The sequence below is a fragment of the Amyelois transitella genome, chromosome 9, assembly GCF_032362555.1.
Source record: "Amyelois transitella isolate CPQ chromosome 9, ilAmyTran1.1, whole genome shotgun sequence".
In the NCBI taxonomy this organism is placed as follows: Eukaryota; Metazoa; Arthropoda; class Insecta; order Lepidoptera; family Pyralidae; genus Amyelois; species Amyelois transitella.
The window spans coordinates 5,142,790-5,286,968 of NC_083512.1; the positions used below are offsets into that span (position 1 = coordinate 5,142,790).

Sequence of the window (144,179 nt, forward strand, 5' to 3'; positions counted from 1 at the left end):
AGGCGCTAATGTATATTTTGACTGTGGTAATAGCTCACACGATGTCAGAAAGCTCGTTACCTTACAAAGGGTACCACGGATGATAACATTCATTCGGTATGCTATTGTGTTGTTCCAGCTAGCTACCTTCAACGGGTAGATGGTTGTAACCACGGAAATCAGAATTATATAACATAAACGCAATATTGTGTTTGAAACTATAGGAATGATGCGTCATAGTCTGGCAAGCCTCTAATTTTTCTGCGCAATTGTAAAGTTGTCAAATAAGATGAAAACGAGGTGAATGTTTGTAATAATTAGGACCATCAATTGTAACTTCGACAACATATTCGCCAGTACTTACTAATACTTTAAGCTTATATTATTCCGAATTCCATGGCTTCTGACTTTTATTTTTTGTTTTTATTACTTTTTATATTCTTCTGACATCCACCGAGCACCGCTCAGTCTACCAGGTAAAGGTAATAAAATAGCAGAAATCAAAAACTATTAGCCCACTTGTATCGTCAGTGACGTAGCTTTAGCTTTGCCTAGGTGCCGAGGGCGGGCAATCTTCAATTCCCTAAGAAAAGTTAAACCAGACGAACTCGCCAGTTCATGAAATGGGTTTAAATAATAATTGAAAATGATCCCGGATGATTTTAGAGCAAGCGGAAATATCTTAATGGCTACTTTTAAGAAATTGTATTATTGATTTAAAATAGTTCCTGTTCCTGTGCATAGACTGCAGAGGTCATTTATTTATCAAATCTAGGATCGTGGTAGAGACACACCTCTCCAGACCAGACCAGGTTATAACGCCAGGACCATGAGGATGACTTATTGATATTTTATACATTCAACAATTAGTTATGTTCATACATTGCATACATAAAATTACGCCTCTTTCCCGGAGGGGTAGGCAGAGACTACCTCTTTCCACTTGCCACGATCTTTGCATACTTCCTTCATCCACATTCATAACTCTCTTCATGCAAGCTCGGCGGTTTCGGGTACTTTTGACCTGACCCTTTATATATACTAAAGGTAAATAGTTATGTTTATCACAATTTTTTTTTTACTTCTGGACTACTTAAACACGAGCCACGTCAATGCATGTGGGTAGCAAAATAGTAATTTGATAAGTTATTGTTGGTATCCTTTGAAAGCGAGCGCACATACTTCGAAAGTTTTTGTACTTATTCCTTCTACTATGACATGAAAGCGAATGGAATTCATACCTGACGTGATTTTGTCAGATGTAAATATTTTATATTCATCTCTCGTTTCATCTCGCCGGTGAGAAGATTGCAGAATAACCCTGCATACGCGTACGGGAAATGTTCGCGTAATTCCTCAGAGGCATTCTTTGACATTTCCATATTTTACCGTGAACGCGATTTATAAGGAACAACAAAGGATTTGACAACTACAATGCATTGATATCTTAACTCGTTCTAAAATAGGGTCTGGCCGAATTCGAACTATAAGCATTATTATTATGGTATTGCACGGGTGTGTGTACATATATAAGATGTATGTACATACATACATTTAGAGGCAGAGAATACCTTATGGCATAAAGTCCATCTGTTGTACATACGTGCATATATAATTTTAACTGTAAAGTCATTGCTTGGTTTTATTGCGGATATTTTTAAACTCCAACGGGAAATATTATCGAAAATAATCTTTTCAAAAAATATTTAGTTACACCTAAAAATCATTTCATTCGTACGTATATGTCTATATCTTAAAGTCGCCCATAAAACCATACTTTTTTAGGAATTAAAACAGCAGAACTTATGTATTTTTATTCTTATCTTCGCTCTATGTCAGAGTCTGGGAAACTAATGGACGACATTGTTTGAATTATATTCGCCGTCTTTGAGGCTTTCCAAGTATAATACTTTCTTATGATATTATATCATATTATGAATGTTATTGTAAGCTATAGTTTCTCCTTATTCCATCTACCTACTCGAGATTATATTTGTTGTAAAGAGGGGCATGGAATATAAAGTATATGAAGCAGTTCAAGAATATAAAAATATGGTAGTACACACATACATATAGTCACGTCTATATCCCTTGCGAGGTAGACAGAGCCAATGATAGTAACTATTTTGTTTGTCAGTAGTACCTTTCCAAAGTATATACCTAACCAATAATTTTTTTTCAAATATATAATTAGAAACACTAAAGAAGTTGAGGATACGAGGATATTTATTACCTATTTTATCAAACAAGATTTTCGAGGTCACTTTGGAATATCTTTTTCAAAAATTTATTGGCAATATTATGTACGAGTATTTGTCAACCCTAATTGGAAGTATGCGTACGTACTCTTATTGTTGACAAAATCCACCACCATGAGTATTTTTATTTGAAAATTTTTTGAGTTAAGCATTTCAGTGACTTAAATAAATAGTTAAATAGTTTTATTTTCTGATATTTTTTTTTATTTGAACTAAATTTATAGTTCAATACCATGGTTCCCAGTACTTAAGAATTAGACCTCTCCATATCTTTCTCATGGATGTCGTAAAAGGCGATTAAAGAAAAGGCTAATACACAAATTTGTAGGCGATGGGCTAGCAACTTGCCATGCTGAATATGACCTTTCAGTCTGTTCAAGACTTGCTTCTAGCTACCTCTTAACAGATATAGACGTAATTATATGTATTTAGCTTTCCATATATATCATACTTTTTGAGATATAAAAATGAATTATATTGTAATTTCTACAGAAAGATTCGCTTCGCAAATAATGTTTCCCACTTTAACATAATAATGTTTATCGATATTCAGTGTGTACGAGTAACATACCCGTCATGGATTTTGACGATTTATTGGTCTTCATAACAGCCCCATACGTCAAATATTTTCCTACACTTTCGTATACTAAAAGTAAAAGCTTAATTCATATCACGCGCAATTCATCATTATAGTTGTTACCCTAAAAATAAAAGTCACTGACCAATTTTTGTCTATTTATTCAACAGTTATTTTTAGGTATCACATAGCACAACAACATTTTCATCCAAGTTCAGAAAGAAATTTCAATATAGAGCCACTTGAAATGAACAACAAACGAACTTAAAAATTAAATAATTTTAATAAGCTTTAAATAATTTAATAATTTTAGATCATATTTAATCTTAAAAACACTGGCCTACGATTTTTTCGGACATATTGTGCTAAGGCAACTAGGGAAATATTCCCAAAAAAATTGGAAAACAAGTTTCCCTCAATTAAATGATTTGTTCAATTTAATTAGTCTACAAATAAGCAACACAAATGATTTCCCAATACAAATTAACCAATCCCCAAGTTAGTACTTGAAACTATAGCGAAGTTCAATCAACAAATTCAATCAGAGTAGTCAAACATCGGTAAGTGAGGGGCACGAGCACCGAACTTCGGCCGGATGCATCATGAAATTCGCTTCAGGACGGCTAATAAACTTAGATCTGCGGAACTACCAATGATGAAATATTTACGAGAACAGTACAACTTTATCTCGATAAGCTTGACTTAATGGTCATAATTAAGGAACAAGGATAATATCTTAATACATGACGATATGGTCGAAGATCAATTTTATTGTGATTTATCTAATATGTTGAATGTTTTTAGGATCAGGTCACTAACATCAAATATGATGCTTAATAAAGCAATTACCAAAAAATATAAACACTCCTCTCCTTTAAGTTCTTTTTGAAACACATAGATCAGAATATTCCCATGATTTACGATCATTCTTCGTCCGAAAACAATTAATCTAACATTGATGTCATCATTTGGAATTTATCAGGTCAGCACTGCGGATGGTCGCCGTGTCACCGTTTGTCTTTGTTGTGCGTTGAAAAAAAGAGATCAAACATAAAGGGAGGCACAATCAATCAAACAGATGGCGTGTCGGGTGAACTGCCGAGCTTGTCGCATCTGGTCGGGCTCGAATGTTGCCAAACTTACGAAACTGAAATCAGAACTTCCTTATATAACATTGGCAAAATTGGAAACAAAACAGTTTAGTTGTCTTAAATAAATCAAAGCCTCTCTCAGCTTTACGAATTCCTGGTTGCACCTACACACAAACTCTACTTACAAAGGTCCAAGGTTTATCGGTAAATCGAAGACGAGTTAGATCAAAAAAATGAAAAATTATTTGATCAATCTGATTTTAAAATAAGACCAAACTTTAACTCATCACTAAACATTATAAATTCAATTAATGAAACTAATATCCGGGTAATTCTTCGGGACCAGTCAGGCATGTATAATGTTTAGATCTGAAAATTACGTTGCATAAATCATTATGACAATCGCGGTGCTGACACCATTCAAATTAAGGTAATGCCTCCTGCACAATGAGGGGAGTAGTATTCAGGATTCAGACGCAGGTTGCTGTTTCATTTGAAAAAAAATAATTTTATCCACAAAGTCCTTATTAATTCAATTTAAAATGCGTAGTTAGCAACACTTTTTAATAAAAAAAATATCAATTTGGTGATGATGTTCTTTAACGTCTATATAAAACACGAATAATTTGTACAAAAACGTTGCCCTTTCTTTCAACCCAATAGACTATGTTAGTCATCTGGATCTAAGCCCGTCAGTGAACTTTTTCTATAAAGTTAACGAGAGGCCTTTACAAGTAAGTATAAACCGTATGTATAAGCGTGGCAAAATTTCGTGACCGCTTGATTAAATATTCATTCGTTAATGTGTTTAACTTCCGCCAATTGGTAGAAATCAAATTTTAATAAGCCTGCACAAGTTTTGTTGTCTTTCGATGAAAGTTTTAATAGGATTAATAACGTCGTGCCAGGCCGGAGCAACGCCATGGAACTTCTACCTTAATGTATTAGCGGCTGAGTGAATAATAAAATCAAGTAAGGTTTAATCAATAAATATGTATTGAATTTTGTAGTTATTTTTTTTTGAAAATGTCATAAGGCATGATACACGAGTAGTCAGATAACGTTTTCACTTATAGAAATGATAGTAATTGACACGTATTTTGCAGTTTAAATATGTAGTATATGTATAAATATTTTATTTAACAAATAAATAAATTTTCTTTGACAATATCCTCGCAAGTTTAAACACTATTCACGCAAGACAAACACGTTTAGCACACGGCTTTAAAACCCCGAAGTTCTTATTGACCCCAAAAGTGAGAATTGTCCCGGGGACGCGGTACAACATCCGGACTATTTGAAGGTTGGGCATCCGCACTGGCCCAAAACGTGCCAACTGTACTACGGGCTGTTTAAGTTTCTAACAAACAGCCATGAAGCATAATGGCTTCATTCTACTTCTTGAGCTTGTTTTGTGAGAAAACTATTCTAGGGCGTATAATTAAATTATTTTATATGACTTACTACTTTTAAGTAATTATAAAAACAGTAAAGGTGAGAACTGGAGAGAAATGTCGGAGAGTATACTAATACAAGTAATGATAACTTATCTCAGTACAATTTAAAGTCCCTAAGGGATGGTTCGTGTCAGGCATTTAGTAAAGTAATAAATTATTATCTGAGGCTTGAGATTCTTTTTGTAGGCATTGGACAAGCAACCAGACACTAGTTGAACATGACATTTCAGTATTTTCAAGACTGTAGGCTGCGTCTACCTCGCAAGCGACAAAACGTGATTATAGGAATGTATGTATGGTTTATAAACGAGTTCTAAAGAACACCAAATTTCTGTTCGCGCGGTAACTTTGGGCAATCCTCAATAGCCTAGATCTACATACTAAATTTCAAGTCAACCAGCATTTTGGACTTTGCGTTGATATACTTACCAGTCAGTCAATTCTAATTTGTATCTTAAAGAAACAAAAACATTCCATTTTCAGTTAATTCATCTGTAGGTGAAGCTTTTAATTTTTGGTAAACACGCGCGCGACATTTGCGGTATCTGCGTGAAATATTCCCGCCATAAATATTTTTAATACGTCCCTCCCGCGTTCGTAAACAATTGATTGCTCTCTGGTTATTTTTAATAGGAATTGCCTTTTAACCGACTTCGTATAAGGAGTTTCTCATTTTTGTGGAGATTTCTCAGCCAATATTGTGTAAAGATTATAATGATATTTTTTTGTTTTTAGGGAACATGAGCCTGAGGTCGACATAGGAACTGAAGCTAGGAATTTGGCGAAGTTTAGGAAATTCTGTGATTCAATTAAGGACAATTTTAAAAACAAAGTGATTGATTTTAATTAAACTTTAGGAATAACAAATAATGAACATTTCATTAAAATGATTTCACCTAATGGCTGATTCCGTATATTAAATAATACGGAGAGTTTAAATATTTAGATTTGAAGTCATCTTTATAGTGGATCTTTGTCTTCATTGTAGAAAAACTGTATTTATTTTGCTGAATAAATAGTAATTAAGGAAATTTTAAATAAAAAATAAAATATTACATAAGTTAAGTATGTGCCAATTTCATAAATCATAGTGATTTAAACAACAATTCCATGAACGTGAAACATTGCACCAAGTCCGACCATAACCGAAAATCTGGAAAATAACGGGTCATATTATTTTACACGGTTTTTAAACAACGAACATTGTTATTCGAATACGTTATATTTTACTTTCTGAATTTAAATAAAATAAATATAACGGTAAAATAAAAAAGTAAGTGAACAAGATTATGGTATATACATACATAGCTTGTGATCGATAAAGTATAGTAGTGATTTTATGAATATGTGTATAGATAATCGAACAAGGTGATAACTATCTATTTTATGCTTCACATGAGTATCATATTAGTTTAACCAATTTAATGCAAAGATTTTTTTCAACCCAAAACTACGACTTTATCCTTGGTTGACATTAGTTCTTAAAGATACCTACATATATGTATATGACTAAATATATATTTGCCTAACTATTCATATATAAATATAATTCTTAAGGCACCATTTTTAGATATCACCTTTCCAAAATGATTCGGCATAGACGTGTCTCAGAATCCTGACTACGGGTTTCGTTGGCTGTAATATGCTTTAAGATTTCCTTTGTCAAGCTCCGCAGTCAACAGAAATGGTGATTTCACGCTCAGTTACCGCTTGCCGCTACAAATGTAACTTCCGCATATCGGCCTCTCGCTACGATGGTTTGATATTTCGAATTAGAACTAAGAAGGTAAGAGTTTTATAAATGCACAAATTCATACATAACATACATACACAAAGAGGTAGACAAAGCTAACAGTCACTGTTAAAATACAGGTCTTTCAGTGAAAATACTGAAAGGCCACGTTCAGTTAACTGAGATTTAAATACTGACAGGTTGCTTGCCCATCGCCCAAAAGACATGAATAGATCAGCGAACATAGTTTTTTAAGTCTTTTCGAGATTGCTGGCTCTGTCTACCTTGTAAGGGAGTATTATGACATTATGTATGTGAGAAGTTTTCAACGAAACTCGTGGGTAAAAACTAACAAAGGCCAGCAAGCGTTGCATAAATATGTATGAGATGAAGTTGTTAAACGCTACAAGAGTTAAAATAGTGTTAAACTAAATACACTCCATGAAGAGATAATAAATAAATAACCATATAAAATAATATAATACCACAATCAGTCTTAAGGTAATTTGAGGTATAAAGTGCTACAATAATAAAAACATGGATGACGATTAAAAAGTGTTATCTGACAATCAAGGGTGAATTACTCATTTTAGGTGTGAGATGAAATTTGATGAAATCAGTCAGTCTTTTCAATAGCCAACTTAACAATAGTCCATCAAAATATTTCTTGTAGATGTGTAAATATCTTTGATAATTCATAGAACTTGTAAAATATTGGGACACCATTAAAAAGTAGTTTAATTGGTTCTGATCTAAACTATAGTTAGTTATATTAGAACCAATTAAACTACAGTTTCAATTTACACTCTTATGATGAACTAAGAATAGAGTATTATACTACGTCGTAGCAGTCTACGGTTCTTCATTGTAGCGGTCTACAAAAGCTTGTTACGATAATCATTCGTAGCAAACAATTTAAAGGAAATTTATTAATTTAAGTTTCATAACTAAGGTTTATTTCTTTGTTTTTCTCTTTCACTTGGATAAGTGAAACTTTTGTCTAAATTGCCATATTCTTTTATGGCAAATTTTAATTATAAATCTCCTATTGACCACATTATTACCTATACTTATAAATTAAGTGAAATTGATTCGGTTTTTAATTAATGTTCTAGTAAAATATTTATCTACTCAATTAGTGTTCGGTATGATCCTAAATGGAATATTAATCTGGCCATTCAAAATGTTACCCCTATCTCTGCAACCCTTATCAAATTGCGTTTTGTGTTATCCATTCAATTTTCATATTATACTAGTTGTCTATCAGTGACTATGTTTACAACAAATTTTTAGGGCACCTTGCGTCAGTTTATTAAAAAAAGAAGGGAAAAAGTTTTATGGTTTAGTCATGATTTGAGGTTGATATTAAGGTGGATTTGATATGTATGTATGCATATATGTATTACGTACGTACAATAGTTAAATGTAATCAATTTATATCTCAATTTGGCCTTTTTGACACCGTTGGCTCTGCTAACCCCATAAGGGAGAAGGACGTGATATATTATGTGTTTGTAAATATCACAACCTGAAAAAATGACATATACTTACTACCTATACACACTCTAATTCAAGAAAACTTCACCAATACATATTCATATTCTAAATTTAGATCATTATTATATTGTGTTAAACAAAATTTGCACTTGCCTAGAACTAATTCCAATGCCTTTATATATAACTTTAGAAGTGGTACGAGAAACTATTAAGTAGAACCAAAACTCTGAGAACGACAATATCATAGCATATAATGTTGAACGTCGCTTTTGATGGAATGTTCAGTACCTGCTCGTACAATATTCTGTTAGGAATATTCTTTGGCGTAGTGCTACTATCACTTTATATCATTTGTTTTATCTTTATCGAATTTCACTGGATTTTTAAATTGTCATACTTTAAAATGTTACAGTGGTACCTATTTTCTTATATATGAGTGAAAAAGTCCCGATTCAAATTTCTGTGGACAAAACCTCCCTGTTGGCTTCTCCCCGTGTTCTTTTTATTGGGCTCACTTATCGACTTCTCTGTTTTACTATATTGCTACAATCTCTATGTAGAACAAAGTGTTACACGAGTTCAAGAATGCTTATAAGTGCTTCATAGTTCTTACAATAATCGATAAAAAAACCTCGCAAAACAAAGCTATATGCCCAATGCTCATTACTACATTTAGTATCTAATCATAGCGGACTTTTAAAGTTTAAAGAATTTCAGAGCTCGTGATTCTGTTAAACTACTCGTCATTTGGAGAACGCGGAACGAAATAATAAAAAAATATGTTCCTTTCTTGAAAACTGTATGGAATTTTATTACCCAGGTAATTTAAAGAAACAAATAATTATAGATTCATGCTTTAAATTTTGATCTTCCTGGTTATTCATCTATCTATATCATACTATCAGGTGATTACAGATCCAAAATGTGAAATTAAATCTTATTGATTTGTGCCGTGTAGTTTTCGGCATCAATAGAAAAAAGAATAGGACCACTCTATCGCTTTTCCATGGATGATGTAAAAGGCGACTAAAGTATAGGCTTATAAACTTGGGATTCCTCTTTTAGGCGACAGGCTAGTAACCTGTCACTATGTGAATCTCAAGACTGTTGGTTCTGTCCTCCCCACAAGGGATATAGACGTAATTATAAGTATGTATGATTTTGACTACCCAGGTGATTTGCCATTGGGTGATTTTAGGACACAAAAATGTGGAATTATCCAGGTGACCAAAGTGGAATAAACGGGAATTGGAATTATAATCCGAGAAGTAGATAAAAATTGATAGCCTTTTATTTTCTACAACAGCGCTTTCATTATCGGATCAAAATGAAACAAAAACTCAATGAAATTTAAAACGTTCGATGGAAATCTTTATCTTCAACTCCTTACTCCTAACACTTGAGTTGACTGTGGGGTCAAGAGCAATCGAACTAACGAGTAAATCGTCGATATTCTATAAATTCCAATAATAATGGTGATGTTTCTAAACAACACTCGATAACTTTATAGTAATCATACAAATTGAAATTATATAGACAATAGAAATATCGAAAGTGGGTCCCAGCCCCTGACTCATTGTGGCCGACGGTGTGACTGGAAACACGCAAAAATGAGAGAGAATAAAAATAAAAAAAAATATTTTAAACTATACTAATTACGTTTTTTCGGTTTTCAACGCACGCAGTTGAAAATAACTCAGAATTTAGTGATTTTCAACTTTTCAAAAGCCCATCGCCTACAAGAAGAATCCCAAGTTTATTAGTATTGCCCCTAGTCGCCTTTTACGACATCTATGGGAAAGATTTGAAATGGTTCTATTCTAAAGTGCTGAGAACCAAAAGGTTTCTTAACTAATTAGTTAGTAGGAATTACATTCACAGTTACTCGTTGACAGGACCTTAAAATAGATATTACCTACATAAAGTCTATTTCCTCAACAAATGCCAGATGTGAAATAAGAAATTCTCAGCGTCTAATCCCGTCGAAATTTCAAACAAGGCGGACTAGGTCGGGCGTGCGAACGCTGCCGACTGCTCCAATGTCGATTTTTGCACCACCGCACTTCGGAAATTTACTTTTAGACGATAAGTGCAATTCTATGATCATTTCATTCGCGATATCAATTGACTTATTCTTTTTATTTCTTTAACATACCTAGTTCTTATTTTTGTACATAGTTGTACATAAATAATAATTATACATTTTATACATTGATGTTTGTTAACTGGTAAAAACGAGAACACACCGTTTTTTCTGATGTTTCAACCCGATTGCACCGATCATGATCACATATGTAATTATGCAACTCGAAAGTTTAAAGTATTTGTACATAGTTCGTAATAATTAAGACAAATTGAGAATTTGTTAAGTACTTCATAATTCCTAGTGTACCTTTTACTGACTAATTGACTGAAATTACACCTTTTTACCATTCCTGCCATTTTGCCAAGCCTGCATGAAGAGAGTTATGAATGTAGATGAAGCGAAATAAATAAGCTCTCTGTAATCTATCTCCCAATTTTATCTTTGTTATTTTGTATTACCTTGATGCAATAAGTGTAGGTGCATCTAACTATGCCATTCTACTTAAACCTAATACGATTACACATACTTGAAGACATATAACCAACAAAATTACCTTACCATAACCAAATGCCCATTAGATACTTAAAATAAAAAATCATTATTTTGCTGTTGCCAGTTAAAAACAAAAGCACTAATCACTTAAAAGACCCTAAGTACACTTTTATATTAAACGTTCACAATGAAAATTCGGGAGGCTTATTAAAGAATTTTTATGAAAATCCTTTCGTGGAAAGGTCGGAGTGAAAATTCGTGGAATTCTCAAAAACTGTCATTAAACTCATTTGGAAGTAATTATAAAGCCGCAGCTAGGAACGATTAGACGGCCATTTGATCGCTATTAAGACTATTCCTACTACCGGCTTCCTTCGAACTTGTGATAATTATATGTAGGTAGCAATCTATATCTAGCTATGAATGAACCAAGGGGGAAATTACTTTGCAAACATTTATAGTTATAAATTGTGTACCATTATTCAGTTATATCGATTTTAGGCTCGCTTTAATTCTCACTGAGTAATTTAAGTTTTATTGTTTTTATGTATTTGACATCGATTTGAAATCATTTGAGAAAAAATAAATTGATCTTCTAAATTACTATATAAAAATATAATCTCTAATAATAAAATAAAAACTTGTTCATAAAATATATTTTCAAGTTTCGCAACGGACTAAAGTTAAGTAAACTAAAGGTACCTAATTCGTAGAATGTTGATATTACTGACAAGGTTCATTACAGAGTTTAATTGGATACTTTCAGTCAATGTTTAATTAACTTTTGCTAAACAATTATCAAATTCTTAGAAAACAAGTTTTTCATCCTTGAAATTTGATTTGAGGATAAACTTAAAAAAAATAATGGAAATTCACTAGTTAATTATGTATGTAGATAGCTACACCTTAATTCCATATTTTTTTCTATGGTAACAAAAATTATAAAAGACTTAGCCTTTTTAAGCCAAAAAGTACTTACTATTATAAATTTCGCCGTTCTTATAAATTATTTTTGTAAGTCTTCGCAACTCTTAAGCGCTGATTCAGTTAATCTTAGGCAGTCTAATCTTTTATTAAGATTTTTGTAAAGTGGACAGATATTTAGATAAGTATCTAATTATGGAACAGTGCAAAGGAACCGCCAAGCCATTGTGGACGCGTCGGGATCGCGATTACGACAACAGAAGGCTGCTCGGGATAACAGGAGCGATAAATTTAATATAGGAAGCGACGCAAGGCTGACTCACGTAACGAGCGCCGCGAGTCAAAAGTCGACGAGTACCATCGCCGTCAACGGGTAAAGGGTTGCTGAATTATTTGTCACACCTCTTTAGTAATTATCAAATAAGTATACTTAGTCAAATATAGGAACATAGATGGTGAGATTAAGTAAATATAATCAAAGAGAAACGACGCAAGGCTGTCTATTCAATTTTTATATTTACAAAACCGTTCGTTTCTTACGAAAATAAGTTGAGTTTGCGCCATTAATCACCGTCAAGTCAACAGAAATTCAGCTCAGGAGCTCAACTATGTCTAGCTCTGAAACTATTAAATTAAGAAATATCAAGACAGATGTTTTATATTTACTTATTTCACGATTTATGCGTATAAATATATTAATAATGCCACATGGAATAAAGTAGGTCTACTACCTACTTTATTGCAGCAAGTTTTTACCGATTCTTGAAAATATAAAAAATAAATTCAAAAAGAAGAGGTAGGTAAGTTTGATTTTGCTATTCCTAAAAAAATATGAAATTTGAAAGAAATAGGCATAACAGCGAGCATTAATGACGATTGATTTTGCTATTCCTAAAAATATATGAAATTTGAAAGAAATAGGCATAACAGCGAGCATTAATGACGATTGATACTACAAAACTGTTCTCGCATTTATCACCGATTCGAATTTTAAATCGGCATTTCAATGAAATGCGATAAAAATCATTACCGCTTTTGAACGCGATTTTACCTCGTGGCCGTACAAAGAACCTCTTTTATTCCCTCATTCCGGTCGAATCGATTATCAATTTAAAGACAGGATGAGTGCCCATGCTCAGTGCTGGAGGCCGGGATAAAGCGATACCTAATCGTTGCTGTACTGAATTGTGGGTTCTAAGTAGGTAGGTACTTTATTCATGAACTAGCTGTGCCTGCGACTTCGTCCACGTGAAATAGTTATTTTGGGCAGCATTGAAGCCCTCAAGGATGCTCCTTCCCCGATTTTTTTCACATTTCCCATTATTTCTTCGCTCCTAATAGTTGCAGCTAGACGTTATATAGCCTAAAGCCTTCCTCGATAAATGGTCTATTCAACACAAAAATAATCTTTCAAATCGAACCCGTAGTTCTTGAGATTAGCACATTCAAACAAACAAACAAACTCTTCAGTTTTATAATATTATAGTATAGATAAATCTAAGTGCCTATTTAAACTAAAAAAAATATTCTAATAGAATTATACCCAGAAATATGTACCTACAACTTACAAAATAAAAAGAAATGAAAATAAAGTTGAAACACCTGTGCAATACCATCTTGCCGTCTTCGGGTCTTCCCATACTCCCTTAGGGGAGTCGGAGTAGATTGGTGAGGGCTTTTGGCCCTCTTCAATGGCATCATCGCTGCCTACGACTGTAGGCAGGTCGATGGGGCGGCCGTGACGGCCTGGGTCTTCACGTCTTCATACACTGGGAGTTCCCATCGGCGGCGGCGTTGTCACTGGTCGACGACGTCTGCCGCAAGGCAGCGAGGGGAGGGTTTCACCCGACGGCCCGGAGGGCGGGCGTGGAGCGACGCGATGCCGCGCAGGTGGCTGTGTGATGACGCGTCCGCCCTCTCGAATATCTAGTTCTCCCACTTCAGGTCCCTGAGGATCGTCGAGTTCCTCACGTAGCGCGGGGCTCCAACGACTGCTCTGAGACTTTGGTTCTCTTGGGCGCTGAGTCTTCTCCTGTTGGTCTTAGAGCAGAATGCGTACCACGCCGGAGCCGCGTACGTGAGGCGGGATCTGACGTACGTTTGGTAGATCCCGATTTTCGTCCTCAGGGGGAGGCTGGAGGAGAGAACTGCGTGAGGTCTCCCCCTGGCTGCCTTGGGCATGAAGCTTGCGCTCGCCTCCTGCCCTTTTATACCCTGCCGCCGCTAGCCGCGTCGAGCGCGGCAACCGTTACGCAAAAATAATCCTTATAGCATGATTCAGTATTTACGCACGATGGCTTGTTAGGGTATTTTATTTCATGTATAAGTTTGGTGTTTCTATACCGATTTCGATGATTCTTTTTTTTATTGAATAGGTACTTATATTAATTTTTAAGAATTACGAATGAGTGTGAGTGTTATTGGTATTATAAACATTAGAGTAAAGAAATATAATCAGAAATCTCCAAACTGCTAAGCTATTAGGAATTACACGTGTTATTGTGAGTCAACCATAAAAGATAGACTTATGCTGTCTTGGGATATTTTTTTAATAATTTTATGTAGAATATTTCCGTTATACATGGTTTCGCTGTTTCTTTAACCATTAAGGCTGCACACGCGACGGAAGCTTAAAAAATCAAGTAACTTCTCCCGTTTTCCCAACATTTCCTTTCACTGCTCTGCTCCTAGTGATTGTAGCGTAATGAAAAGTATGCTATAACCTGCTCAGGAGTATGAAGAATAACTGTACCAAGTTTCGTTAAAATCTGTCAAGTAGTTTTTGTTTCTATAAAGAACATACAGACAGACAGACAGACAGACAGACAGGCAGACAAAAATTTTACTGATTGCATTTTTAGCATCAGTATCGATCACTAATCACTCCCTGATAGTTATTTTGAAAATATATTCCATGTACAGAATTGACCTCTCTACAGATTTATTATAAGTATAGATAGATAAGTGAGTCGAAATGTGGTTTTTAAGCGCTTAAAGTTTTATATGTACAATATTACATTGTCATAAAATACACTGGCTATATTTTTAAAGTGTAAACTTTCTTACGATTAAGACGGTAAATAGCTTAAATTAGTTCAGCTTTAATATAAATAACAATAACGAAAAGGATTTTATTTCTACATTATTTAGGACTTGTTAATTATATGTATATAAAAATTAAACAAGCAATAAAAGTGTATAAAATGACGCCTCTTTTCCGGTGGGATAGGCAGAGGCTACATCTCTACTTGCCACGAACCATGCATACTTCTTTCGCTTCATCAACATTAATAACTCTTTATGCATAGGTACTCGTCGCTTCCGGGTACTCTCGACCTGACCTTTCGCTAGGATGTTCCCGATTCTTACAAAGCCAGTGCCCAGTATAGATACCTATTTGACGATAAAAAATAAACTCGAAGAAAACCAATATCGCAAGACCAAATGTACCAAACCCAGCTATTTTAAAAAATAAAAACATAATAGCGACCCATATTTCACTGTAAAGATTGGTCGGATTTTGTGAATATCCGATTGCGTTGTTACCGCAATTGCACAGATATTTTGATAAAAGCTCTGAATTGCGGTAGGATTTGGATCCAACTGAACGGCGCCATCCATACTGACTACAAATTTAGTTTGGTTTGGTATACGCCTTGAATGTGAACGTGTACGTGTACGTTGCAATCCGAAGATAAATGAAGTCAATCATAGGATATATTCCGAAAGAATTTGTCTTATTGCCTTTACGTTGGTCTCAGGTTAATTGTGTGCTGAACTTCTTTAGGTAATAAGTTTATTTGTATGAAGAGGGTGAAATGTTATTACCTAAGTACCTAATTATTATATCGTCATTTTATATTGCTCTAAATCTTTGATAAAAAATACTATGAAATTCAGACTTTGAACTCAAATCTTACGTATATACTACACCTTAAGCAATAATTAGGCATCAACACAACTTATCAAAATCTGTTTTTGTATATGACTGTGTATAAAGCTATACACAGTATGAATATATATCCAACTTTTTAAGCAAACGTATGTTGATGCATCAGTATTCAGTATGCGCAGCGAAATGGTGCAGGAATTGCCGCAATGAAACAAACCGAACAAGACGTTGAAACGAGTTATTTCCTAGAACAAGTCCCAACGCTGTAGTTGGATTAATTTATAACTGGCAACTTAGTGAATTAACCCACAGCAGAGACAAGGGAACTTGAAGAAATAAGTTTGCCATGTATGAAAATATTTTGCAGTTTCCAAGACTTGAGAACAAACTTGCGCGTGAACGTCGTTGATAAGTAACTTTCTCCAACTTCAACACACGCTGCGAACAAATGGGATATAAGAAATATTAGATTTTACAATAACTTGCACAAAAATAGACATTATATATCAGTTTATTCGGTTTGAATTTCTTACGTTGTGAAAAACAGTATCGCTCAAGAAATCCAAAAAGTTCAACGCTCTTTAGATGGGTTTTAGTAGGCTAGTGCCTTACTCGAAATCCTAACCCAGTCGTAGGTTAGGTGAAGAATGAGAAAAAAAATCTTTTTTGTTACGAAACTGGCCCGCAAATCTTTCAGGCATCGCTCCTATCGAAACCCGAATGCGAAATAGCTTTTCACTCTCCTCCTTCTTAAAATAAAATAAAGTTTCATACGTCAAAGCAGATTTCAATTCTAGATAATGTAACTGTCAAACATAATTTTAAGACGATAGACACAATTGTTTAAAAATACTAAGCATTTCATATCTACACTAGGGCTGGTTGCGATAGTAGTATGGGACTAGGTGTACCCCATACTCTTGACATAGGTAGGTATACATAACGTTTAAACGTGCATTGTCTTGAAAAAAACAGTTAAGTTAAAGATTCGCTCTTATGATATAGGTTGGTATTGGTACCGTACATTATACCTACTGTACCCTAGTACTTTCATCAAAATATTTTTTAAAGTTAAAAAACATACCGCGGTAGAACAAGGCCAAGGCCTAGTGATTGCTTCATGGGTTTCGTTGCGGTCTAGGACTACTCTTTGGGTACTTGAGTTTTTGGATCGAAGTTTACCTACTAACAATAGTAGGTTATTACCAATTAAGAAAGGCTGTTACTAAGTATGTGTACGCAATGAAAAGTATTTTACAGAAATCGAATTGTTTCTAAAAGAGCAAGCTATTGTTCTCCACCCCTCTCTCTAGTATAATAAAAAAAGTTTTCGGCGTAAAGTTTTGACGCCCCATTTTTGTTACACAATAAATAACGTGCAGAAATACCTATTTATAAGTATTTATCATGATACCGTACTTTAATCAATCGAAAACTGGATGAGTAACATAACGTTTTATATTGTTAATGCCTATTACTTTATAATTTAACTAGTGAGTGGCCGCGGCTCTGCCCGAAAAATTTCTTTAACTTCCCTTCCCGTGGGAATTATTTATATAGGTAGTCGGTGTTAGATAGTAGGTATTTTGAGCATTCAAAGCGTCATGACAATACGCAGACAGATACTCATTTAATATCTTCTCTATAATGTATTTTGTTATAGAACTTAGATAAGTTAATTTAGGTAGCTAAGTCTTTAAATCGGCTTTCGGTCTTTTTTTACATACTTGTGTCTTCCGAAAAAAATTAAAAATAAAACAGCACAGATAAACCACGTCAGAACCAATTGTGATTGGCCTGCTACAAAAAGCATCAACCAATTAAAATAAATAAATAATCAGTAATTTATTAAAGAAGTTTTTCCGTTCAGTATTTTATTTGTTGTATCTGCTTCAGCAATACGATATTCATGACGCCTCGACTTTTACACAATACTACCTGCCTACTTCGCAACTGACATAACGAGCTCGTTTGCTCAACGTTTTTATTTAGTTTTTGACTTTGGCGCCTTCTGTTCAATTTCGAATGAGTTGTTAGTTGTTTGGCCTAAGTTGTCTGAAGTTACAACGCGCTGTTTGTTTTCAACGAAAGCTTAGGTTTCAAGATAATTTCTTGTTCGTGTTTATTCTACTGAACTTATAATAACAAGTCTAATAACAATCAAAATACAAATGAAATCGTTCTTTCTCTTGTCACTATATTTTTTATGTTTAATGTGCACACTCAATAAGATTGTTTACAATACAAAAGGTAAAATGAACATGTTGAATGAAAAAATCAGTGCTGAACGTGTTCAACGAAACATAGAGCCAAGATCTCTTATGGCATTCACATATAAGGTTAAGCAATTTTTGTGTATTACTATGGTGATTGTTATAATAAACTATTTTCTTTCTTTTTTTCTTCTGCTGCATTATCTACCAGTTAAATTAAATATATATATTTTTTAAATATAACGGGCAGATTACACAGATCCAGTAAGCCTCGAAGTAAGTTCGAGACGTGTGTTACGAGATACTAACTCAAAGATACTATATTTTATAATAAATACTTATATAGATAGGTATACATCCAAGATTATATATTGTCCTGGGGACAATCAGAGAAAGTTCGTTTCTCATCTGTCCTTGCAAATATTCGAACCCGGGATCTCACGTGCCACAGACAAGCACTACCACTGCACCACAGAGGTAGTCTGGTTCCCATTTGGGAAACGCGAAAGAAGTCGTCAAAGGTGTGTAGACCTCGGCGACCAGCGTTTTTCTCCTCGGATTTCTTCTTCTAAGGGGGAATCCCCTTGAAATCTAGCGTGATATATAGCTTAATGTATTTACTTTCGTCCTATCGTGTAATTTTACACTTTTTTATTCGGTCAGAAAAAAAAACACAATTTATTTTCATGTTTGTATTTATTGTACTAAGTACCTACTACAGATAGATACATGAATACATCGTAGTCATACTTGAATAAAGGAAACATTAATTCTTAATCATTATAACACATGAATAAAGATTGCGGAAAAAACAAGATCATCACAATTTACAACATTTCATATTTTCAAGACCCTAAACAAAAATAACTGTTTTTTTTTTTTCATTTTACCATTCTGCATCCAAATAATATTCGTTGATTTTTATCGATTTATTTTTGACAAACTGAAAATCCAGTATCAGAGCTGACAGTCTATTTATATGCCAAAAGTACTTTATAAAAAAAATCGACAATGATTGTTCTTTACTGACATAAAACAACATAACGAAAAGTGAAAACAAAATAAGAATTCATAGGTTATTTTTGTATACAAAACACTTGAGTGTCAATAATGTCAAGTTGGTTTGGTTGGTTGTTTTACTTTATACAGACTGAAATCGTTGACAAAGGTGTAAAACTCGATAAGTTCATACAGATGACGTCATTGCGTTGTTACATCCTTTTAGAATGAAACAAGTAAAAAATAAAAATATATTTTAGAAATTTGAAATGTTGTCAATTACTTTTATTTAATAAAATAGATTTTATTTAGACAACTTAAAAATACCTAATGTACTTATACTTAACACTAATTATTTTCTTCCACATCCTGAAAAAGAAAAAAGGATTGTTGATTGATGTATGCAGATCAAAAAATTCATGCCACGGTAATAATACCTAATTCTCATATCATAATTTATTATGTGATATGAGAACTGCAATATTCGGTGGAGAGTTTAAAAGCATTATTTGCCATTAAGAACCTGGCCTTTCAGTTATTTGAAGATTGTTGACATTGTTTAACCCGTACGGGATAAAAAAGTGATTCTGTATTTGGCATGTATAAAACTAGCTTAAATGCGGGGCTTCCCGAACATTACGAATTTCTAGAAAAAAGCCTTATATTACTTATTCTTGAAGATTTTGTCCGAAATATGATAAAAATGATTAGTGCTTAAGATTATTCGAAACATCAAAAATATATCTTTGTAATAAAACTATGGATATGAATCAGTACGGATAAGAAAATCATAAAATCGTACATAACAAAATCCTGAAATGACAATACGAATCTTACCGTGGGATCGCAGTCCGCGCAGTGCCAGGAATAGCCACGCTTTTTCGGATTTTTGTTAAGAGGCGGTTCCAAACAGGTGAAGTGATAGCGTTTGTAGCATTCGTCACATCTAAAAATTAAATAAATGTGATGACAATCAGACGCGTTTTAATATTTATTGTTTTATTTAACATTAGTTGAATGGATAATTGAGAAAGAAAAAAAGTCGTTTATTTAAATAAGGTTCTCTATATCCTCTGCTCAGTGGAAAATGTCACAGTGCAAATCTTTAAAAACGTGGAACGACGGACGTGATAATTTCGTCGGGTTTTTGTAGATTGCGGTAAATTCACGCGGGTGAATCTACGGGTGAAAGCTAGAGATAGATAAAATACAATGTCCTGTAGATAAGGCATGTGAAGATAGTGACCTGACGAGGTTGGAGGGGTCGCCGGCGGCCGCGCACACGTCGCAGTGCGTCAAGGGCGTGAGCGCGGCGGCGGGGGACGCGCCCGCCGCCTCCGCGCCGCCGCGAGGGCGCGCATTTCGCGAACGCTGTAAGTACACATTTAAGGAATCTGAAACTATGAACAGTTTTGCCTCAGATAGATACCTATAATTCTTAATTTATAGTCCGTCGAAAAATTATTTCGTCGAACCGTTTGCGTAAACAAGTGGACAGTTGGAAAAAGCATTTCAACTTATTAGTATATAAATTGTCAAAAAATTAGTAGTTCTAGAAGATACACACTTACCTTCGGTTTAGTTACAATAGGCTCAGCCGTTTGTTCCTCCTGAGTAGGAAGCTTGCACAAAAAGGTGTGAACATGAAATGACATAGTGTATTTTTTTCATACTTCACTAGAATGATACGAAGTCATCAATGATAAAAAAAAACGATTAAATATTAAAAAATTACTTACAGGTGTATTCACTTCTGTTGCGGCTGCGAGTGCTTCCGGTTGCGCAGGCGGCGACGCCTCCGCTCCAGTCTAATGGATATGCAATTATTTTCAATTGACAAATAAAACAGATTTCAAAGTAAAAATTTTGAATCATACATTATTGTAGACTTACCATAGACAATTTCTTCATTACAGATGGCGGTGGTCCATCATTACTGTCAGTTGGAACGTAAAACATTTGTGTGTCCAAAGAGCCGTCCGGTTTGGGAATTGGTTTTATCTGAAAAAGAAAAAAACTTATTATCTACGCAGGTAAAATCCATATTATTTGTACAACAAAAAAGTAAAGTATATTTCACCTTAATGGTAATCCTTGGATGCGGGGTTTCCGGGTTCTCCATATCTTGTGTTTTCTTCTTTCGTTTATGCTTGTGTGACTTCGACGGCGACCGCATGAAATCAGGCGAGTACCTCGAGCGATGTTTCTCTTTCCTCCTCTTCCTATTAGCTTTGTACGTTGCAATATCCGAAGAGAGATTCGCCAGAGTACTCTCAATGGAACTCTCTATCGTCTTGCTGTCTCTCTCTTTAGAATCGTTTAGAAGAGATGAGAACGATAGATTCTGTGTGGAAAAACTTTCATCGCGTTTTGTTGGAGCTACATTGGATGCGTTCGAATTTTCGTTGTGTGAATCGTTAGGACTATCGGCGACAATTGGGGTTATAGACATTAGAGGGGTATTCGTCAAAGTCGGTGAAGTGAAACTCCTCTTGAGTTTCTTAGAAGGACTGTCGCTTTCCCCAGCCGATCCTGCGGCATGCTCTTTGGGTTGTTTAGACCTTTTCATTTTCTTATCCTTTTTCTTCACCTCGTTTTCATTTTCGCTGCTGAATTCGAACGGCTTTATTGTGACTTTAATCGGTGACATGTTTTCTGCGGATGCAATTTTTATGGACTTGTCTTTGTGTGATTTTCCAGGTTTGGGTTTTGGCGGTGGAGAGTTGGGAGTGGACCCGGGGCTAGCGGGCTCAGTTATGATGGCACCGTCTTTGCTGTACCGTATACGAGATCGTCGAGGTACTTTCTTCTCCAAAACTTCAGGTTCCGAGTCAGAAGTCTTATCACATTCAGAACATTGCCTGAAAGCAAGGCACGTGTTAGATATATATTTAAGTAATTAAATAAAAATAGAAAAATTGTAATAATGAGACTCCTTTTCTGACAAGACTTCAAAAAAGGTGCCGTGTGGTTCTTGGCACTAAGAATAGAGAAGAAAAGAGATCGATTAGTTCCATCTCTTTCACGTCACCTTTCCGTCTTTTTAAGACTGTTGGCTCTATCTACCCGACAAAAGATATACGTGATAATATGTATGTGTATGTATGTTCAAAAAAGGAGGAGAGGTTTCCAATCCGACCGTATTTTAGTGTAACTTTGTATAAAACCACTTACCATCCGTAAAGCTTGCTCTTCTTCGGCGGCCTCTGCAGCGGCGGCCTCAAGCAGTGCAGGTGGTAGTGCTGGCCGCACGTGTCGCAGGCCGCCATGAGGTGCTGCTCGCTGCTGCGCCCGCACACTGCGCATTCGCGCGCTGCCAACCCACCGGCTACAATCAGTTTCACATGTTGCTACCATTTTTTGTATCATTTTTTTATTAATGTCCCACTACATACGTACATACTTATGGTCACGTCTATATCCCTTGCGGGGTAGACAGAGCCTACAGTCTTGAAAAGACTGAATGGCCACATTCAGCTATTTGGCTTAATGATAGAATTAATATTCAAATAGTGACAGGTTGCTAGCCCATCGCCTAAAAGAGAATCCTAAGTTTGTAAGCCTATCCCTTAGTCGTCTTTTACGACATCCACGGGAAAAAGATGGAGTGGTACTATTCTTTTTTGTATTGGTGCCGGGAACCGCACGGCAATGTCCCACTGCTGAGCAAAAACCTCCGTATGTGTCTACCGTAGTCCCATACAAACAGGTTGGACGATATTTATTTCTAATCAAACGCATTGAAATCATCTGAAGCGCATTTAGTAAGGAATTGGTTTCGTTTTGTCATTTCTAATCGGATCTATTCTTAATATACGACTACTAAGTCGTACGCAGAATACGCAGGAATTAAGGATGATAATCGTAATAAGGTTTTCGATAAATTTTCAGATAGATATTCGCTATCTGTTTTAAGAGAAGCCTGCTTCCATCTGCTGAATCGAGTCTTAATTTCTTTATTTATTGGTTGGACATTAAAAATAATTAAATAAAAAATAACTCTTTTTTATATTTTCATCTCCCATCATCAATACTTACCAAATACATAAGTAATCAAGTTATATCTTACCTTCCAGAGAAGTAGACAATACTTTTCCTTGGCGAGCGTCCGGGTTGTCGCTAAGAGGAAAACCAACGCCCATCTTAAGTGCGGCAGCGGTGGGCACAGGCATTGACCTGCTGGCCGACCACTACATATTATACGACCATTTATAATGGACAACTTGTAGAATAATAGATAGCTGCACTAGAACAGCGTCAAAATTGAGTCGAATTAATTTCAACAATAATGTAAAAAGCACGTTAATCATCACTTAGCGTTTCACCACGTTTTTTCTTAATTATAAAATGGTTTTGCGTAGGTAATTATTCCTTCAAAATGTATGGTAGCCTAAATGAACCCATTAGATGGCGAATCACGGAATCCACATGAATATAGTTACGAAAAGTGCAGCTATCTTTTAAAAAAACACTCGATTATCGAAACGCATTCTAAGACAACGTATCAGTTCTCACAATATCTCTCTATATTTCTTAAATAGATAGAGATAGCAAGAGCTGTAAAAGTATAAAAGCACATGTCAGCATGAATTGGCTTTTACTGGTTAGAGATGAATCAAAACGATATTTGCATTATGTCTCCAAATATTACAATGCTAAATTATAATCAAATCAGCCTGTTTTGGCTTTCCTTTTAACATAACTATTATAAGAATTTTAAAAAGGCCTTTTCTTTATGTATATCTACATTATAATTTCACCGACTCTTGGTATAGAAATATAAAATTACAATAACTCCGGTATCCAATTAATAAGGATAACAAGTAATTTCTTGAAGAAGCTAAGGCCTGGGCGAAAGATTGTTTTCATAAAAACATTTCTTGGGATAAAATTCGTGAGCAAAAGCAGAACTTAAAAACAACAATAAACCCCATACCGTTTCTGCAACTGCTGCGGTGTGACTTTTGGCGTTGATCGTGGAATGACAGGCGGTAGTAAAGGTTTGTCCTCAATGACGGGCGGCGGCGTTTTTTTAGGGCACACCATCACGATCGCGTTGTATATCTTCTGTAGGGCTTCCCGCGTTGATGCTAACTCTGCTAACGCTTCTGTATTTTCTTTTGATGCCTGTATAGAGTTGTAATAAGGGACATTTGAATTTTGAAATTCTAAATAATTAACTTAAGGCGTCTATCGTCCGGTGGTGTAAGACAAGGATTGTATGAGAAAACATAAACAGATTTGATTAATTTGATTCAGCAGTGACGTCACACACCCGTTGCAATCCAATTTATATCTTACAAACATATAAACATACCATATCATAATCATTCCTTAATTTGTCGTCTTCCGCCAATAACTTCTCATTTTCATCCGTGAGTCGCTTCAAAGAATTTCTCAGTGATGTCACGCGAGCATTTCTATCCAAGTAATACCCCACGAACTCCACGGAGAAAGCTGGAGGGACGTGCCAACGGCGAGACACGTCGCGCAGTGCTGCCATCTGTTGGTGTAAAAAGTAAATGTTATGAGATTACTAGTGGGCAGACTTTGGATAAAGAATTTATATCACTGAGGTTGTAATTTGACCTGCTTTCTTGTTGACTGGTAGTAAAATGCTTACAAAATTATGTTCATCTGTTGTAGATTTGTGTATTAGATTTACGGAGCTAACAGTAGATACGGTCCCACTTTTCAATTCCAACATGTAATAGTTTATTAATCCTTCATTCTATATTTTATACTTTTAAATTGTATTTCAAACCGTTATTAATTACCTGCGCATCTTGGAATTCTAAGGCGTGTATGTCAATGCCCATGCATTCAGCCTTGTGCTTGAACTTCCTCATCGCAGATGCACTGCTATAGAGCATCCGCGCCATTTTTTGTGTGGGAACTGAAAACACATAATTTAGATGAAATGGAGCATTTATGACTTAAAAGTAGTATGAAAAAAAGCTGTAGGCTTTCTAACATAGTAATATCACAAAAAGATTTGTATTATTGTTTGTAATTAATAAACTCAAAAACTTCTAGAACAATTTCTATGTAATTTGGCACAGAGATAGAATAGACCTTTAGGAGTAATATAGGTAATTTTTTTGGAAATTCCCATGGGAACGATTCTCGCGCAGAAGCTAGCTAAGCATATAAAAATAATAAAAATCACCCCATGGCGGGTTCCTATTTTCCTTCTGCTGCAAATACTTCCGCCTGCATTTTTCAAGCTTCCTCTGGAAACGAAGCTTTTCATCTGTGGTTACATTACTTTGTAGCTCTTGCCTCCTGCAAATCATAATGATTAATTATTTATTTTAATGCCAATCACTCTAAACAGCTATTTGATTTTCTTTTACCATGTTTGCCTTGATAAAAATTATAGCTACCTTTTTTCAGTTCTAAGCTGCATAGCCAGCCAGTTTCTCTTACGTTTCTTGACTAGCGCCTTATCTGAATGTAGCCGGCAATGAGCGTAAAACGGGTCTGCTTGCTCGGCCTCCTCAGAATGTGCTTCAGCTAGCAAACCTTCGCGTTGTCCGCTGTAAATATGTTTTGTTTTACATTTTGATAGTAAATATTAGATCTTGAGTTTTATGTTCTATGAAGGATCTCGGCAACCACCTCGGACTAAGCGAAAAATTTTATGTTACTTAGATTATATTATTTTCACAATGTCAGATTAAGAAAATTTGATTTTTGAATACCAATTAAATGTGATTTCATCTGATCTAAAGCAGAATTATGTAAGATTGAGAAACATCAAAAAAGTAGAGGGTCACTGAAATCCCTAGGTATATGAAGATTAAGAAAAATTATTTATAAAGACTCACCAAGTGACATGAAAGTAAGTTTTGCACATGCCAGCGTCGCAGCCAACACAGACGCCGCTGCGCGCGAGCGTGACGTCCTCGCACAGCGCGCAGGCGCGCGCGCCCCACCGCGAGTACGCCATCTCGAACAACGTCACGCCCGATAGGTGCTCCACCTAAAATATAACACATTTCAAAGAAGGCATGGTAAAGAAATAGTAATAATACCCTTGAACATCCAAGAAATAGCCAGTTGAGAAAAAATAAATTTTATGTTAAAATTGTTAGAGTATATTCAATTGATTTTTTTTTTAATATTACTTCTAATTGATACATACATACATATAATCACGTCTATATCCCTTGCGGGGTAGGCAGAGCCAACTGGTTTGAAAATACTGATTGGCCATGTTCAGCTATTTGGCTTACTGATAGAATTGAGATTCATAAAAAGTAACAGGTTGCTAGCCCGTCGCCTAAAAGAAGAATCCCAAGTTTATAAGCCTATACTTTAGTCGCCTTTTACGTCATCCCTGGGAAAGAGATAGAGTGGTCCTATTCTTTTTTCTATTCATGTCGGGAAACAAATAGCATGGATTATTAACAATAATTAATTTATCTATAACTCCATTTAGATTTAATCCCTCTTATTGTGTAGGTATGTCAGAAGAATTTACAGTGTAATACAATTACATACCTCAGAAAATGCAACTCCTGGTACATATAATGCACAAACTAAATGCACCCATGCTCCAACTTCTGTTTCTTTGAAAATGCCACCTGAAATAGAGTAAACTTATGTGTACTTATGTAAGTATACTTACCTAAAGAAACAAAAGTAAACTTTTGTAACAAAACTAACATAGGTAATATATGGGCTATAAGCATAAACGAAATGTTGGTTTTAAAGTGTGTTAAAGTTAAAGTAACTAACACTAATAAAATGCATGCATAAAAACTGCATATTTTATTCTTACAGTAGCTGTTCTGGCAAACATTGTTTTGCGTTTTGCGGGTATGAAAAATAGATGTTGGCTGATTGTCAGACCTACTCAATAAGCTCACAAAATTTTATGAGAATCAGAAAGAGTACAGGAACGAACATTGTGACACATGAATTTTATATATAAGATTACTTAAACATAATATCACAATCATTGTTACCTTTATTTGGACAAAGTTCACAAGTAGGGTCGGTGACCCCAGCTTTGCACGCCTCACAGAACCAGGGCTCTGTGGAGGCTGAACTGACTGTACTTGACTCACTGGCCACATCCGACACACCATAGCAACCTGACAAATTATAAACTTTATAACAAAACTGGAAAACTGATCAAATAATCTGGGAAATTATAGAGAGATAAGGCATAAAATATACTGTGCCATTTTCCAACACAATTAAATATAGTTGACACAACTTTTGAAAGTCATAAATAACACTGCAATGAAATTATTACATTATACTGGTACAAATAGAATATTTTTTTGTAAATAAGGAGTAATTAAAACAATAACAAAGCTATATACTGAATTATGTACCTTCATGCACTGTGACGCCGCAGCCATCGCATACAACTATCTCATTGAAATCATCACTGCGGGAACCAAGACAGCCAGCACATATCAGCATATTGCCAAAATCTGTTGGAAACTGTAGGAAAGACCAAGTTAGGTACCAATATGAATTTATTTACATTGAAAATATAAATTACAATGATTAAGTAACATTCACTTATTAGAATCCTATCCATATTATAAATGTGAATTTATAAATATAAAAAATATTACAGCTTCCAAAGCATTTTTTTCAATAATGTCAACTTAACAATAATCCAAACTTAGAATAGAAATGTGTACGAGAGAATATGTTCATTGATTCATACAAAATAAAAAATAAATTGGTCTTAATTATAATAAGGAATATATTACAATAAGGAATATTATGAGAAATGTAATCTTGAGGCTATTTGGCTCTGTGAGCCCAAATATAAATAAGGGCTCAACTCTTAAAACGGGCCACCGCCAGAGAGGTTGGGGAGGGGGTGGGGAGGGTGGGGGAGGGTTTGTATGACCCCCCCCCAAGTATTTTTTTTTGCCGGAAGCCCCCCCTTTTTTTATACGAATTTTTGAAAATCTTAAAAATTGCACTAAACAACGCAATATTGTCATTGTAAACTGTGTTAATTTAGTATTAAATAATTAGTTTGTCCATTAAACATGTACAACACATTATTTAATATATTTTAGCACTAAAAATATAGTCAAAAACTTTGCTTAAAAGTAAAAACAAAAAAGACACTAACTATGAACAGAACGCAATCCGCCGTTTTGGTTATGTGCTACTGTCATCATATCTACTGACTTCGAAAGTAGCTGTCGGTAAACGGACAGCAGGGGGCGCAGCCCCCCCGCACGGGGGGGTCGGGGGGCGGTAGCCCCCCGCAATGAAAAGAAACAAATTAGTCACAAATCAAACTCGGTTTGGTTAGGTTAGGTTAGGTTGGTGTAAACCACCAAAGCGGAGCGAGCGAAGCGAGCGGAGCGTTCAAACTGAGTAAAAAAGTATAATAGACAGTATGTATAGGTTAGGTTAGGTTTAACTCACCTTCACCCCTTTCATCTCTTCTGACTTTCCCCTCCCTTGCCCATCTGGCGGTTAATGACCTTTAGCACATTTTTTATATGAAAACTTTAAAAATTCGTAAAAAAAAAACTATAGGCTTCCGGCAAGGGGGGGTCACGGGAGGGGGGGTGTAAACCCCTCCCCCATCCCCCTGCCCCCTCCCCACCCCTCTCCGGCGGTGGCCCGTTTCAAGAGTTTAACCTAAATAAGTAATATACCCATGAATGTAATAATACCTTGAACTCTTTCTTCTTTGCTGACTCCAGTAAGTCAGTGACTGATACCTCTTCTCCAAGTTTATTGCTGTTTGTTTTGAAATGTTCAAGATCAGAATCAGACTCATCTTCAGATGATCCACTGTTGGCACCATCTTCTAGAAGTAATAGTATTTTTTTTAATACATTACTATAAATAAATGCTGCTCTAATCTCCTGCCATATTGACATTATAACTTAAACATAATAAAATAATAAATATTCTTACTTTTTTCATCGTCAGTGTTAATGGAGTAATCATCACTTTCCTCCGGGTGATCCTCGATTCGAAAATCTGAATCATCTGAGCTCTCCCCTTCTCCAATATCGAAATCCAGCAGCGACTGTGGTTCAACTGGTTTCACCTTTCGTTTTGCTGGCCCACGGTCTTCTGGAACATTGTCCACTTAAAAACAAAGTGATAATCGCAGATTTGTCCAACAAGATGCAGCAAAAAATATACTTACGGTTACTCATGTTGAACAAGGAAAATCAATAAGAAAGAAACATTCACAACAACAAAGCCGGCGTTGACTTAAACACCCGCAGTTGAAACAATGGATATTATAATGGCAGCTTCTTATAAATAAGCTACACATACAAAATATCAGAATAATACAGTGCGAAAATTATAGTAATAAAGATCGAAAAAGGAAAATATAGAAAATAAAAATACGCAAAACAGACGCATCCATAGCGCCCACAGTTTAACTGTCACTGTCAATCAGATTTGACCGAAGATCTGACAAACTGTTAATGTCAATCAACATTTTTTTTCTAATCACTGTCGTGAACAAAGAGTTTCTCATGACTAAGTATGTATTCTGTTTTACCAAGGCAGATGGCACTGTTGGCAGGCAGCTTATATTATTTCTGTGTTCGTTGTATTAGAGTTCCATACGACAATAAGAAAAAAGGAACCAATATGATTTATTAAATAAAAAAATTATTTCTCTTATGACTTTCATCGACTGGCATATTTGATATTTGCATTTACATTTTTGATTTCACTTTAAGAAAAAAGTTAAAATATTAAATTGTCAATGTCAAAAAGTCCTCCAAAGTCTGTGAACTGTCAAACTTACAAAACAATTTTGCTTTGTTTTGTTTGATTGTGTTATTTTGATCCGAGTCCGAGGTGTCATCAATAATATAAATCATACATTAATTTACAGAAAAAGGGACCGAAATCAAATAAAGCTTGTCGTTTCACTAAAATTCGTAATCGGTTTATGCATTCCAGTATTTCCGGCGGCTGAAAAGCAAATCACAAAAAACATGGTTGGGCTTGATGCAGACCTGCATCGTGACGACGAATGCGACAATGTTGGCCTAGGATGTGCGCTAGAACATTTCTCTGAAGTTGAGGATGTCATGAACATGATAGACAACGTTAAAAATATCTATAATACTCCAGCTTTCGAAGTAGAATATGATAAATTGTATGCAATCCTCAAACAGTATTATGAGCAACCTCACTTATTAGATCCTCATTTAGATAAAATTTTGTCCAAGTTTCTGAGTCTTATTAAGGACAAGGAGTCACCATTTGAGTTAAAGCATGCTACATTTAACTACATGTACCAGATTTTCCGAGTCAGAGGTTACAAAATAGTGGTTAGACATCTTCCACATGAGGTTAGTTAATGTATTAGTAGTAGTTAATAGTAATGAAATTATAATGTCAGTAGCACCCGGAGAAAATATTTATGTTTGTATTCCTGTTTCAGGTCTCTGATCTGCTGACTGTACTATCTTATTTAGAAGCTCAAGACCCAAAAGACAAGGAAACATGGAGAAGCCGATTTGTTCTTCTGCTTTGGCTGTCTATTGTTGTTATAATTCCATTCCACATGAGCCGCCTTGATGGTTTTGCACCAGGACAACCAGGTAGGTAGTCATTTCATCTTACCACATCTTCTAGGATGCAATATGGAATCTGAAGTTAATAAATCATTTGTTAGTTTTTAATTTTGTAATCAAGACAAATAAATAAGCATTTGATTCATTATTTTTTGTAAGAAAAATATCAATGATGAACTAATTGATTGCATTTCAGATGTTGGAACCTCAAAAAAGATGACTGTTATGGAGAAAATCTTCAACATCTGCAAAACTTACTCCCTCAGTAAAGATGCCTGTGCAGAGGCCAGTGCTTACTTAACTTCCAAATTTCTTATTAGGTGAGCCTCATTTTTATAAGTACTTATAGCCTTTTTTTTCATTGCTGACTGAACTACTAAATCAATATTTCCACACATTATAGGAAATGTTTTAAAAGGCACCATATTATACATATAACACATTAATAGATAAGCATCCAAGACCTAAGGGTTATCACTAAGGATTAAACTTAGGACCTTGTGGAATGCATAATTATTATTTAAATTACTAAATAATTTACTACTTAGTTATGTTTATTACTAGATTTTTCTGTTGTAATTTTAGATCTGATGTAAAAGAGCTATACATGGGTGCATACTTTGACTGGGCATGTGAGCTACATTCTAACATCCAAGAGGAGGACACCATACACTATGGTGTGTTGGCTGCAGTTGCGGCAGTCCTCAAACACGGGAAACGTGATGATTTGCTGCCATATGCACCCAAATTGCTGGATTGGGTGACCAAGCAAAATTATAAACAGCATAAAGCTATGCTCGTTAGGAAATATGGAGTGAAGATTGTGCAAAGGATTGGTGAGATTTTATATTGATATCATTCTTGATTAATTAGCTACTACAATTGGTGATTTTGAAATGTTACCATATCATCATCCTCAAGGCGTTTACTTTGCTCCCCAATAAAGAGAGTATGCTTTATGGCAATGACCCCACCTAGTGTACAGTGTTTTCAGTGCAATAAAGAATAAATTATTAAATAGTATAAAAATGCCTTGTTTACTCAGGTCTAACATTCCTCCGTCCGCGCGTGGCATCGTGGCGCTACACTCGCGGCTCGCGGTCTTTGGCCGTCACACTGGGAGGCGCTCAAGCCGCCGCCGGGGACCGAGAGCCAATCATATCGCCTCCAGTAGATGACGACGAAGATATTCCACAAGAGGTGAAGATGATTATTTCTTCATGTTTTTCATGTCAAGAAATTAGTACACTGTGCGGTTTAATAGCGCTATACTCGTATTTCTCGATCTTTGGCAGTCACAATTGGATACGCACACGCCGCCATCGGTGATCGCGAGCCTAATTGAATTAATTCACCTCCAGTAGACAATGATGACCTTCCTTAAGACATTCATGTGATATATGTGTCAAGATATGAGATTTATATAGTTCAATATTTCACTGTGTGACTTCATAGTACTACACTTGGGTTTCTCGATCTTCGACCGTCATAATGGTGGCCGCCAGTCTGTCTTAAAACAACCTTTCTTGCAAATTTTGATGCAGTATGCCTTAACAAGTTGTCTTCTTAGTTGTACAGGAAATGCCTACAACCTAAGATAAAAAATTTCATTCCAAACATATTAAAATTACATGAATACATAGTAAAATCTTATTTTCCCCAGGTGGAAGACGTCGTAGAACTATTGCTATGTTCCCTCCGCGACGACGACACCGTAGTGCGATGGTCCGCAGCCAAAGGTGTGGGGCGTATCGGGGCGAGATTACCTGCCTTAGCAGCCGCGGACGTGTGCGAAACAGTGCTGGGTTTGTTTGTCGATACCGAGCGGGAAACCGCTTGGCATGGCGGGTGTATGGCGTTGGCTGAACTAGGTTCGTGTCTGTTTTTGTTATATTTGATTTCTGTGTACATGCCTAAGCATCCGACAGATGTGTGAGAGTGCTGCGGTTCACAAGATGCGAAGGTCACATTCAGTTGGATCGCTTAATGATAGAATGGAATTGAGATTCAGAGATACTGATAGGTCACCCACCAACTAAATAATAATCATAATTTTTTTTAATCTGTTCCCTTTATGTAACCAAAATATCTTTAGAACGTGTCGTGTTTGACACTTATAACCCTGTGTACCATTGTATTAGCTCGCCGAGGTCTACTCTCGCCTCGCCAAGTCGGCGCCGGCATCAGCAGCGTGGTGCTGGCGCTGGCGCGGGACGAGCCGCGGGCGGCGTGCGGCGGGGGCGGCGGGGGGCGCGCGGCCCGCGACTCCGCGTGCCACGCCGCGTGGGCCTTCGCCAGGGCTTACGACGCGGCGGCTCTGGAGCCTCACGCCACGGTGCTGGCCAATGCGCTGATTGCGACTACGTGTTTTGATAGAGAGGTATGTTTCTTGGTTATTTTTTGTAGGTATATATTCGAAAAACAGTCATATTTTTATTGGTCATAAATGTGGATAAAGCTGGATTGCTGTGATCTGTCTACCTGTACAGCGACAAGCAACAATTGTGAATAAGTAAACCTTTAACACACACACACTATACCTTTAAGGTGACCCCAAAGCTTAGTTGATATTTTGACAGCTTGTTGCGAATAATTAGTTGTACACACTTTTAAGCAACCAAGTAAGTTTTCAGCATTAACTACGATTTAATTCAACAGATTAACGTCCGTCGGGCGGCGTCGGCTGCTTACCAAGAGAATGTCGGTCGTCACGGCATGTTTCCACATGGTATTGATGTGCTCACCACTGCTGACTTTCAATCCGTTGGACCGAGGAACAACGCGTACTTGGTTGTGGCTCCACAGGTAATTTACTATTTACTTTACTAGCTGTCAAGAGAAAATGCTCATAGGGCTGAACTACTTTTACTAAGAAAATATTTTCGCAGATCTTATAGTTCAGTTGTTCTTTCAGTAATTCTTAATTAGTGTTCTAACTTGCAAATCTTATTAATAAGTGGTAGGTACAATAATGAAATAAACAAATATAAATTAACATGGGAATTGGATTGAGTCCAGATTGGGATAACTTTATATGTTTAAAATTGCCCTAATTTGAAATAACTTTCAGGTTGCAAGTTATCCTGAATATACTCAACCCCTTGTGGACCATTTGGTGGATCTGAAAGTGGAACATTGGGATTGTGCCATACGCGAGCTGGCTGCCAAGGCTCTTCATAAGCTTACATTCAAGGTTTGTTTTAAATATTATACTTTGTGTTACTTAAATTTCTCACTCTTTAATTTAACACTTTTTCATCTTGTAGTTCAAAATAATATGTAGGTATAGTTTGCTATAACTGTAAGCCAACCCTCCGCCAAAAAGCCCTCAGCCAATAATCTCGACTCTGCTTACCTGATTTTTCCCGATGTTACCCAGTCTTTGACATCTACAGTATGAGACACTTTACCCCTCATTTACCTCCAGGTGCACTAAGCCAAAACATAATATATTGTATAAATGCAATTGTACACATACAAAAAATGTTTAAAAAACCTGTCAGGAAATCAAACTCTTTTGATACTGGCTATTTGGCATAAAGGGTATAGCCGGATAAGTATGACGATCTGGCCTCCAAATGAGAACCTTTATCGAAACTTATGTTCTAATATCGCCTTGATGTACAAACACAATTTATGTACTTTTCGCCGCCAGCTTTCGCTTTGACCTTGAGATATGGGAATAAATAATCGCACGCATGACTTTTATTCAAAGTCATATATCTCAAAAATTAATTACGCTAGAGAGATGAGACCAACGCGAGTTTTTAGATTACATTGCAGAGTATATCATATATTATTTTCAAATTTTTAGAGTATATTTATATATAAAAAAAATTAAAAAATAAGTAAATCATAATTTTTTTTTCATGTTCTCTGAGACTTACAATCACGAAAATAATATATGTTATGCTCCTTTACGTGCTCTATTACTCATAAAAATTTGGTAAAAAAAAAGTTGGTGCAACACTTTGAAAAAAAAAATAATGTGATTAGCGCCTTCTACTATACCCTTGTTCTATAAGGCCTACATTACATTTTATTCATTTTTTCGAAGTGTTGCACCAACTTGATTTTATTCACAGGCTCGTATCAATTTTCACAGGCTTTATCTTACTTGGCCGAAATAATGGACGATCAAAATAATCTTTTAGTACAATATGTGAAATCAGCATCTAATATCATTAAAGCAGAAGTAAAATCAAGGCATATAAATAGTAAAGTCTATCGTATTTACATTCACTATATTTCCGATGGTAATGATTACAATAGTATTCTCCGTTATTGCTGTGATTGTCCCAATGGCAACGGTACAGTGGGGTGCTGTTCACATACAGCAGCTATTATTTATTATCTGTCATATGGACGATATTTGTCCAAAATTTTGCGTCCTTCTGAAGTCCTCACTAAAATATTTGCTACTCAAAATGTTCCAGTAATAATTAATTACAATAGTGACGATGATTAATTTTTTTCTCTTTTTGCTATTTTGATTAACACGAAAAGTAATAAAAGTTGTGATAAATATTGGACATTGGTTATTTTTTCTTTTCTTTTTGAACAATTATTCCAACGCTTATCAAGTTGGTGCAACACTTCGAAAAAATGAATAAAATGTAATGTAGGCCTTATAGAACAAGGGTATAGTAGAAGGCGCTAATCACATTATTTTTTTTTTTCAAAGTGTTGCACCAACTTTTTTTTTACCAAATTTTTATGAGTAATAGAGCACGTAAAGGAGCATAACATATATTATTTTCGTGATTGTAAGTCTCAGAGAACATGAAAAAAAAATTATGATTTACTTATTTTTTAATTTTTTTTATATATAAATATACTCTAAAAATTTGAAAATAATATATGATATACTCTGCAATGTAATCTAAAAACTCGCGTTGGTCTCATCTCTCTAGCGTAATTAATTTTTGAGATATATGACTTTGAATAAAAGTCATGCGTGCGATTATTTTTTCCCATATCTCAAGGTCAAAGCGAAAGCTGGCGGCGAAAAGTACATAAATTGTGTTTGTACATCAAGGCGATATTAGAACATAAGTTTCGATAAAGGTTCTCATTTGGAGGCCAGATCGTCATACTTATCCGGCTATACCCTTTGGCTATTTTGCTCTGTTCGTTGGACGCGATGTCAACTAGACATTATTATTTAAGCTTTAGATAAGTTAGGTGTATTTTTTACGTTTTATTTATTTTTAACAATAACCCCTAAGCACTTTATTTTAAAGTGTTTATTATTTGGATTAACATGACTGAAGTAAGTGTTAAGGCAGAAAAAAAAAACTTTGTTACTTTGTTGTAAATTAGAATTTGACCTGCACAAATAAACGCATGTTTCCTTTAGAGCCTAGTACTATACTTACTTTGACAAATCATTTAAGATTTCTTTTTATTACAGATTATAACAAAATGTTAAAATAAAGAAAAGTCTGAACTGGCCAAAAATTCTCTGTTGAATTATGATGCACTTTAACCATTATTGTTATATAATTTAGATTCCGGAGTACGTAGCAGGCGTGATATTGCAGAAGTTGGTGAATAAGACTGAATCCATAGATCTGAACGTGCGACACGGAGCTATACTGGCGATCGGAGAAGCTATATATGCATTATCTCAAACGAAACTAACTGATGGTTAGTCATGTTTTAAATTTTTTTTCTTTTTTTTTGGCAAAATTTCACAGATTAAGTTAGCCTCGATGTAAGTTCGAGACTTGTGTTACGAGATACTAACTCAACGATACTATATTTTATAATAAATGCTTATATAGATAAACATCCAAGACCCAGGCTAATCAGAGAAAGTTCGTTTCTCATCATACTCTGGCCGAGATTCGAACCCGGGACCTCCGGTGACACAGACAAGCGCACTACCGCTGCGCCACAGAGGCCGTCAATTTCTGCTGTGTTAGCGAATCTTGGGTCCTTCATGAGGAAAACGCTACCGGGACAAACGTTGCTTGAATTGCTTTTTCTTGTCTGAGTTGTATAAAATTTATGTTTGAGTCATCCTGACATGAAGAATAAATTGAAGCAATACGATTGATTTCAAAAGCTACTTGCCGATTGCAAAATATAAATGTACTTACCTTACTCCACCTGTGGAACGGTGTTGATAGAAAATGTCTATCATCCAGGTAAAACAGCCGATACGTTGATCTCAGCGGACATTCTGATCGCTGTCCGTGACTTAGTCCCGCGACTTCGCTCCCGCCAACAATTTCGCGGTCTCGGCGGCGAACTGATGCGGCAGGCGTGCTGCCAGTGCATAGCGTCGCTGTCACTGGGCGCCGCGCCTTACCACTCGCACGAAACTATCGGTACGTTTTTAATTTAGGTGTGTGTCCACCCCCGTAAAAAGAAGAATCTCAGAATATCTCTTAGACTTCCCATGCCAAATTTCAACTTCAACTTCAAACTCCAATAACTCAATTACCCAGTATGGTAAAATTTTCTTACTATCTTATTCATTTCTACGGTATAACCATAAAATTAGTTGATCAGTTATTGTCTAAGTCCAATTAATCCATTTTCCAGCAGTTTACATAGATTTTCAACAAAGGAAAAGCTAAGACTATTTTTAACAAATACCAGGAATAAATTACATATAATTTTATCAAGTGCTTTCAGTAATGTACATGACGATTAATTGTTCTAGATGAATGGTTGAATTTGATCGAAGAATGCCTCTCCCACGAGGTGCAAACTATACGTGATAAAGCAATACGCGCTTTGCCATTAGTTTACGACCAGTATTTGCGAGACGACAACATGAAGTATGGGGAATTGACGGCTAAGCAAAAGCGGATTCAATTGTTGGAGAAATACTGCCAACAACTAGGAAATACCGGGGTCAATGGGCTTTTGTTGAGGATGGGATTTGCTAGAGCTGTCGGTAAGACGTTACAGCATCTATATATTTTTTCACCAACTTTCTGTTACACCTGTATGTTGTTTGCTACTATTAATTTCCTTGTATTTTACTAGTTTGTACTGTTTCACAACAAAGTTGGTTTTATATTTTTGTGATCCTATCGTGCATTAAAAATTATTTAGTTTCGTAAGTTGATGACTACATCCGGTATTATTTATCTAAATTATATATTGTATAATCGTTACAAAACTGTTGTTTTACATTATCATCCATTACTTAGTTTAGAAAGGATGTAAAATTTCAAATATCAAGATTTTAAAAATAATAATTGTATACAGGGTCTTTACCGAAATTCGTCTTGTCCGAGAATCTTCAGCTAGTGATACAATCTCTGATAGAGTGCACCAAAGTGTCTGAGAGCACGCACAAGTGGGCGGAAGCGAGACGAGACGCCGTCGTCGGGTTGACTGAAGTTTGTCAGACGCAAGGTAAAAAAAAGATTATAAACATAACATAAAATCACGCCTCTTTCCCGGAGGGGTAGGCAGAGACTACCTCTTTCCACTTGCCACGATCTCTGCATACTTCCTTCGCTTCAGCCACATTCATAACTCTCTTCATGCAAGCTCGGCGGTTTCGGGTAATAAATAAATAAAAAAGATAATAAATATTTTAAATCTTTTAATATAAGTTAGGTGGCAATGCAAAGCAGGCGATCCAGGATCCTGTATGAGTAATGTTCTCTAGCAAAGGCGGGGGTCAGATGGAAGTCGCTTCGTGTAAAAACATGACTCATCCAATACATAATCATGGTCAAAGGCACTTCTCGGGCTCCTTTCCATTAGGTGAGGTCGTAGCCGGGAAAAACCTGTGACCCAATTTTATAAGTAATAGCAAAAGTGTATTATGAATAAATAATTTAAGTCTTTGCATGCGCCACGGAACTTCATCCATTTGTTTCCGCAGGTATAGTGAACGGAGTAGAGAAATATGTAGGAGAAATAGTAGAAGCTCTGTTGGAATGTTTGAACGAGTACACCATTGACATGAGAGGCGACATCGGCGCATGGGTGCGAGAAGCCAGTATGACTGGTAAGTATAAATGTAGCGGCCGTTCAGCCTCCATGGACAAACAAACTCTTTGACTTGACATTTTAGATGACCAAAACCGACTGACAGACTGATGAAAAAAAGGACAATCGAAACTAAGACAAGACGACGATAAAACGACACCTTGAACAGCCAAAATTTTGTTTTATTCAGACACGACCTAACAGACCCTCGGCCCGTTCAATAAATTTAGTTTGTTATTTATGCACTAACTTTTAAAGGAGAACGTTCTCAATTAGACTGATTTAGTGCCGTCTCTGAATCAGTCTAGCTCTTAATAGAGCTAAAATAAGAACATTTGGATTCCTCTTGTCAACCTGTCACTATTTGAAAGTCAATTCCATTATGAAGCCATACAGTTGAACGTGGCTTTGCAGTATTTTAGAGACGGTTGGCTCTGTCTACCCCAAAAGGGATAGACGTAACTATATATATGCATGTATGTAGAAGAACTTAGCTTTAAGCAGATCAGTCCTAGATTTATCGCTCGAGAAGTATTTCAAAGTTACGCATTGTTAGGTCAGGGAATAGGGAATAAAAAAACTGATTTTTTTATGCTCGAAATTCATTATCCATTTACAATGCCCAATATTTTTCGAATGATACACAAATCTCCATAAATTCCAGGTCTCCTGTCCATATGTAGGCAATGTGCTTCGGAAGCGCCACATCTGAACTCGCCACAAGTGATAAGAGATATAATGCGCGGTCTTTCACAACAGGCTGTAGAGAAAATTGACCGTACGCGAGCCCACGCCGGAAGAATCTTTACCGCTTTCATCTACAAGTACGTATTGTTCTATTTATAAAAACAATATTTTATGCCGGAATAATAGTTATACCGGGAATATGCTTCGGAAAACTTCATCTTAATTCACCAGATCTACAAGTAAGTACTGCTATCGTTAAGTGTAGTTCTAGATATGACCGCAATATGGTTTGGAGGCACTTCTTCTAAATACGCGGTCTAAACAAATAGCCGTGGAGAAGATTGATCTCACGCGAACACACGCAAGAAGAATTATTATTGTTTTTATCTACAAACACGTATTGTTAATTTTTTTAAAATTTATATATTGCTATAGCGGCATTGTGCTTCGGAAATGCTACTTCTGAATTTGTAACCAAGCCACAAAAGATTTTTCAAGAAATGCTTTCGTCCACGCATGTAATTTTTTAGTATATTTTTTATATACCTATGACGGCATGTGCTTCGCAAACACAAGTTCCGAATTCGTCACAAGTGATATGAGATATAATACAAGTCGTGGGGAAGATTATTCGCACGTGAGGTCACGCGGGGTGTTCTCACGCGTTTTTATCAACGTACCTGTTATCGTAGGGCAGCAAAAAAACGCTTGCCCTACTTATTGAACAGTTTGCCCGCAGACATTAGATCTGTATGTGGGAACAACGCATCAATTAAAAAAACTCTTCTCAAATTCTATAGAAGTATGTAGCTTAAATGAGACTGACCGCAGTCAAACTGTGAAAACAGTTTTGCGGAATATTGTTTTTAAGTTTCATTATGATTATTGTGTAATAAATAAATAAATAAATAAAAAAAAAAAAAAAAAAAAAAAAAAAATAACAAAAATGGCGAGTCACTGCTGAATTGACTGCAATTTTCTCTAATCAACAATAGGTCATAGTTGAATGACAATAATAAAAAACAAAGTAAAGAAAAAGGAGTGAGAACGTTTAGTATGTATAGTGGTTTCTTCATATGCCGGCATTATATAGTCGTGTCTGAAATACTGGCCCCTCTGAAATACAGGTCGGGTTTATATTCTTTATTGTACCTACATCCAAAGCAGCTTACTAAAACACCCTACAAATCATCAAATCGTCATTATTAAGCTGTTGATTTTGGTTCTTGAAAGAATGCAAGTAAGTATGTAATAAAATAGATTTTGTTCTGACTTTGAATATGTTATGAAATAATTTGGAAAAATGTACCATGGAAAGGTTACTGAAAGTCTAAAATATGTAGTTTTTTTCCCCCCATGTATTACGAAAGTGATAATATCTATAGGTATATAAAAACTTGTTAAGGTCGCTCGTGTGTGCAAAACAATATTGTTTTACAAATATAATGCGATACGGTGACAAACCGAGAAATCGCTGGGAAGAAAATAAATACATTCGGTGTATGATGAAATATCGTAAGATAATTAATTTATTGCATCATTTTGCTAACGCTACCGGGATGAATGACATTATTTTCGTTAAATTTAATTTTCTAACGATTTATAATAATCATCCATTCATGTTTTTCATTTCAAGTTAATTTAAATAGGAATAAAGATTTAGTTGTGAAATGCGAAAATCATCTGGGATCAACACAGAAAGCAATTAATAAAATAAAAATCATTATCTCAACTTAAAATACGATTACTTTTCTAGACATTCGCTCACCCCTTATTCATCCATTTTCATCTAATCATTATGTGATAAAATTCACTGGATAGCCAAAAATATAACGATATTTTTTTTTAACAGCGACCCGCCAATCAAAAACATACCTAATTACGACGCACTCAAGCGCATTTTCCCATCGGACGAGGTTGAGCTTAAACAGAGCAAAGAAGCCGATGAAGATGACCAGGCAACTAGTGAGAACTCCAACGTTGTTCTGTGGTTGTTCCCTGGACATACAATGCCGAGATTTGTTCAACTTTTGAGCTATCCCGACTATAGGTATAACGTTATTAAAGGACTGATTGTAAGCGGAGGCGAGATGACTGAGAGTTTGGTAAGTAATTGGTTTTGACCCATTATTGAGTTAAGTGTTTCTTTTTCTCTTGTCTTTGTGTGGCAAAAACAATAACTACAAAAGCGCAACAAGCACAAAAAAATGACTTAACGCATTGATGTGAATTGAAATATAGAGTGAATGTGGGAACATTCTTCTCAGATAAGAAAAGAAAAGAAATATGCCCTCATCAACTCATACCATTCTTTGACACTAGGTAAAAAACATAGGAAGCATTATCTGAGAAATTTCCATTATCGTATGATATGCAGCCAAAAACTCGTGAGAAAAAGAAAAATATGAATGACCCTCTACTGACTATTTAAAAACTAGCTTTTTATCACTTATTTAGCCCTAAAAGTCATTTGAGGTATATAAAATGTATTGACAAACTGCATCTTGTAGGTGAAACACACAACACAATCCCTATACGCCTACTTGAACTCGCTTCACGAAGACAAGGAGCTACTGGTGGCAATTTGTGATGACATCATAAAGGTGTTTGCAGACAATCTGAACGTAAAGAGGATTACAGGACCGATATTCAATTTTCTTGACAGGCTTCTCAGTTCTGGTTAGAACTTTTTTATTACTTTGAAACATAACATAACTCGTATTCAATGGTCTACAGAATTTGAAATAATATATAGACCCCAGAAATGGTATAGTATATAGGCTACTAGTAGGTACTGGTGGATGTGACGTCACAACTGATGGTTGTGATCTTATGCCATATAACTACACAGTTATTAGGACATCAGACATTTAGGACACCCCGTATGTTTCATGTCCATAACATAATCGTAAGATTTATGTTACAACTTCTCACAAAGTAAGTGCGATACAAAAAGACAGCACATTCCTATATCTTCAAGTAAAATATAGCATCTTTATTATGTGTATGTTTTCTGTGCAATAGCTCGTAGATGTTGTGTTTAAACCAAATTATCCTTGGTATAAGAGAGAAGAACGATTTAGTAACCAAACAGTTAAAAGATTTCCTGTGCCATAAGCCTTCTGCATCAACTATCAGATCAACAAAAATTAAGTTTGACCTGACATAACGAAATTTACGCATTGAGTACGAAGCAAGTAGGCCAATACTTATTTATTTTTTAGGTTCCATATCACCAATCCTGGAAGACCCAAATTCCACATTTGCACTGAATGTATTAAAATATCTTCAGCTAGAACTTAGAGGAGCGAAGAATATTTACAAACTACTTGACTCAATCAATGTGCTTTGTCAATTAATCCAGGTTAGTGAACTATTTTTTTTTAATATTTAGAAATAATGATTGAAATTTTAAGTTTTGGTTAATTTTCGTGTGTTCAGTGTCAGTCTTGGCACTGACTCTCGGATTTGATTTGAGTGGGTTTGACCTCAATCGTAAGCAAGATACTCGTATGGCCAAAATTTTGTAAGAAATATAGAATTGTTGAGTTCTAGCTTGTAGTTGCGGCTAAAAATTCTTGTTTCTTCCCAGGTGGGCGGCACAGTATGTTCCCGTTCCCTCGGGCAACTAGTCATATATTTGTGCTACGCCGACCGCTACGTGCGGCGCTGCGCGGCCGCAAGGCTCTACGAGGCGCTCACGCTCTACGGCGACGAGTGTGCCGTATCCAGCTCTAACCTCAGCCAGGTATGTTACATCTCGAGAGAGACTATAACATGTAGGTATTGCTATCTCAACTATTTGTGCTACGTGGACTGCTGAAGCTCTACGAGTGACTTACACTCTACAGCGACGAGTGTGCCGTGCCAGAGGTTATATCTGGCTAACCAGGTGACTATCTATCTCTTTCACTCTTCAAGCATATACTAGCAGTGTCTCATCTATTTGCGTTAAGCGGAATGCTAAAGCTCTACGAGGCGCTCACACTCTAGGACGACGATTGTGCCCTGCGTAGCTTTAGCGCCCAAGTGGCAATACTTCATTTTGACTGACAGATATTTCCCCTGAAATTGCGAGCATCAACATAAATTCTAATTTTTCTCTTGTCTTTCAAGAATTATTATTATTTTTTAAATACAACAAATTTACAATCAAGTATACTTTGTCTCCAGGCCATGTCGATCCTAGCCGACACAGATTGGGAGAAGGACGTGACAGAGTTGAGGCCAATCAGGAACGAATTCTGCGACCTAATGGGAATAAAGCGGCCAGTTATGAAACAAAAACCCTAATACTCTTGACTTGACTATGACGTTGTGCTTATAACAATGTCTTTTAAACGGAAAGCGTAGTGCTTGAAGCACGAAAGTTTGTATTTCTTCAGAATAAAGTTATTTTATTAGCTGACTGGCTACAAGTAAATTGTTACTTTGTCCGATACGAATTTTGCAGCCTAAAGGGAAAAAGCGGCCCTTACCTTAATACTCTTAATTATGACCCTGTGCTTATTATAACGCTTTAAATATTGCTCGAAGCATACAAGTTATAATTTGGTCTAAATAATTTCTTTTATTTATTGCTTGGCTGAAAAGAAATTGTTATTTTAAATCAAGAAAGAATAAATATTTGTTGCACCTAGCCGGAATGTAGTGGCTAGATATGAAAAAAATAATAATAATAGTACATATCTTCAATGTTCTATGCATTTGTGCTCGAAGCACAAAAACATTTTTTTATCAATATATATATTTTTTTACTGACCGGAAATACATATTACTTTTTCACTGCTTGTGATTTAGAAGAATCGTATATTTTTGTAGCCGTGGTCAGTAATTGCTTATAATAAAAAATTCACATTTAACTTGAAACAAATACTAACAAAGAAAGTCAAAGAATACATTATGGATAACCATTTTAGTGATTGCGCTATTCTGTTTCTTTAAACGCTGAGCGTAACCGTAAGCGTAGCTTAAAAATTTTAAATTAGACTAGTTTATAATATATTTTTTATACTTTTTTTTCATTTTTCAAATGTTTTGTTACAATAATATTTAGTCACGACCTAGTGAAGTTATATGTCTATGTATTGCAAAATTATCACAAGAAATGTACTGATTTATATACTTACAGAATTAATTTATGTTATTTAAAATAAAACATATTTATTTTACTATTTGTATTATTTCGGATTATTATAATGAAGCTCTGTGTGTCATTAACATATTTTAATTCAAAGTTATATTAAGGATTTTATAACTAGGTAACAACATAAATCTTATCCTAAACGTTACTTACAATGTCCATGATACATTAATACTCAACCATGAATGGCAATTACTCAGTACTATTTTTTTTATTGCATTTTATCATTTAGATCCGTCATAAAGCCAATAGTGTTATAAACTAGGTGGTCTCGTCTGTTTAATATTGCTTTAAGCTTGGCTTTCTTAACAGAAGCCATTGATGACAGTCCTGGCTATTAATATCTCTTAAATCTATCAAAGCGACGGCGAAACAACTCTTTGATGAAACGCTTTCTATAAAAAAAGTAAGTTTGAATCAAAAACGATTGTCCAGACCCTAAATATCAATTCGGCGTGTGGTTTCAACCTAGCGTTTGCAAGTCCGCGGGATCCTGAGGCGCCTCTGCTATAATGTCCGCCCAAAATGTGCCGTAGTTCTTTAGGACGGTGCCCCTGTAAAGTAAATTGTTATCCTATTAAAAATTGGCCTTAATTTCTTTATCAAAAGTATTTGAAGATTAAAGATAAACACCCGCTTATATGAAAAGAACCGTAAATAAGGCATTAATTGTGACTGCAGTTATAATCCTAACTCGCTACATCGGGGAAACTACATTTCATCCTGGTAAAATTTATAGCACCCGTGGGATTTGCAAAATATCTGTGTTATTTTGTAGGTGGCGTTAAATTCGCGCCGGCGAAACTGCGGTTGAAAGCTAGTCTAATAATAATAATAATTGGGATTTTTTTTATGTGTTTCAGTGCATAGTATACAAAACGATTTTGCGATGTCAGGTTCGCATTTTGGTGAATGATTGAGAAATATTTATGCAAAATGTTTTATTTGTAATGCACTAAGAAACAGTGATCTAAATCAGGCTAAATTCATTAGATGAAGTTCGTTGCCCTGCTCCTTAAAGCAAGTTCCTTTCACTCGGACATGTTGCGCAACTCGTGAGAAGTCGACCTTGAAGATAAACTTCCATTACAGGTAATTACATGCAGAGTATGACATATAGAGTACCGACTCCTATTGCATAAGAGAATCATCTACATACTGAAACTGATGTAGATGATTCCCTTATCTCTACTTCGCGACAGACTACTTAGTTGGAATAAAGGGAACTTTCGTAGTTCATAAACAATAACGCCAGGCTTTTGTCTTCTAGGAAAATAAGCGCCCTATGATTAGTAAGAACAATTTATCATATCTACTTCAATGACTGAAGCGATAACATTTTATAGATAGTTAATTTTTCTTTTTTCCTTATGTGGGCATCATTACTCTTTTTGAATATCACTCACGGCGGAGTTATCCATAAATATTTACAAAATCGGCCATTAAAAAATTAGGTACGGTAGATATCACATTTATAGAATAGGGTGATGATCATAAACTAATCCCTTTTTATCAGGAATTGCTTTAATAAAATATTATTGCTAAAATAAAAGAAAATCACTGACAAAATTCCTTCAAACAATTTCCCCGAGATATTTCAACTGTCTTTGATCTTTATATGCGTAGATTCGTCCCTATACTTACGTGAAATACACCCTGCCCTGTGTATTAGGCGGCGCTCGCCAAACCAGGGTGGCTCTATTCTTGTCTCTGGGGTCAGCGTGGGTGATTGCAGAACATTCTGGATGTATCGTAGTGTTCGGAGCCTCCTCCCATGACCCGAGCCATTCGTCGGTCTCAATCGACCGCGCTTGTATGAAGAACCCTTTAAACGGTTCCGATCCTTCGATGGTCACTGAAAATATTATTTTTCATTTTCACAGGTGCCTTTTTCTAATTATTAGTAAGTACTCACCTTAACAGATTTCGACTTATGTGTAAGACACAAACTCTTTTGCAAAAATCTTAAAAGAAGAATATAATATCTGGCGCTGTTATTGATAATTGTCGTCCCTATAACTTAGTTCGGTGTTCTCCTAATGGAAAAATGAGTATAGTAATTAAAGCCGCTCATCTTCTAGCGTATAATATTTTTCATTATTCGCTGATAATAATTTTAGAAAAACTAGTTAAAATTGTAATTATATTACTTTTCGCACGCCAAACTATTATTAAAATAAATTAAGGTAATTAAACTTATTATCTAAAAAATATTTAATTGAATCATTATTAAAACGACTATAAATTGTGATTTATGATACAGATTTAGTCAAGTAGCGTACGATTTAAAACCGGTCTCGCCATATGTGTGACCTATAATATCCCAAGCAGACCGGCATGGCGCAATCGAACTTGGTTTAACTATTACAATTACGGTTAAGTAGACGTTATCAATGATCAGAATCGAATAATCTACTCATAACTGCCATGTCAAGGTTGAGAATATAATTGTTTGTTTTTAAATTCTTTATTGCACATAGAACAGAAATATAACAAATTACAATACGGTCATTGTATTTAGAAAAATACAATGGCGAACTTATCCGACGAACTTATCCGAATTGTGATTTCTTCCAGTCAACCAAAAATATACAGGAAAATTCAAAATCAAAGACATATTTGAGGATGCGTTATAATAATAAATTTAATGGTACTTATTTTTCTTTAATTCTCTGATAAGAATTCAAAATTAGGTTTGTTATATTAGTAGATTCCATTCAAATATCTTGTTTAAAAGTTTAAGACAAAGTTATCTATTATTTACAAACACACCGGCAATTGGTCTCCTGTACTAGCCCACTTAGCTTTGCATCTTCTCTGAGATAACTATGTCTAGGACACATGTTGATCCCAGATATCCAATGCGTTATTAGTTTTATAAACCTATCCATGAGTCTCAAAATGTGATTTGCAGATTTTAGGTACCAATAAATAAAAAACCTATGAAATTATATCAATATTTGTAGTACAGTTGTATGTTGCTATAGTTCCATCCACTGCATATTTAAAAGAGATTGAGATATATTGCAAAGCACTTTCATAACTAACTTCACATTTAAGTTTGATAAAATCTAACCTGTAACTGCAGAATGTGGTCCATAAACAGCTGAAGATGCAAACACCCTGTAAGGGAGTGTGGATAGCGGTTGCGATCTGTGCTGTCCATGGTTTGGCTGATTGGCGCGGTTCTTCACACACGTGTCCACCGGAGCGCCATCGGGGAAGGTATTAACTCCCACGCACAAAACCGACACAAAAAATAATTTATAAAACATATCTAATTATAGGATGTGGCTTTGAAAAGCTTCAATGCTCAACTGCGCCGGTGCACGCAAGTCCGCTCACTTTTGTAAGCTTCGAAAGGATCTAGATTTTGAACGTTGACAGATCGATAAATGTCTGGTTAAGTGTGCCGGAGCAAATCATTGGCTGCATGGGTAACATTGCGCAAAACGTTAATGAGTGTATTTGGGAATTTCGATTAAGGTAAATAGTTGACAATGTGCATTGTTAATAATGTTTATTTACAAGTGTACCTACTATAGGTAATTAATATTAAGAATAAAAAAAACCTAAAAGATAAAATATACCTTTATTAACTTAATTGCTTTTCATAAAAATATCGGTACGTTTTAAATTTTTGAAGGCAAATGAAGCTCATTCACTTATCAACAAAAACTATTTTATCATCTAATTTACGATTGGGGCTCAGAAGATCTGGATTCAGTTCAATGTCTATGTTATCATTATTAACAATATATTGCATTATTTCTTCGACCAAGTCTTCTTCCTCATTATTCAGCTGAATATCACTCGGAATGTCTTCGTTGTTAGATTTACTGGCAACTGGATGACCTGTTTTCGGAATTTGTTCATCAATTGATTTTGCTGTATTTTCGTCTATATCAGATATAGGGCTAACTTCTGAAAGAGTTTCCATAGTGCTTTCCCGACCAGATTTCCTCTCTCGTCCGTATTCTTGTACTTTAGCATAAGTAGGAATTTTCTTGTCTAAGTGGACAACATCATAATCATTAATGGAATTATTATAAACACTACTATTTGGGGATGAGACACAATGAATCCAGTTTGGGCCATCCATCGGAAAAGGCATGCGAGACTCTCTTTTAGGGGCGCTGTCTTCAAATGACTCATAAGCATCATTAGTCACGCCACTTTCAATAGTTTCATAAACTGGTTCTAGTATATCTGCTAATCTTTCACTCGCTTGTATCGATATTATTTCTGCGACGTGTAAACTGGGTCTGATTATGGCATAATCTGGTTTGGAATTTTCATTTGATGGAAGTCCGGTACTGTAGGTCAATCTTCGGTCTGGATTCGTGCTCACTCGTGGGGCAATAGAATCACCTCTAACTCGGGATACATACGATTCCGTCTTCTTGTATGTCACTTTCAAAAGCATGTGGACCTGCGGATTTAATAAATTTTATTGCCATTTTGTTAAGTAAGAAAAATAGTTGCACACATATGATCACGCCCGTTTCCGGGGGGCACTACATTTTACCACTGGCCGCGCTCCTTTTGCACCATCTTAATTCATCAATGTCCTTATTGAAACTTCGCTTTCGAGAACTTTGACTTGAACTTTCACATTAGATTTGATCTGCTTAGTTCACTACTTAGTCTCTAACAGTCTCAAGGTACGTTCATTAAGTCATTACCTTACCAACGTTCCCGTTAGCTTAGTGGCTTAAAGGGTAAACAAGAGAACATTTGAATTTAGTATATTTGATTAATAGCGACAATCACCTCTTTATTGACATAACAGTACAGCATAGCTACAATGAACCCCTGCAGTCCCTCGACTGTGTAAGCCACGTAGTAGTACGCCTGTTCACCGGTACAGTTGGTGGTGTTCGGCCTGAATGCGGTCAACAGGAACTGGACTCCGAAGATCGGCATCAAGAACAATGTTGCTTTTGTTGTGTTCCTGAAAGACACAATGAAGTAAAAGGCAGTGGTACGAAAATATTTACTACATTATATATAAAATTAGTTCAGTAGATAGGAAAATATTTCTCAGGGTGGTTTATGTAGTCTCAGGCTGGGGCAAGGAGTTGAGAAGTATAAAATACTTAGGTTCATGCTGAATTTACTCGTAGCCGCAACGTACCTACACGAAGACAAGATGGTTTCGGTTATTAAATTCAAATGAAATTGAGAACTTTTAAATTATAGTAGAAAAAAACGATGCTAAAATTCATTAAGAGTAGGTACGGCTGTCAAAAAGTCATATTTAACACCACGGTTAGAATAAAATCTAGGTCAGTATAGGTAATGTCGATTTATATCGGTATTATTTAACTCTAAGTCCTTCTTCTTAAAAAAGTATACAATATTATTCGGAGCTTAAGCTGCAAAATTGATAATGGCCTACTTAGTTACACGACCTTCATTTCAATTTTTATAGTGCTCTCAAATCTCTTACATAACCTTTTTACCTTCATACATGCAATATCCTGTACCTATTTAAACATTTATACACAACGTTACAAACAAGCTGTTTAAAACTCGTTAAACTTATTCCCGTTTATCTCGTTCCCGTGGGAATTTCCAAAAAAAAGTAAAGATGATTTTGTTTGTCTCTGTCTAAATATCATTAGTGGTTTTTGAGTTTATTTGAAAATTTGAATATGGATAGAAATCGGAATAATATACTTAGACCCAATTACCCGATTCTGTTTTATTTTTTTCTATTCTATTCTATGGTATGTAAGTATAGTATGGATAATACTTCAATTAAAGACTTCTATATCCATACGAGGATGTGGCTTACAAAGTGTTTACTTACAACTGGTTAGCATTCTCACTGTTCCTGACTTTGGTCAACAACACCCTCATCACATGAAGGAAGAGGACGGTATTGACCAATAATATGGCGATTCTTGGCGTGTCGAGGATCCATTGGGCGTAACCAGTGGTGTAGATGAGCCAACAGGAGTGGTTGTCGTATAAACCCATAACAATGGCCCAGGCCGCTACGGGGGCTATTGCGAGAACTGTAAGAATTATTTATTTGTATGGTTTTTTTTTTATTTAGGCACCAATTTTTACAGCTGTTGAGTAAAAAGGCACAACTAGAGCGGATCTATTTGCCTTTATCAAACCGTATAAGTAAGACGTGAGAACGAGACGACGAGAGACTAACGTCTGAGAATGACAAATTGTCAGGATTAATAATATCAAAAAAGCAATATTTTTCATTTTTCTTTTTTATAAAACTTAGAACTGAATTTCTGCTAGAATTGCGTTATAAAACTACAATACCTATTTTTACAATCAATTAATTTAACAAAAAAATTAATTAATTCAGTCCAAATAGAATACCAATTTCTATGGGTCCAGCGGAATTGCCATGAAAGTGTAACAAGCAAAGGCTTTCGCTCTATGCTCAACTCACCAGCTCCAAACCCGTACAGCCACCTTACATTTAACTTTTTCTTAAACACAGCCACGATCAGCCTATGCAAGTATATGCCTTCCACCAGCATGCAGATGAAGACGGCGTTAGCAGCCACTCGTTCCCCAATACTGATGCTGCGACACCATATGCTGTTCACAGACATAACTGTGTCTCCGGAGTTTGTAAGTTCATCCATGTAGATCTGGAACGTAAAGACGTAAAGGGCCACTTATGTGAAAAGTGGCAGTTCGAGATGAAAACAAAATGGATGAGACAGATTGTTTCGGGTTATCGGTTGCGCGAAGATGCAAGAAATAAAAAAAAAAGCAGATCTCCGTTATCTTTGAAATTTACGTATTTAGATGAACCTTCTTTATAAGTTAATGAATATCCTAAAAACAAATTTTGTGATATTGTTACACTCTCAGAGTAACACGCAAATATGTGTGCTTCTTACTATAGCTTTTATAAAAATATCTGAAGGAATTTATAGAATAGTCAGCTTGTACTCCAGTATGTCCAATGTATTCAAATTAAGGCTGGCAATGCAATCGGGAGTACACAAGGCTTAAAAGTAATTATAGATAGATATTCTTACAATAACACTTACTTCACTCCTGCTGACAATGACTAAAATATTCCTCAGTATAATAGCAATCAGTAGATTCCGGTGCAGTGCTACCCTGGTGATGCGCAGACGTTTGTAGAAGAAGAAGATGAAGACAGCGGGCAAACAGCTGATGCAAGAGAAGGACAGCATGGCGATGTGGTATTTGTACCGACGGAGAAGTCGCGGGGCAATGCTGCAAGTGCTGTAGTCCGTTTGTAACTCCCAAATACCGTTGTCGTTGCATTGCTTGCTGCTGAAATCTGACATTCGAGAATTAGTTTTAAGTTTCTGCGTAGATAAGGAAGGAAGGTCATTTTCAGATTCACGGGATAAATTTGTTAAACTTATTCTTGATGTCAGCATTTATCAAGCAGCAGTCGACAATTCGTCGATGATAGCATAAACATCTAAATCTATTCTAGACAAATAACATAGATTGAGTTGGCCCCGAAGCAAGTTCGAGTTGTGACGGGATAGGACTAACTCAACGAAAAAAATTATTGATCACACAGGTCATCAAAGTGGAATAAACCATATTTGCACTCAGAATTTTTTTAATGAAAGTCTTTAAATACCTATAATAAACTCTGATGTCTTGTAGCTGTGCAACTAGTTGGATTGAGTAACAAACATCACGATATAAAACTTTCTCATAATAACAAAATATTTATATCATTAGTATAATGTGTTACTTTAATAACAGTAAACAATTTCAAGGTGAATTGATGCTTTAGCTTTTAAATTACTTGTTTAAAAGGTAATAGAGATATCTTCTGTTTATAGTTGTCATGTGTACAGTGCGCACACGCAATGACCCTGGTCACTAATTTAATAACATCGGCTTTACGTATCAACATCATTTTTATCCATTATATAGATAGCTTGGCTTAGATGTCTTCCCTCTGGCTTTAGTTCCGGTTACATTCAGAACTTTCTGGAAGGAACCCGGGGTGCACGTTTACGACCATGATCGTCGATTGGCGACTCCCATATGACCATCCGTAACCTTTGCGAGGGAACCTAACTCATCATGGTAACCATTCCATTGCAATGTGCAGGTTTTCTCATTACGTTTTCCCTCACCGTATCATTAACTCACCAAGCATCGGTTGGCACTCAAACTAATGTAAATGACAGAAAAGTGTCATTGGTGTGTGACCTGTGGCCCCCCTTGCATTACTTAAACCTCCTGAAGCCATATCATGATATAGGTAATGTCGTTATTCACGGCTTTGAATCTTTGTTTAAATTAGGTATTTAATAGTTAATAGCAAACCATAACATACACAAACAGGTTAACGTTCCTATAAACTTACTTACTAGAGTTTGATAAATAGTGGCGTATTTGTCAAACTCTAGTACCTAAGTAAGTTTACTACGGAACCATGCTTCCGTAATATAAACCGAGCATTCCGTTTCAAGGCTTATCCAACTACTACGATAGCAAAGCCTTAAAATTATAACATAACATTTCGGGTCACCATATCTAATGAACACGCACGAGCCAGTAAAACATACACATAAACTTTAATCTTGCGCAATAGTGTGTAACTAAAGCATTACGCAAGACGAGACTAATTAACGTAAGATTTTAAAATTGGGAATATTAAAAGACTATAGAAATGGTAAGTACTGGTAAATATGACGTCGCAAGTGATGGTTGTGAAACAAACATACACACCTCAATTTTGATAGTTATTTAACAGCTTAATAACTGCGCTACAAGACAACAATACACTCAGACCATTAGTTTTTAATTTGAATGCGTTTAAACTATATTTAAATTAAGGCGTGATAGTCTCTTACTCTGTTACTTACACTTAATACTCATACATACATATAGACACGCCTATATCCCTTGCGGGGTAGGCAGAGTCAATGGTCTTGAAAAGACTGAAAGGCCACGTTCAGCTTTATGATGGAATTGAGATTCAAAGAGACTGTTTGCTATCCCGTCGCCTATAAGAGTAATCCCAAGTTTATAAGCCTATCCCTTAGACATCTTTAGGAAATATATGGACTGGTTCTATTCTAAAGTGCCGGAAACCACACGGCTTAACACTCATCGTATGTACATATAAAAATATTAGCAAGATGGATAAGGTTGAGCACGAAAGCTCAAATAATGCCCAATGGCCAATTTAGTATAGCCATAACATCATTCCTATAATTATCAGATTTATTTGCATAAAACTTACGGTGACATGATGGTCCTACGTTGGAGTATGCAAACTCTGCACATACTTCCGAGGCTGTGGAGCCAGCACTGGCTTTGTACCAGCAGGTCCATGCGTCGAAGGTCGTGCCACATCCTGTTTGATCTGAAAAGAAAACAAAACTATATCTGGGAACGATTCTCATGAAATCTGTAATAATCATGTTTGAAATTAAGGATTTAGGAATTGTTTTTTGAATGTAGTATAATAGGTAACATTTTGTTTTATAAACAGCAATGTTTAGGTATTGCAACTTTTTCGATTGTGAATTTCTGAATGATCGTAAGAGATTTTTTGAGCATCGGGTCTGTATTGTTTTTATTTGATTTTTTATAAATATCTATCTTTATGTCACTGCAAAGTCTAATTTCTCTGCTTCTAGACTTTTAAAAAAGTAAGGTTCCATGTTGCATATGCAAATATCTTGTAGCAGTCGTATAAATGAGTAGATCAAAATTAGGTTAAAAATATTGCTCATAAACAAGATTAAAATCATAGATAAAACATGCAGTGTACCATCTCCATTTGGGACCTTCGGGTCACCGTATCAAAACAATAAGCATATCCCGAGTTAAGTTGATAACATTTATTACTTGTAATTTACTACTCGTATCTCTAAAGCCGCATATTATAGCTTCATATTAGTAAACTTCAGGAAGGGGGTAAGATTGTATCCACTAGTACAGCCTTCTCTAAATCAAAAAGGTAAAAGAAAGTACAAAGAAAGAATTCGTGAATAAAAATAAAGAATCATTAATATTATGCCTCGACTAGCTATTACAAGGTAATCCTACGTCCTTCTCCATATCCCACATTAAATGTAGATTTGCAACGTTTCATTTAGATGTTCAGTGGTTTTGACGTCAACCAAACACACCTTCAAATATATAATAATAGTATGGATGCAACACAGTCCTTAAATTAATATGAACTTAGAGCTTTACAGAGGATTCTATCTCCATACTATCAGGAGCCTTACAATCAGAATCTTACTCGTAGAGCTGTCTTCGAGTTGAGTTTCCAGCATGTGTTGCAAGCAGCAGTCTTTGGCGGCGTTGAAGCATCTTTCCCATCGTCCCTGGACTGACGGGACCAACGCATTCTGGACAGCGGTCGCCACTTCGACAAGGTTCGGGTCGAATGGAAAGCAACCACATGTGCCGTCTTCTTTTGCCTAGAATTAATCAGGAACTAGTCAGAACTAGTGTTGGATAGGACTTAATTTGAAACTAAGTAGTCTTAGAGAGATCCAGATTTGAAAGTGAAATTAAATTTACGAAATGAGCAGTATGTTCGACAAAAAATTTTGATCAACTAGAACATTTCTCAATATGTAACTACCTTGTTGTGTCTATTTATCTTCTCATTAGATAAGAATTATCTAAATTTTTTATGTAACGGTGGAACTTATGTGATTCGATCCCCGGTCAAGTACCTGACCACTTTCGCCATCAACCAATAGCAGCGAAGAGTGTTAATCGCGCAAGCAAAGATTCCAAGAAAGGATTACAGCTGCGGTTCCCCAGGTATAACACCTACTCTAGTAGAAGATCTACCCTTTGGTTGTTGGCGAGTCCGAATCATCTTTCGCTATAGTGGATATGGCTTCAGTATCTTTGCCGTGCTAAATAATCTTAGTCTTACAATTTCCAAGCATGGAGCGTATGAAGTGCCATAGATACAGCTGGAGCTCATATTGAGAGGGTTGGAGCCGCCGACGTAGAGGAAGTCTGGCGTGTATATGAGGCAGCCCCAGCCAGCCACCCACTGGTAGACCTGCTGCTGGTAGTTCACATTACGGTAGTTGCAGGTCGCTAGGTTATCTGGAGGTATGGCATCAGGGGGTTCCTGAGTAAAAATAAGAATGAAGTCGTAGAAATTTAAAAAATGTTGTTTGCAGGATGCATCTGACAAACATTGATGTGTAGATGGTACATAGATAGTATTCTTTATTTATTCTTCTTCAAGCCATTTTGCAACAAAAATTAAACCATCATAGTCTTAAAGGTGATTCGAAATCACATGGATAGGAATTAATAAGCTTGGTATGCGGGTTAGCTATGCTGATATAGCGGCGCCCGTAGTAAATAACATATACAAAGCCTTTAAAAAGCCGGCGATAATGATCCTTATCCGTTTTAGTATAATTCCGAAAATTAGCCCTTACAAACAAACAAAGTTACGAACTCTATATCGTCATATTTCCCCACTTTTTAAATTTGTATAAAATAAATTACTCCTTTATTGTTATACGCGTTACCTCACAAATATAAACTTCTGGTCTGTCACAGTCCAATTCGCTAGCAGTCTGAATTGCTACCCTGGGGGATCTCGGCCGCCATACTTCTAGAGCTTCTTTGATGGGGCTGAAACCGTCTGTGTTGTAGAATTCTGCCTGAAAACAGTTGCATAATTCCTTAGAATTTTCATATCATTTCTAAATACAGTACCTGGGTGGCCGAGCTGTGCTCGGTGGACATTAGAAATACAGGAAACATATACAAAGGAACTCTTATTTCTGTATTCCCTACGGGGTAGAAAGAAATATTAACATCTTGTTAGCCCATCTCCTAAAATCCCAATTTTATTAGCCTTTCCTTTATTATATATAATAAAGGCGCGCGAAAGCGAATGTTTTTGTTTGCTCTCATCTGTAAATCTGGTATACAGTTTATCGAAGATCATAACAGAAGATTTTCCCGGATAGGAGGACCTAAATAATAATTTAACAGCTATAAGCATTAAAATTGGCTGACTACCACGCAAGGGATATAGACGTGGCTATATGTATGTATAAGCATTAGTGTAGCATACGTATGTATAGGTACCTACTACAAATGTAAAATAAACGTGCTTTCATACATAATTTTCCTATAACGATTTTAAGGACTGGCTACGAACGAGCTACGACTGCTACGAGAGACATTTCTTGGTAAGGACGAAGTGCTACGATTTCTACGAACCAGCTACGATCGTAGCATACTTTACACATATCATCAAATTTGTAATTTATTCAGGAATCTTTTAAAATGTAAACGTAATACTGCGAAAAGCACACACACGCACTTGTAACACTAAGATAAAATCATAATATTTTTTAAATAATAACTTTATGATTACCCTTTTTAACATTCTTCGTTTTTATTCAGTTCCCTGTCAATTTGGAAATCATTATTAGGCACACACGTTACACATGACTTTATACATAGCATTGATTCGCAAGACATTAGTTATCATTTGCAATGTCTGGCGATGCTGATTAAGATCTTGAAAAATTGAAGAATAAAAAATATTTGAATAAGCGAAAAAAATAAAAATTCTCCAGCTTTATGACGTTTTCATTTAATTTAATTTAATTTTGAATTAAACTAGCTAATGAAATGATCCCGCTGTATTTTTCCGAACATTATTTCTTAGCAAATACATATGTACCTACGTCACATCAATTATCTGTTTGCCAATTCTTAGCCAATTCAGTAGGTACAATGGTTTAGGGGTTAAGGCCACGTTCTTTGATATGTCTGTCACCTCGGCCTTTTATAACACAGTTTATCTATTAATTACCTGTACACAATCATACAACAGTATCCAGCACAACAAAAAACTATGTAGTCCATACATTTTCGGCTCTCACACAATTTTCACAAACTTGAAATTCGAACATTATGGACACCAAACATTTGGCGTATATACAAAACTGATTTAGGAGTCTAACTGGAAGTCTTATACAGTTTGAAGACAACCTTATACATTCCTTCTATGAAGTAAACAGCGATTGTCTTCTGTGTATGTTGTGTATTGCTGGCTCGAGCGAACTATTGCTCATAACAAATAATTGTTTGTAAATTATCTACGACGGCGATCTGCTGCTATCGCCGGATTAATTTGATTCTTATGCTGTGATTGGATGTTTTATTGATAGCTGTGATTATTGTTTCATAGTCGATTTGATCATGTAGCAAGGTACTTAGCAAGTTCACTGCTGGAAACGCGTTTTCATAATAACTTTGCTTGCTGAAATCCGCTGGCGCATTCCAGAGGCGAATTAAGTACACAAGCATGCTTGTCGATAACCTAAAATTAAATTGTACTCATTCCTTTATTTCACTTCGAGAGACGAAATCTGCAAAGATTTTGTAGGTACACCTATATCGTGTCCAAACTAAAAATCATACCTTCTTGCATTTAAAACAACCCCTAAGACTATACGAATATGGGTACATAGACGTTTTGATTATTTATTATTGGGCAGCTGAGATTTATATGTAATGTGATTTATAAGTACTTACTCTCAGTCCTGTCAACTTAACTACATTGTATTTTCTGTTATGAAACTAAGTAGTTCATATCCATTCATAAATAGAAAAGATTCAATCTCGGGTCAAAGATATATAGATACTTATCCTGTTATTCTTCTACTCTTGTAGGTAATTTCAATACACATATATTTCTATTTTTAGATACTTACTTTTTAAAGTAGATACCTACGTTACAATGTAACAGAAAATTTAAGATCAATATCTGTCTACACAGAATACAAATACCTATCTGATAAAGCGATCAGAAACGCAACAAAAACTTTTTTTCCGTTTATAATAAAGGAATACTCATTGTGGAAATAAAAGCAAATGAGGTCTAAATATAAAAATAGCGTCACAAATACTCAGTTTCTTTTGCTGCAACTTTACAGTTTGTTTACAGTTGAAGAGTTAATTGAAGAAGCCAAAAACCCGATATCATCTTAGATCTAATAATGAGAATTATTTACTTTTAATTATCTGTAATAATTAGGTAATCTGCTAGCTAGGTAGCTTTAAAGTCTTAGCTGAGAATGCATAAAACCTAAACAGCAAACACGAAAAAAAAAACTGAAATATTCATAATGATGTGATGCTTGAAAAGAGCGTAACTTTTGATCAGATAAACTAGATGAACACGTGTCCGCATTGGCACATATCTCTTATTATTATTATTTCTGACCTTTTCCTGACTACACGAGTAAGTAAAAGATGACACTAATTACGAACTAATCATGCATTGCGAGTCTTAGAAGGAAAACATACTAAGATTGAGAAAACACACAATAATATAAGAGTCACTAATATGTATAGGTACATAGAGTTAAATTTGTAACTTTGTTTTTTTGTTAGGGCTGAATCGATCTTGGGTGTTAAAGGCTATCCTAGTTACCATAGGCGAAGACGTGGCGAACCACATATCATGTTAACTTTAGAAACAAGAGAACCGGCTCCAATAATCCATATCTTAATTTTTTTTAAGTTTTTCTTACTTTCCTGAAAACCGTATCAAAATCCGTTTAAAGGATGGCTCAGCAGAGCATCGCGAACAAACATCAAAAGATCAAACTGAGAAACATTTTTTAAGGCGGTTAATGATGATAATCTGATAAAAACAGAAATAATTATGATAAATTATGATTATTACATAATCATTATACTCTATTGAGGACCCAGAGTTTAACTTAGTCTACGGTCCAGGAGTTTAAAAGTCAGATAATTACAAAGGGGCTTCCAAAGTAATCTGTTCACCTGTTAAGAGATGGTATAATCATGGTTATATATTTAGTAGCCTTATTGTGAGGTTTTACTTACGGAAAAATGATGACTAATATTACACCACAAAACGCAATAAGATAGGTCAGCACTCGTGGTCATCTATAAGACGTCATTTGGAATCACGGTTCTTGGAACTTATATAAACGCATCACGCGCATTACTTAAAAAGGTCCTACAGGGTTTTATTTGTTGCCTGCCTTATTATGGCCCAATTAATAATAATAAATATATTATATAGTGAATAAATTGAGAAAGATTTGACAGGAGATATTTGTTGTTGTTGTTGTTGAGAGTTGTTGTCCACCCTTAACATTTTTAACTAGAAATTACTTAAAAATTATTTATATGGCAAAACAACGTTTGCCGGGACAGCTAGTACATATATATACAATTAAGTTAGTAATTGTAAACATTGTTGTAGTTCATATCAGTGCGCATTATTTGTAAGTATAATGTGAAAAATAAATAGGAACTTGAATACATTATATATCTATATATGACTGAAAGGTTAGGGTCAGCTGCATGGCTCAATGAAGAAATTGAGAATCAAATAGTTACAGGTTGCTACCTCATCGCCTACAAGAAGAATCCCAAGTTTATAAGCCTTTTCCTTAGTCACCTTTTTCGACAGCTATAGGAGTGGTGTGGAGTGTGGAGTGGAGTGGTCCTAATTGCAAGTGCTGGGTACCCCACGGATCTATATACAGCACGGCAAGGCACGGCATGTATAGTATTTATAATATAGCGAGGTAACTATTGAAACTCTATTTCATTGTATTTTTATGGCAACCTAGTTTATAGCCTATCGTCGGACAATAGTATTATTAACATTTTTTAATATGATCTACATTACTACATAATATGTTTTACGACCACTTAAAACCATCTATAAATTGAAAAATTCAAAATAAATAAAAACTCCTTTTTTTTTACAATAAACCTGTATATTGATATATAATATTGCCCGATTGAGCATGTAGTGGTAGCGGTAACGGTTGATTTGCTCCTCCTTATAATTTTTAAACTATTAGGTACCCATAGATTTTTAAGCTTAAAATCACTCGAAATATTTTCAAATCCAAAAAACCTCATCAAAATTTTTTCGTTATTTTGGATGCTGAAAATTATTTAATTCAGCCTGATATACAGGATGAATTAAATATTTTTCTTTACTAGTCTGAAGAGCTCATCTTAAGTTTCAGTAGTCTTTGAAACCGGGTTACCATGACGTAATCCGCTGTAATTCAGTGACAAATGACCTCTGGGCTCAGACCACATCCATTGATAACTTATCAATCTCGTATAAACCAGTATAATCACTTTTCGTTTCACTGCAGAGTTCGCCGATGTTTTTTACATAACAAACGGAGATATTAAACGCGTGCATGACTTTATTAAGTTGATATAAACAAATAATAAATTAGTCTGGAAATTAAGTGGAGCCGGGTTCTGTTTGCATCAACTGGGTGCCCCGTATTATTTTATGGTTACGTTGACTTAAATATATAACAGTAAACAATCTTGTAAGTAAACTGGAACATGAAAAAATAAATTATTATCTAACTAGTTACAAAGTACCTACTGTTTAATGAAAAGATTGGCTGACCGTAAACAAAATTTCTTCACAATACTTTTATTTAGTATCTAGTAAGCAAGTATACGAGTTGTTGACTTGTACTCGTATGTGTGTAAGGAATACTTAGGAACAAAATTGCAAGATAAAAGCTAGTAGGTAAAAATTAAACATTCTTACGCAAATTTCATTAGGGTATCGCAATTCTACTTGCCAACCCCAGAATACGTGATCAAAACATTCGTTCACCTAATGACGTATCATGACGATAAAGTGAGAAAAACAATCGTGGATAGTCTAGTTATCTCTAGCAGCTCATCATTAAATTTAGGGTTCTGTAAATAACACAACATAAGTTTAATTAGTTTTTAATTTATGTTAATAATCGTTATTATTATCGTTTTCAAAGTTGTAATTGTAAATCATATTAATTAAACTAAGTTCATACATATGTTTGTTGCTGCTTCGTAAATAGATAATATCAATATTTAATTAATAAGTATGGACCTCGTAAATAAATTTGAGACGTTTATTTACGAGGTCCACACTTATAATAATTGTAATTAATAAATCTTTTTCAGTCTTTTCAAGAGTATGTTGTGTAAAAACAGTCTGAAAGATTACCCACACTACAGCATTTGCTTGACCCTATAATCATTTAGGTGCACTTTACTTTTCTGTTCTTACCTGAAACATATTTTGTTTTCTCTCAGGTTATGCCTCAGAAAAAGTCTAACTGTGTAACAAAAAAATATAACCTGCGGAGATATAATTAATAAGGTATATAGATTTAATGTGACCTCAGACTCCACTAATCTGTTCCCAATGTGTTGGTAAGCTCCTGATAGCCACTAAAGATAACGTGAACGCCAATGTAGGAGCAGCAAAATCGCATGTTTTCTTGTCATGCGAGTTTTTTTACAAAGGTTTGATATTATTTACCTTTGCGTGTACGATCGCGTTCATATCTGCAGTCATAGTTTTAAAATTCTTACGGGTTAAAATAGCGTGCACTGTGGTTCCAATAGATACACACACACATGCATATTTAAAAAGAATAAATATTCCATCAAATGAATACGGTCTTTAATACCAATGATTACTAAGAAAAACAGTTTATTATTCTATGACATATAACATAACAAAACAGAAAGAGACGGTAATCAACGATGGCCGAACTGGGCCCGATAATTGTCGATCGAGATATCGTCGTCTCTCATTATTTGCATAAGATTTGCCTATAGAGGGGAGCCTGCGACTGCCAGACTTATGACATTTCAATAAGGTTGAAAGTTTATCTGCACACGACCCTAACATAGGTAGTGGTTCCTTTGAAAGTTATTGGGTAGCAATTTTATTACTTGTGTGAGCAAGTGAGATCTAAGATATATTAGATAATCTCGCTTGCTCACACTCGCTTGTTCTAGTTACTAGCGTTACTTGGATTTCGAAGTTATTCAAGGATTTTTTTTGCCTATTAAAAAAAAATTGTGTTACTGACAATTTTTAATGTTTCAAGGTGCCAGTTGAACTAAGTAACTGACTGACTAACTAACTGATATCTAAGAATTACAAACACGGAAAGCTTTCTTCAAACACGGAAATCAGCAAGAAATATTAAACAAGAGGGAGAAAATAAAACATTCAATAATTAAAATTAGTAAATTTTATTAAAACAGTTTACCTATAGTTTTGTTTACATATTGATGATTATATAAAGCTATTATTACACTACCTAATTGTATCATCTACTTATCTCCTGTTATTAAGGTTACAGCTTAATTATTCGTTTTCATAAAGAAAAGATATTGAAGCTGTCCTTAAATACTATCTAAGTAATGTAGTAGTAGTTTTAATATAAACTGGCAGAACCTTTCACGCACTATATGGACTCGATGCACAGGGCAGTTGTCTTGCACAAATGATATTGTTGGCATATCATCAATCGGATAAATATACCGCACAGTTGGTAACATGGTTTCTTCCAGCACTTGCACATAATGAGCAGCTGTAGCGCGTCCTACTATCCACACCTGTTCCCCAGGTCCAGCAGCACTCATCCAGCCCCACATATTTACAGATATGTGTCCAGACTCCATATTTGGCACAATATTTTTTTCTTCATATCGAGTTGCATTTCTTCGCCATAAATGAAGCCTACCGTGTAGTGATGACATAAACGAACTTTTCGTCCGTAAATATCGCTTCTTTCCAGGCAAAATCCAAATACTGCCGAGCAAATTCTAAACGTCTTTGCTAACTTATTTCGGATAAATACGGCTTTCTTGCTGGCTGTCTGTGGTGTAGTCCCTCACGATGCAAACTCGACGAACAGTAACCACTAATGTGTCGAACTGTTCCGCAAATGTTCTGGTCGGTATGAAGCCATTATTTTCGTACTGTTCCACCATGGATCTCCGCTGTGTGGCTGTCGCTGTGTTGATTATTAGCGGACGACGGTCGCTGTGCGGTCGACTTTTTACACTACCCTCTTCTTGATGGCGCGTTACCCAACGTTTCACCGCTTGTTGTTTATTGTGTTATTTGTGTGAATGTGTGAGTGATAGCAGCGGTGCAAGCTATAAAGATTTGCGAACTATGACTGCAATTATGAACGCGACCGTACCTACTGTTTAAATATCTAAAAACACACTGAATCCATGAAAATATACATAACCGTGACTAATGTTGCGTCATAAATTATCTGAACATGTCGAAAAATACGAAAATTGCATTACCACGGATCATAAAGAACATGATTTGTAAGTTTAAAGTTTATCATTTTTATCACTTGGACCTTCATTTGAGATATGCATTGGTTTGGTATTTATATCGTATTATCATATCACATTACCACGTCACGTTGTGATAGGAAACGTTAGATGTTAAAAATTTATTACTTATACTTAGTTATGAGAAATCCTTATCTAGCTAGTTAATTACATATTTACTTAGGTACTTCATATGAAGCTACTTAGAATTTAACTTTAACCTGAAAATGGCGAAAACTACTTATTAAGGAATTTAAATAAAAGTTTAATAAGAAAACCTTATGAATATCGAATTATTACATACAGCGAAATTTGAATCATAATTTAATCTAATTAGATCAGTGTGATTAGGACTAAGATTTTCCTTATGTCGATGTAGATAAGAAAGCAAAAACATTTACCCAGACATCTAATAGTTATTTATATTTCTATGATCAAACACAATCTTATAAAATTAATCATTGCACGAGTTCACATCTCTTCATGTTGATTAAATCATTGTCTGTACCAGCACCTCTAGCATAATGGCACGCGCGACGCCGTTTTTATCGCGCGAAAATATATCGCTGTTTCGCTTATTATTATGACGTAATAACGTAGTTAGCCCCGATTTCGTCCTTGTGACGTCGATTGTTCTCACTGGACAAGTGCTAGTGGTGCGCCAATGACCATGATCCTAGATTAGGTAAGTCAAGTTTTTACACAAAGGGAACACATTTTCTTGGAGATCACTGGCATATCATACTATAGGATCAGTGATCCTATCCATATAAGATCATCAATGGTAACAACATCCATTTGCCAATATATGTAGGTTTCCTCAAAATGTTTCTATCACACCGTATAATTATCACATGTAAGCAACGCCATAAAATTAATTACATAGTAAGTACCTACTCGTAATATACACTTGGTACCTAAGTTTATAAATATAAGAAGTGGAGAGATTTGCATGTAAGTATATAATTTAGTAGATATATTTTGTCTTGACGGCACTTGATAAAAGGCATTCATACACATAATCACGTATATATATACCTTGCGGGATAGACAGTGCCAATAGTTTTGAAAAGACTGAAAGGCCACGTTCAGCTGTTTATCTTAATGATAAAATTGAGATTCAAATAGTGACAGGTTGTTAGCAAATTGCCTAAAAGAAGAATACCAAGTTTATAAGCCTATCCCTAGTCGCCTTTTACGACATCCATGGGAACGAATGGAATGGTTCTATCCTTTTTTTTAATTGATGCCGGGAACTACACGGCACTGATAAAAGAGGTTATAGATATTCAGGAGTAGCGGAATAGGCTGTTTGAATCCGGATCTCCGAGAAAATGCTAAATTAAAATACTTAGCTTATCTACTTAAACATAATCTTGAGCGGAGGTTCCCCCGCGCGCATCTCTTAAGTACACATAGCAGGAGAAAAACATTTCATTCGCAGTTCTTCTCCCAAACGTGTTCTACGTTAATTGTGTTATACTTAATTCTAACAGTGATTTGTGAATGTGAAATTCTGCTAAATTAGTAAAAGTTTTGTTATTAACAAACGTTACTTCGACTCCTAGGAATAATAAAAAGGTATTTAAAAAATCGTTTATATATCATTTTTTTTTTCAAATAGTTATTTATAAACGCGTAAAAATACTTGCTTTTACCCGCAGCTTTGACCGCGCGAATTAAGCGCCACCAACACGCACGAGCTTAGCGGCACCTAGGTACAGTACAGGTACAGGTTTTTCGCAAATTCCACGGAAACCATAATTTATAGCGGGACGAAATATACCTTTTCTAATTCATTCTCCGGCCTCTCAACTCACCTACGCAAAATTTGAAGGGAGTTGGTTCAGTACATACTTAACGCTTGAAGAAAATCCAAACAAAAACTCAAACTTACCCTAATTTCGCATTCATAAACTAACTAACACTAATTTAAAAACATGACAAAATTGTACAGTCTACAATTAAACAAATCAATCCAAATTCACTGCACATCCGCCTTAATTAAACATGTTATTGTTCCAATAGGTAACTTAATATGCGGTTGACTGAATACATAATTACATAATTTAATTTCAATGAAGAATCCATATTATCTATTATAAACCTATATATAAAGGTATATAAGTATTGTTTGTAGCGAGAGAAATAGGACAGGCTTAGAGCTGAACTCTTAAACTTTCGCATTGCATTATACTTACTTACTTACTATTTATAAATAATAAGTAACGAATATCAATCAATTAAGAAGTTAAAAAAGAAAATCAATGATAAAGTCCGAGACAAAACAAAGGTCGTTACGTGCGCGTTTAATATTATGCATTATTTATAAATAGACAAAGGGTATTTAATTAATAAATCCAGTCAAAACAAAGATTTTCTAAAAGCCAACCATATAGCAATGCCCCAGGGCAGGGCTTAGCTCCCAGGGGTTTTTCGAGATAAAAAGTATATAGGTAATATTCTTTCCATGTACTTACAAAATTACATCAAATACCGTCCAATACCTAGATTTTGGGTCAACAGTAATTTCGCATTTATTCTAAAATTAGAAAGTTGTAAGATAGAAGTACATAAGTACCTAGTAACTTATAAAAAAACATTTTAAAATAATGTAAACCCAAAATTAAACAATTAGGTAATTGAATCGTATTCGTTGATACTAGATACGTGCCCAGTACCCACTTACTACCTATATAATACTTTTTTGTACTAAAACAAAATAAAAAATAAATCTACCTTTTTAATTGTCTATGTTAGGTATGGCGTTGAAATGACGTTTGAAATTTGCGTTAATTTTTTTAGAAACAATATTTTTGAAACGCTATTATAATAATTCAAAGTAGTTACCTACAATACAACTTTAGTATAAAATTAAAAACATTCAATAAATACATAAGTATGAATACATAATACATAAATAAGTATAAAAAAGACGGTACGTAGACCTAACCTACTTACCATTATGTTTAATTTTCTTGCATGACGTTTAATGACATTTGAATTTAGCGGTAATTTTCTCCAAAATTTTCTTTCAGAATCAAAACAAACATTTCAACCAATAGGGGGATCTGAATCGATCGACAAGTAAAATAAGAAACGCGTTGATTGGTTGAAATTGGAAGCACTGTGGCGCCGCCCCGACCTTATAAATAAGACTGCAAGCGCGCGCTTGTTCTCTTTTCCACAGTGTTAATTCAGGGGGATTATATCGGGTTATTTTTGTGAGCTAACTCTAAATTCAGAATGCCGGAGACATCAAAAATGAATGGATATGCAAAAACAAATGGACACAGTTTTGACATGGAAGATGGATCAGTGTTTTTGTTCACGTCAGAGTCTGTCGGCGAGGGACATCCAGGTTAGTTTCCTTTGCAAAATGTAGCTGCAGGAATCGTGCAATGAGGAAAAATGGCCGCTTCTAGACATGTGCGCATATAAAAGTATCGACCACGATTTAGATCTTTACTGCAAATGTATATATTTTGGTGTATTGTTTACAGGATCACAAAATATAAATGTACCTGTTTCATTATGTTTCCACTGCATGCAATGTTTTATTACATCATTTCGCGGTCAATTACAAAATATCATTGTCAAAATAATCACAACACGTGGTTCTAGAGGCGGCATGAAAGATTCTGGATAAGTAATTTGGTTGTGTTTGTGAAACCAGTAAATAAACTATAGTTCTAATTGTTGGTTTCAGATAAAATGTGCGATCAAATTAGTGATGCTATCTTAGACGCACATTTGAGGCAAGATCCTGATGCGAAAGTGGCTTGCGGTATGTAACATTTTCTATTCGTTTTATTACAAATATCAAATATCGAGCATCACGGAAATCAATCTTACTAGATTTATATAATTGCTAAACAATTACAGAAACTGTCACAAAAACGGGAATGGTATTGTTGTGCGGAGAAATCACATCAAAGGCAAATGTTGACTATCAAAAAGTGGTCAGAGATACTGTGAAGCACATTGGCTATGATGACTCTTCTAAAGGTAAACATTACTGTTACTGTTATTGACATGCTTAGCTTATTGGCTTTGAGCCATACCATGAATAATATACTATACCAAGTTTATAAAAATGTTCCATGTATTAGGTTTTGATTGGCGAACACTGAACTTATTAGTGGCAATAGAACAACAAAGTCCAAACATAGCAAATGGTGTGTACACTGACAGAGAAGAATTAGATATAGGGGCTGGAGACCAGGTATTACAAATTATGACCTGTTGCACGATACAAAATTCCAGGGTGGTTCATCTAAACATAAATGCATGAATAATGGGACATTTTTGGCTATATAATAAACTGGATATTGTATAAAAATATCTTTTTTGTAAAGGAAATTGAAACTTGAATGTGCAAATTGTATTAATTCAATGATTTATAGGGCTAACTTATGAATGGAATATTCACCAATCACCTTGTATATCATCATGGCTGGGTTTTAATTTGTAAGAATATTGTATTTATTTTTGTATTCTGTATTAAATCAAATTATGTTCTAAAAAAAGTCTACCTAATTTTAGGCAGATTTATGAGTCTTATAGGAAAAAAAATTATTGCCAAGTTGGTAATTAAGGCATAATGGCTTCAATCCTAGGTGTTGGACACCTAGCACATGTTAAGAGATTACAAGTCATTTAAAAAGAAATCATATATCATATAACACATATAACTAATGAGCATGTTGGGTTCAGGGTTTGATTACAAGACATGCAGCGTCATGCTCGCTCTGGACCAGCAGTCTCCCAACATCGCAGCAGGGGTGCATGAGAACAGAAATGAGGACGAAGTTGGGGCTGGTGATCAGGTATTAAATTTATTTCAATAATATATTTCATAATTGAAAAGTGTCTATATATATTTGAAATATAAATATATTTTTGATGTAACTTATTCCTGGTTGATTGAATCACTTAAACCTACACAAGTACCTACCTGTTCAGATGTTTTGATAATATTGCAAAATCATAGGTTTTGGGTTCACCTACGTTGTATTTCATTCTGCCTGTTAAACATCAAAACCATATTGGCATGCAAGTCATAAAATGTGGTTGACCTAATGGATAATATTTTTTTCTAAGCATATTGACAAAAAATTGACGATTTTTTTCATTTTTTGTAAAGTATTCAATGAGTTTATTTTGTACTTGTTCCTGATAAAATAAATAATATTTTTTTTCTTTAGGGATTAATGTTTGGATATGCAACAGATGAAACAGAAGAATGCATGCCCCTGACAGTGGTCCTTGCTCATAGACTCAACCAGAAAATTGCTGAGCTTCGGCGAAATGGCGAATTTTGGTGGGCTCGACCTGACTCTAAAACACAGGTAAAATTCATTTACTATTACTTAAATTGACTGATTACATTTAACCATCTTCATTGAAGATTGAAGCAAGATAAGGCATAAGGTGGTAAAAATAATGCCACTTCAAAAAAATCAAAATGTAAAAAAAGTCACCCTTTCCCTTTAACACCAAACAAAAAAAGAACATTTTTTGCCAGCCAAAAACTACATTGACTTCTCATTACCATTTCCTTGTTTTAAGATAACTTATCTAATTCATTGAACTCTAAAATCATTCAGAGCTATCTGGGCATATATGGCCAATAGGGATGTGGACTATTTTTGGGAAAGTGTTTAAAACCATGCATAAGTACCAAATATAACCCAAACTATTTATTATTATTTTTTTATTTGAAGTAATACCTTTAAAATAATTTATTTAAAATTCCATTTAAAATTTCGCGCTAAAACGCGGATACCTGTCAAACGGCCGCTGTGATGTCACGCGTTATAAAATATTGTCGAAGTTGTATGCAATGAATAGTTATTTCATAGTTGTGTGATAATAATATGAATTCAAAATTTTATAAATATTGTGCGGTGCCGCAGTGTAAAATTACAACAATTAAAACACCTGAAAAACTGTTTATTCACGTTCCACGTACAAAAACGATGCTGAAAAATTGGCTTCAATTAGCCCGTCGGGATCCGGCACTTGTATCTACACAAAGTAAAATGTATTTCTGTGAGGATCATTTTGATGTAAGTTTGATAATATTTGTTACATTTACTTGTATTAAAATAATTTAACTCTTCAAGTTTTCAAAGACGAAAACTCGAATTTTTAGGTTAGAAATAAAGTAAACAATGTTTCGTAGTTTCATTATAGTTGCATTATAGTAATTAATGATATGGAGAATTATCCAGAATATCTTTTGATGGGCACAGTATCCCAGATCAGACTGAGAGCAGGTTGTGTACCAAGAAAGTTTGCATGTCAACCCGATAGAAAAGACGAACCGAAAACATAACAACTCGACTATTAGCAGTTAAAAGGCAAAGATTGGAATCAATAGCGGAATGTGAAAGATAAAAAGAACAGACTCATTCTACACAAAGTATTTCCGTGGCTAAGAAAATCGGACGGTAATCACGGTAATAATATGATCCAAATATCAACAAACACCATAGTATTTGACAGCGAAAATTCATGTATTGCAACGCGTGACATCACGCATTTTGATTGGTGTTCATTGTCACGTGACTTGAGGGTGAAATATTTAATTACATTTTATTAAATAAAAAAATAATCCCTTGTTTATTGAGGAAAATATTGTGTTTTTTATTATTTTTACTATAGAAACTACCTTTTCGTGGTAAAATTTTATACTTATTTGAGTACAGTCCACATCCCTATTATTATTATCAAGAATTTGGTTCTAATGGAACAAATAGTTATTTTGTAGTTATACCGAAATGCGGTTTTATCATATTCCAATTTTACTAACCCACAATATCATTAATAATGCTTATACATGTATTAAAAACATGAGAGGAGTGTAATTAATTCCAGAAGAATTATTGTTTTGTTTGTTTTTTAATATTTTATTAAATAGAAGAAACTAAACTTGCTAATTTGTGTTGCCACATACAAGTTCCATTTGTGAATACCTATAATCAAAAGTACATCCCACTTGATCTTGTAACCCGATATCATCATATCAATATCAAGTACGAATTGTGAATTGTCGCGCGCAGCAACTACGCACGAATCTGACACTGATTAGGTCTGACATTGGAGATGCAGACCACACAGTCTGGACATGTGATGCTTACAGTTGTTTTAATTGATTCCGCCCATTGTACTTTGTAATAAGTATGTGTAAAGTTTCTAATATGCTTTTGTTCATGTACAGATTGTAGAGGCTTAAAGTTATGAACTTGGGACTTTTTTATTTCATGGTATAGTAACCTGTTTGGATTTTCGATCACTATTTGATTATGTTCACTTTGAGAAATGAAAATGTGATATGTATGTACAGGATTTATTGTTTGAGAATATTTCAATATGTTCGGTGAACTAAAATAATATTCAAGCAATTCTGTTAATTTGTTGTGGGGCCATGATGGTCTATAGGTGTAATAATTCTGTATTAATTCATCTAAGTTTCGAATTTATGGACTATTTGAGAATTGGGATCACTAAACATAAAATCAATAACTTTCTTCTGGGGGATTACATAATTACGAGTAAATTTTTATGGTTTACAATAACATCCTGGTATTTACAGGTTACTTGCGAATATACGTTTGCGGGAGGCGCCACTGTACCACAGAGGGTGCACACTGTTGTTGTCTCGCTCCAGCATTCTGAGAAGGTAAGTCATTTTTTTTTCTCAAATCAATTTAATTTAATAAAATATAATTTAATGAAATTAAAAAAAAAAAAAGAAATTTTCGTGGTCCCAGATCCATCGCTTAAAAATGATGAATAATTAGGGATTAATAATGTGCCAATAAATATTTGAATGACTTAATTATTGTTATGGTAGTATTAATCTTAATGTTTTCTTCTGACTATAACAAATATAAAAACACGATAGGAATTATCAATTTATAAACTTAATATTCAAAACATTTTAAGAAAATAATAGTTTGAAAATATTTTTTTGGTTGTGATGAAATAGTAATATTGCCAGTTTCTTATCAAACTCACAACTGTGAAGATAACAGAGCTGTACTTTTGCTTTCATCACAGGTTTACAAGATTATTTTTTTTTAAACCATCTCGCTTACATTTATTAATTTTTTTATAATTATATGTAGTTACTTTTATTATAATTTAATACCCATAAATTACAGCTTTTCACAGTTTGTCAAAGTTTCACATAAGATAATTATCAACTAAGTCTTATCTTAGAAAATCCAGAAAAATATAAATAAATAAATACTTTAAAATAATTTTGTGTTTTCCTATTCTTTATTTTCCTCTCTTATTTTTGTAGATAACTTTGGAAACATTGCGTGAAGAAATCAAAGAAAAGGTCATCAAAGAAGTGATTCCCCCTCAGTACCTTGACGAGAAAACTGTCGTTCACATCAACCCATGCGGATTATTCATTATTGGTGGACCACAGGTAAACAATATACATGATTTAAATACTTTGACATGATTCTACATATTTGATCCTGATCTAGATATTTTTTATGCCTATCCCTATAATATTATAAATGCGTAAAAAAATTGTAACCCTGCCTGTCTATTACGTTTTCTCGTCTACCGAGTTGACCCTGAGGAAGTATATAAATAGAGGGAGAAGTTAAAAGAGAGGAAGAACTTTTGTGTGGAAACCTACCCACCACGCGGATAAAAGCTAGTTCTATATATTTCAAATTATCAACATAATTTATTAACAAGACAATGATGAGAACCATGCGATGTAGTGCGACAGAATGTCGGTGGTGAACACACGCATGCTGCCTTCCTACTGATGTCTTGATAATATATTGTTACCCATGAAAGAAAATGTATATGGGTGTATTAAACGAAAAATAGTGTTTTACCTAATTATTCCAGTCCTAATCTAGTCTATGGTAAATCTAGTATCAAGCACACATGGAAGTGGTTTAGATGTTGGTTCCATATGGATTTTGCAGTCGTATGACAACCTGTTTTGGGCCAGCATTTTAGGTTGCTACTATTCATCCATATGGGTAGGCTAGATCTAGCTGTGAGGACATTACTTTATTACTGATGTTAAAGTTGGCATTGTCGTGTAATGAGTTTTCTTATCTTAATTAAGGTTTTTTATGCAAAAAAAGTAATTGGTACATGGTCGACGTGGAATTTGAACCTGAGCCTCTATCCGCACGCATTTTACATACATACACATGATCACGTCTATATTCCTTGCGGTGTAGACAGAACCTCTTCCATTCAGATATTTGGCTTAATGGTGGAAATGAGATTCAAATTGTGACAGGTTGCTAGCCTATCGCCTACAAGAGGAACCCGAAGTTTATTAGACCACGGGCTTAATAGGCCGACGACGGTCTAAATGATGTTTATTCTCGCCTCATTGATATTGATTATAAACATTTCCAGTCCGACGCGGGTCTGACTGGGCGCAAGATAATCGTGGACACGTACGGCGGCTGGGGCGCGCACGGCGGCGGCGCGTTCTCCGGCAAGGACTTCACCAAGGTGGACCGCTCGGCCGCCTACGCCGCGCGCTGGGTGGCCAAGTCGCTGGTGCGCGCCGGCCTGTGCCGCCGCTGCATGGTGCAGGTACTCCCATATACAGCAACACCTCCCAGAGTCCCTGACTATATAAGCCTTTCCCCGATTTACTTTCAGTCAGGTTCTGCCGCTAATATATTGTGCAGACATCATACGTCACGATTTTATCCCTTGCGAAGTGGAGAGCACATTGTCAGAATTACTTAAAAATCAAAACAAGTTTCTTTTTCCTTCTAGCTTTAATCGAGATGATTATTATAATTACCGATTTCATTTACCTAACGAGACAATGATGAGAACCATGCGATGTAATGCGACAGAATGTCGGTGTTGAACACACGCATGCTGCCTTCCTACTGATGTCTTCATTACGAACTTAACATCACTTTACAAGGGAATACATACTAACAGTAAAATATGCATAGTGATAAATCTTTTGCCTATTGAATTTTTTTCTTTAAATAAGTTTAAAAAGATAAGCTCATAAAATAAAGTAATAATAAAGCGCTTGTTAAGTCGCTCTATTCATTGAGTTAAAGATGGATTATGAGTTCCCTATACAACCTGTGTTTTATTTTTTCAGGTGGCATATGCTATCGGAGTGGCTGAGCCGCTTTCTATCACCGTGTTCGACTATGGTACTTCTCACAAAACACAACAAGAACTTCTTGCCATCATTCGAAACAATTTCGACCTACGACCTGGCAAAATCGTCAAGTAAGTTAAGACAAATGTTTTATAAACTTTTTCACAAATGGAGTGAGATTGTATGAATCAATAAATTTTTACTGAGCAAATCCAGTTAAACGAAAATCAAACCCTACACCAGAAACCTCTTAAAAGATGCTAACTGGTATGGCCAAAGTAACCTGGGATAACTTGATTGTACTATATATACATGGGATATACCCCTCGCATATAAAATTAATAACGTTATTTCTTATTTACTATGCAATCCACCCAGCGAAAAATAATTTCAATAAACAGGTGTAAGATAGCCAGCCAAACCAGTTACAATATTCCTTTGCTTTCTTCATTGCATTTATTATATATCTGTTTTCTTTTGTCTTTTCAGGGAGCTTAACCTCAGAGCACCCATATACCAGCGAACGAGCACATACGGTCACTTCGGCCGCGAAGGGTTCCCGTGGGAGAACCCCAAACCTCTCGCCGTAGAATGACTCGCGACGTGAGGTCTAGAAATTTGTAAATATTCCACCAGTATATACAATTAATCTACGTGTGTTTTGTAGAACGCGCAGATCCAACGCGGCATCTCTATAGACCATGACTATAGTTATTAACAGACATTCGCATTAAGTATGGCAGTGCTGGTCAATTATTTAACCGCTTCCATCTAATTCATCTCATTTTGTAATATGCGTGCCATACTGTAATTTTTCGCTCGAAGAAGCGTATTTGGATGACAAATCGCTTGACAAAATAAAACTTGAAATATGGGACCGCACAATTTATATTAGTTTCATTGCATGTGGACTCTAGATTTCAGAAGTTTGTCTTCCCTGTAGAGAAAAAGAAAGTATCGTAGTTCCGAAATTTACTTGTGATGTTAGTTAATAAAAGTACTTTCTTTATTCGAAATTGTAGTAAAATAATTCGACGACAATTAAAAGCCTGGAAGTAATTGTCTGTTAATAGCTTTACATGCCACAAATCACTCGCCGCTGTAACTGACGCGATATTTTATAGTCAACTACATTGGCGAGTCTCAATGTAATAAATAAGTATTCATTAGTTCGTTATATAGGAATAAAGCGGTGCCGTCATTTCTGAATTTTGAGTTAGTTCGGGGGATGAAATAGGCAGTTCTATTGTTTAAGTTTTAATTGTGATTTATTACACTGCCTTTTATTTCGAAACGAAGGCAGTTGAGATGTAAAATGAACTGCCCAGTGCTTAAATATTGATTTTTTTATATATTTTGTTTGCATATATTTACACTTCTTAAATAATGAACTGCCTTCTTTCTCGAATGTTTATCGTGAGCTTTGTAAGTAAGTGCTATTATTTATCAGTAGAGTAGACTACTTTCCTGATCGCGTCACAGTGGAGCGAGTACCAGAAGGATGTCTCGTCCCTCTCTTCTCTCGCTCACTGCAAACATTGTGCTGCGCGTGTGAACGTTTTACCTCTTAAGATTATCCATCGTTTGTGTCAGTAGTATTTGCATTGTCAAAGTTCACCGTGTAGCATAGTTTGTGTTGTGTTTCCGAAAAGGAACCAAGTGGAAAAGAGCCATTTTGAAAACACACCGATTCGTTCAGGGCAGTAGTGCACTGTGCATTTACTCCATAGTTTTCAGTAGGTATAATTATAGGCGCAACGCTAACCGTACGTTTTATGACATTAGGGAGTTATTGTAGAATTTTAACTTTAAATATTCGTAGAACGGTTAGTAAATTTTGTGACTATAATTTTTTTGATCTGTTTGGCTAAGACCTGTTAAAAGTTTTTAATTAACTTACTGTGGATTATCGATTAATCGGATGTGTAATTTCAGACTAATAAATAAATTATGTTCACCCGGGACACTATCGGGAATAAATGAGTTTTATTTTAGTTACATGTTATTATTTAAATTTAAAGTTATGTCTAAAAAACCTGCTCGGTAAAATATAGCTTGATCTATGTAACAGCCGGATGAAACAATGATTAATAAGATGTAGGTTAGTAAGTCATCAATCTATATTTGGGATACATACATACATATGGTCACGACTATATCCCTTGCGGGGTAGACAGAGCCAACAGTCTTGAAAAGACTGAATGGCCACATTCACCTATTTGGCCTAATGATAGAATTGAGATTCAAATAGTGACAGGTTGCTAGCCCATCGCCTAAAAAAGAATCCCAAGTTGGTAAAGCTTATCCCTTAGTCGCCTTTTACGACATCCATGGGAAAGAGATGGAGTGGTCCTATTCTTTTTTGTATTGGTGCTGGGAACCACACGGCACTTTTGAGTATTCACAATATAAAAAAACAAGGTGTGCTATAAAGATTCATTCATATATTTATTAACCCTTTCCATGCGGCTGGCGTAATATCACGTATAACTAAAAACCGTTGGCCACACGGTGGGCGTATTATTGCGTCCAAAGCAAATCCTTGTGTTAAACGATTAGACCAATATGAAAGTTGGTTCCCCTGTACTGTAGTTATAAACTCAACAACCTTACGTGAAACGGTGGAAAAATACTTACTTATTATTATGTAGATACGAGTGCATGGTTTACGCCGATAGTGTTGTAAGCTTTTTATATCAAAAGTCTAATAAAAGGAGAATAATATAAATGGTAAGTTTATTACTTATAATTCTTTATAATGTGTTTTACCTCGACGATAATATTTTTAAAGATAAATCTTCAGATGAGACTCAAATTGACGAGCATGAACCATATTCGCAACCAAATTTTATCGACGATGATGAGATGTCGCAAAGTATTTTATCTAGAAAACGAGGAAGAAACAATGAAATTTCTCCCGAAACTTTTGACGAGGTCAAAGAATCTCAAGTATTTAAGATACCGCAACGAATTTTACAAAATAAAGTGAAATGTTATGATGACTCTCCAAATCCGATAACACCATGTCCAATAAAAACACGACACAATGTACAAGATATGTCAACTAGCCAGTTACTTATTGTACCCTCATAAATTAAATTTTAAGCTACCCTCGTTACATTTTATTATAACCATAGATTTTTTTTAAAAGCATGATAAAATAATAAAAAAATAAAAAAATGTAAAATGAGTATGTAAAACTGATGACAAAATATGGGATGCTCAAGCGGGATTTCGAAAGGGAATGGGATGTACTGATCAGGTCTTTTCCTTGCGGTGCATAGCCGAAAAGTTTTTGGCCAAGAGTCAAAAAGTCTATTGCACATTCGTAGATCTGGAAAAGGCCTATGACAGAGTTGAGAGGAATGAATTGTGGTCAGCACTTTCTATGCATGGGGTGAGCAGTCTCTTAATACGAGCACTGAAATCCTTATATGAGGATTCGAGTGCTTGTGTCAGGATAAACGGAGCGCACACTGAGTGGTTTAAGATTGAGAAAGGCGTTAGGCAAGGATGTGTTGCGTCACCGTGGCTGTTCAACCTATTTATGGATAGCTGTTTGACAGATTTGAAAGAGTCTAAAAGTGGATTAAGGATGAATGAGTTACTCGTCAAATGTCTGCTCTATGCCGACGATCAGGTTATACTGGCGTCATCAGCGGAGGAGTTACAGGAGATGGTAAACTGTATGCATGAAGCTTTAAAAGAGAAAGGAATGAAAGTGAACGTAAGTAAAACTAAAACACTGGTTTTTGAAATGGAGAAAGAAATGACAGCATGTAATATTTTGATTGGAGGAGAAAAAGTGGAGCAAGTGAAAGAGTTTGTATATCTAGGATCAAAGTTTACATCAGATGGCAAGTATGATAGTGATATTGAAAGGAGAGTGAACGCGGGGAACATGGTGAATGGAGCTTTGCATGCCTTTATGAGCAGTCAGAAACTATCCAAAAAGGCTCGACTGGCTGTGCACAGGGGCGTGTTGGTCCCGACATTAATGTATGGGAGTGAAAGTTGGGTATGGCAAAAGAAGCATGAAAGCAGAATAAATGCAGTGGAAATGAGAGCGTTAAGGAGTATGATGGGTGTGAAATTGAGTGACAGGATAAGGAACAGCGTGATAAGGGAATGTTGTGATGTGAAAGAAGATGTAGTTACAGGAATAGAAAAGGGTATGTTAAGATGGTTCGGTCATGTGGAGAGGATGAATGAAAGCAGGTTGACTAAGCAGATATACAAGGAGAGTGTGGAGGGAAAGGTCGGAGTGGGAAGACCTAGACGAACGTATCTTGATCAAATTAAGGACGTCCTGGTAAAGGGTCAGGTCAAAAGTACCCGAAACCGCCGAGCTTGTATGAAGAGAGTTATGAATGTGGACGAAGCGAAAGAAGTATGCAGAGATCGTGGCAAGTGGAAAGAGGTAGTCTCTGCCTACCCCTCCGGGAAAGAGGCGTGATTTTATGTATGTATGTATGTATGAGTATGTAAAAAACTGAGTGTTAATTGGCTTATATGCTTGGCCTCTCTTATTCTTGCTTGCTCATACCCAGTTGCCCAAAAAATTATTATGATTAATAAAAATTTGATTTCGATTTACTACATATTTCAGTTTTTTATAAAATAATATATATGCAAGTAATTTTATATAAATATTTGATATTCTTTTTGTATTTTTGCAGCAAATGTTCATTATTCTTAATCATAATTCAATTTTGCTCATTTCTGCTTATAAAGACGTTATTGTTTCAAGGTATGGCAACACCAAAATTGTCTATATAATTTTGAAAACGAAATAATACGCCATCCGCGTCTAGCGAAAAAAATTACAGAACGCAATAATACGCCTTCCGTACAGTAGAACCAGTTTTGTTATGACGTAATATCTCGCCCATCGTTTTATAGAATAGAGTAAGATCCCAGAGCCGTAAGACACAACTTATTTTCTAAAGAATGGATCTTTCTATTCTCAGTAGTCTTTCATGTACTTTTAATACCTGCATGTTTGTGAGACTTGCCCGGTGACACCTGCGCAGGTACCAGGCGAGAAAGGTAACTAAAAATCACAGTTACTTAACTTAAATTTTTATGACTGATTTTTATATATATTTTATAGACTATTACTCTGAAGTCATATCAGAGAAGTCAGACGCTTTCCATGCGCCAGAACTTTTGTCAGACGCTTTAAAGCTCTATCAAAAAAAAATTAACTTAATTTATTTTTAAATGTCTGACTTTTATATATGTTATTCAGATAACTATTACAAAGTTGTATTAAATCAGTCAGACAGTTTGTAATGACCAAACACCCCTTAAACACAAGAATTACTCAATCTCGAGTATGAGCGCGATAGCACAATGCGCATGCGCGTCAGAGTAAAATATCTAATATTTGAAAAGTACTTACTGTTTTCAATTTCATATTTTTGCATATCTATTCAAATACGATGAAATTTATAATTAAAATAATAATTAATCATTTTTAATATAATATAATATATTGCATATAAATAGGGGAAAATGAATTTTTTTGTAGCAATAGCCTTTCAAAAAGAATGATTTTTATTTTATTTAAAAAAATATATCTATCATAATAATTTCAATAAAAAAATAATTAATTACGATTAATCAATTGAATAATTATTTTATTGTCTCTTTATCATCTTCATCATCAAAATAATCATTTGAATTTTCATCATTTATTAAATCTCTATACTGTCCACTCAAGTCATCGTCCTCATCATCAGTTAGATTGTCGTTGCTGGCAGAATTTTCCGTAAAAATAAAATCATAAACAATTAAAAAATAGTATAGTAATAGTAAACCTATAACATATAAATATAAGTAAAAGGCGACTAAGGGATAGGCTAACAAACTTGGGATTCTTTTTTAGGCGATGGGCGAGCAACCTATCACTATTTGAATCTCAATTCTATCATTAAGCCAAATAGCTGAACGTGGCCATTAAGTCTTTTCAAGACTGTTGGCTCTGTCTACCCCGCAAGGGATATAGACGTGACCATATGTATGTAGTCTACTTTAATTTCGACACCACCGCAACGGCTTCGATGGTCCAGTGGTTAGCGCGTGAGACTGTGAAGTTGGCGGTCCGAGTTCTAGTCCCAACAATAACAAGATATATATTAATTTTTATTAAAAATATTTTTTTTTGTGTTGTTTGAGTATTTATTAAAAAAACTGAAAATCAAAATACTACATATAATCATACGGTAAAAATATTTTGTCTGTACATTAAATATTTTGACTGAAACAAATAGAGAATTTTTTTTTACATTTTTTGTCTGTCTGTCTGTATCAGACTGTATGATTAAGATTCAACTCGAACTTTACACGGACGACGTCGCGGGCAACAGCTAGTATGCAATATACTATATTATTTTAAAAATGATTAATTATTATTTTTATTATAAATTTCATCGTATTTGAATAGATATGCAAAAATATGAAATTGAAAACAGTAAGTACTTTTCAGATATTAGATATTTTACTCTGACGCGCATGCGCATTGTGCTATCGCGCTCATACTCGAGACTGAGTAATTCTTGTGTTTAAGGGGTGTTTGGTCATTACAAACTGTCTGACTGATTTAATACAACTTTGTAATAGTTATCTGAATAACATATATACCTAAAAGTCAGACATTTAAAAATAAATTAAGTTATTTTTTTTTGATAGAGCTTTAAAGCGTCTGACAAAAGTTCTGGCGCATGGAAAGCGTCTGACTTCTCTGATATGACTTCAGAGTAATAGTCTATAAAATATATATAAAAATCAGTCATAAAAATTTAAGTTAAGTAACTGTGATTTTTAGTTACCTTTCTCGCCTGGTACCTGCGCAGGTGTCACCGGGCAAGTCTCACAAACATGCAGGTATTAAAAGTACATGAAAGACTACTGAGAATCGAAAGATCCATTCTTTAGAAAATAAGTTGTGTCTTACGGCTCTGGGATCTTGGACTAGAAGGACCTTAATACAAAACCGCCCGTACAGAGACGGCGAAATTGAAATAATGCTTCCGCATGGAAAGGGTTAAAACTGAAATTGTTCTAGTCAGATAGCCATCGTGCTACTAATCTTCTCGTATTTTGCTTCACTTGCGTCATTTGGATGGTGTCTGTGGTCAGCCAATTTTGCATATCGAAACAATGCGATGCCCTGAAAAAAAAAACCACAAGTCACAAAAAATACTCTTAACTGTGTCCTACTAGAATGTTCCTATATATATATATGCTTCTGCTACATGTTCCTGGTTCGACTCCACTTACCTCTTATACCATTTGCACCCTCAGCGTGGCAGCCGCGAAAAAGCTTAAACAATAGCGCTGTCCCGTTTCAAGTCATAATTAAAAAGAGAAACTTAATAAACATCGCCATGGTCATGTCCAAACAACACGACGGCCATTTGCCCCTAATGTCATTTTTGGGCCCAGTAAACTCACTGGGGGCCGAAAACTAGCTGTCACTGTTTTCAGTGTATTAACCTTTTAACCGCGCGAGTCGCATAATGCGACAAATATTGCCGTGCCCCTACCGCCCGTGTCGTATTTCTGCGACAGAGAATATCCATGATTTTTTCGTTCTATTATCGTCCTATTAACTTCGTGGTATAACTAAAACTATTATTGAATAGAGCTATTTATTACAACAATTACTTAAAATTATGTTTCATAGCTCTAAGCATTGAAAAAACTTAAACAAAAATAAGTAATTGGCAGCTCGGACTTTTCTTCGGTGTCTATCGCGCGTGTCGCATAAATATGACCATAGGGATGGGATACAATGCAATGCGCATTTTAAAAACAAAATAACAAACAGTTAAATAATCAGGTATAATGCATCATTCAGCATGAAATAAACAGTGTCATACGAAATAAAGTTAAATTTAACATATTGTCTTGTGTTACAATTTTTTTCCCTTATTATTCATAAGAAAAGTATCCCTCAGAATCTTTGTATAACGCCAACATTTGACGTTAGTTCCCATCCCTAGACGGCTATGCTTGCAACACATTTCTAAAAAACTTTTTGACATCCCTAGACGGCTATGCTTGCAACACATTTCTAAAAAACTTTTTGACTTTTTTTTATCGATACAACGATTACTCCTCCTTATTTATTGTAGGTATTATTTTATCGATTTGTAGCGGCGCGCTAGGGGCACGACAATTGATATTTAGCCAAGCGCTTAAAAGGTTAACCCTTAAATTGGCAGTGTATGTACTGGCATACATTAACTTTGTAAAAATATTTGACATAGTATAATAAAAATGTCTGTGTCACAAATCATTTTAATTCATTGCAATACTAATTATTTTTATAAGGAAAAATAAAACACGTCTCTGACAACACTTATTTTGATATTCGATCTCGAAAATGGCGGCCCGGCGTAGCTCATCTGTGTTGACTAAGGTATTTATATTATTTTAACTTGGTTTGACATGGTTTGTGGTGTTTTTATGAACTATATTTTATGCATAACAGTATAATCGAATGGATTTGATATGTTTTTGTGTATGGTGACTTTGTGTTTTGAGTTTATTTTGGTCGGTAAACTGATGTATGCTGTGGCATACATTGCCAAATTCGTAATGAAAGACCCTTCGTTTTGTCTGTATGACACAGCATACATTGCCAAGTTTGTAATGAAATGCTTTATTTGTAATTTGCAAGATACCGCATGTATTTGTGATTTGGGATTGCTTTTTATTTTTGGTTGAAGCATGTTTTTTGTTTCTTTGTTGCCAGCAAACGCTACTAACTCGAGGTGGTAGAATATTAGCTCTTGTGCCTGCTGAAAATGCACCCTCTTACGATAGCGAGCGCTCAGATGTCGAAGAGGAATTTCGTGTACGCACTCCGCTTTCTTCATTTTCTTCTCCAGCACCTTCTATTCATTCTTCCTTAGAAAGACTAAACATTCTAGATGATGACGAACATTACAACAGCGACAATGTTCCACTTACGCCCATTTTTCAAACAGTATATTCAAGTCCGTCTTTAGAACCAAATTGCAATAAAGTACCGGTGCTGAGTGATATTCCGTCACTCCCAACAACTCCTCTTACTCCAGTAAATCCACCAAATCCAAAAACCAGATCCCGACGTCGTCAGCCCACCGTTCCTGTCCAGAAAAGACCGAGACTAATGAAAAAATTTACTTTGAGCTATCAGTGGAAAAAAGCCATTTTTCGACACAGAGCTATTATAGAAGAAGACTCCAATTATACAGATGTTCCGGATATATCAGCGTTGGATTATTTTTATAAATTTTTTTCGCCAGACATTCTAACAGATATCGTAGAGCAAACAAATTCTTACTCGAAGAATCCCAGAAACTGTCAATTAGATTACCATGTAAAGGCGTAATTTAGTCATTTCAGTTCAATAAACGTTTATACTATTATTATCTTTTGTATTTTTTTTGCTATTCCTGCTCCTGGATAAACTCCCGTCGAAATTTCATAAGTTTAAGGACTCACTTCCGTCGGTATTTCATTAGTCACTGCACTTGGCAATGTATATCCCAGCATACACGACTTTGATCCCTTGGTTTTCTATTCACTTGGCAATGTATGCTGTGTCATACATGAGTTTTCAGGAAAACTGAAACGTAAAGATATTTTTTCGTATTTTTTTGTAATGCCTTAAAACGTCTTAAACCCGATTTCAATAAAAAAAATCGGTTTATGTAAAAAAAAAATTCTGCCAAATTAAGGGTTAATATCCAATGTTGCCAGGTAATCAATGTAAGTACGTATTTAATTTGCAATGAACCTGGAACTTTACCTAGGAACTGTGAATGTAGGGGAGGACTCCTTTAAATCCCTGTCATGGACGCCCAACACGTGCCAAGGGTCGATGGTCCCGTGAATGTTTATAGTATTGTTGACGTCGGGGTGCAGTCCGCCAAACATTGTATTCACGCGTTTTGCAGCATCAAAGAGGAATGCTTCGTCGAATCTAAAAAAAAACTTAAATATAAATTTATACTTATTACAACAATATTATATTGACCACTACACCAAACCAAGATAGATAATAGTTTAGTGTAGAGGAAAACTAAAAAGCTGTAAAAAATAAAATAGTGTGTCCATAGTGTCATCTCTTTGAAATTGTAATTTTATACCAATATTTATAAAACCTGTCGCAAATATCCCACTATTAGGTAATATACACTGTCCAGTAAATCAATAAGCATCACTACTTAAATTAGCTAATTCAATAAAAGATTCATTATTGTAGGACTCATTGCATTTGCCAGCTGCTTTCGTTTAATTTTTTCACTAGCAACGTAAACATCAACTTGGCCTACCTTGGATGGAAAGCCACCTTACAAACTTCGGCGTAAAATTCCACGTCTAGCCACTTGAGAGCGTCGAAAACAGTTCCCGAACTGGGTGCGTTTTGGAAGTACCCGTACTCCGTGCAAGTCTGGTAGTACCAAGCACGGTCTGCAACAATGAAGTAAAAATGGCCGTACATACATAAACAAATATTTTTTTATTTTCCTTACATACAATAATATACCTACATTCTACATATATGTAATCCTGTAGGCATCTAATAAAATCCGTTGAAACTTACTATTGTTGTTCAAGGAGTACGTCAATATTAACATCTGGAAAGTCATAGACCAGCAAGTGAGCAGTCCAGCTTCAGCTGCTATAAATCCACCAATTTTTTGCATTGGTGTTTCTCCTGAAAAAGACAGGTTAATTTTCACTTAAGGATATTTTCCATACAGAAAACGAGGCCTGGCCTGTCTTATTTTATTTTGGGACTAAATTGTTACACGACATTTTTTCATATCCTAAAAAAGTATATGTGGCGACATCTCTACGCCACAAGTCACAACAACGAATCACGCAACGATATTAGTAAAAAAACAAGCGAATAGTTTTTATCGCGCAAGCAAAGATTTCTCGGATTGGAGCATATATAAAACCCCTGACACAACATCGTCGGAAGTGTGGTTTTCCAGGCGTAACACCTAGCCTGGCGGAGAAAATCTTCCATTTGATGGCGATAGAGCCGAATCATAGCTCCCGCATATCCATTTTTCGAAGTGGTAATTTTATGGTGGGTGCTCATTTTGCCTTACACTCAATTAAAAGGTACATTATTACTCATTAGTTCAAGCGATGATATAATCAAATCCTTGCCACGAGAGACCGTAATGGTAAAATTCTCACCATAAACATTTGTAGCGAAGTTGTTGCAAATATTTATTATTCTGCCAGGCGCAGCTGTCTGGGTCACTCCGGAGAATCGCCATGTAATTAGACCAGAGAAGTAGCCAAGCGTGAACTTATCATCGTAATCAAGAGGCGCACATAATCTAAAAAATTTAATTGCTTTTATTGTTATATGTATTTACTGGATTGACTATAATTCGGGTCGTTATTATATCCTCAAAAAATATGAAAATTGCCTACAATAATTTTCTTTATGGCATCTGCCCCAGTGACGTTCTCGGGAGAAACCCACGGTCCGCCTGTGAACACGATCCAGGAGTGAAGGAGCATCTCTCGTCTGACCTCCATGACTCATCCAACAGTTGAATCTAATTTGTCATTGTGGCAAATGCATTGGCCTAAAAATGCATGTTTCATTCTTCATAATAAAGGTGAGTTATAACAACATGAGGAAACCTGCACATTCCCTTTATTCCCTCTAGTCCTAACTAGTAGTTCGATAGTCGAACCATATGGAAATTTTTTCTCCAAATTTTTATAAGTACTGACGAATCGAGTTATTTGTTACTAACTGGCTGTGCAACCATGATTAACCTGCATAGGTTGCAAGGGCTAGTTGGAAGTCGCTTCGTGTAAAAAAACCTGGCTTATTCAATCTAGGATCATGGTCGCATTCCGAACTCCTCTAGAAAGGTGAGACTTAAATTATTTAGTTCAATCCCCGGTCAGGTCATGATGGAAAACGAACTTTTTTCCGATAAGCTTGGTCTTGAAATTTATCTATTTTATGGGTCTATTATACCTGTAAGCAGCTTCGAGGGACCGCCTGCCTGCCTCCGTTTCCATCGCAGCAACTGTGTCCTGTATTCCTTGTGTGATCGTCGCGATGCATTGCTCGCCACCTTCCGAGAGGAAGGCGTCGTGAACCACCTCTAAATAACCTGAAAATGAAGGGTTAAATTTACTTTATTACCCAATTTGGTTTTCAACTTTGAATTCCTAGGATTCATAATGTTAATAACCATCCAGCTAAACGTGTTCTTCGAGACTTTAGAGTTAAAAGGTGTGATAAAAATTACGGATTTTTTTTTATTAGGTACCTGTTGTACACTACGTGCATAAAGTTTAAATAAATGTATAGATAGATACATGTATTTATTCCTGACGGGGCCAATAATATTGTAAAATCTTTTCAAATTTATTTTTATTTATGCCGTGTGGTTCCCGGCACCAATACAAAAAAGAATAGGACCACTCTATCTCTTTCCCATGGATGTCGCTTACAAACTTGGGATTCTTCTTCTCTTCACTTGGGATTTTTAGGCGATGAGTTAGCAATCTGTCACTATTTGAATCTCAATTCTATTAAGCCAAATAGCTGAACGTCGCCATTCAGTCTTTCAGTTGGCTGTCTACCCCGCAAGGGATATAGAAGTGACCATATGTATGTACCTATGTTATTTTTATTTTTTTGACCTTTCGGGCACGCTGTACTGTGGAACTCTGTTTTTGTAAATAAAGCTCTATCAGCGAATACTACTAAAATACTCACCAGTGAAATCGATTTCTGCTAAGATAGGCGCGCTGGAGGCCACTCCCCCTACCACCAAATGCGGGTACCTCTGCTTGAACCATAGCACCATGTTGCCGGCGTAAGAACCGCCGTACAGAATTATCTTGCTGTTGGCAAAACGCGGCTGCTTCTTCAACTCCTTGATGAAGTAAGCGAGGTCCGCGAGAGCCTGGTCCACGTTGAGGAAACGGAGATTTTCGGTGGTGAAGTTACTGCAATTTTGGTATGTGGTTTTCTTGAGTAATCTCTTGTAAATCATTCATAAGACGCAACATGTTGCGATCATCGCGACCAATAGGGTTATTCACGAACGTCGACAATGTATCACGTATTCACGAACTTTAGATTAATTTTCCCTCACTCTCTTGTTCGGTTTACTTTAAAGATAGGTCATATCACATGTCATCTTAACATTGATCAATAGACCTGAGACCGGCAAGTCACTTTCCGTCGTTACAAGGGCATAAGGAAAGGGTGGATGATATCATCCATCGTCTTATCATTCTTTAAATCTTTGTTAATAGCGAACAACGAAACGTCACAATACAGAGAAATGTTCAGAATATAAAAAAGAGTGAAACAACACAAAACTAATTAAGTAACTAGGCAAAGAAACAATTCTTGGTGATAATATCCCAATCTTGAAAAGGGTTGAAATTTAAACTTACGTGTAAGGTAAGGTTTCGCCATAATATCTGTGCTCAGTGTATATCTGATAGCCCTGGTTCTCTACAGCCATGTGGAACATGTTGCCGCCTCGGAGCCAGCCCTCGGCAATATTCCATTCGCCGCCGACCATAATGAATACTGGGTACCCGTCACCGCCGAAGTAGTCTTCATTGTACATGAAGCGCTTTTAAATCAAATACTAGATATATTTTCAATCAATCCGTATAAAACTCTTGCGTTAATGACTAACTTGTAAACGTGTACCTACTTGCATAAGGAAATTTGCCATGGTACGTAGGGTTGACACATAAATCTTGAATAAATAATTACAGGACTTTCCAAAATTCCCACGGGAACATGTATTTAAATTGAATTTTCTATTCGTAGGGTACCTACTCTATAAAATGATTTTTATTTTCTAGATACCTTCCAAAAACTATTAAACATACTAATGCAGTCGCTATCCATTAACAAAATATGTACATTACACATGTATTTATAATTTGATAAGAATTAGCCGATCCAATTTATAACGACTCAACAACACATGACCCATCCCTTGTTATACAATAAAAACTACGTCATAATTATGTTTATTGTTACTTACCATTTGAAAAGTATCCGAGTTATGTGGATCAAAATGATCTACCGGCATAGTGATCCACGAGGTGATGACATTTCTTTCGACTACGGCCTGTCTCTGCAAGTCTTCAGGTGGTTGTAAGTCCACTCGGAAAGTTGGGACTACCTCCTGGCTCCAGCTCAGAGGAACACATAGCAGTAGAACAAGAAATACCTGAAAGGTTTAGAACATTAAAACTTGCATCATTTAGCGCTTAGTTTTAAAAAAAAATATCGCAACACAAATTTTGTTTACGCCAAGATTTGACAGCTGTAAAGCTTTGTATTTATTATAGGAATATCCTTCTTACTTCCTACTACTATTATAAATGCGAAAGTTTGTATGGATGTATGGATGTTTGTTACTCTTTCACGCAAAAACTACTGAACCGATTACCATGAAATTTGGTATGTAGGTAGCTGAAGACCCAGAATAACACATAGGCTACTTTTTATCCCAGAGTTCCCGCGGGATTGATAGGGTTTCCATGCGGACGAAGTCGCGGGCGGCCTCTATAAATAATTTAACGCAAAACCTAAGGACCCTTTATAATTAAACTTTCCGTATTTCTTATTTCCTAATTTCCTAATGTGATTTCTTAATATGGCCAATAGCACGTGATCATAGTGGTATTTCCCTGGTTGTATAGCCGATATAACCTCAGACTCTACAAAGTCTACATATCCTAGAACAACCCTAGTATTATTATAGGAAAACAAACCACATTAAGTTTTTTACTTCAGTTTAGTGAGACCATTTGAGATCGGCATAGATAGGTTCGAATTAGAATGAATTTATTCTGAAATCAATCTTAATATTTAAATACTCTTAAATTTAATTACAATTATACTTTACTAGCTGTGCCCGCGACTTCGTCCGCGTGGAATAGTTATTTTAGGCATCATTGTAGCATCAAGGATGAAGAATTTTCCCCGTTTTTTTTACATTTTCCATTATTTCTTTGCCCTTAATAGTTGAAACGTGATGTTATATAGCCTAAAGCCTTCCTCGATAAATGGTCTATTAAACACAAAAAGAATTTTCAATTCGAACCAGTAGTTCCTGAGATTAGCGCGTTCAAACAAACAAACTCTTCAGCTTTATAATATTAGTATAGATAGTTACTTAATATAATTACAAACATTTACAGAAGATACAGATGAAAATTTGTAGAAATAAATAAATGCACTCACCATTTCAAACGGAAACAATTTTTCTTGACACCATTATAATACAACTAAATTTCCAATTAGATATGTTTACAATTGGACACATTAATCAGCTTTATCTTATCCTAATCACAAAAATGTGGAAAGATAGAGCCTCAGCAATATATTCATTAATAATTCTAAGATTGTCTAGTTAATATTTACGCCAAAAGAGAGATATGACAGCTAATATTAAAAATTAGTAGTGTCCGACCGAAGGTCTATTTTTGGCCGAAGCCGAAGCCGAAGCCGATTAATCGGCTATCGCCACAACCTTCGGCCGAAGCCGAAGCCGAAGGTTTATATTCTCTCAGCACTCAGTACTTAATTTTGTTCAATATTGTCTACAAGCTACAATTAATATTAAAATCATTTCAAAACCTCAATATTGAAGGTTTATATATTGACTGTCTCATATAGAAGTTGATGATATATCATAGAGGTGGTTGGTTTAGAGATAAACTAGCTGTTGCCCGCGACTTCGTCCGCGTAAATTTCGAGTTGAATTTTAATCATACAGTCAGATACAGACAGACAAAAAATGTAAAAAAAAAATTCTCTATCCGTTTCAGTCAAAATATTAAATGTACAGAAAAAATATTTTTACCGTTTTATTGTATGTAGTATTTTGATTTTCAGTTTTTTTACATAAAATACTCAAACAATACAAAAAAATATATTTTTAATAATAAAAAATATCTTGTAATTGTTGGGATTCGAACTTGGACCGCCAACTTCACAGTCTCACGGGCTAACCACTGGACCATCGAAGCCGTTGCGTTGGTGTCGAAATTAAAGTAGACTACATACATATGGTCACGTCTTTATCCCTTGCGGGGTAGACAGAGCCAACAGACTTGAAAAGTCTGAATGGCCACGTTCAGCTATTTGACTTAATGATAGAATTGAGATTCAAAAAAGTGATAGGTTGCTCGCCCATCGCCTATAAAAGAATCCCAAGTTTGTAAGCCCATCCCTTAGTCGCCTTTCACTTATATTTATATGTTATAGGTATAATGCCGTCGTATAATGATAAATGACTTTGAATTTTTAATTTCGCAACTTATTTGCAGGCATACTGATGATTACTTGAGTTCATTCAAATGTCGATAACTTTTTTTTTGTGAACCGATTTTTATGAAACAAACTTTAAATGTTATTCTGAGTTAAAACAAAGCAATTGGTGAAAGTTTGAAGTAAATCGGTTTAGTACTTTCGGAGATAATCGTGATCATACATACAGACAGACAGACAAGAAATTAAAAAAAATATATTTTTGCTTTCTATTATTCATTCTAAGTGTCCCTCTATCCATTTCAGTCGAAAATACTAAATGTACCTAAGTACAGACAAAATATTTTTACTGTTTAATTATATGTATAGATAAAAGTTTGTGATTTACCTACTGGTAAAAATAATGATTTGATTTCTTACAAAAACACTCGTTTAAATACACGTACGGACTTGTTTTGATGCATGCAATCAGCAATGTGATATTTTGACAGTGACTCCCCGCCGCCTCATGACTTTCGTAACAGTTCGTTCAATCTCGACGGTCGCTCGGACCTTCGGCGAAACCTTCGGCTTCGGCCGGATTTTGGGCCGAAGCCGAATGTTTCGCCGAAGGTGGATTTTTTGGCCGAAGGTGGCCGAAGCCGAAGCCGAAGCTTCGGTCGGACACTAAAAATTAGGTACATATACCTAAGTATACCTCGTATAAGTAACTTAGAAATAAAGAAATATTTATAAATTCCACATTTAGAAAAAAAATATATATTCGGATTATTCTGAACTAAAGTGACTAGAAAACGATATCTATTCGCCAGGAATAAAGGAAATCATCTCTTTGTGCCAAATTTCAAATCTCAAGACTCGGCGGTTTGAACTGTGCGATGATATGTCGGCCAATAATATACTTTTATTCGTTAAGCATTTTTACAGCATATATGGACGATAAATTGAGAAGGTTTCCATAATAACTAATCATATAAAAAGTGAAGGAAAAGCAAAGGAAGTATACAGGGATCGTGGCAAGTGGAAAGAGGTAGTCTCTGCCTACCCCTCCGGGAAAGAGGCGTGATTTTATGTATGTATGTATGTATAAAAAGTGACAACTAGATTTTCTCCCACACAAATAATTTGTTCATCTCATCGGTCTGATGAATTTGAATGTAAAAATTCCAATTCTTCAGACCTATATTTGCTTTTTGCATGTTTCTTTGGATTGTTCTTTGGATAAGAGTGTAAAACTTTTTTATCCGAATATCAGGATTTCTCAATTACCATCTTTATCCGATAACACTTGATTAGGTAACTAGGTACCTACTTATGTACTCAAATTTTAATCTAATCAAAGAAACTGTTTGTTAATTGTTATTTATTAGCCAATTAATTATAATTTATACGCTCCTTTAACATATGTACATTGCATATGGCGTGTCGTTCTGTTGCTCAAACTTCCCTTTTGTATAGATACCTATGTGATTAAATTTTATGGGTGAAAATATATATAATAAATCATAATATATTAACATTCCCGGCACCAATACAAAAAAGAATGGGACCACTCCATCTCTTTCCCATGGATGTCGTAAAAGGCGACTAAGGGATAGGCTTACATACTTGAGATTCTTTTTTAGGCGATGGGTTAGCAACCTGTCACTGTTGAATCTCAATTCTATCTTAAAGCCAAATAGCTGAACGTGGCCTATCAATCTTTATAAGACTGTTGGCTCTGTCTACCCCGCAAGGGATATAGACGTGATTATATGTATGTATGTGTATGTATTAACATTTATAGAATTCTGAAAACATAGATATAAGTATATACATACAAATTTGGATATTATCTAATCATAAGACTTTTTCAAGTCGGCGGAATAACATACACCTTATTTACATAGGTATTACTTTTATTGATTGTAGCACTTTAAATCTAAGCTGGACATTTATCGCCGTAAGGTTGGCTGCAATCACTGACACCACATATAAGTTTATGGCTTGCTACCCCGGATTGATACGGGGCCTTTCCGATGATATTTCCACTGAAAATAAAAACAACACATTTAAAAACGGTTTACTTTAAATTCATTTACTTTAAGTTTTTGTGTGTGACGTCGTTTTTGAGCTTTTCAAATAGGTACTACGTTCGCTCAACTTCTGTAATGATAGGTTTAAATATGTCACGATCATGGGCATATATGGGTTAGGTAGGTATGTATGATCTTGGAATAGGCGTTTAAAGCAAATCCTACGAAAAGTATAAGTATAAATTGCGTTCTTTCCTGTCATTTCTCCTAAGTCCTCAAGTAGATGCGAATGTTTTATGAAAATTGGTCAATAAGATAATGCGTGAAAGCGAACAAACACAATATCTCAATACTTTAGCTCCAATATATTAAGCATGTTTAGGTGATTTTTCTCTTATAGCCCAGTCATTTAAGGGTTTCACCTCGGAATGAAAGATAATAAGCTGAAAATTGGTATAAACCTTTGTTTTGTCGTTCTATATGTTGTCTCAAAAGCGTGTCCGCGTCTTAAGATATCTATTGAAGTTTAAAGATCATGAAAATTGGTTTTTCGCGTATATCTCGCTTTCTATTGCTTAAATGATATTTTCATCTACATAAATGATGTAGAGTATAAAATTCTCTACAACTTTTGTTTTAACTTTTTTTTCATACGATGAACCGTTTTTAAGGTAAAGCGTGAAGAGTGCGCAGCGCACAGTCATACTCGTATATGGTCTAATGCAAGGTCAAGCCTGAGTTACGGTTATTAGTACGTTGTATAAAGTCAATTATTTATGTACTAATTATACATTGCTTATATTTTAACAAAATAAGTAACTTAATTATTTATATTTAACTGTAGTGTATTATTAATTCTAAAACATACGTTTTCTTTAAAACGTGTAAATTTTTTAATACTTATATGCTTGAAAATGAAATCCTGGAGCCCATAAGAACGTTATTACCTCCAGCACCAACCGAAGATAGCGAGATATACGCGAAAAACCAATTTTTATGACCTTTGACCTTGAATATCTTAAGACGCGGACACGATATCAATTGTGACTTTTGAGACGACATTTAGAACGACAAAACAAAGGTTTATACCAATTTACAGCTTATTATCTTTCATTCCGAGGTTGTTCCCTTTTTTTGCCTAATATGACTGGGCTATTATTTGCTTGCTTGCTTTAAGACTTATTAAGCGCAAATAAAAGACTAAATGTCTTGATACAATTTTTGAGGCAAAGCTTAATGCGAATGTGTATGTACCTAATTAATAAAGCAAATAAAATAATTGATCTTACGCAGGTCCGTAGTTGCAAACAAGGAAGTAGCTGTACCATCCGGGATTCTTAGAAAACTTTGATATACCACAACCGACGTAGACTGAATTAGACCATGCCATCTGAAAGTAAATAAAATAATAATCATTTCACCCAGAAATGAAAAAATCATCTTACTCTATGATATTTTATTTTAAACGTGATTGTGACATGTACAGATAAAAAAAAACACAGGGTTGATGATAAATTTAAGGTCCATGGCAGACAAAGACTAGCCCTCTTTTATTTAAAATGTTTTTATCGTTATATGGGTCTTTTGAGAAAAAACATGGACGTTAAAAAAACCTATCTTCATCACCACAGGACAAATTAGTTAATTTTTCACATTAATATTTATAAAAAAAACAAGTCAGGTGCTTGTCGGATCCCGCGCATTGTAGGGTTCACACATACATACATTCAGTCAGAAAAGTATCGGGAATGGATTATTTATTTATGGTTCCAAATTCAAATTTTTGTTTTTTTTGTTGTTGTTAGATTGGCACAACTGTTTTCCATTTTGGCGCGGAGTTTGAGTTGCATCTGTTGTTTACATTAAATACAGTGCTATTTTTAGTTATATCATATCTAGTGTGTATTGCTAATTTCATAATGGATAAAAACATCGAACAAAGAGTTTGTCTTAAATTTTGCATTGCCAATGGAATATCGTGTTCGGAGTCACTGAAAATGTTACAGAAGGCTTACGGTGAATCGACTTTATCAAAAACTCGTGCTTATGAGTGGTACAAAGCGTTCAAAAGCGGTCGAGATGTGATGGAAGATTTGCCTCGCTCTGGTAGGCCATCAACGTCTGCAACTGAAGTTAACATCGCAAAAGTGAAGGAAATAGTGACTGAAAATCCTCATTCAACTTTGCGAGAGATAGCCACCGAACTTTCTGTATCTCACGAGTCGATCCGTACCATTTTAACTAATAATTTGGGTATGAAACATGTTGCCGCTCGGCTAGTCCCAAAAGACCTGAATTTTTTTCAAAAACTCAATCGCATGAGAGTCGCTGAGGACATGCTAGAACGAGTCAATTCCGACCCAACATTCATGAAACGCATTGTTACTGGTGACGAGACGTGGGTTTACGAGTTTGACATGCAAACTAGTCAACAAGCTTCGGAGTGGCGCCTTCCAACTGAACCGAAACCGAAAAAACCACGCCAAAGTCGTTCAAAAGTCAAAGTCATCTTGACTGTTTTCTTTGACTATCGCGGTGTTGTGCACTCGGAATTCTTGCCGGAAGGTCAAACGGTAAATAAGGAATATTATTTGAGTGTTATGCGGCGTTTAAGAGAGCAAATCCGACGAAAAAGGCCAGATTTGTGGAAAGAAAATTCTTGGATTTTGCACCATGATAATGTTGCAAAATCCAAGAATAACCTTGTAACCTTCGCACAAGGCCATCATTGTGAACGAATTTTTAACCAAACACTCAACAAATACCATCGAGCAACCACCATATTCACCAGATATGGCTCGCCGACTTTTTTCTTTTTCCTAAACTCAAATTACCACTTCGTGGCACCCGTTTTCAATCGGTAGAAGACATAAAAGAGAATTCGCGGCGAGAACTGACCTCAATTCCGGAAACAGCGTTTAAAAAATGTTTTGATGATTGGATTATTCGTTGGCGTAAGTGTATCGTTTCTAAAGGAGCATATTTTGAAGGTGATAAAATAAATTTGGATGAATAACAAACAGTTTGTGTATTATTGATCTTTTCCTGCTACTTTCTTGACAGAGTAGTATGTATCTTAAAATGAACCCTTATAGCGCGGTGGCAACTAAAGAAAAGAATATGTCAAGCTCCGCGCGCCGCGAAGTTCCTAACACGCTACTATTGAAGTATGTATAAGTAGTTAAAACTTAGTTCATAAATTTATATAAAGTACTTACTTGTACTTTTATGTAACTCCCAACTGTCAAGTAATTTTCAAATTCCGAGTACAGTTGGTCGCCTATAACTTATTACTTTTTCTTTACTACTCAGCTCTGATAGCTTTCCTTTAAAATTACAGCTCTGTAAGTTAGTGTAGGAAGTAGTAAACGGTAGTACCGTTTACTAAATCAAAACAAATAAATTCAATTGTGGAAAAATTATAATCCCAATTGGATAAGTAATTTAACGATTTGCTAATTGACATAAGCAATCTGTTACGTTAGTTTTCTAGCGGTTTCTTTATACAAATTGTTATCAACTAATTTTACCTATAGACCGATACAGGACATAGGCGTGATTTAACTAAGTATGATATTTCTTTTCAACAGTTATTCTGTTGTTATATTTTATAAATTTCTATGATAATTTTGAAAACGATTTGGTCAATTAAATGCACACAAAGGCATTTATTTTCATCCGACCTCAGTGATCATTATGATAAGATCACAAACGCAGACATGTATTATCTTTACTTATATTTAGTGTGTGAACATTTTTTTTTAAACCATTACATACTCGTACCTACTACGATGAATTAATTTTAGGCCCATTCAATACGATGTTTTATTTTAAAACGTGGAAGTAGATTTAATTGTCTGAAGGTTTAAATAAAAAATAACTCAAAACTGATGTAACATTATAGTATTCAAATCTCAATACCATAAAATTTCATCCAGTTGTCTGTTGCCTTACAGTCTTTTCGAGACTGTTAGCATCATCTGCCCCGTAAGGGAAACAAACATTATTAATATACGTACATATGTGATATAACATTAAACATATTGTTTAAATTAAAATTGATTAAATAGACACGTTATCACCTTTATAACATTTTCAACGCGGTCTGGAACTGGAAAGCAGCCCAAGGTCTGCGTTAGAGCATAATCCTGGAGAACTCAAATACGAACCTGTGTGTAGTGACCTATCTGAGGTCCATTTCCGTTAGCAAAATCGGAAATCATTAAAGGGCCATAAGTGTAGTCCTTATACTCATTAAACCAGGAATCTAAAGCGGCCTCCGTGTTGAATTTCTGGTTAGAGTTCGTGGTCGAGAACATGTAGATATTCTCGCCGGTAAGAAACCTTCCCGAACCTGCAAAATAAGCTTTAATAAAGAAAAGAGTAGGTACCTATTACGTTTTTTTACCTAGTAGATACGCATAATTATGAAAATAACTATAACCTATTATTGTTTTGCTATTACATCGTTATTTTCTGTTCCCAATCAGTGGCTGCATGGTCGATAACATTTTCATTATAATTAATACTTACTTACATAGGTACTAGGTAAATCACGCATCATTCCCGGTGGGTAAGCAGAGACTACGTCTTTCTACTGACCACGATGCCTGCATAATTTTGTGTGAATTACATACATACATATGGTCACGTCTATATCCCTTGCGGGGTAGAACAGTCTTGAAAAGACTGAATGGCCACGTTCAGGTATTTGGCTTAATGATAGAATTGAGATTCAAGTAGTACCTAACAGGTTGCTAGCCCATCGCCTAAAAAAGAGTCCCAAGTTTGTAAGAGATGGAGTGGTCCTATTCTTTTTTGTATTGGTGCCGGGAACCACACGGCACTGAATTATTAAGTATAATATACTTTTAACTGCAACCATTAATCAAGATTGAAGAATACTTACCAATAGTGTTATCAGGATTGTGTTGGAAATTGTTTTTCGATGCCCATTTAGAAGCTTTTGCCGCAAGTTCGTCGTCCCATATCTGAAATAGGCATACTGTCGAAATTAATTGGAACATCGTTCCCGTGGAAATTATGAGAGAGAAAAGTAGCGTATGTTACACTTGTGGTTTTACAGAGGGTGTTCCAGAGTATTTATTAACCGGTTATCGCCCCCTTATCGAACGAAAGTTGACAATGCATTTGTCTTAACATCTATCTCTTTTTATCATTCAGGATAACCATAAAGCTCGAAAGAGAGGCAAATTGCTTTTCAATGTTTGTGAGTAGGTAAATTACCAAATCGGAGTACATAATGGCAAGTAAAACAAAAAAAAACCGTTATCAATTCTGAGAGTTCTAACTCATTTCAACAATTAGCCATTCATTTCTCAGTTATCGCTTTTACTCGTAAAACATTGTTTGATTTGTTCCCTTTTGACGAGATAATTTTCCAATTCTAATATAAACATTTTTAGTATTTAGGAATTGGAGTAAAGAGTACCTTATAAATAATAAATTACATAACTTTTCTGTTAATGAGTTCTAAACTAAAACCTATAAAAACATAGTTAGGATTAATTAAATTTTCCTTTAGCTAGATAATGTTTTGAAAATAAAAAAATATCGTTAAGTGCACATATTCCATTTCGTTTCTGTTTCTATTAACAACAATAGATAGTATACCTATATTTATGTAGGTTCTTACCAAATACTTCATTTCCTCTGCTGGGGGCTGTCCTTTTACTTCACCATGTGCCAATTTTAATCGCCTCGCGTTGTGGCCGTCTACTAATTCACTTATTTGGTTACATGATAACTGTACAGCTAAAAAATAATTATTTATTTAAAAAAACAATCAACACATAGTTAGACATCTTTGTATAGTACCATATTTTTAACAAGGCAAACTGGTAAATGTAAAACTTAAATTAGGACGGCAGATTCATTACACAAATAAAATAAAAACTAATTACCACTTAACGCGCAGCCAACTATACTCAAAATAATAATCGCGCGCAAATGCATTGTTTAAAAATTAAACAAACGTTTGTTATGACCAGTTGCTAGTTTCAGCTCTGAATGAATTGTGTTGGACTTTTAATTCGCATCGCTTTGCGTTTACGTTTTATACTACACTAACAGTAGGTAAATATTATACTAAACACCACGCATCGCATTCACCAACTTATCTTTTAAAGCTAGATTTCCTTTTTCTAAATAGGGTTGTCACTCACCTGATCATGTTGACGAAAATATAGTCCGCTATGATAACAAAAAATAAGTACTTAAAATATAATTAATATCTACTTTGTAACTTTACGTAATACACGAAATCATTTTCATTCGCAAACAAGGTATTTTAAACTAACATTATTTGCGAAAATAATAATGACAAATCTTTAAGTACGTAGTAATAAGTTGCACATGAATTATAAATCCTGGATTAGTATTTCTTTCTTTTCCCCTTATTCGTTACTTATTAGGATAAATGTTTTTAAAGTTAAATATTTAATTTAGGTATAATCCACATTTCGGAATTTCCCCATTCTATGGAGGCATAAGAACTGATATACCCCTTCTTAGGTATATTCCATCGTAACGTTTCACGTAGAGTTCGAGAAATTCTTCGCCAACGGAATTCGCGGGCTAAAATTAGTTTGCTTTATAACTTTTATTCCTACCGTGCAACAATCGAAAGAATTCTATGAATCATTCAACATTTTATGGTTAACTTCATTGTCCTTTAATGCAACTTGTGGTCAATAAAAATGCAAAGAATTTTCATAAATTAAGTAATTGAAATATCCTTGCAATTTAATATTTACTGTACTTACTCCAAGTTTTATTTAATCCTGCGTTATAAATAATCTGTGCAAAGAATAAAAGATCTGTGAAACCACTGTGAATCGATGAATAAGGCATCAATACAATAATACCTATCAGTCTATTTGATTTATTTACATTTTGGTATCAAATAAAATCGAAGAAATCCCCAACCCTCTGCTAGGTTAAAAACTATGTTAATCGCAATGTCAAGTTAAAGACCATCACAAAAGCAATCGTACATTACATTAGCCTTAAAACGACAATAAATTAGCCATATAGAAGAAGAGATAGACAGCATGAGAAATCCTACATTGTGTTGGTGTTGTTCCAGTAAGGTTGTTTGTAGGCATTGTTACTCAAGATGTTTTGCTCGTTTTCTTATCATGCCAGTCTGTCACTCGCGTGGAGAATTAACAAACAAAGTGCGTAAATAGCACTTTGTACAAAGGATAATAGACATACCTATGCTGAAAGAAATTTCTACATGTAAGTAGGTAGTATAAAAAGAACATAGATCTTTATTGATGAAATTCACTTTGATCCAACCACAAGTAGGCAGTGCTATATAGATATATATAGATTTAACCAGTACACCGCAGATTATAGTATACTAAAATAATGGGTTAAATGAACACAGGCGCAAATAAACGTGTATGAAATCCACTGACGATGGTACCGTTTATAAGTCGTGTTGTATCGAATCCCAAGCGACTATACGCGTGTGATGTATTTTATGTTCCCAACCATTGACGACCTTTTTTTCAGAGGGTATATTTATTAGCCAAAAGTTGGTAATGCTTAAGTTATTTATAATACCTATTAGTTACCAACACCTCTCGAGGTAATATCTACAGGTTGGAGTCCAGGTCTCTGGGCGGTGCCAAACATATACCTAAACATTATTACTTTGCACCTGAATTACATAATTATTCATCAAGACGCAGACGGACATTTCTAACGATTAAATTTTATCAGTCACATTCTAATTTATTGAGAATTATGAAACGCGTGGTATTTCGCGAATTCCTGTATATGACTAAGTTTGTCGTAAAAAAATAATAAAATTCTTATAATTATGTTATTACTCAACATGTGTCGTACGTAATGATGACAATTTTTTAATAACTAGAGGCAGAGGACTTGCGCCTCTACTGCTTCATTAGGGTCAGACACTGACCCTGAAGTGAAATGTAGGCCAGAAACTTACTGGTTGCCAAACAGTAAGAGATGGCAAGTGGCGCGGGGGAGCTAGAGGGCATCGTCGGGGAATGCCTTGCGATCCCATGAAAGCCGCCCCGGAAAGATTTAGTGGGTAGGGTAGCACACTAGGTACCAGGAATATGTAAAAAGAATTTTCCCCTTAGAAAACAAAGTAAAGTTACATAGGTACCGTTTAACTGATCTTCTACAGTACTGAAATAAACTGTGAGCATTAATACAATAAAACAAATAAATCGATTTAATTTTTTTATTTATTTTCTAACAAGTATTTTGTATTCACATTGAGGAATTTTTACATATAAGATTTTGGGGTTGTTTATAAACACGATAGGTTTGTCCGCTTGAGCTGTTCATATTTTTATCATAACTATTCATTATCAATTATTATTTTAAAATCACACAAGTTGGAATAAATCAATAACTTCGACAGCTTTCTTCTTTTCAGAAATTTGGTTATTAGCATTATAATATGTTTTTAAATTTTCGCTATTGCTAACTTGTTTGGAGAAAGCAGAATTTACACGAAATTAAAGTTACGTGAAAGATACTATAATAAATTTTAATTTCCTGGGACTTTTTATTTCTCAGCAAGCTCCAAGACATTAAGCCATATGATTATAATAGTTTTATTTTATCTAATTTCGTTTTGGAATAAGTAAAAATAATGTTCCATCTTTATTCACTTACAGACTACGTTGTAGACACAGATACACACGATTGCTGGGAATGCTAATTGTAACAAGTTTATAAAAATGAGAAATTATTTCTGTCAATATCGACATCTGCGTATACATTGTTGCAATAGAAAATAAAGAAATTAAATACTGATGATATGATGGTACTTAACTTACCTACATAAATATATATATACACATAATAATAATGATTAGATATTATATATTTTGAGACTACAAATTCTTATCACAAAAAAAGAAGAAAACTCGTGTTTTACGTTTTTATTACTCAATGTATAAAAAGATAAGTTCAGAATCATTATTTTGGTAAACAGGGAAAGCGTGTTATGAGTAACGAGATCCTACATTACTGATGTATAATTGCGTAGTCAAAGTTAGATTTCAGAAATATTGATTTATTTTTAGAACACACACGTTTGCCTTAGCCATTTGCATTAAAAAAAATTATATATGAGCACTATACAAGGAGAAGCACTACGAACACAAGTACTTAATGCAGGAAAAGTTGGATTAGTTGTCACGTCATAAAACGTGTCTCGGCGTCTTATTAATAGCTATGTCTATTGATAAGTTCTAATATTAAAAAAAAATGTCATATATCCATAAAATGTCAAAAAAAACGGCGAAATAGAAAATCAATATATATTAGAAACAGCATTCTAAAACGGGGCACAGAAATTGACGTTGAAGTCTTACAATAAAATATCCTTGTCCATCAGCATTGTTTATACATATCGTTATATATGTTATAATTTATCAGTTTACTTTAGTCGGTAAGATTTGATGTTGCATTAGAATAAATAAAAAAATAAAAAATAAATACAATAGTTGTCGTCAAATTGAATTCTACTTAAGATTAAGTTTAAAATCTACAAATAAAACCATTTGTAGAGTAAAAAAATAATAGGAAAAATAGTTTTCCATGGTATTTAGTAATATTACTAAAATTATTTATGCTCAAAATGCCATTTTTTTTATTTTTTATCCGAAATATTTCGCCAGTCACAGTCGTTTATTTTAATATAGCAGGCTTAGCCAAGTGTCAAACGCTCTGATGGTACCGAGTCGCTAACGCCTTATATTATTACACCACTACATATCGTGAAGCAGCCCATGCGCGTCCAGCGGCTAACAGTTAGACTTAGTATTTTCCGCCCGACCAGTGTTCTGTTCTATAATGAGGGTTACGAATGCTTTATAACAAAGATACAGGTGTGAAATATGAAATAATGCCTTAAAATGTCGAAATGCGTGATATTTTACGTGCGAAATTACAAAGGACTTTTATGCACACCCTAATGAAAATTATACGTACACAAATTAAAAAGCATGCCTTTACGCATCCCACGCACACTAGAATAAAAATATGTTTTTTTTTTTTAAATTGTATGGTATCACTCCGTCAAGTGCTTTATTTATGGCTATCGCTTTGGCGGCGTTTTTTTTGTTTGTCTAGAAGGGCAGTTTCTACTTCTACATATCGATCAAACATGGATAATCGTAAAGTTACATCAATGATTTGAATTTTTAAATTGGCATTATGAGCATAAATATTAAAAAAATAAAAAAATTGTTCTAATTAGTGCTAGGGCTGTCTGTTCCACTGCCGCTATTTTCAGTATTCGCTAAAGCGACCTTCGTGTTCTTGTTGTTCTTCTTCGCAGATTTACTTAGCGTAGCTACTTCTTTCAGCAAATTCTGGATTTTACTGTTCATCATGTTAAATTTGGTCTCGTTCAGACGATCTTTGTTTTTCATTTCATTGCGAAGATCTGTCGTATTGTTTAGGTGCTGAGCTTTCAATTCGGTGATCTGAAACAGAAATATAAATAAACAACAATTTCAGGTTCTTGTTTATTTTACTTACTGGAAAAATTATTTTTTAACTATATGATAGTAAAATGAACCTATGATTAAACTTTATGAAGACCCTATTTTTATACCACAGAATAAAGATTTGAGAACGATCAACTAGAAAATTTTGAATCTTGTATCATTTTGATTTATAATACCAATAATCAACTCGTGAAGGATAAACCAAAAACTTTGTAAATAAAAAGTGTAGACTAACCAGTTTATCTTTGGCAAGTAGCTCATTGTCCTTTTGTTGAACCTTCTTTTGTAAACTGGCTATGGTCTCCTTGAGCTGGGTCATGGCGACCACGTGGTCCGAGCTGTTGGGGTCCAGTTCTCCTAAAAGTAAATAGAAACCTAAGTTTCATATTAACAAAAAGTAACCACAATCAAAAAAGCTTTGAAACAGCATCAAAATGAAGAAAATATTAAAGTATATCATTTTAATTTACAAATGTTAAAACAAAAGTTTGGCATCTCACCAATTTAAATATTATAATAAAAAAGACAATGTACTTACTTTTACCCTGCAATGGATTCAATTTAGATTTCTTTTCAAGGGGCTGATCGCCATGAGATGAGTCGCTAGCATTTAACTTCAACATATCAGATTTACGCTTTTCTTTATGTCCACCTTTAGACCTTAAAATAAATAAAATGTATTTAATCAAAAATTTCCATAATCAAAAATTAAATCAAACCACATTCGCAATGCAATTTCGCAAAGCTCTGTGTAATAATACTAAATATATTATTACCACATCCAGCTACAAATGGTCAGCAAAATAAAAAGAGAAAATGCATGTTTAGTATAATGCTATTTATGTATAATGAAATTACAACAAAAAGTGATGATATAAGTACAAATCGTGTAATCCAAAAGCTTGACTAACTTTAACAGTATAATTATATAAATGTATTGTCTAGGATAGGATAAGCCTATATATGTATTTATGATTTCATGATTGTTTAAGCTGTGATACATCTTAGGAAACCTCCATTCAGGCAAATGGATCTCCAACAATGTTCAATCCAACACGGATTAGGTTGTGGAAATCACTTTGTGTAAAAACCTGACTTGCCAAATCCAAGATCCATGGTCAAAGGCATACCTCTCAAGGCTTCTCTCCCAGAGTGGTGGGAATGCAACCGTGATTAAAGCCAGGAGGAAAAGATTGCAATTATCAATTTCATATTTGATTTGAAATAAATTATATCAGTATCCTAAAACTTTCAAGTATAAAACTGATTTTTAACGTATATGATAAAATACGTAAAACAATTGAGAAACTTACTTGTGTGCCCTGTGTTTATGTTTGTCCACGGCCGATATATGTTGTTTTGTCCTCGCCAAAGCTCTCTTCAGAGACTGAGTGCACAACCAGCAGAGAAGCTTTCCATCCACCTGGGAAGGCATGGATAATTATAAATACTAATGACTATTTTCGAATGAGTACATTAGTTTGAAAACAAACCGATGCTCCTATAGTGAAGTAAAGATTGTGAGGAAACCTGCACACAACTGGATGTGTAATCTTGATTGATCCAATACCGTTTAGGGTCCTCTGCAAAGGTTGCAGAGGTGAGATGGGAGTTGTATTGTGTAAATACCTGACTCACCTCCAAGAGTGTTGAAGATGCAACAGGGTCAAAAAGCCATAAGAGAAATAAGGTCTCAATGGACGTAATAGTTGCTAATAACTTTTAAATGTTGGATGACTGGCAACCAAGTACACCACAGGCACCAACTTATGCATGAGCAAACACTCAAGTTGGCACAAGTACACTATTTTTAATTAAAATCTCATAGAAACAAGGAATTTTATATAAATGAGTGACTATGAGTGACTAAAAAGGTTACCTTCTTGCTGTCATCATGTCGGTCAAAAGCACAGCGCTGTTTACACTGCTCACATGTCACTGCTGCACCATACTTGCGCTCCGAATTGGCACAACGCTGACACTTATTGCCTGGAAAATAATAAGATTTTACTTTTTTATTATACTTCTAAAGTAAAACATAAATTATAATTTTATTTATTCATTCAGATTTGATTTTGCACAAAAAACATAAATATGTACTAGTGAATGGTAAAAGCTTAGGTGGTGCTTTATGAAGCTTTGTTTTTACCTGAAATTCTATCCTAACTTAACGTCTTTGGGGAGACATGAGGGTTTTATCGCCTTTGTCTATGATCCAGATAAAGAAATCAATAGATCAATCATGTTAATTTCTAGAAATAGCCACTCATACAACATGATACATAAATCTTAATATAGGTCTTAATAGAAGTACCAGCTTGACAACTTGGCTCTTGAATATTTTGATAATACCTTCCAGGCATTACTTCCAGTTACATCCTCAACTTTTTCAATAGTAGCCTAAGGTGCACATTCTGACTACAGATTTTATACTTTATATTTTAAATATTAAAGCCACTTTAACTATCTATGTACCTAACTAGCTGCCATGGACAGAACATGGGAATAAAACTAAATTCCTTACCAATGAATGCAGCAATGATGTTGCAGTATTCACAAGCCGTGGGCTTACCATATGCCTTTACGTTAGCCTCACATTTCTTGCAGATTGATGATGTATTTGATTTGCTAGAAATGAAATAATTGTCTTATAAAAATATTTATCCTTAGCTAGAATTTTGTAGATTTTGTTTCAATAGCTTTTTTATAAGACTGCGCCAACAGTCTTAAAAAGATTGATAGGCCACATTCAGCTGTTTGGCTTAATGATAGAATTGAGATTCAAATAGTGACAGGTTGCTAGCCTGTCGCCTAAAAGAAGAATCCAAATTTTATAAGCATATCCCTAAGTCACCTTTTACGACATCCATAGGAAAGAGATATAGTGGTTCTACTCTTTTCTAATGGTGCCCCGAACCGCACGCCACATCTTAAGTACCAATAATGGATATCCCAAAACTAAAGTTTATCAGACATCTTATGATAGAATCCAGGGTATACATATCTTACTTCCGTATGGCATCTTTTTTGGCCATATTTATAGTTAAAAGGTGTTTAAAGCTATTGACAAATTGTTTATGTACCTACTTACTAATAGTATAATAGTATAAAGAGGTAAACCTTATAACTTTGTTTGTAATGGCTTACTTTAAGAAATACTGTATGGCCATAAAAATTCTGTCACTTAAGGGTGAAGGTACATATGCAAGTTTTATACACTATGTTTACTTATACTACAAAGTAATGGGCTGCTAGTTTTATATATGCCTTTTGTGCATAATTCATTAATCCATTATTTTTAACAGGGGTTGAATAATATCTATTATAGCACATATTAACAAATAAGTTTAAAAATAAACCATAATGTTTTACTTAATAATTGACTAACTTAATTTTTTTATAGCTTTTTACCACTTGGTGTTTCGAAGATTACACATGAAGTGTTTTTAAATATTGTTATATAAAACTGTTACAATAACATCAAATAGTATTTGTATGATTGGCTGATAAAATTTTGATTTCTTGGCACTGTTAAAGCTCACTTCATAGCAGCAGATATTTTTTTTTAAATTATAGGTAAGGGTAACAAGAATGCCAAGGGATAACCAAATAGCAACATTATTCGTACAGGAAATGGTAAAACCAATGCCAAGGTCAAATCAACTGAAAATTTTTATTTTATTAGACTTCAATAATAAATATGTCAGCTGAGTCATAGTTATTAGGTACAAATGAAGAGTGCTACATAACACAAGAGACCAAAACAAACAGCTTAGCCGTGGCAGTGAAACCGACCTTGTTTGTTGAAACTCCGAGCGACAGTACGTGCACTTGACGACCGGGAATGAACCGCGACATTCCTGGAAATCCACACAGAAAAGGCGTCACCAAAACGTCAAAGCAAAATAACAGTACACGTATTAAATTATGACGCAAATGCGTGGTCTTTTGATAAAAACAGCACATTTTTAAATTTAATACATTACATAATTAATTAAGGAGAAAGGGTTAATTGGGGGTTTCTTACCTTACACAGTTGTTCACCAGGAGATAATTCTTCGAAAGGATGTCTTGAGAAACAACGCGAACAAGCAAACAAAGGAGTAGCAGCGGCAGTGCTCATTATGATAAGTATATTATGAACTAACACAAAATAAAATTCAAATAATTTTTGTTTTAGTAAAATCGGTAACACAGAAACCAAAAATAAAAAAATATTTTCGACGCAACAACCACCCAACAAACTATCGCTGTAAAGATGGCGACTGCAGTTGCCAACTGTTTTCGACAAAAAGGCGCAAATTTTAAAGCAAGTAATTTATATATTTATTTATATTTATATAACTATTAACTTTATATGTAAATGCAAGTATTTTTACTTTGACTTTCAACCGCGACGGGCACCCCGCGCGCGACTTCCAGCTCTAAATACGAAAATTTTGAGCTGAGCGCGTAGCGTGAAGTTGGCAACATTTTTAGTATTGCCCATAATAATTTACATTCAAGAACAGTAAGTACCTCAAACGAAAAGTTGACTTGACCAGCGGTATTTCATATTTCATAAAATTATATATGATGATAGAAATGACAATAAGGGGACAAAGCAGGCATCTTAAGTCTTAACTGGGCAAATTGCGTGTATATATTAACAAAACGTCCCCGATTTAAACAAGATATGTTCGTCATTCCTACATTCCTATTCTACCCTTCCCTTACTTTAATATTTGCTTCTTCGTATCACTTCAAACCATCGCATTGGCAGAATCATCAAAAGTTCGGTGGAAGCCATAATATAGAAAAGAAAGGAAGAAGTATTTGCTTAGTCAACCTGCTCTAATACATCCTCTCGACATGACCAAATTCATCTAAGCATTTCCTTTTCTATTCGTGTCACTATCTCTTACACATAAACTATTATTTAATCTTCTGTCACATAACTTAAACTGAGAGTGACCTTTCAGTCTTTCCGGGACTGTTGGCTTTATTGATATAGACGTGATTAAATGTAGGTATGTAATTTTACAAACGTATAAAGATAGTAAAACCTGATCGTCCGCATAGCGAAGGCATTTGACGATTAATTCATTCATGTAATCCTTTTTCAGACTCTTCTAATCAAGGCAAACAACTATCCATGAACAGCTTGAAAGGCGAAAGGCAAAATACAGATTTTTCTTTTTTTCTAATATCCAACGTGATGTCATATGGTATTTAGTTGTATGAGCGTCGAATTGAAAATATCATGACATGCTGTTTTGGTGGTAAAATACGCCGCCGACTTATCATGCCGTATGGTACCCGGACCCAATAAAAAAAAGAATAAGACTACTTCATCTCTTTCCCATGGATGTCGTAAAAGACGGCTGAGGGATGGGCTTATAAACTTGGGATTTTTTTAGGTGATGGGCTAGCAACCTGTCACTATTTGAATCTTAATACTTTAATACTAATAATACCTACTTATTATTAAGCCTAACAGCTGAATGTGGACAGCCCTGACAGGGCTGTCAGTCTTACAAGACTGCTGGCTCTGTCTACCTCGCAAGGTATATAGATGTGATTATATAAATGAATATATTCGTATTGAAATAATAAGTTTTACATTCATTAATGTTTTTAATGTAGACAATGTGCATTCGTCTAAATCCGTTCAAATCTATTCTATTCTAATAAATGAATGACTAATCATGCCATTGCCGCGCCTCAACCTGAAAGATTAAGATGTATCAATGTCAAGTCGAATAACCGTCATTGATGTCAATGTCATTTATAAAGATTAAAATCAAACAAAACCAATACAAAAAATTGTGCGTGGTTTGGTTTGGTTTTGATCTGTATTTCTTTTTCTGCAATGTTTATTACGATTAAAATCAATTTTTTGTGTTGATTATTAGTGGCGACACACAAGTGTTGTAATGTTTTAAATAAGCAATGTCAGGAATGGCCATACCTCCGTTCCCTTCACTGGATCTTGCAAAGCTTGTCTTGGGTGAGCTTCCTTTGGCGGGAATCTTATTTCTATAACGGACTATGTTATGGCAATATCATGGTGTCATTTCTTTGTTTTCCAGGATACTTGGCTGAGGAACAGCTTATGACAGCATATGATGAATTTCTCCAAGCAAGCCCTTATTTAGATGCTCTTCGTAATGAGTATGATAGAATTTTTATGACATCGCTCAAAAATATTCTGGCAGAATATAGAGCAGTCAAAATATTTGGTTAGTATACACTCGAGGTATCCGCCCATTGAGTACCTAGTTCAGTAACAATCTCATAACTATTTAGGTATTAGTAGTATAAAATTTTGATTGCAATTGTGTCTCATATTTGTCACTAGGTTATTAGGTTCTATCAGTCTTAATAATTTCTAGAGAAAAGTGGCTTCTTTACACTATATTATATTATCATGGATTAGATATTGACATGGTATATCTAATCCATGATAAAATAACTTCACAAGTACTAATAAAAATATAAAAGGTGGTTTCTAGTTATGGAAGCATTTTTGTATATGTAAGTAAGTTAGTAAGTAAATGCTTTATTGTTCACTTAAGGAGTACATTACAAATAAAAACAGTACAGTACAAAGGCTTATCCCTAAGTGGGATCTCATCCAGCCAACCTGACAATAAGATATATATAACCTGATAATAAGATATATATAACCTGACAATATCATATTTTATTTTCATATTATAAAAATTGACAAAGTATGTAAATGTATATGCTGTCAGTTTTCTTGCTAAACTTTCTATTTTCGGTCCTTTCAAAAATATTTTTCTGTTATTGATGTTGATTTTAAATACTTTCAGTGGAGACATGTAAACCATTTGCTTTGAGGAAGAAGTTGATTCAATGTACTAATCTTCTGGATGTGGTGAAATTTCTCATCAACCATGTAGATTTAAACAAGATACAGTCACAGGACACCAGTAATTCCAGAAATAAGTAAGTGTTTGAAATAATTCATATGAATTACATTACTCATATGAATCTTGATTCAATAAACAAGAAATTTTCATAATGTTTCTTTTAAGTTCAGGTGTCAAAGGTCATGGATAAGCTACTAAAGATTCAAAAAAATTATTACAATATGAATAATGTTTCATATCCAAGACCAATATTTTAGGTTAGGATGTAAATTTGTTGAAATGTTCTGCAGTTTTTAATTTTGTTAAGAATCTTATGTATGAAATTGTTCAGTCAATAAATAAGTATAATAATATAAATGCCATCTGTTTGCTATCAGAAAAATAAAGGCAAGGCAATGAGCAAAAAAAAAAAATTGATTTATCAATGTTGCAAGCTTACTTTTAATTACATTGAGTAATAAGGGGTCTAGTCTTTAAAAAATATATATACCAGTCTAAGTGAAATAGCTTTCAACATTTTGTGTTCTATTTCTATGTCATTGACTATTGAATTACAAAAAACAATACTGTTAGACAGTATATTGAGTATTAAGACTTGATCCATGATTGTAACTTAGTTACCAATATAACAAGGATCATTCCATTTGATACTCAAATTGTGTTTCAGTTCAGAGAAACCAACTTCTTCAATTGAATCAAGGTCGTGTGAAGTTTGTGTGTCATCAAAATTAACTGCCTGTGTATGCAAGAATCGACTGTCAGTGCACGCACCCACAGCCAGTTCTCACTCGACCAGCAACAGTGAACTCTCTGTTAGAGACAGTTCTATTGAAACTACTGCTCTATCTGATCTGCCAGGTACCTATATCACTAATTCTTCTATATTTCTTTTTATTAAATCCCTAAAAAAATAGTGTGTCACTAGTTACAGCTTCATTAAGATTTCTGTTATTTTTTGGGAACTCCAAAACTAAACCATATTAAGAAGAGTTTGTTTTATTTCAGGTAATCATGGCTCAACAAGGAAAAGACATGTTAAAACACTCGACAAAGATTCTACAGTTTCAAATTTTAGCTCTGGAAGTGGGCAACAAGAAACTGCTGTCAAACAATCATCTGCTATACTCAGAAATACAGCTGACAATCAAACTTCTCACACTCTTACAAGTCATGAACATGATTATCAGAATGCTAATATACCATTAGTAAGTCCTTGGTTTTGTTGTATGTGAATCTGGGTTTCCTTTGTTAAAAAAAACTATTGAGACCGTTACAAACAGGTTTTGAAAATATTATTGACTGTTCATTAAGTCTTACCAATTGACTTAGGGCAAAAATACATTTTTTGTATGTATGTATGTTTGTTTGTGTCGGGGTATCATATATTAAATACTTTATTATTTCTTTCAGGTTAAGGCTCTGGATGAGTCACAAGAGAAGATAAAAGAGTTCAATGATATTTTGAACCGTGTTTGTAATAAAAATAGTCACATACAACAAGGATGTGTTGATCAAAGAGTGTCAAATGCTGGCACTTTTCAAGATTTTGCAACTGGAATGATTGGTAAATATGAAGACTGTAATTAAGATGACTTAACAATTTACATAAAAACAAATTACGTTTTCATAAATACTTATAGAATGAAAGGAGCCTTTCATGTTTCTTAACTTGATTGACTGAAATGACTGATCCTGTGGCTTTGGTTTGTATTATATCACCTAATCCAGGATCATGGTCATAAATGGCGCATCTCGGGCCCCCCTCCAGAAAGGTGAGGACGTAACTGGGACTAACACCAAGAGGAACATATGCATAGTCCATAGTTTTTAAATTAATTTTAAAAATTTGTCTTTTACATAATATATAGATAAAATTCGATTTTTTTGTAGGTGGTGATAATAGAAATTATGTACCTGATTCAAGTACTTGCGAAAATATTAATATGCAGTAAGTATATACTCATGTTTAGGTATCTAAGTAAGTTATAACAAGTATTGATGTTTTATGCAAGTACCTATGCGAAATATCTTTATAACTATATACATATATTGAACAAGTAATTTAATTAGTATTCAGACTTGTTTTTTTTAAATTTTAATTATCGTTTTTACAGAGTTCCCATGACCAAAGAAAAACATTGTAAAGACACACCTTTACTTGCGACTGCAAAAAAAAGTAGACGGCATGTAAAAAAATCTATCGTTGTTGTTGCAAAACTATCTGACAACTCAATACAATCAAACGAAGTTATTGACGTCGATGCAATTGAAGAAGTTCCTAGAAGAAAACCTAAATCTGAACAAAGCAAGATTAAAATATTATCTGATGTCAAAGTTGGCAATGAAACACTTAACAATAATTTAAATGCAATTCTACAAAACGCCACTTCTACGCCTATGTTGAAAATGCAAACGGTTATGATTAACGGTACACCAGTATATAACCCAGTTATAAATTCGATTCCTCATAATTTCACTAAAGATGAAATAATGGCGATGCCTACGATAATCATTACGCCAGTGTCAGGTAAAAAATTGTATAGAAAGTTTAAAATAATATTAATATTTTTATAAATTGAGAAATCCCTATGTGTGGGTTTGAGGTTTTATTACATTTAATATTTTCAGGTCAACCTACATCTGCATTAGTTGGACAGCCACCACAAGTAATGGCTCAATCACAGACAATTCATAAAATGCCAGAATTCATCCCAGTTTCGAGTAGTTACTCAGCACAGTCCATAGAACCTTTATTTATTGAAGTTTCGTCAAATAATAGCGCCTGCACGATGACACAGCCTGCTGGAATCTTAAACAGTGTAGGGCAGATTAATCAGGCCCAACAAGGGCTTATTACTAGTGTTCCCTCTACTAATATTACCAGTACTACCAATACTGTGGCTGGTTCTGAAAACGGTAAACCTATGGACACTATAAGCGCGTCCGTACCAAAAGATAATGTTATAGCATCAGGCACTGAAACTAGTACTCCACAGGTAATTCCACCTACTAGAAAATCGTGCTCAACACCGCGCCGTACTTCTCATGTTAGAGTTTTAGATTTCACTACCCCAAGACGGATACTACATGAGACAATTAATGAGGTCCAGACATCTAATGATGCTGAAATTGTATTAAGTAAAAGTCCCAATATCATTGTGAATAATACTGTAACAAAGAACGACAAATGTTCCAAAGTAAAAGTTGTTGGCCCTTGTGGTGACTGCAGGCAAATAAAATATAAAGAAAACAATAAAAGTAATCCAGAAACAAGCAAAAAGAACTGGGATTCGGATTTACGTGCTCTTATTGCAGGACAGCCGAGTGTTTCTACAAATAAAAAAGTATCTGTTGAAAGAAAAAAAGCTTCCAAAAAGAAGAAGGTTGATAAGGAGTCTAAAAAAGAAGACGACGGTAAGAATAGTTCTCCCAAAAAAAAGGTTTCTAAAACTAAGAAAATCAGTACACGAAAAACCAACAAAATCATAGTTTCAGCTACTGAGGAACCAGAGAAGAACTCCGAAAATCAAAACGTCGATATTCCCATAAAACCAACCATAAATATTATATCGGGCCATGATTGGGAGGCCTCACACCAAGAAACTGAAAAAGTACACAAATCCAATAGCGACGAACAGGATACCCCAGAATTGGAACGAATTTCTTTGGAAAAAGTAATGGGTGCTCGACTTAATATATCCGACTTACTAGAGACTCCTTATAAGCAAGCTTTGTATGACATACAAATGGAAACACCCAGATTCCTAGGCCCCGATTTACCAGATGAGCCAATGTCCGATATTAAAATAATGAATATACCTACTCCTCGTTTTTTAAACACTTCTAAAGGTGGGCAGGCAACACCGTCTTCATACTGCTCTCGGCCAACTGACTATTCAAGTGGCGGATCTTATTATAAACCTGACGACCAAGACTACATGCCTCTACCTGAGCATATAGGATGTTCTATATCTACGTCAAAGGATAATGTGGAGAATAAATCGGTCGCAGAAGCTGATGAGGAACAAAAAGAAAAAAATAATACAATGAAATCCTCTCGACCTGTTAGACAGTGTGCCAAAAATGTAACTTATTTCAATCATAACGTAAATAAAACAAAAGATGAAAACAATAAAGCATTAAATGATACAATTGAAGAAGAATTGACGAGCGAAGCATCGTTCTTGCAAAACTCACCTGAACCAAAAATAGCCAAGGAAGAAATATCAAAAAAGAAAGAAGGTACACCTAAAGTAAGACCTAAATGTGATAAACCAAAAAGTCAACGATCAGCATCAAAGAAAAATAAGTCTCCGAAAAAAGAGGTATCTAAATCGTTTATGAAGATAAGACCTAGAAGGTCTACACCTATAAAAGATGTTAAAGGATCTAAGAGAAGATCGTCTGAAGGGCGAGCTCCCAAATCGCAGACTAAGAAACGAACAACAAGCAAAGAAAGAAATATTAATAGTTCACCTGCTGCAGCGATACCCACAAAATCGCGGAGAAAATCTTCTATTCCAAGAAAGCTACTTTGTCCAAACAATTCGGAGAGTTCTGGCCATGATTCCCCAGATTTGATTAAGAAACAGAAAGAAATTGACGCCCTTCATAAGGCACATTTACAATCTGCACATGATTCTGATACGGAACAACTTAAACTTCGATGGTCTGATGATGGATCCCAAGACGGAAAGTTTAAAGGATTTAATGATAATCTGACAAACGATAGTGATGACATAAGTAAAATACAAGAATATATCAAAACTACTGTATGTAGCAAACCAGTTGTCAGCGAAAGTGGTTGTAGTTTACAAATTGATTTAGTAAAAAGGGGATTTGATCTCGAAACAGCTAAAAAAATTGAGCGTGATTTGCTCGATACGCCACCACGCAATAAACCAGATACTTTTGTACCTAAATCTTTTGAAAATGAACCAAATTGTGAAGAAACTAATTTAGAGAAAACAATAGAGTCAGAAAGTAGCATTTGTAATAATTTACAAATTGTTCAAGACGAAGTAGAGCCGGATGACGAGGAAGAAGAAATAGAATTATCTGTTGTTGAGTGTAATGAAGACACAAACAATTATTTTACATGTTTCCATGACGGGAATAAGGAAGCCACTACTTCTGTAAAACTTAAAGATAAATTTTGTATGGAAGTATGTATGGAAGATGGTGTACCTATTAGATTAAGAGCAACTCCTTTTATAACGCTTTATGATTTCGAGTATGGAAATGAAAAACTTAACGATACTCAAGATATAGAAGAGACCCGAAGAGCTGTATCGTCTATAAAATTTCAAACACCCTCAAAAGAAGCAGCAATGAAAGCACAATGTTTCGAGATATTTGATTCAACTTTGACAAGCTTGGATACGCCATTAAAAGTTAATACTCCGAGAATATCTGAGACTGAAGTGACAGTTACCCAAATTGTTTTAGAAGTAGAAAAAGTTGAGGTTAAAGAAAAGGCTGAGATCAAGAAACGGAAGAGATTACAAAGTGGAAATACGTCTGATGACTCTGTGACTGACAGTAAGAAATCTAAAACTGAAGCACAGTTATTGTTAAATTCAGCGACATTCCAGAATATGGATATAGAGACTGTATTAAGTAAACTGCACGGTCCTTAGCAGACTGTAGGTGTTAAACTTGTAGTTATTTTATTAATAATGATCTATGAAAATATATTTCATGTGGAATGAGTAACGCTTATAGATGTGCAACAGGGCTAGCACTGTTATCATGTAACATCCGTTTTAAAAACTAACTTGTGTATATAAAAATAAAAAACATTTTTGCGTGAATGAATGATTGATTTTGTATTAAAATCACAAAAAAACTGTACATAAATATTGTGGATAGGCTTATATACTTGGGATTCCCCTTTAAGCCGATGGGCTAGCAACCTGTCACTATTTTAATAGCTGAACGTGGCATTTCATCTTTGGATGACTGTTGGTTCTCTCTACCCCGCGAGGGATATACCTAGGCGTGATTACATGTTATGTTATGTCATAAATATTGTCGATGTAATTGTATCGTTCTCTTTTCATGCGTGTTGGTTAAGTCCGGACCTCAAAGACCTACTACTATAGACAGCATGTAGGCAAGTATGTATATGATTTTGTAAATGTAGAAATTTTGTTGATTGAAGATAACCACTACATAGGTATAGGCACTTACAAACGACGGTTACAAGGGAACTTACAAACAAAGACGACAATCTTGTATTAAAAAAAAACGATTAAGCAGTTAATTTAATCTTGTTTAAATCTGTTGATTTATAATTTAAACAAATACCTAATAAACTTACTATTATTTCCTGTATGTATACGTACTTGTCAATGCCCTTGTTATGTAATTTTGAAAAGCGATATTATTTTTCGTGATGTGGTTAAAGAATTACTTTTTAAAGTATGCGCACATTACGTCGTGGACTGTTGTATCAGAATTTGCTTACACATAGTGTTCATTGAACTCTTGCTGGGGCTCAGCGTTCCAGATATTGCTTGGCAAATCTTGGTCCTGAGATGACAAGGCCTGGCCGACCCCGCTGCGCTGCGTATATATGCGACTTAGATCATTTAATCTGTAGTGATACCATACATACAGTCACTGAATATACTCCGACGATTATGATTATTGTTTACTGTACCAATGACTTCGACATTTTAAAGCATTGTACATGCGGAACTCGGTAATTAAGCATCCGTATCCTGCAGCGGCGAACTGAAGGGAGCTGATATTTTGAAACGCAAATGGGGGTGGTGCACTCGATGTAGAGGTTAAATGATCTAAGATATGTGATGTGAGTTCAGAATTCGTCAAAATTACGATCGTCGGCCCTACGTTTCCAGTTTCGACTAGTGTAGGTGAAAAAGGTACCTTATTCTTTTTAAACATGTATAAATTTGTGTAAGATACATGCCACGAATATGTCAACCATTGATTTTGTAAATAACTACTGCCTGTTAGAACTGAACTGAAGCGAAAGAAGTGTGCAGGGATCGTGGCAAGTGGAGTGTGGTCTCTGCCTACCCCTCCGGGAAAGAGGCGTGATTTATGTATGTATGTATGTTAGAACTAGGATTATGTCATTTGTTAAGACATAAATTATTATATCTAATATTCTTAAAAAAAAAAAACTTCAAACAAATCATGCTTTTTATTTCTTGATCCCTCTCTTATCGCCTCTTTCAGATTACATTTTTAGCTATATGCTTCATAACTATTAGAAAACGAAATAATTCTTTGTTTTTCCGATTTTATGTTCATAGCATAAGGCTTTTCAATTTTCATGCAGAAAGGTGTCCAAGTTTATTAGTTTTACCCAGTATTGACTTTTTCAAAATTCTATGGATGTGGATGTTTGGATAGTTGTAAGTTTGTCGATATTTTACACGTATTATATCTTGCAAATTCCAAGTTGCACTAAGAAGTTGTATACCAAGGTACAGACACTGATTTATATAAGCGAGTTCCAAATCAGTGGTGTATCGGGTAATTTTGATGTCGTATCAGACCTGCTGTAGATACCTACAGCAGGTATATTAGAAAATGCTGTTTAAAGTCTTCAAGTCTCTCAATTAAGCTGTTTTTTAAGAGCCGGAACCCCGAGTCCGTATTTGTAGAGAACATGACCTATAAAAACCTCAAATGAACCTATTTTATATACCTACGACTACGTCTTGTATACCTACGACTGTCAAAATAGGTTTCTTTTTTTCTGGTCATTAACTCTCAATAAAAGAGGATTGTGTGACGGCGAAGCGTTCATTCGTTACTGATAATCCCAGTAGCCGCCGCGATTATCTCGCTAATCGCTTTCAGTTGCGTTTCGATTAATAATTTATGTAAAATATAACTTTGAATTTATCCGCATACTTTAGTATTTTTAAAATCTTTTTCAAGGCGGTAGGTAAAAAGTAGATATATCGTTTTCTTTTCATACGTACCTAAAAAAAGTAAAAAAAAAAAGGACGGAGTGGCCGTCTCCTTTCCATGGATGGCGCAAAAGCGACTAACTGATAGGCGTAAAAACTTGGGATTCTCCTTTTAGGCGATAGGTTAGAGACCTTTCATTATTCGAATTTCATTTTAGGGTTCTGTAGTATAACTTAATGTACTTCGTTATATTAAGTACCTACTTGTTACACGTAACTACCAACTGTCAACTTCTAGTTATTAAAATTGTACGAAATTTTACTTTTCAGAGTAGATTTTTTATTCATTTTTCTGGGCCTCATTTGCCTTTATTTAATACCCATACCAAATATCAGCTTTCTACTGATTATAGTCTTGAGTACAATCACGGACAGAAAGACATGGCGAAACTATAAGGGTTCCTTGTTTACTACGGAACCCAAAAAAGTTCACTGCAGCCCAAAATTGGATTAGGTAACACACTTACATCCTCTTTTTATTATTTCCAGCTAATACATAATTTTAAGAAATTGAAGTTATTAGCAAATGGAGGCTACGTGGTGGGATGCGATGCAGCTATTCGTGTCGGGCTGCATCCGTGACCCACTTGCCGCCTCCCGAACTATACAATGCATTAGGTTAGCTTGTCAGCCAATAACTATTTAAGAGCTTACCTTACTTTAGTATAATTATCTTGAGTCTAATATTACTTTGATGTTAAATACTTAAATAAATATGTAGATACTTACCTTATCCCTTACGTATACCTATTACAGATGAATCAATCATAAGTTTCAAAGGCAACTTTTATCTAGTGACAGGTTGCTTGATCATGGTCTTAAAATAACATAGGGGTTAAAAGCGTAAGTCAAAAACGAAAATTAAATTATACCTGCCATTGAAGGATATTGAGAAGCCTCTAGTATTTAGCCTCTTTCTGGGGAGGACTCTAAAACTACCGGGCGCATAACTAATAAAAATGTAACTAGCGAAAGACTGACTGAAGTAATTTTCAGTAAAATTAAAATAAATATTAAAATACACAATAATAGCATCACCTTCTTGAGGTAAAACATGAGGGATTTCAAAAATTAAGCAACGTGTACCATGATGAGTATCTTCGAAAAGTGGCCTAGCTACATGAAGTTTCTTAGAAATTGTAACTTGATTAATGTAAATATAAGTAAATGAGTCAAAAACTAAGTACATTGTTTATGATTCGATCTTACATATAGACAGATACCTACCTGTAATTAAAATTTTTACCTACCTACCTATGTATAAACGTGTACAGTACACCTAAAGGAGACATGCTATACCGTGAGAACATTCTACCTAGTAGACGGACTGAAGTGCACACTTCCCTCGTCGCGTTATATTGGTAATTTCACGACAAAAGACAATCTAACACAAAATCGCATACATTGCTCTGCAAGAATTAGCAAATTTCTGAATTTGTGAGTTAAACTGGCAATGGATATGCAATTTGGATTTTACGTCGCGAATTTAGTGACGGCTAGTAATTCCGCAGGCAGTTCGGGTATAAATGATTGCGGGTGATTTTACACCACCCACCCCCAGCGTCTACCCCCTAGAGCCCAAAGTGCAGCGCCGACGCGACGTCGTTCCACGGACAATCTGCGTGCTCTGCTTATTTTCACCGTAACTTCTTTGCCGGAAATTGCCCGAACCTATGAGGAAACTTTCGAGAATTAGAAACGATCAATTTAATGATGCATGTTTTTTTTATTAATCACAATTTATGATTCACACATCTGAACTTAAATATGAACTTGCATATTAGTAACAGAGAACACTTACTTAAATAACAAAGGAATCTTATAACATAAGATTTCACTGAAAAGTCCTTGTGAATATGCACAGAAATTCAAACGTCGCTCAAGGTTAGGTGCAACCCCTTGCATTTATCTGCGAAGCTATGACTATGACCTACAGACTGCCAGCCAACTAGGTCGCTCTGCAACTTTCAGTGGTACGATATACGTTGGTGCCGAGAGCACTTCGCGTATTACTATCATGAAGACTTGATTTGTGTACTTCATGCTAGAATTGTTTTCTTGTAAATATAACAAGCGAGGTTAGGTTTCGTTATTTGGGAGGAGTAGAAGGTTCGCTTTCAATGTTTTTATGTTTTACCTAAAGGGTGTTTCTGTTACTTTATGAATCATAATCCGTTTAGATAGTAGTTTTTCTTATTATTGTATTCAACTTTTCCTTATTTTTTGAGTGCAATATGCCTTATTTGCTAATTACTTGAGAAAATTAGGGATAAATTAATAAACTTATTTATAAGTGTACAGAAGCACGTGTTCTTAGAAAACGAACGAATTAATAAAAAAAAGTATCTTTAATTTATTTTTATTTTATTCTGTAAGTATACGAAACAGTATCATTTCATTTTTTATTATCAATGTGTGTCCAGTCCATTTCTAAATTAGTAACTATGTATAACAAACTTCTGAGTGACTTTCTATCGTAACGTTAAATTTGCCGTTGACACTCGACTCCGGTACTAGACTCATTCTCTCGAGGCTGCAGCTTCTGCTGACCAAGAGCTGCGAAGGCGACGTCGTAAGTGCCAAGTGTTACCATAAGTGTGTCAATTGGTGGCTCGATGTGCGTTACCCCCACACCCCTAGGGGGGAGCGTGGGGCAGGTCGCTGGATCGATACCCGACGTCTGGCCCACGACCTCGCCTTTCTTACCACCTTCCTAAATACTAATTACGTGCTTTGACACAGCCTGTACAGTCTCGCCGAATGAAAAGGGCCATGGATGCCAAGGCGTTATTAACGGTTCCGAGTATGTAGTGTGTACGCGGCTGTTTTTGGCGATGTTATGTTTACATGCTGATTGGTGGGTTGGAACGTTTTGTTTGAATGTGCTATTAAAGTTTTGTCGTATCACGTATTGCTTTATTGTAACTGTATGGATATCTTCCTAAATGTTATGATAATAGACGCGTTTGTTTTTTTAGTTTGAATAAATTGGATGTTTCCCACTCGTAAAGAAATGATACCGACAGTAGCAGCTATGTTTAAGAATATATTTTAAACTTTGTACGTTGATATTATTTTATTAAATTTTTGTAATAATTAAAACACCTATTTTTAGTAACATTTTTTTTCACCACATGAGATTTTTATTCTGTCGTAAGTTCTAGCAAGGTTACATCTTCACCTCTATTGAGAGAAGCCCGGGATGTGCCTTTGATCTTCTTTGCAACAATAAGTTTACTTAAGTATTGTAACGAATTTATGGGATCCATTTTCCCTTGTTAAAAACATATGTCTTATAGCAAAACACTAGGTAGCTTATTTGTAGTAAATAAACATTTCTACTATAAGCTTATTAATATATGTATATTTAATTCCGTTCGCTATTATAAAATCGGATTACTTACAGTAAACCTCATCCAAGCTTTGCCATCGGCAGCATAAAGATAGCTTGATACTTTTTAGAGTCTGCAGCTTTCTAAGCCGGATAATATAAAGGAAACAAGATTAAAAATGTATTCGATGCACGTGGGCCATAATGCGATTTATCGGTGCAGGGGCAGGTCGTGACTGTGGGCTGCAAGTATACCTATCTAGTCTTAGGTTCTCTAAACTAAATCTATGTGATACTAGCTTTTTCTGTGGCTTTTCTCTAGTGGGATTTTTTGTTTAGAAGTGTAGGTGCCGTGTTGTTTTCGGAACTTTAGGATTTTTGTTGTCTTAAAGAGCAATAATAGTAAAAATTAAACATTTAACACGTGTAAAAACACGATAAACGCTATAACCCTACTTGGATTGTCTTAATAGCTTCTCAGTTCGATAACTTTTTTTAGGTTTTTATCTGCCCAAGGGCCTACCAACTTGGTATTCTTCTTTTAGGCGATGGGCTAGGAACCTGTCACTATTTGAGTCTCAATTCCATCATTTAGCTAAACAGCTGAACGTGGCCATTCAGTTGCTCAAGACTGCTGGCTCTGTCTACCCCGCAAGGGACATAAGCGTGATTATATAAATGAATGAATCTAGCATACTATAGAGCTCTACTGCGCTTCTAATCTCGAGTTGTTGGTATATTGTGCCATTGAGTGGTGTGCAAATTACGTGTCTTAATTCACTTGGAGCCGTGACGAAAGGTGATTAGTGATAATGGGGGTATACTTACGTTGTAGTGAGGTATGTTTACGTGTTACTTGAATATGGTTTGACTTTGTGATAGGTGCTTAATTTTATAATCATGGGGGCCTGCAATTTCGGAGAGTAGACAAGAAGTGATAAGATGTGGTGGTATTACATACGCAATGTTAATGTACCTAAGTGTAAATAACTGGGACTGGAATATTGCAAAAACTCTCGTTAAATATTCAGCAAATTCATAATTGTATCTATTATTCAGGCTGTTTATCCAATCCAATCCTAATTTTGCCATAACGAATCCTCCATGCACTTCACGTGCGATGACATCTTAAGTAGACGTAAAACATGCAGACGTACTTAGGCAAAAACTTGTTACAAAATCTTACTACCTACCTAAATATTAATTTCCAAATTGTATTAAACTGAAGTGTACAAATAAGGTCCGTAATTCATTATCGTTATGTGCACCGTGCGGCGTGCGGTTTCGTCCAGAAACTCGATGCATCTTCGGGTGTGAGCGAGACGCTTGCCACCCCCGTACTTTCGGGGACCCCCTCTAGTGGGGGCGATGGGGGGAGGGGGTAATGGACGCACGAGGCTCCTCGGCCGTGCACCGCCGCTCTTTATGCTGGCTTGCACGCGTTCACTTGCTAGTTTCTTTGACGTCCCTTTGTTGTGGATTCCAATTTCGAAACGTAACCTAACGTTGCCGATATCGACTTGTGCTTTTTGTGCCTTTTCTAACCGCCGTAGAGCATTTGGCTGGATTTTCTTATTTGAACATAGTATTGGTCTAATGCACCCTTAGGTAATCCGTTGCCAAAACCATTCTTGTTTCGGGAGAAGCGTTGATACTACGTTTAATAATGCATTTTAAAATATATAACATGACGTGTCACTTCCGGGAGGGGTAGACAGAGATATTTATGCACTTGCCAAGATCTCTGCGTAATTCTTTCCCTGCATTAAGATTAATTATTTTTGCATGCAAGCTCTTTGACTCGGTTTATTATAGCTATGGATTTTTCTACTCCATTATCGATATGGTGACATACATACAAAACTAGTTTTTGCGAACCCCGAGAAAATTACTCTGCTGACCTTGTGACCAAGTTATAGATTGATGTCTGGACATTTATATAAACGTCAAGTATATATAAAGCTTGGATGATGGTTAGTTCTCTGAACTTTGCTTAATTTGCAACTTATTTGAACAAACTTATCAAAACTGATTTAGCAACTTAGGTATTTAAATACCTGTAACATACAAACTATTGTTTCCAAACAGTTTCCAAGTCATGAAATCGAAAATATAAGCCTTCTTCAAGTAATATGTCATTGACCCTGAAAAGACTGGAAAATTTGCATGTGCAATGAGCTGAAACAAGTGCTCGGTTGAGATTGAGCTTATTACAACGATATTTGTTCATTTTTCTCTCCCTCCTCCTAGCCTCCACAGTTTTATGCATCCCGTGACGCGTCTAATCATGCAAATTTTCCAAGATGGGTGGGTGGCGCCCTCTACAACTGAAACTGAAACTACAAGCACCACCCTCGAAGGTCGTTCAAAACTTCTTACGAGAAATGAATCTGCTGCACTGAAACACTTTCATTTTGTATTTCGTTTAGCGTTATATTTCGCGGAGCTTTGTAGCGAATGTTTTGAATCAGTGAATCACTTCATCTTATTGAATTTTGTTTTAATGAAATAAATAAAACAACCTATCGTATTTCCATTGAAACCAGCTGAAAGGGGGGTCTTTTTTAGAGACTGTTAGGTGTGCCTATCCTGTAAGGAATAAAGACGTGACAATGTATGTATTTTAAAAGATAAACAAGTAGTGTAGGCTAGGTACATTTATTTCTATACATAAAGCTGAAATAAGTTAACAAAACTAAATAAATTTGAGCGTTATCAATCGGTATCGATGGCTGGCGGTGAAGAAGTCTAAGTTCAACTCATTTTATTTGTCGACTCCCAACTACAATCAAGTTGTTAAGTCGTGAAGTAATTGTTTTATTAACAACTATTTTTGAACGATTGTAGGGTTGTCCGGTTTCGAAATAAAGCTGTTACTCGTAACAAAGTTCGCGCGTTTGGAATGTAATGTGGCTATTTCCTTCGACTCGTAGCTGTGCTACGACCTTTTTTGAATGAATCGTGCTTACTCGAAGTGTATTGGTATCAGGCAGGCAGCCGACCGAAAAATGATTGCCAAATCTTTTCACCGTAGATAAAGGCCTTTCTTATATATGAGAAACAATACGGTCTGATGAGAGATAAGGTATCAGGAAACCTTATCTTTCGTCAGAACTCCCATCAGACTGAAGATACTTAGACTAACAATTTATTTCAAAATCATTTACTTTATTCATTACTTACCAAAAAATATAGTATTCTACTTACAACCTAATTAAGCTTGGCAGTTTTTGGCACACAACTGCAACACGCTGTCGAAACTTCCAGCTCTAGAACATCTATTCTTGAAGGTTGGCACTAATTGGAAGCCTGTAAATTTCTCGGACAAAACATTTTAATTATCGCTGCACAAGGTAAGCATGAAAAGGGCCACGAGTCGGGTGCACTATCGATCTCAGTTGAATTAGTGTGCGGATCGGTCGTCTTTGTGCGGCCGGCTTAAAACAGACCAAAACAAGGCAGACCCCCCACCCACCACGACGTGACGTCACGAGCCTTCTCATGCTCGGGGTGGTTACAACTTGCCATTAAATTTAAGGTAATTCGGAAACTTGTACCGCTGATTCTAAACAGGTTATGTGCTTAGTGTTTTGGTCTAAGTATCATATTGAGAATTTCGTCGATGACGTTACGTTACGTTTATACTTTCCCATGTTTTAGGGAACTACTAATTGCATGAAATATAATTTTACTCCACTGTTAATTACCCATCTGAAAGGAGATTGCGAAAACGTATTCCAGAAAATAGTTTTCTTTTAGATAAAGAATATAATGTTGAAGTAAACATGGATTTCTAACAATTTCAAGAAGCTTTCTTCGAAGGAAATCAATCTGAGAGAGGAAATTAAAGAACGTTAGCATCCATCTTACAATAATAAGTGAAGGATGAAAATAAGTAGATATAGTTCAAGATAAATAATAATAAAGTAATGTAGCTGAAGGTCCAGTCTTACCGAGACTGTTAGCTGGTAGTCGACGTCGTCAGTGATGCAAGGGACATAATCATAATGTAGGTAAGGTAAATAAAAACTTCCAGATATATTAAAATTAATTAAATCTATTAACGGGTAGTAACTTTCTTATCCTGGATTGGGTAAGTCAGGCTTCTACACAAAGCGACTAAGAATCTGATCTTGGCAATATTTAGTAACCTCTCGGTTAGCCAATTAATATACCTACATTACTCAGAAAAGAATCTATGGTAGTGCATTGGTTGGTTTACGATAATTAACTATTTTCATATTTTTATCAATTTCGGTCCAGCTGTTTAGCCGCACAAATGTAACATACAAACAGACAGAGTTTCGTATTTCGAATACTTTAGTAAGTAATTACGGATTTTGACGTTCTTAATCAACAGTAGAACTATCTTTAATACTGTATAGTGTACTTTGCCAGAAATGTTATGCTACGTGTCTATCTCTCGGATCTAGCAATTTGTTTGAGTAAATACACGGAGGGAACGGCATCTACTTTACAATGAGGTTATTAGGAGAAGCCAAGGTACACCGAATAATTCAATTTGTTGTGTAAACATGCTACTCAAAGCCACTATTTCTTTTTATGGTTGATAATTGAGTTTACTGTCTGTTTGGATTTTATGCTACTTTAAAGTTTTTATCTTAACTGCTCAAATTTAAAGTTCTTATTCAAATTCTTATTATTGTAAGTATTTATTCAAATTTCTGCTTTAATCCGTCCCGTCGTATTTTTGATAAGTTTACGATGTGGGTAAGGTTTTGAAATAATTATAGCAAAATATAGGCGTTGTTTAGACTCGAAAATTAAGCAGACGTAACGTTGTGTTCCATCTTTCAGACAGAAGTAGGGCAGAAATACTCATCGCCCGTATTTAGTTAATTTTTTATCGTTAGGAATCGAACCCAGGACTTTTGAGTTGACGATAAAGTGCACGCCTCTTACAATGTTATCAAAATTATACTTAAATATAATAAGAATAATTTAATGTTAATTAAGTAATGTTTCAGGTTACCTGACCCTGCATAAATTCACAATCTAATGAACATTTCCCCGAGTTTAAATATTCGAAACATGTACTTCTAATGGAACAGAGGAACTATTCAAAGTGTCTGGTTTTAAGAAAACAGTGAGCTGAAATAACAGCTCTTGTCGCCTGTACTGGCCAACGGAAATTGCTCGAGTTTATGAATTGAAACTATAGGTATTGAAAAAAAATTAGCTAAATGAAATAACGCTATGACCTTTTTTTCAGGTTCTTAGGGTATACATTTATATAAATTGATGTGTTACTGTTGCCATTTGCCATAAAGAAGTAGAAAAAAAAGAAAAGCAAGAGTACCTACTAATTATAGTCTCAGGGTTGTGGTGTCAAGTAGGCCTACATCCGTTAAAACTTTTCTAAGCCTTACAAAATTTAGCTTGAATTTTTATTCGATTGATGAGATATTTTTTGTGATGGTCCATAATCAAGTAATATTTGCCATTATATTACATAACAACAAGATCCGCTCAGCGTCCATCTATTGAATTAGTAAAGTCTGTCAAAGTGCATCGGCGAGCACAAAGGTCGTTGCGTGGGAAATAGGGGGTTGGGAGTTGGGAGAATCTCCCACCTCCCAACCCCCTAGGTCTCGTGGGCTTGCACGAACTAAGCTCGAGCTTCAGAAATTTGTTATGACGCATTTTGTCTGTTTTAGTGGAAACCTAGATATTTCTTATGGTACTTACAGAGAATATTCGTGTTGGTTTATTCAAATGGTTGTATTTGATGATATCGCGATATCGATGATATATTTTATGACTTTTGTTCTTGCAGGCTTATGTATAGAACTTGAGTTGGATTTTTAAATTATGGATTTTACATTATATTATGAACTTTTATAAAGGAGAAAAGGTAACTGGTGCTATCTATCAATAAAGGAACACCTGAAAAAGAAAATAATTGGAAATCTTTCGAAGTGAAGATAAATAAATGATTTGTAGAAACTGTTTGAAGCATTAATAATATTAAGTAGGGTTTTACACAATGAACTGCAGGCATACTAGATTAATATCAGCTATGAAGAAGCCCCGGCACTTATTAATTATTTTAAGGTTTAATCGATCGTTAGTTTATCGATATGATATATCGTTGCCGCTTGGCTTGTGATAAACTTGAACGCTGCATTCGCAGAAAAAATACCATAATTAATTAAACAGTATTATTTGTTAGGGTTCTTTAAATGAAATTAAGTACGCTTAGATCAGTTTCAAGATAATTTTACAAGAAGGCACAGATGTCCCAGTAAGTAGGTAGTTGAAGGAAATCTTTTGTCAATTTTCACAGGAGCCAGTTGCACGAAACGAATATACGCTTTAATCATAACATAAATAAGTACTTAGTCTGTTAAAGTTCAGTGGTTTTGGCTGTAAATTAATAAATGTGTAAATCACTAATTTTTCAAATTAAAGATACAACAAAATGAATCGAGTGGTATCCAGTAGTGCCGTGTGGTTTCCTCACTTTATAGAACCACTCCATATTTTCCCATAGATGTCGTAAAAGGCGACTAAGGGATAGACTTATAATCTTGGGATTCCTCTTGTAGGCGATGTTAGTAACCTGTAGCAATTTGAATCTCAATTCCATCTCATAGCCATACAGCTGTACGTGGCCTGTCATTCTTTTTAGGGCTGTTGGTTCTATCTACCCCGCAAGGGAAATAGACGTGACTATATGTATGTATGTATGTATGAATCGATTGTCATTGTTTCATAATCAGTGTTGTAGAATTGTGAATGAGCTATTCTTTCTTGGCTGCGTTTTTATTTTCCTTTTACGGGAGCACCTGGGCGTAATGCAAATGAGGTAAAAAATGAAAAAGGCGGGTATTTCAAAGCGTGTTGCGTGAGAACCGCTCGGGGTGACGCGTGCACCAGTCTAGACATTACATTAGGGCCTAGTCAAACATACTATACTTATGATTATGATAAAATAATAATAAGAAGATAATAAATTAAAAATACAAAGGTACGTTGTTTTATTTTATTATTGCAATATTCTTTTTATTTATTTAAGTATTTATACAATCTTTAAACATAAAAAAGGAAACCGATTGACTGACATCAAAGCACAGGCCAAATAGTCAATTGGTAAAGATAAAGATAGATACCTTAGTTTAAAAAGAAATTAAGTTAATTTTATAAACAACATTAATAAACTTATCCTAGGTTTAGTATTGATTTAGTATTAAGATTGAATAGACTAGAAGGCAACGTTAGCTGAATGATGACATTCTCAGATGTCGATAATTTTCATAAGGTAATATCATTCAACATTTGGTAAATACTTAGGTACGTGTAAATAAGCCGCGAATGCGAATATTCATATCATTGCTGATATGTGGCCAGACCTTTACAATTATGAGGTGCACTCGTGCCGCCTCATTGCTCCCTCCAGCTGCTAGCCTCACATTTACATGAACCTTAATTAATTGTTTATCAGTAATAAGCTTTGTCGGTTATATCCATATTGCTATACTCTTGACGCTTAGTAGTTTCAGTGCCACTGACGTCGTTTGTGATACAAAGGTAATGAAGTTCATATTGTATGATTAAATTATATGTGTATTGTCAATTCGAGAAATTCTTTGAGGTGTTTATTTTTAGGGGTATTTCTTTTTTTGGAATTTTTTTTAATGTAACGTCGGAAAGTTAGTTTCTAAAGTACATTGATTTTAAGACTTTATTAACAGAACCGAATGGTTTTAGTTGTTCTGAACAAAGGTCATTTTTTCTGCCGGCGACTGTACCTATATATGATCTCTTTATTATACCTTTGTCTTTCCCATTATGCGTATCCAGGCTCGCAAAGGTTATTTAAATATCTAATTGTCTAAAATTTTTAAAGTTTTCCAGCATATCTGGCAGTTATTCCCAACTTAAGTTAACGATACTTACTTGAAAATTATCCTAAACAAATAAATCGAAAAAGTACGGCGTTTCACCGATCTCATCATCTATTCGGTATCAGTATACGTAACGTAACATCGTCTGCTCAGTATTGTTCAGTTGACAGGGCAATGACGTCGGCGGTTCGAGCCCACCCCGTCTCACCCCCCCGCCCCCGCCGGTCGACGCTCCGCAAAAGGAAAAAGGAAACTAAAGGATAATCTATCACGCCCCAAGCCAGACTCGATAAAAATGAACGATTAGAACAATATCTATGGTTTTGGAATTTGAAATTCAACGGTTCCTAATTCAAATTCAAATGTGGTACCGAGAAAGTGCAACCTGGATAAGAAACTGAGAAAAAAAATATCACGAATAGCCGTTTCATCTGAAAGAGATTGGGTCAATTAGAAAGACAGAAATTTGAATTATCTCCGATTGAAAAAATAAGAAAAATAAAGTCAAGGTCATTTTAATGCCTAAAGTGTGTGTTTTCCAACACTAAAATGACGAAAAATGTACATGCTGTTTGAATTAAAGAAAAATAAACAATTTTGGTACAGCCAGTTCTATTTATTAACACTTTACAGGACAGTACGGTTATAGCAGTGTGCTAAAAACTTAGAAGGTTGACAGCCCGGGCACCGCAGTCGTTTTAAAAGATAGCGTAAAGAGCGCTACGGTGGACACCGTGCTACGTTCATACTATCATTGTAAAGAACAAGATTTACTGTCTATCTACAAGTTATTCAAACATTGTTACTGTCAAATCTAAGAACTAAAATACATACATATTTACATCATGTAGAACCACAAAAAAGTAGTTGATATAGTGACACCACGGCAATAGCCGTTTAGTTCGCCTAGAACATTCTTTGAAACATCAAGTCAGTGTCGCAAAAATTTGTGACAGAAAACGTAAGTATTTTACTCATTCTTATAAGATTCATATGTACATATGTTGTTATAAAATATAGTATCGATACTAATGCCATTACACAAATCTCGAACTTACTTTGGGGCTAGCTCAATTTGTGTGATTTGCTCAAGTTCACTTTTTGTCATAAATGAATAAAGACGAAGAGAATAATCAAAAAACTGTTGGAGGATATGTCGACCCCGGAAGATACCGACGATGATAGTTTATTTGAAACATCAGAAAATACTGAAACAGACCCTTTTGAGGCTAACTAACCGTCTTGTTGGTTTAAGTTTCTATTTATAATAACAGTCCGGTTGTATCTGTACAGCGGGTATGCCCGTAGCTACAGACGTATATTGATATTTTAGTAGTCATTTTAATAAGTACTGCTATAGACGTGGTGATTTTTTGTATGAAAAACCGGAGTGTCACCCTGTGTAATTTGAGTTCAGTATTCTGTCCTGTAAAGGGTTAATCTTACGTATATTATAGAATACAGATAAATAATAACTGTAATACTTTCGTGCTAAATTATTTTAATACATAATTAATGTTCCTTTTTTGTGTAACGAATAATTTTCATGAGAAAATTATAGTTATAGTTGCGAATAAATGAACAATATAGAACATAACTTATAATGTTTATGGGTTAGATCATACTTTTGACGGCCTCTGTGGCGCAGCGGTAGTACGCTTGTCTGTGACACCGGAGGTCCCGGGTTCGAATCCCGGTCAGGGCATGATGAGAAAAGAACTTTTTCTAATTGGCTTGGGTCTTGGATGTTTATCTATATAAGTATTTCTTATAAAATATAGTATCGTTAAGTTAGTATCTCGTAACACAAGTTTCGAACTTACTTCGAGGCTAACTCAATCAGTGTAATTTGTACCGTATATATTATGCTTCTTGTCTTTTACCACCTCTATCATTAACTATATAAAATTAAACACAACAATAAATGCAAATAATTTTATATCTTGCTAAGGAAATAATTAAATTGATATAGAACCGGTGTGATATCGGATTTCATAGTAATAAAACAAATAATTATTTATTCACTTAGCAGTCTGAGGTTACGCAAGTACATTCCTCTTTGCCCTGTCGGGTGATAAGTTCAAACAAGTGCATGCAATTTCGGCGGCGGCAAGACGGGTTGAACGGCCGGCCGTAGACCTATGCTACGCAGCTACGACGTAGATTAGTGTCGTAGCGTTTTCGTAGCTTACTGAATTGATTATCTATTTTTTTACCGATTTAAAAAAGGAAGTTGTTTATGTATAACTTTTACTTCTTTTTTAAATCGGAAGCGTTATAACGGGCTCTGATTCGCAGAGGTAGAAGTCCCGAGTTCGATTCCTGCGCAAATCCGAAAAATGAACATTTTATGATTGTCTTGGGTTTGACATACATTATTTCTTATAAAATTAGTATCGTATATATATAATATTACTTAACTATATATACACATATATATAGTTAAGTAATTTTTTTTTCTTACTTTTGGAATAGATCGATTTGGGTAATTTGTCCTGTATAAATTAAGTTCTCTATATGTATAAATAAAGTTAAACATAAAGTTCTCGGTCATACCCAAAGATTGACTAGCATTAATTCCGTCAGTGCTATACATTTGTATTTTATACTATAAACTTTAAATAAATATATAAATAAATACTAATATCCTCAATGCTTTAGAGTCCATAATTTAGTTCCTTGCCTAAGTGGTCTGACAAACTTATATTAGAAGTATAATAGTAATGGATACTATTATACTTCTTATAAGTTTGCGTTATAGTAACAGAACTAGTTTGAGAAACTATACAATTAGTTTAATTATTTCGTTAGGTATTCAAAATACATCTTTCATCACAGCTGTTGTTATCCTTCAATTATACGGTCCTCGGTGCTGTGTTGAATGCTGAAACAAAATATGCAAAAAGATGTTTGTTTGTCAGTCTTAATAAACAATTTCTTGAGATAGTTATATATATACAAGTAAGTACTTGGAATATTATAAACTAGATTACTAACATGGCTTTGTCAAAATTCGGAAAAATGTTTAACTTCTGTAATTTACGTTCTCGTGGTAATTTTGGGGAGTCCTTCCATGGTGCTGTTTCCAATTTCATTAATCCACTGGCCCTTCATCCGGATAAACCACAAAAGCAGTAATTTACAAAATAAATATTTTGAAAATTTCTTACAACGCTTATCAAAACCACTTTTGAATATACATACATTCATGCATGAAATCACGTCTTTATCCATTGCGGGGTAGACAGAGCCAACAGAATCAATAATCAATCTTAAATATCATCGCCTTTCCCTTGACTTGACTTCTACAATTTGCACGAGAAGCAGCTGGCACGCACTATGTTTTTTTCATTACCAGCCCATAATAGAAGCTATATTGATCATCTTTGATACACTATAGGTACGTATACGGACATATATATTAGTAACAATCTCTAGAAACTACATCAAACGCTATCGGATTTCTTTGCTTTTGTTTTCGTCGACGCTTGAAGCAAACGAAAAACGGGCGGTGCATTTTTAATGTCCCGATAAGCTCGGAAAAATGGGACGCCAAGTGACTGGCACACTATCTACGATGGCGTCGCCAACATTTGGCACTGAATCGTTTGTAACTATAGGTGAATACTAAATATTATAAAATTCAAGAGAGCGCCCGTGGCTCCCCCCGCGTAAAAGTAAAAATATCCCGTTGTTTTCAGTACCCGCGGGAATTCCCAAAAATCCTTTCTTAGCGGACGTCTTCTAGTTGTAGTCTACCTTCCTACCAATTTTCATGTTTATTGGCTCAGAATTTTTTAAGATTTAGTGAGGGACATTGATTTTATACAGATTTTATAGATAAAAGGCCTGGTATAACATTAGAATAATAAAGCTGAAAAATATACACGAATTCACAGGTTGAACATAAATTAAAATTTTACAGAACAATGTAATGTAAGCTCTAATATGAACGTTGTGGTTACATGTCATTCCGAGAGTGGGTATAACCAAGGAGTTTTCATGAAAATATAGATGGAGCAAAAAATATTCATATTTGGTCGTAACTTATCATTAAAGTAAGCGGGGCTCGATTCACAGGACACGTCACACCTATAGGTTGTATAGTCTTAGGTTAGCCATAACGTGTATTCTACATGGTACTCTGTGATCGTTATTAGTCCTTTTAATTTTTGCCACGATAGTTCGACAAAGTTTTATCGAATTGATTGGATTTTTTATAAATTTACAACATAAATTAATTAACAAATAGATTTGGCAACGGCTTTTTTTATAAATTTAATAAGGCTGTCGGACCACCTAATGTGTCTATGTCTATAGTTATTAAATATGGAATATAAAAAAAATTACTTATTTAATAGGAACATGTTAAAGTTTACAGTTAATGCAATTTTAATGTCCAAGTGTCCGTAAAGTATTTTTTTGTATTTATATTTTGTATTTATTGTTGATAGTTACATATATTAAATAACACTATGTTAATATCAAGGGTATATTCCTCTCGGGACCGCAGTCAAAAGTCTTAAAAAGATTCGAAGACCTCATTTACCTCAAAGACTTAATGATGGAATTGAAATTCATCATATCAACGCAAAGTCCAAATAACTGTACCGCAAAAATTTACATACAGATAGTTACTATGATTTAGATATCGACAAAGAAAGGATTTTCCGAAATTCCCGTGAGAACGGAATTAAGCAGATTCTTCTCTTACGCAGGCAGAGTCCCGGAGGTACTGCAGTAAATGATTATCTAGTATTCAATCAATTGTTACACGGACAATGCTGTTGACTTTTTCTCCTTTGTGGTTAAAACGGCCTTCTCTCGTGTTGGTCTTTTTTGCGTGGAACTAGTAATGACGGGTTAGGCAGCGGGCATATTGCGCTCACGCTCGAGGAAGTAGGTAATATTTTAAGGCGGTAAACTTATTTTATTCTTATATTCACATCACATTCATTAGAGTTAATTAGTAGTAAGTAACTTATAATGTTCATTAGTTTTAGAAGACGTATAATTATTATATATTTGTGTTAGCAATAGTTTTGTTCTTTTTACGTTCTCTAGTTCTGCTATTGCTATGAGGCTATGCGTTGTTATGTCAGTCAGCATCTTCATTTTTATATATATAATAAAATAAATAATTTAGGTAGGCAGGCACCTAACATGTAGCTGTGTGGAATATTCCTAAGTTCTCGTATTTCTTACGTCAAACGGAGAAAGATTACACGCACGCCTTTACTTGGTTATTTGTTTTAGCTCTGACCCGGAATTGATTATCCTTTCAGATATTTTCCATGGGAACAACATCATAGTGCTCCATTATAAAAAGAAGCTACTAACTGTTGCTAAACCTTCGAAATTATTATTTTATTTATAGGTACTTATATTAGTGAAATAACATTTACGAGTAATGTAGTTACTGCATATTTATTTCGCAAAGCAAACACTAGTGTGATTTACTTTCAAATTGGAGTATAAAGACATTTTATATTTTTTATTTATAAGAAAATGTTCTTCTTATTGTATCGAAATGAGTTATCATTTCCATTTTGAAAAAAAGGTGACACTAAAATTCTTCATCTGTTGTAAAAAGATTTTTTAGTAAAAATTGAAATAGGCATCGAGCAAATCGCCTAGTACTAGTAGAGGAAAGTAACTAAATGTGGGCTAGAGCTTTAATATGGGCTAGTAACAATTCTCGAAAACCTACAGTCGAATGACACAACAAACGACGATCGTCCATCGCATTCATTCGCTTTGACATCGCACTCACTCGCTCTCGTCAATCGCGCGCGAGCTGTCGCCATTGTCAGCTGTTTTTGTGTTGCTGCTGTCGAAAAGTTTTCTGAGGTTCGTATCAATGTGTTGTTTAATCAAAGAAAATTAGGTCTAAATACTGTAACCATGTGTTTTATTGCAAAATATAAGTTTAATTTTATGATTTTCGGTCGATTTATTGCTTGCTATATATGATTTGTAAAGTACAAGATAAAATTTATTTTAGTTAAGAATTTCGAATATGGGCTATTACTATGGTCCTAAATATGGGCTGCTGTGGCTTCGGTCATAACTTTGTCTCCATATAAAAATGGCCTTATTGCAACAAGTAGGAAGAAAATTGAAAAAGAAAATAAAACAAAAGATAAGTAACCCAAGCAAAAGAAGTTTAGGAAATAAGTAAGCCAAGACCAAGGAAGAAAGTGAAAGTGAAGAATATGTCCAATTTGATTCAGATAGTGAACCAGATGCCCCTATAGGAAGAGAGGCTCCTGATACTGCCGATGCAGCGTGTATGTTTTGTCAGGAATTTTTTTCAGAAAACGCAGCAGGAGAACTGTGGGTAAGATGTTTAATGTGTCAGCTCTGGGCACATAATGACTGTGCTGGGCCAGAGTTCGACACTTGGATATGTGATTTTTGTAAGTAAATTATGTGATTTCTTCCATCTACCAAAGTAATTTGATCTCTTATAAGGTAAATATTTATAATTGTTATTTTCGTAGAAGACATATTAAGTTTCTATTAGTAGCCCATATTTAAGTACCTGTTCCATATTTAGAATCTATTTTGATATTTTGTTTAATGCTCAAGATAATAATATATAATAATATTAAGAACATATGATTGTTACTTAGCTCTTTAAAAATGTATGTGTGATTATTTTGACCACAATAAATGGTTATTTTTTTAATAGTTTTTTATTTTTGAGGCAAAAACAAAATGGTAGCCCATATTTGGTTACTTTCCTCTAACTGAGTATATTTAAGTTACAAATTATATGCGTACATCTTTTGACGTAGATAATATTTTCTAATGAATAAACGTCTCACCCACGATGTTCCCACAGCTGACAGACCCAAGAATTCTAACCACGGGATTCTCCAAATAATTAATGCGATAAAATAGTGCGGCGCGCGCGCCGGTCCGCGCGTGACGCGAGCGCGCAAGCGGTCACGACGCATGCGCGAAACGACCGCACAGCGCACGCGCGACCTCTACTCTCCCGCACTATCGGACAAAGCCTGCCCGTTTGTTTTGATTTTAGTACATTTCTTGTTGACAATATTAACTGTTTTCAACTTCTTTGAAATATTTGTAATTTATTATTTTTGCGCCGTGTGGTTCCCGGCACCAATAGAAAAAGAATAGGACCACTCCATCTCTCTCCCATGGATGACGTATACGGCGACTAAGGGGCTTATAAAACTTGGGATTCTTCTTTTAGGCGATGGGCTAACCACCAGTCACTATTTGAATCTCAATTCTATCTTAAAGCCAAATAGCTGAACGTGGCCTATCAGTCTTTTCAAGACTGTTGGCTCTGTCTACCCCGCAAGGGATATAGACGTGATTATATGTATGTTTTATTTTTAGATGAAGTATTTGACGATTTGATTAAAGAGGAAAAGAACTCAGAATACTTATGTAACTAAGTATCTTACTTACGTTATTTAAAATAAATATGCACGTGTTTATAAGAAATCTTTATAAGTTCAGTACACAGTAACATACCCCTAAACAAGCGAGCATTCATGAAGATAAAAAATGTTTTAGTTTTAATCAGATTACTTAATCAGACCCTACTACACAAAAAATGCTGTATAGAACACAGATCGAAGAGTAACGTAAAATAAGCTTAAAAAGATAAGACTGGAATGCCAAAGTAATGAAAACTTTCAAGTATACAATTTTAGTAGTAAAACGAAATTCCAAAAAAAATTCTTTTAGCGGAAGTTTATATTTAGCATTAGGTAAATTTAACTAGGGAAGCTTTCCCTCGAGATAAATCTCCCACGAAGCATTTCCTTATGGCGTTATTAAGCGTCAATGTAAAGCAAATGAGAGCAATGAATCACTTAGGCAAAATAAAACGGAAACGCAGCGGAGTGGAGCCTGCGTCCCGACATCTATGCGCGGCGTTCGAAGCGCAGACTTTACGAGCTACTAGAGGTGGCGTGAGTTTGATAAAATAAACATAATTATCTATTTATTATTGATCTCATAAACATTACATTTTTGGAAGAAAATATATAATGACTAACTAAATTATTCAACTGACTCGGCTGATAATTTATATTATAAATACAATATTAGTTTTTAGAAATACTAAGATAACGCACTATGATTCTTAGGACATAAATAAGTTTCATCTAAAGTTTTAAAATAAAGACAATTGATAAAATGTTTAATTTTTGATAAATTAACAAACGCCTTGAATCGCTGATAAAATACACGAATAAAAAAGACCAAGTAATACTTACGTCGATGAAATATACAATACGCATGCACTAGTATTAAAATAATTTATTTGTATATTGTTTTCACTTAAAACATTAATTTTAACATTCTGAATCAAAGTCATTTTTTTATTATTTTTGTTTAAAAATTTTAATTTAAGCTTATATTTATTAGATTCTTTCAATTGATATTCTTTTCATTTCTATTTAATTTAAGCTCTACGGTTCTATTAAATCAGGACGCTGCACTATCTATGCATGCCTCCTGTAGGTACAAAGTCTATGGAGGCTTTTTGTAATTCATGCTATGCAAAAATATTCTAGATTTAAGTCAGAAACAAGTTAAAATAAGTTTTTTTATATTAAATATTTTTTCGGTTTTGACTACACAACCTTACTTTTACAGGAAAATTTGAAGGTTTATTAATTAAAAATTATTGTAGAGAATAAATAGTCTTAATTTGTTTAATCTTCATAGCAACTTCATAGTTAAGAATGAAGATAAGTACATTACAAAAAGAAGCTTAACTTCTTTAAGATTATAGCAAAAAAAAAAAGATTGTAGACCAGATAAAAAAGGAAACAAAACTCGTTTCTCATGTAGTTCATTAGGCTGCGTACACATTCATTCATACAGTTGCATTGCGGCGGTTTGTGGCCGAATCGAGTGCATTCGAATGTCAGTCTGTGAGAGTAATGTTGCCAGCATTATGTTACTTCTGCCTGTTGCTGATCTAAATTATCTGTGCGTGAGTTGAACTGCTAATGAGACTGGCCGTTTAGACTTCCCAAGCAGTGTAGGTCTATAGTTTTACAAGACTTTCTAAGCAGTTTCGTGTTTTATAGTTTTTCTTGAATATTTTGTTAGTGTTTAGTGGCTTTGGTCGAAGGTTTATATATTAATATGCTTCTTGTGCCGGTCGCTAGTATATATGTATATATATAACCCCGGGAAATTTCAAAGTTAAGGAAGTTTATGTTATCTCACTCAGGCTTAAAAACTTAATATTCATTTTTGCAAGTTGTCACTCTCTTACTGACAATTCTATCACTAAGCCATGCGTCATACATTCTATTGGCTCTGTGTAATAAGGGATAAACACGTAATAAAATAAGCACATTAAATCACACTTAATAAAAAAAGGCTATTTTAGATTAACTTTAGTTAACTGCTTTTGCACAACATACATGTTCAACTATGACTTGTCATGAAACACAGATCATTGCGAATAAGTAAAAAAGTTTGATCGAAATAACGGACGGGACAATCCTATTCGCGTCCGGTCGGCCGCACGGCAGATGGGATTTTTGACCACATTGCCGGATTGCATTTACAGATATAGAATCACGGTATAGCACTGGAACAATATAAATTCGATGGATTAGTTTAGTATTAGGTCTATATGATCCTATCATTTATGTTTATGTTAAAAAGAAAATAAAAAATATTTGTATCGACCAAATAATAATGTACTTAGTAAGTCTTATTTGTATAGTTACATATATACATACATATGATCACGTCTATATCCCTAGCGGGATAGACAGAGCCACCAGTCTTGAAAAGACTGATAGGCCACGCTCAGTTGTTTGGCTAAGTGATAGAATTGAGATTCAAATAGTGACAGGTTGCTAGCCCATCGCCTAAAAGAGGAATCCCAAGTTTATAAGCCTATCCCTTTGTATAGTTATATATAAAAAAACCTGCGGATGAAACTACAGGCAGTATCCTTTAGTGGAATATTGTAGCAGAAAGCAGAAGAATGCATACAGCGTCGGTGAGAGAATGATTGAGGTGGGTACTCAAATAGAAAAGTGTGATGCCCTGCACAGGTACAAATCATGAAAAAACCCTGACTTACCATGATCATGATATTACCTAATAACCATGAGAATACTGATGATGCAACCATAACTTCCGCTTTTGTAAGAAACAGAGCATCAATCCTATACATGTATGTACGTATTAACAATAGTATAATCTTTAATTTTCAATGACAGTTAAATGTTAAACGACTTAAGTAAAATCAAGAAGATCCCCCATTAAGTGCACTTAAATTAGTCACAATTAATTATACAAAGGGGTACCCCGTTATCGTATCGCTATCGATGTTACTCTCCGCTCGCAAACCCTCTTTGCGTGTAGGGTGACCACTTCGGCGGGATTCTCCCACATAATCAAAAATAGTATATAATAGTAGAAAATAATAGATTTGCCGGGCTTCCGTTCTTGTGGGCATTTCCAGGAACCAAATATTCCGAAATGCCACTTCTGAAGTCCTAGAATGTACCAAATGTTGTCAAAATCAGATTAGTATTTGTTAAAAAATATATTTTCATATGTAACGTAAATCAAGAAAAGAATGTTATCCTATTTAATTTTTCATAAATTTGATTCGATAGATTCTTGTCACATAGGTAGGTTTCATTCCTTACTACTTAAGAACCAAGATACTCGTTACGAGTACATACGAGTATGTTGGTTCTTAAGTCTTAAATCCTTAATGACCAATTAGAAAGTCTTAGTGAAAGGTTGGCAATCACTGGAATGGATTATCCGGTCAAATACAAACTGTTGGGGTTCCTATCTACATGCGAAATGAAAAGCTTTACTCACGCCGTCACACCGCCCGCGTTAATTAACTTACAAATTATATGTTCTTTATCGCCTTACTTTTTTTTAATAACAGGCATTGTTGTCCATTCGTGCTAAGAGCCAATTCTTTTCAGCCAGTAGCTGGTTTAATACGATCTCAGCATGAAGCGCCTGACGTATGGTGGGATGTCTCCATCAGTTTTACCATGACGACTTAATTCTGTTCGGGTTCCGGTCGTAATAATCACCGTAGCTAATTTCGCTCAGCCATAATTGTTTACAGGAAATTGTTAAACTTTTTATTTGTTACCAATTGTAACTTTCTCATGTGATTAAAAAGGCTTATTTGCGTGTAGTCTTTGGAGGAGAAGAATATGTATTTTTTCTTTCTGGTGGTGTTGTAGTTCGGCGTCAAGGCGACTAAGGTTCAGTTTACCAAACACCGAAACGAGATCCGACGTGACATTCTTTAAACAACTAAAAGTGTGTAACTTACATTACATAGTTCCGTTGGACCTATTGTCATACATTTCAAGTTGTCAGCGCAAATTCCCTTATTTCTATTGCAAATGCCAATTTTTGCGAGGCAGGCGGCCCACGGAAAAACTCTGCTAAATTATTGCGCAACATGTAAAGTTTCAATTTTATGCCGTTATAAAGTTGACGTTAGAAATTCAAGTATACGCGTAGATAACGCTGAAGAATTAGTATACATATATTATATTTTTATTTATTTTTCTTCTATTACTGCCATTTGCTAGAAACGTGGCATGATAATCAAAAGACGTTAAATATCAGCTACGGTCTTTTATATTTTTAATGACAACTATTATAACTGCGTAGAATAATTGATGCCGAAACGTTAATTTTGTTTACATCCAGTCTTGCTCAAACTAGGAGCACTTAACTAAATGAGGGAACGCAGGTGGGAGACACCTGCATCTAGATTAGTGATTGCACTTAGCTACTTCTACTTGGCATACTGGATTACTTGCATATCAGCAAATGTGAGTGTTTAATTAATTGAATGACTACGTAAAGGTTCGGGCTGATATCCCGATGGTAATCTACGCGGTCGCCTTAGCGGTATTTCTTTTAATAAGTAATAAAATAATAATGAACGATTAGTTGCCCATAAGATACAAACAAATAATAAGATTGAATTTTTGTTTAACACTTTGGATTATCCAATAATATGTCGTCTTAACTTTTGGTTTCTATTTATAAGGTGCCTAATCATCATGTAAATAAGTAGGGGACAAATAACACAGATTGAGTCTCGAAATAAGTTTGTGGCGACATCTCTACGCCACTCGTCACAACATCAAATCAAACAACTACTGTCAATCATCGCGAAGAAATTGACTAAATTGATCGCGATTTCAGATATTTCACGGATTGGAGCTATATATACAACCTCCGACACAACACCGTCGGAGCCGCGGTACCCCAGGCATAACACCTAGCCTGGCGGAAGATCTTTCCTTTGGTGGCGGTCGAGCTGAATCATCGCTCCCGGTACAATTCGAGACTTGTGTTGCAAAATACTAAATCGCTTTTATATATAAAAAAATATAACATAAAAATTTTAATTTGTTATAATTTTTTTTATCATGCCCTGGCCGGGATTCGAACCCGGGACCTCCTGTGTCAAAACGGGACAATCAACGTCTTTCATCTTTGTTTGCTACAAAAAATTTAAAGTCGCAGGACTAGAGAATAATTAAAGATATCTTTTAAAAGATAACGTAATTTATAAGTTTGATTAATAGCTAATGAGCATGGGCTTGAACATAAGAGTGGCTTTTTATTTGAGTGATCCTGGTCCATAAAACCCAAGTCAAACCGAAAATCTGATTGGTTATTGTCATTATGGTATGTCATTGTATACATTAGTAAAAGCAAGAATCGCAAATACGTTATCGCTCATCTGCGAAAGGGTGGTGAGGAATCTTATCGGATCGAAAGGAGGAGTATGGAAGAGTGAGAGATAGGAAGAGTGTACCTTCTGTATGCGTACACATACATACGTTAATTAATGAAACCATTTAAGAATAGCTCTTCTACGCAATAGATAGGTATAGTTTTGATCTGGATCATCGAATGACGATGAACCAGAGTTTCATCTTGATGACAGTTATTTAAAACAATGTTCAGAAGTTGTGAACATTTTTTTGTACGATTTGCTGGGTTACAATTTAAATTTAATAAATATCAATAATAATTAAATATTTAAAGTAATCCAAAAATTTTAATGTATGCTTAATATATATTTGAATTTCAATTACATCATTTTCGAAACGTTTGACTCTATCTACTCCGTAGGAGGTGGAGACGTAATTTTATGTTTCTTAAATTATGAGCTCGTACTTACTCTAGCGTATTAGTTTTATAAGCAGTGTTTGCGCCACTTTATATAAATAAACAAAAATATTTATAGATTTTATTATTTATTGTATTTACTTTAATAAATGCGACATATAAAACACAATGTGATAGATTGCAAAGTACCCCTGACTTCGTCTTGATCAGTATATATACGTATCTATCTGGTCCAACGCACTATGATCCACGTGATTACGGCAAATGCTATGCCGTCGGACTTCGATTTGAAAATAGCATGATACCAGTTTTCTTTGGTCGTAAAACTTGAGATACTTACCGCTTCAGTGGATTTAACGGGTATAATTGCCTGGAGGCTTTGCAGCTCTTAGCTTTTCCTTCTTACTGTCTTAGCATGTTTTTATACAAAACTGGATTTCCTATTTTGAGATCCCTGGCGTTAGACATGGTTGTTGCTCACCTCTCTGGAGAGGATCTCGGGCCTCGCTTAAGACCACGATGCTGGTATATTCGCAATATCTTTCATCTTTAGGTCCCAATTGAACTCTCCAACACTTTATTTAGAGGCCTAAGGTCCGCTATTTTGACATCCACATGAAAATAAAAGTGTGGTCCTTTCCGACACTGCGAAGTACCCTTAGAAACGTTTGGAATTTAATTTTAGTAAATATTATTAATTTTAGGGTTCCGTAACTCCTGAGTCTGTCATCGAAACAAGAAGAAAGAGAGTGGCGTAGCGCTGGGCTTTATGTCGCTTTTATTCCTACCCTAGCGACCCGCTCTCTAGAGAATCACTTTATCTATATGTAAAAAAATTATACATACATACAGACGCAGGTACAGTTTTGAAGGAAAAATTTCAAGAATTGAAAACATTTGTAACAGTTAGAGGGAGGATCAACTAATTGTAGTAGAATTGTGTAAATGGTTGTAAACATAGCACAGCGCAGGCGCCGGGCAATTTCGCGCTAACGACTTTTACAGCTCGTATCTTGCTGTAACAAGACTAAAATGAAGATTTGTTTGGAAGTGGAAATGCTAGAATCAAGTTTTAGCTACGATCTTTAAGTAGCAATGGAGTTGTTATCAAAGTTGAATTATATGCATTATTTTTTCTCATACAACTTATTTGTAACTATTTACAACCTGGGCTACAAACGCAGGAATTACCAGAATATTATTTAGCATATCATTCCTGAAGCCAGTGTCTGTTCGGTATTTTTGAGCTTATTTATTGGTTTCAATTCCATAATGAATCTATAAATACAGCCCTTTTCTCTTTACGCTATAAAGTATATGAGATGTAATGGATTTGAAAAAAATATCGTTCATGACCTAAAATTTTAGGTCTTAAGCCATTATTATAACAATATTTCAAAATTAAATGTCACACCCAACAGAAAGTTTTTAATTATAATGCAACAATAGCAGGTGATATCTTTTCCTAGACCTTTTATTTCATATTTTACTAGGTAAGTCCTCGCTTACCCTAGATTATTCATACTTTTTATTGCGACAGCAAATATGATAAAGAATGGCTGTAATTTACTAATTGAATGAAATAAGCGAAATCGAAATAAATGGTTTTGATAGCAACATACATATAACGGTAAAATACTTAAAAAACTAATTTGAAATTAAAATTATATTGGTTTGATGCAATCACTTAAACAATAAACGGTAAAACTAAAATTTTGACTTACAGAAAATATAAATGAGGAGAAGTTTCACAAAATACCAAATTTGTCGTACGTATAGGTTTTTAAGAATTAATGTTCATTAGAGCTATGTAAAATCACGAAACCCATTAGGGAATGCCTTTGAGTATTTGACCAAGAGTTCCACCAGGGACTTCCTTTACAAGTAATCCGAAGTGCATTTGTAGTTGTCGCACATTTACCAAAGCATACAGCCAGCCGGGATTAGTTGAAATAAATAGGGGATTAAATCACAGTTTAAATGGGCAGTAGGAATGGTCGTCTGGCGACTAATTGGCCCAAAATGGGGTACACTCTCAGTTGCAGTTGGCAGCGGATGGTATTAATCTTCGTACGCTTCAGCCATTAAGATTGTTTGTTACCGGATGAACGCGAGGTACCTATAGTCAAAAATATCACATGAGCAATGAGAGGCAAGGGCACAACATGTTTTGTTTGAGAATTAGGCAAAAAGTTTACATAACTTACTAAGCAATGAAAATTTAATAAACGTAGGGAACATAAGTCTCTTTATATGAGATCTCGTGATAAGCTTTTCTTTTATATACATTATATAATAAAGTTAACTT

The 144,179-nt window shown here is 35.0% G+C and overlaps 9 protein-coding genes across 20 annotated transcripts; 3 read left to right on the plus strand and 6 right to left on the minus strand.

The window, feature by feature from the left end:
- Positions 1 to 18,875: 18,875 nt before the first annotated feature.
- Positions 18,876 to 29,596, minus strand: LOC106134763 (PHD finger protein 14). Of its 7 annotated transcripts, none has more exons than XM_060945818.1 (20): positions 29,351 to 29,596; positions 29,113 to 29,271; positions 28,866 to 29,002; positions 27,546 to 27,657; positions 27,171 to 27,299; positions 26,704 to 26,786; positions 26,028 to 26,182; positions 25,584 to 25,736; positions 25,367 to 25,482; positions 24,975 to 25,093; positions 24,515 to 24,700; positions 24,134 to 24,324; positions 23,267 to 23,376; positions 22,372 to 22,525; positions 21,278 to 22,058; positions 21,091 to 21,198; positions 20,937 to 21,005; positions 20,444 to 20,568; positions 20,035 to 20,143; positions 18,876 to 19,566 (listed from the first exon to the last, which is right to left on the minus strand). In XM_060945818.1, the coding sequence occupies exons 1-20, from the start codon at positions 29,358 to 29,360 to the stop codon at positions 19,546 to 19,548; spliced, it is 3,027 nt and encodes a 1,008-aa protein (XP_060801801.1). In that variant the 5' UTR covers positions 29,361 to 29,596; the 3' UTR covers positions 18,876 to 19,545. The 7 variants fall into 7 exon arrangements, with proteins under 7 accessions (XP_060801801.1, XP_013190349.2, XP_060801799.1 ...); XM_013334895.2 differs by having other exon boundaries at positions 29,113 to 29,274; XM_060945816.1 differs by having other exon boundaries at positions 28,866 to 28,999; positions 29,113 to 29,289.
- Positions 29,597 to 29,970: 374 nt separating this feature from the next.
- LOC106134697 (tubulin-specific chaperone D) lies at positions 29,971 to 44,566 on the plus strand. The gene is made up of 20 exons (XM_013334800.2): positions 29,971 to 30,521; positions 30,614 to 30,773; positions 30,943 to 31,066; positions 31,332 to 31,582; positions 31,792 to 31,946; positions 32,410 to 32,617; positions 32,888 to 33,126; positions 33,405 to 33,551; positions 33,817 to 33,939; positions 36,257 to 36,395; positions 36,899 to 37,081; positions 37,420 to 37,656; positions 37,974 to 38,123; positions 38,602 to 38,727; positions 39,373 to 39,532; positions 41,248 to 41,500; positions 41,906 to 42,074; positions 42,620 to 42,759; positions 42,988 to 43,143; positions 43,569 to 44,566. Exons 1-20 carry the CDS (start codon positions 30,162 to 30,164, stop codon positions 43,686 to 43,688), a joined length of 3,600 nt encoding a protein of 1,199 aa, XP_013190254.2. The 5' UTR covers positions 29,971 to 30,161; the 3' UTR covers positions 43,689 to 44,566.
- Positions 44,548 to 48,118, minus strand: LOC106134699 (putative defense protein 3). Its single transcript, XM_013334803.2, has 3 exons — positions 47,615 to 48,118; positions 46,183 to 46,393; positions 44,548 to 45,092 (listed from the first exon to the last, which is right to left on the minus strand). Exons 1-3 carry the CDS (start codon positions 47,811 to 47,813, stop codon positions 45,002 to 45,004), a joined length of 501 nt encoding a protein of 166 aa, XP_013190257.1. The 5' UTR covers positions 47,814 to 48,118; the 3' UTR covers positions 44,548 to 45,001.
- Positions 48,112 to 57,636, minus strand: LOC106134698 (parathyroid hormone 2 receptor). Of its 2 annotated transcripts, none has more exons than XM_013334802.2 (10): positions 57,535 to 57,636; positions 56,052 to 56,186; positions 55,436 to 55,639; positions 54,785 to 54,965; positions 53,774 to 53,896; positions 51,576 to 51,835; positions 50,963 to 51,167; positions 50,354 to 50,561; positions 49,312 to 49,492; positions 48,112 to 48,970 (listed from the first exon to the last, which is right to left on the minus strand). In XM_013334802.2, exons 1-10 carry the CDS (start codon positions 57,541 to 57,543, stop codon positions 48,200 to 48,202), a joined length of 2,277 nt encoding a protein of 758 aa, XP_013190256.2. In that variant the 5' UTR covers positions 57,544 to 57,636; the 3' UTR covers positions 48,112 to 48,199. The 2 variants fall into 2 exon arrangements, with proteins under 2 accessions (XP_013190256.2, XP_013190255.2); XM_013334801.2 differs by having other exon boundaries at positions 57,356 to 57,631.
- A 7,509-nt stretch (positions 57,637 to 65,145) lies between these two features.
- LOC106134703 (S-adenosylmethionine synthase) lies at positions 65,146 to 75,840 on the plus strand. Of its 4 annotated transcripts, none has more exons than XM_013334809.2 (12): positions 65,147 to 65,292; positions 65,376 to 65,440; positions 66,750 to 67,072; positions 67,421 to 67,498; positions 67,597 to 67,719; positions 67,824 to 67,936; positions 68,919 to 69,062; positions 71,312 to 71,398; positions 72,026 to 72,157; positions 73,126 to 73,308; positions 73,844 to 73,977; positions 74,336 to 75,840. In XM_013334809.2, exons 3-12 carry the CDS (start codon positions 66,958 to 66,960, stop codon positions 74,439 to 74,441), a joined length of 1,215 nt encoding a protein of 404 aa, XP_013190263.1. In that variant the 5' UTR covers positions 65,147 to 65,292; positions 65,376 to 65,440; positions 66,750 to 66,957; the 3' UTR covers positions 74,442 to 75,840. The 4 variants fall into 4 exon arrangements, with proteins under 4 accessions (XP_013190262.1, XP_013190263.1, XP_013190261.1 ...); XM_013334807.2 differs by lacking the exon at positions 67,824 to 67,936 and adding an exon at positions 68,428 to 68,540 and having other exon boundaries at positions 65,149 to 65,292; XM_060945954.1 differs by lacking the exon at positions 67,824 to 67,936 and adding an exon at positions 68,428 to 68,540 and having other exon boundaries at positions 65,149 to 65,292; positions 65,376 to 65,429.
- Positions 75,841 to 76,270: 430 nt separating this feature from the next.
- On the minus strand, positions 76,271 to 89,254 carry LOC106134702 (putative serine protease K12H4.7). Its single transcript, XM_060945953.1, has 11 exons — positions 89,118 to 89,254; positions 87,910 to 88,098; positions 87,302 to 87,486; positions 86,613 to 86,845; positions 85,863 to 86,001; positions 85,058 to 85,203; positions 84,450 to 84,563; positions 84,178 to 84,316; positions 83,652 to 83,825; positions 80,895 to 81,020; positions 76,271 to 76,297 (listed from the first exon to the last, which is right to left on the minus strand). The coding sequence occupies exons 1-10, from the start codon at positions 89,118 to 89,120 to the stop codon at positions 80,912 to 80,914; spliced, it is 1,431 nt and encodes a 476-aa protein (XP_060801936.1). The 5' UTR covers positions 89,121 to 89,254; the 3' UTR covers positions 76,271 to 76,297; positions 80,895 to 80,911.
- Positions 89,255 to 91,987: 2,733 nt separating this feature from the next.
- Positions 91,988 to 98,253, minus strand: LOC106134701 (venom allergen 5.01). The gene is made up of 6 exons (XM_060945777.1): positions 98,086 to 98,253; positions 97,818 to 97,936; positions 97,071 to 97,152; positions 96,331 to 96,515; positions 93,451 to 93,551; positions 91,988 to 92,176 (listed from the first exon to the last, which is right to left on the minus strand). Exons 1-6 carry the CDS (start codon positions 98,135 to 98,137, stop codon positions 92,068 to 92,070), a joined length of 648 nt encoding a protein of 215 aa, XP_060801760.1. The 5' UTR covers positions 98,138 to 98,253; the 3' UTR covers positions 91,988 to 92,067.
- A 2,139-nt stretch (positions 98,254 to 100,392) lies between these two features.
- On the minus strand, positions 100,393 to 106,965 carry LOC106134766 (protein FAM76A). 2 transcript variants are annotated; one of them, XM_013334899.2, is made up of 8 exons: positions 106,718 to 106,965; positions 106,486 to 106,550; positions 105,215 to 105,318; positions 104,570 to 104,679; positions 104,004 to 104,113; positions 103,229 to 103,350; positions 102,926 to 103,047; positions 100,393 to 102,666 (listed from the first exon to the last, which is right to left on the minus strand). In XM_013334899.2, the coding sequence occupies exons 1-8, from the start codon at positions 106,811 to 106,813 to the stop codon at positions 102,430 to 102,432; spliced, it is 966 nt and encodes a 321-aa protein (XP_013190353.1). In that variant the 5' UTR covers positions 106,814 to 106,965; the 3' UTR covers positions 100,393 to 102,429. The 2 variants fall into 2 exon arrangements, with proteins under 2 accessions (XP_013190353.1, XP_060801759.1); XM_060945776.1 differs by having other exon boundaries at positions 102,926 to 103,065.
- Positions 106,966 to 108,481: 1,516 nt separating this feature from the next.
- On the plus strand, positions 108,482 to 116,656 carry LOC106134757 (muscle M-line assembly protein unc-89). Its single transcript, XM_013334886.2, has 9 exons — positions 108,482 to 108,679; positions 108,762 to 108,911; positions 109,506 to 109,641; positions 110,233 to 110,423; positions 110,571 to 110,770; positions 110,976 to 111,129; positions 111,456 to 111,513; positions 111,680 to 112,092; positions 112,194 to 116,656. Exons 1-9 carry the CDS (start codon positions 108,622 to 108,624, stop codon positions 115,202 to 115,204), a joined length of 4,371 nt encoding a protein of 1,456 aa, XP_013190340.2. The 5' UTR covers positions 108,482 to 108,621; the 3' UTR covers positions 115,205 to 116,656.
- Positions 116,657 to 144,179: the final 27,523 nt, after the last annotated feature.

Bases quoted from the DNA above. Each gene is read 5' to 3' on its own strand.
- LOC106134698 (XM_013334801.2), bottom strand. From the start codon at position 57,412: ATGTATGGACTACATAGTTTTTTGTTGTGCTGGATACTGTTGTATGAT. The intron at 51,836-53,773 runs GTAAGTTTTATG...CTCGAATGTCAG, and splicing joins CGTAGGACCATCATGTCACC to ATTTCAGCAGCAAGCAATGC. The intron at 48,971-49,311 runs GTGATTGTCGCT...TTAAATCCGCAG, and splicing joins ACTGTTATGTCAATAAAGAG to GTCCACATGCTTTTGAAAGT.
- LOC106134766 (XM_060945776.1), bottom strand. From the start codon at position 106,813: ATGAGCACTGCCGCTGCTACTCCTTTGTTTGCTTGTTCGCGTTGTTTC. The intron at 106,551-106,717 runs GTAAGAAACCCC...GTGGATTTCCAG, and splicing joins CTGGTGAACAACTGTGTAAG to GAATGTCGCGGTTCATTCCC. The intron at 105,319-106,485 runs GTCGGTTTCACT...TTTCATTTCTAG, and splicing joins TCGGAGTTTCAACAAACAAG to CAAATCAAATACATCATCAA.
- LOC106134702 (XM_060945953.1), bottom strand. The intron at 87,487-87,909 runs GTAAGTAACAAT...TTGATTTAAAAG, and splicing joins ACTCGGATACTTTTCAAATG to CGCTTCATGTACAATGAAGA. The intron at 83,826-84,177 runs GTAGGCCAAGTT...GTTTTTTTTTAG, and splicing joins AAGGTGGCTTTCCATCCAAG to ATTCGACGAAGCATTCCTCT.
- LOC106134699 (XM_013334803.2), bottom strand. From the start codon at position 47,813: ATGTTTTATAAATTATTTTTTGTGTCGGTTTTGTGCGTGGGAGTTAAT. The intron at 46,394-47,614 runs GTTAGATTTTAT...TAATATTTTCAG, and splicing joins ACCACATTCTGCAGTTACAG to TGACCATCGAAGGATCGGAA. The intron at 45,093-46,182 runs GTAAGTATAGGG...TTTACTTTACAG, and splicing joins CAGGGCAGGGTGTATTTCAC to GGGCACCGTCCTAAAGAACT.
- LOC106134701 (XM_060945777.1), bottom strand. From the start codon at position 98,137: ATGCATTTGCGCGCGATTATTATTTTGAGTATAGTTGGCTGCGCGTTA. The intron at 97,153-97,817 runs GTAAGAACCTAC...TGCCTATTTCAG, and splicing joins CAGAGGAAATGAAGTATTTG to ATATGGGACGACGAACTTGC. The intron at 96,516-97,070 runs GTAAGTATTCTT...CTTATTTTGCAG, and splicing joins CAATCCTGATAACACTATTG to GTTCGGGAAGGTTTCTTACC.
- LOC106134697 (XM_013334800.2), top strand. From the start codon at position 30,162: ATGGTTGGGCTTGATGCAGACCTGCATCGTGACGACGAATGCGACAAT. The intron at 30,522-30,613 runs GTTAGTTAATGT...TTCCTGTTTCAG, and splicing joins TTAGACATCTTCCACATGAG to GTCTCTGATCTGCTGACTGT. The intron at 31,067-31,331 runs GTGAGCCTCATT...TTGTAATTTTAG, and splicing joins ACTTCCAAATTTCTTATTAG to ATCTGATGTAAAAGAGCTAT.
- LOC106134703 (XM_013334808.2), top strand. From the start codon at position 66,958: ATGCCGGAGACATCAAAAATGAATGGATATGCAAAAACAAATGGACAC. The intron at 67,499-67,596 runs GTATGTAACATT...AAACAATTACAG, and splicing joins TGATGCGAAAGTGGCTTGCG to AAACTGTCACAAAAACGGGA. The intron at 72,158-73,125 runs GTAAACAATATA...AAACATTTCCAG, and splicing joins TCATTATTGGTGGACCACAG to TCCGACGCGGGTCTGACTGG.
- LOC106134763 (XM_013334892.2), bottom strand. The intron at 27,300-27,545 runs GTACATAATTCA...ATAATTTGTCAG, and splicing joins CGGCGTCACAGTGCATGAAG to GTTGCTATGGTGTGTCGGAT. The intron at 26,787-27,170 runs GTAACAATGATT...ACTCTATTTCAG, and splicing joins TGAACTTTGTCCAAATAAAG to GTGGCATTTTCAAAGAAACA.
- LOC106134757 (XM_013334886.2), top strand. From the start codon at position 108,622: ATGTCAGGAATGGCCATACCTCCGTTCCCTTCACTGGATCTTGCAAAG. The intron at 110,424-110,570 runs GTACCTATATCA...GTTTTATTTCAG, and splicing joins TGCTCTATCTGATCTGCCAG to GTAATCATGGCTCAACAAGG. The intron at 112,093-112,193 runs GTAAAAAATTGT...TAATATTTTCAG, and splicing joins AATCATTACGCCAGTGTCAG to GTCAACCTACATCTGCATTA.